The following is a 144,179-nucleotide window of genomic DNA, read 5'->3' on the forward strand; positions in this document are numbered from 1 at the left end:
CAAAACACCACAAACTGAGTGGCTTAACAGAAGTTTATCATTTCACAGCTCTGGAAGCCAAAAGCCTGAAATCAAGCTGCCAGCAGGTCCATGCTCCTTCTTAAGGCTTTAGGAAAGGATCTTTTCTAGCTTCCTGTAGTTCCGTGGCTTGTGATAGCATAACTCGTATCTTTACATGGAGATTTCCCTATGTGCATGTGTCTATTTTCAAATTTCCCTTTTTTATAAGGCCACAAATCATACTGATTTAGGTGTCCAACTCCAGTATGGCCTCATCTTAACTAACTACATTTGCAAAGAGCACATTTCCAAATAAGGTCTGAGGAACTGAGTGTTAACACTTCAATGTATGAATGGGGGGCACAATTCAACCTAAAACAATTCTCTTCCTTTACTGTCTACTCAACAATGGGGTAGTGTTCTTGAGGCATGGGCCTTCCTTCTCCTCCCTTCTATATTTGTGCTCCTTCCCTATGTTTTCATCAAATCTGATGGCTTTAAATATAAGCTAACAACTTCCAGATTTGTATTTCACTTCTGACTTCTTCCTTGAGGTATACTCAACTGTCCATTTGACTCTTACATATCTAACAGAGACCTCAACATTATGGAATCCAAAACAGAATTAATAATTTTCACCACTTCTCCACTCCAACAAACAGGACCCCACTAGATCTCCCCATACCAAAAACTGTAGTGCCATCAACCAAGATGCTCATATAAAAAACTGAGGATCCTCCCTTTCTCTTGAGCTCCATAACCATGCTATGACAAGTCCTAACAGTTCTGCATTCAAAATACGTAGAATGCATCCGTTTCATTCCACCTCTGTTGTCATACCCAAGTCCAAGCCATTACTAACCTTTTGCCAAAAGTAAATCCACAGGCCTATATCTGGCCACTCATCTTTACTCTTAACCCCCTCCAACCCACCCTCAATATCAGTGTGATTTTGATAAAGTATACATTTGATCATGTCACTCAGTAGTTTTAAATCCCGAAATGCCAATATTGTAGAACCAATTACATACTCCTTACCATAGCCCGTAAGGCTCTTTGAACATTGTCTGGCCCTTGCCTACCTTCATCCTTACTCTGGACCCTTCCCTCCTCTTGCTTGTTATGCTGCAGCCACACTGGTCCCCTTTTGGTTTGTAGAATACTTCATGCTATTTCCCACCTCCAGGCCTTTCCACACTCTTGCTGTTCCCCTTTCCAGGAAGGCTCTTCCATATACTCTGCACATATATGGATCTTTCTCATGCTTGAGTATCAAACATTAGAATCTCTTCCCTGATCAAATTTCCTAAGGTAACCCCTGCCTAGTTACTGTCTGCTCTATCACCCTATTCATTTTACTTCTAGTACTTCCAACAATCTGAAACTATCCTGTTTATTTATATATGTACTTGTGTATTATTTGTCTTCTTCTCCAGTCTCCACTAGAATGTAAGATTCTTAAGGGCAGGAATCAAGCCTTCTTCTCCAGTCTCCACTAGAATGTAAGATTGATAAGGGCAGGAATCAAGCCTTTACCACTGTGTCTTCAGTACTTAATACTTCACCTGAAACATAATTAACATCTATATACATATTTAACAAATGGGTGCATGAATTAAAAAAAAAAAAAAAAAAAAACGGCCCTAGAAACCCTCTTACTCAAATCCCTGTATGCTGAGTGTTCTCTTAGCACACTATTTCCAGGAGTCTACATGAGAGAGAATTCTTTTTCCTAGAGACAGAGAGATGCCTCCACTTTCTTATAGCAACGTTTTGTTTGCATTGCATTTTCTTTGTACTGCCTTCATCATAAAGTCCAAATTCCTTCCAACCTGTCTATACAACTTCATCTTCCACTACTTCCTTCCCTTACAATAAGGTCATGGCCCACTCAACTTCATATCATTACATAAAAACACCACTCAAGCTTATGTTACCTCTCTTTGGAATGCCTTTCTTGCCCCTCCTGCTAAACAGGCTTGAAGATTGACTCCAAGAAGCTTTTCCTGGTAGCCAAAGAGGCTATTACTCTGTCATGTCAGAGGACTTCATGCATACCTCTACCACATTGACTCCAATATATGACAACCCAACACCTCAACATAGTGAAGCTAACAAATTACAAAGATAAAATCCTGAAAGCAACTTGGGACAACTGGTCCTTAACCTACAGACACATAAGCCTGGCAGCAGACCTGTCCACAGAGATGTGGCAGGCCAGAAAGGACTGGCATGATATATTTTACATGGGAAAAATATGCAGCCAAGAATGCTTTATCCAAGAAGGTTGTCTTTCTCTAAGATAAACAAAAATTAAAGGAATTTGTGAACACTAACCCTGCAAGAAATATTAAAGTGGGCCCTTTGAACAGAGAGAGAGAGACCAAAAGTAACAAAGACCAGAAAGGGGCAGAAAAAATCTACAGGAAGAGTGACTTTACAGATAATACAATGGCACTAATTTCATATCTTTCTGTAATTACTCTGAATGTAAATGGACTAAATGCTCCAGTCAAAAGACACAGGGGATCAGAATGGATAAAAAAACAAGACCCATCAATATGCTGTTTATAAGACTCATTTTAGACCCAAAGACAACTCCAGATTGAAAGTGAAGGGGTGGAGAACCAATTATCATGTTAATGAACATTAAAAGAAAGCTGGAGTAGCCATCCTTGTATCAAACTAGATTTTCTTTTTATTCTATTTTTTTAGAGATTTTATTTATTTGAGAGAGAGAGAGAAAAAAAAAACACTATAGGGGGGAGGGGCAGAGAGACAAGCAGACTTCCTGCTGAGCAGGTAGCCTGATGTGGGGCTCAATTCCAGGACCCTGAGTCATGTCCAGAGTCAAAAGCAGCTTAACAGACTGAGCTACCCAGGTGTCCCAGATAAACTAGATTTTAAACCAAAGACTGTAATAAGAGTTGAAGGACACTAGATCTAATACATGACAATTCTGTGATTGATTTTCCCCATTTTACTCTTAATACTTTGAGTAAAAGGGTTATGTCCTATACTTCTCCCACTAGTACCTAGCATGGTGCCTCATAGATATACAGGAAAAAAAAAATTGTTGACTACTATATATGCATACATAGTTAAAATTTTTTCATTATTGTTTCGCTAGTGGAGTGAAAGGAACTGGAACATTTTAACAGTTGTTATTCTGTCAGCTATTTGACCATCATTAATGAACCAGTGGGAGAGGTGATTTTAATTTGTGAAAATGAAAAATATTTCAACTAATTATGGCTTGGTTAATAAATCATATTTGATAATATCGTATCTAAAATAGGCACACCAATATACAGACTCAGCCTTTTCAAGTCCACTTTTCCATTTTTAAAGAAATGGATAAAAAAAAAATTTCAGGGCACTAAAGAAATGAGAGGGAACTGGCATTACTAGGAAATTCTCTAAGTCGGATTTTTTAAAGAAACTTAGCGTAAGCATAGATAGCACTTCTTAGATCTATTTAATGTATAGTTAATGTTTACTTTTGTGGTAACCTTACTTTTAGCCAACGGGATTTAAAGCAAGGTATAACACCTATGGTTGCCAGCCAAAGGGCTTGTGGATCAGCACCTGGGACAGAGGAATGGTCTATTAAGAAAAGACTGGTATGAACATTCCTCTAGGGATATTTGAAGACAGTGATCCTGGATGTGGGTCAACTCAGGGGACAAAGTCTTATGAAAACAACCACTCTTCTTTACTTGTCCTCAAGTAGTATGATCTGCTTCATACTTCAGATTTATTGACCTCTATTGATCCACTATTTTTCCAACAATCTGATCTTCTCAAGTCACCAACATTGTCACTCGAAAGTAAACGTAAACACCTAATTAGAAAACGTGAGGGATATCTGTTCTTTTTACCTATCCAGCATCTATGACCCCTTTTTCTTTGTAAACCACCTTTCAAAAAAATAACTGTTTTTAAAAGATGGTATTAAGGAATTCTTGATGTTAACAGGAAGCATTTGATGGTATTGAAGTTATGTTTAAAGAGTCCCTATCTTTTAGCGATACATTCTGATGGTTACCAATGAATAATGTGATGTCTGGGATTTGCTTCAAATTACCCAGGATTGGGGGTGGGTGGGTAGAGACATAGGGAGAACAAAATTGGCCATGAGTTGCTAATTGTTAAAACTGGAAGATGAGAATATGAGAGTAAATTCTACGGTTTTATGCTTGATGGGGGACCTGGGTGGCTTAGTCGATTAAGCCTCAGACTCTTGATCTCAGCTCAGATCTTCTTTATTTCATGGTGCTGAATTTAAGCCTCATACTGGCTCCACACTAAGCATGGAACCTACTTAAAAAAAAAAAAAAATACTGGTGTGCATTATTGAGAGGCCACCAAACCAAACCAAACCAAACCAAACCAAAAAGACAACAAACTACTCCTAAAGATCTTATGATCCTATATCTGCAAGATAATGAACAAGGCCCAGTATTCTCTGCTTCAAGAGGAAAGTGAGGAGGTTAGGCTTTAACTTTCCCAGTTAATCATCTGCAGATCAAATTTTGTCTTTTGGAAGTCCATGTTATGGAATAGAAAGTCCAAATGTCTACAGATGGGTCACTTTTTTGAGGGGCAAGATGTTTCAGGAAAGCGGTTTCTAAGAAATGAAACTGTTCATGCACCACCCCTGACAAGAAGCAGCTGGGTGGCCTAGAATTGCAGGACCTGAGGCTGAGTGTGGGAGGTGGCTGTGATGGTGGGCTGAAGGTCAATGCACTAAAGTTCTAAGTCAGAACAAAAACAAAACAAAAAACACTGTTTAAATATAAAATGGGCTAAATAAGTAGAGGGAACTAAGATACAATGCCAAGTGCATTAGAATGGAGAGGAGCTAAAATATGAAGAGTGTGGAGAGGTACAAAAGTAAGACATACCTAAATATTTGGGGGGGGGGCATTAAGGAGCCAAAAGAGAGCATGGGTGATAAAATGAGAAAAGGGAAGTAAAAGTGCTTCAAAATTTGTGAAAGTGTGCACACATGGCAAGAACTAGCAGATGAGGTCAAGTGCCTACTCTGTGAATCACTGCTCTAAGCACCTGGCACATACGGCTTAAAATCTAAAAAATAAATAAATAAAGTACTGCTTCGTTGAGCTAACATTCTGGTGGGGAGAAACACATAAATGTATTTGCTAAGTGTGTGGCTCCCACCTGGCTGTTTCACTTGGGCAGAAAATGTGGCCTCCAGCTTGCTGCAGTCCCCACCATTCCCCACTGTCTTCTATTGTGCCTACTTCGCTCATTAAAGTTACCTGCCTGAGCTCTGCAGGCTTGTGAGTTTGTGACCCGTGCTCTCCGCTGTCCCTGAGCAGCTTGTGATGCTTGCCTCTCCTAAAACCACCATTTGGCCCAATGAGTACCTAAAGGACCATTTTCTTATCTGAATCTGAATCCTGAGTTGCCACTAACCTGAAGTTACCTTGGGTGGTTACATCACCACGCTGAGATCTCCGTGTTCTCAGCTGTAAGGTGGAGGCATATATCTGCCTTATAGGGCTTTATGGGGACTAGACCTTGCCTAACCAGCCCTTACTCCTCCTTGGGATCTCCTCCTTAGCAATACTTCTTAAAGAAACTTACCCAGACCTCCCGACTATGTCAAGTCCCTCTAATATACACAGATTCTGCCACCATGTTCCTCTTCTGGGTAGTACCTGTTGCTGTTACAATTCTACCTTGGTTTATTTGATTATTTGATTCACGCGGGCGTTCCCAACAGACTTGGAAGCGCAACAGTGGCATGGATCCTGCTTTTGCTCACCTCTTCATCATGCCTACCGAGCACAAAATAGATGCTCAAAAAGCATGAAAGGGAAAGAAAGAAAAGGAAACTGGGCAAAGATAACCCCTGGCGTACACTAGGTGTCCCGCAGAGTCTCTCTGACCCTCCGTCACCTGATGCCGGTCACATACACGCTACTCCTCGCTTCTGGGCTGCTGGAATTTGTAGCCCGAGTTTTGACTAAGACTTCTGCCAAGAAAAAAAGTCACGAAGCTTTCTCTTGTAATAGGCCACCTGCTCCTAGGACGGGGACTTTTGTGTTTTGCCCATGGATGTACGCTAAGTGCCTAAAACCCTGCCTGGCACCTCCTCAGTAAAGGGATGGATGGGGGGGGGCCGGCATGGCTCCGAGTTTCCCCGAAGTTGGGCGGCGATGACAGCTCCCCCTAGCAACCACAGCGGTGGGGAGGGAGAAGCGGGGACTCTGGGCCAAGACCCCCCTCGGTTCACGTTCAGCTACATCAACTCCCCCGGAGCTGGGGCGGTAGGACCCCCAGACAACGGGGCGTCCCCACGCCGGCCCAGGAGTACGGGAAGGAGCCGACACCAGGGCGCCCGCGGAGGAGGGCGGGGACCAGATGGGGCGCCCTGGCCCTGCCTCTGCGGATCTGCATGGGGCTGCCCCAGGTGCTCCCACACTGGGGGGACAGACGGGGCGCCCCCGCGCCGCCCCTGGAGGACGGAACGGGGCCACCCAGATCCTCTCGCAGCGGGGGACAGACAGGGCGTCCCCGCGCCGCCTCTGGGGGACGGAACGGGGCCACCAGATCCTCTCGCAGCGGGAGACAGACGGGGCGCCCCCGCGCCGCCTCTGGGGGACGGAACGGGGCCACCAGATCCTCTCGCAGCGGGGGACAGACGGGGCGCCCCCGCGCCGCCCCTGGGGGACGGAACGGGGCCACCAGATCCTCTCGCAGCGGGGGACAGACGGGGCGCCCCCGCGCCGCCCCTGGGGGACGGAACGGGGCCACCAGATCCTCTCGCAGCGGGAGACAAGACGGGGCGCCCCCGCGCCGCCTCTGGGGGACGGAACGGGGCCACCAGATCCTCTCGCAGCGGGGGACAGACGGGGCGCCCCCGCGCCGCCCCTGGGGGACGGAACGGGGCCACCAGATCCTCTCGCAGCGGGGGACAGACGGGGCGCCCCCGCGCCGCCCCTGGGGGACGGAACGGGGCCACCAGATCCTCTCGCAGCGGGGTACAGACGGGGCGTCCTCGCGCCGCCCTGGGGGGCCCGGGTGGCACCGCCCCAAACGATCCCCACGGGGAACCAACAGGGAACCCCCAGGCCGCCTCAGGGGCTCTCCCCTGGAGGACGGTTGGGGCGGCCCCGCGCTGCCCCGAGGGGACGGGACTGGGTCGCTAAGGGGCTCCCGCAGGGGCACAGCAGGGACCGAGCGCCTGGCAGGGGCAGCAGTCCGCGACGGCCGCCGCCCTCCGACGACGCCGCAAGCCTGCGTGCGCCCTCTGCGACAGACCCCTCCGCCAAGCAAAGGAGTCCCCGCTCCCTCTCCCTTTTCCGCTGCAGAAAGGCCTTTGCGGCGCCTCCCCAGGAGCGTCCTTCACCTCAGAGACGTCGCCCCGCCTCCCAGACTGCGCGGCCGAGGGAAGCCTCCCACTCTCCTTTTGCACACTGTGCCGTCTTCTCCCGCACAAGGTCCGCCCGGCCACCGGCTGTGGGTCCCTCCGCCCCGCGAAGCCTCTCCACGCCCCTCCTCGTTCTTCACGTCCCTCCGCGGCGGGGGCGCCGCGCCGCGCGCTCTCGCGAGAGTCCACCGCGCAGCCCTCTCCCTCAGCCCCTCGCCCGCGAGGAAGCCTCCCCGGGCCCCGCGGCGCGCGGTCGCGGGCGGCGCATGCGTGGCCGCGGCTCCCAGCGCCCCCCGCGCAGTCCGCGGGCGGAGCGGACCAGGCCGCGCACGGGGCCGACGACCGTCCCCTCCGAGGGCTCGCGGGGTCCCGCGGAGCCGTTCCCCTCAGGGGCCGAACCGCCTGGCGGTCTTTTCCGTGGCGTGCGGAGGGCTCCTGAGGACTGTCGGGACCGCCTCGGGCCCTAAAGAGCCCCGCGCTGCCCTCGGACACGGCCGGCCCCACCAGGCCACCCGCAGCGGCCTGGGCGCGCGGCGCGGGCCGAGCCTCGCCCCTGGGACCCCGAACCCCCGGGCCGGGCGGGGCCTGCCCATGCGGCCCCACCCACCCGGGGCCTCGCCTCCGCGGGGCCCAGCCCCCTCCCGGCCGGCCGGCCGCCCCCGCCCACCCCTCCTTCTGCCCCCCACCCCCACCCCCGATTTTCCCCCCGGTTCCCCGGCCTTGCCCTTTCGGACACTGCCCTGAAAGACATGCATCCTGGAAAACCACATCGTGTTTGCAGAAGAGGCCGGGTTGGGGACCTTAGGGTACACGTTCCCCTCTTCCAGCGTCTAGGATGGATTTGATGAGCGCCCCCGGAGGGCCCCGTTGCGGCCGCCGGCCGTGTTTTCACTTCCTTGCCGTCCCCCTTCCAAAGGTCGTTACGCAGAGAAGCCTCGGAGGTTTATGAGTCTCCGTGGAACTAGACGTGAGGTTGACCACCGGGTCGGAGCATGGCCGCATCGCTGCACCCTCCGACCGATGAGGCTCCCTTGGAGGTGGAGGGATGCTTCATAATGAAGGTGGAGAAGGACCCCGAGTGGGCCGCGGAACCCGCTCTGGCAGGCTCGGAGGGCGCCGAGGCCGAGACCCTTCGCAGATGCTTCCGGCAGTTCTGTTACGACGATGTGACCGGACCCCATGAAGCTTTCAGCAAACTCTGGGAACTTTGCTGCCGGTGGCTGAAGCCCGAAATGCGTTCCAAGGAGCAGATCCTTGAGCTGCTGGTGATTGAACAATTTCTCACCATTTTACCCAAGAAGATTCAGGCGTGGGCGCAGAAGCAGTGTCCGGAGAGCGGAGAGGAGGCGGTGGCCCTGGTCGTACATTTGGAGCAAGAGACTGGAAGGCTAAGACAGCAGGTGAGAGAGGATTTTCCAAATAGTTGTATTTAGAAGGCGATGGGTAAGTGCAGGGGGGTGGGGTGTGGGGGGGCACGGATGCCTTGCAGATGGGGCTTATGGACGGAGAAACGGTACTAATGAGAGACCTTTAAAGTGACTCGAAAGAGGATCGGAATTTCATATTAAATCGGGAGGAAAAAAAAAACAAACAAACAAAACAAACCTTGCTTGAAATAGGGTTTTGCAAATGAAGTTAAACACTGTGCCTCTAAGTGTTTGTTCACGTCTTTTGTGTAATATTTCCCAAAAATTCTATGAGAGAACAATACATTAGGCTTTGCAGGGTTGGACTTTGGCAGCCTGATTTTCAAGAGGGCTGTTTTTTGCAAACAAAGCAAGCACAGACTTCATCAGTTATCCCAGGGTCCTCTCTACTCTTCCAGTGCGTGTCTTCTGAGGGGCCCTCAATACCATCATCCTGGTCACTCTTCTCTAGTTGAACCAGCAGATCTTCGCTCGTCAGTGGTATTTCTCGGTCTTCTAGTTGTTTTCAACAGCCCTTTCATTAACCTCATGAAATCCTGCAAGATTTGCAGTTTCACCTTGCTCAGGATTTGCATTCGTATAAAGACCTATCAGCAGGCTGCTGTGTTGGTCAGGGATATCCACTACATGTGGAAATTAATTGTATATTTTCAGTTCACTAGTGAATTTATTTCGCTGCTCTGTGCAAGGACGTAGTATCTATTCTAATAATAAGGAGGCTGTGTATTTTACTCTTGATAGATTTTTTTCCCCCTCTGTAAACTAATAAAGAGCACTCTCCTGTTGCCTTATCCCTAGACTTCTGGACAGTACTGTTCACCTAATGCCCTTGGACACTCCATTGGGAATGGAGTGAAATTTTCATTCCTTCTCACATCTTCTATCCTTCTTTGATTTCTTTCTGGGGGAAGTTTGGCCCTCTCTGGCCCTCTTTCCATTATGGCATTGGCTTTATTTCCCAGGTCAGCAGTCCTGTGCACTCGGAGAAGCAGGTCCCCCTTGGAGCAGCATGGGAGGTAACAGACTTTCAGCCAGAGCAGGTGGAGACCCAACCCAGAGTGGTGTCTCTGGAGGAAGCTAGAAGCCTCCACTCAGGACACGAAGAGCAGCTGAACCGAAAGAGAGAGCATCGGCCCTTACCCAAGAATGGTAAGAAGAACTCGGAGCATTCCCAGGGCAGAGATCATGGCAGATGCATATTATAACCCTAACACCATGACTTGCTTAGAGTAGGATCCCCTTAATATGTATTTGAAAATAAATTGAATATCTGGGGAGCAAGGGTTCATTCACTTCAAGAGTTGGTAATATGTACAGCATAAGTAAGAGGCATCTTAAAGATGGACTCTGGGAAAACTTTCCCAGACTGGCCTCAGGTCTTGCTATGAAATTTAAGAATCTCCATTCCATAACCAGCATGTGTTTTTCAGTCCTGCTGTGTATATGTGTCTGTCTTTTTGGCTGACTATAAACAACTTTAAAAACTGTTTGGAAAGGGAAACAAGGTTTTTTTTTTTTTTTTTTTTTTTTTTAAGATTTTATTTATTTACTTGAGAGAGGGAGAGGGAGAAGCAGACTCCCTGCTGAGTGAGGAGCCCAATGCGGGGCTCCATCCCAGGACCTTGAGATCATGACCTGAGCCAAAGGTAGGCGCTTAACCGACTGAGCCACCCAGGTGCCCCAAAATATTTACTTTAAAAAATTGACTCCCTGGGGCGCCTGGGTGGCTCAGTGGGTTAAAGCCTCTGCCTTCGGCTCAGGTCATGATCCCATGGTCCTGGGATCGAGTCCCGCATCGGGCTCTCTGCTCCGCAGGGAGCCTGCTTCCTCCTCTCTCTCTCTATGCCTGCCTCTATGCCTGCTTGTGATCTCTGTCTGTCAAATAAATAAATAAAATCTTTAAAAAAAATTATTAAAAAAAAATTGACTCCCAAGTGAGACATCACAGAAGTAGCATATGAGAGCAGTAAACAAGATGATTTCATGGAGGAGGGAGCACAGGCTTCCTTGCTGCCTGGACATTAATAAGTCATGTAGGAGGAAATTGAACACCTGGAGCTCCGTGATCTCTAGGACCCCCGCCTTGTGTCAGGCTGAGAGAGGGGGATGGGAAGATCACTGAACCCACAGTGGGAGGCTTGGGCTCATATCTTTTTGTCTCTGTATCTCTGTCTATCTGTCCTTGGGCAAGTAATATGGAAAGGAGCATTAACACACACAGGTTCAGCGATTAGGCAGACAACCAGGACACAAAACTTAGCTCCGCCATCCATTCTCTATGTGGCCTTGGTCAGGTTACTTCTCAAACTTCCTGTCCTGTCATTTGTAAAAGGAAAATAATAAGGGTGTTAATGTAGGTTAAAAGAAGCAGCGTGAAGAGACCAGTACATATAGTGGTCAATAAATGTTAGTTCCCTTTCTCCCATAATGGCACGATTATTTTTAAACTTCAAATCTCAGACAGATTTTACACACCCCTCACCAAGTGGCAGGATTTACTGCTGTGTACTCAACCTCCTTATCTTTCCTGAAATTCATATTGTGATAGAAATCATTACAAAGATTAAATCCAGATGTTTTCTGGATTTCAGAGTTCCCCTGGATTACATGCTGTCAGTTACTTTAGCTGATAAGCTTAGTCCAATAAGTGTATGGTGTTTCTGGATTTCGCCATCCCAGGGTGACAAGGCTTTCACAATGTGGAAAAGTGTGTTCTGTTGAGGTGCTTAGCAGGACAGGGCCGCTGTAGCCGGCCACTCCCCCTGTCTCCATAACAGCTCACTAAGAAGCAGACACTGAATAGTATCTGCGCTTTTTACCTTTTTTTTTTTTTTTTTCAAACGTGAAAATCCTTTTTTGGATTTCTTTTAGTTAGCAAACATAGTTACTAATGTATGCCTTTTATAAAAACAAAGTGGCATAACAGGAACTTTCGAAAAGCAGGGGATATCTGTAATACATTTCTAGGGAAGTGATCCAGTTTGCTTCTTTAGAGAGTAGTGGAGCAAGTTCTTAAGTTCTTGATCACAGTAATATTCATTCTGGAAGTTTTCCCTAGATTGCGAGTTCCAGAGTAGAAGTTAGACAGTTAGACGCAGACTGTGCTATATGTATGTGTATATATCTTCCTCTTACCTTTTGAGGGAGTGTACTATGTATTTGCTTGTGTGTCCAGGACTATGTATCTATGTGTGTTAACTTCTTTAGCATATTAAAGAATTGATCAACTCATACCAGGGATTACAAACTGATAACTCACATGTCAAGTCAGACTTGTTGTGTTTTACCTACAGAGGGTTTTTGTTTGGGGTTTTATCATTTGTTTGTTTGGAGTTCTCAAGGTTTAAAATTTTTGAGATTCTTATACAAAAGTCCAGATTTCTGTCTCCTCCTGAAAATATGAGTAGCTCTAACTATAGCAGGCCCAGTGTTTCCCAATGAAGCATTAAGTGGAAGTGGGCATTGGCTGTGTACCCTTTCCGTGGTGTATGTGCTCTCAGTTCCCCCATTCCTTACCTGGCCCCCTTCATAATGCACTTTGTCTGCTAACTCCCTAAAAGCATTCACACATATGAGCTCTGCTTCAGGGTACCATGGTTCAGGCATTGTTCTGAACTCATTGATGAAATGATCAATTTATACTTGTTGGGGGATTTTTATGCATCTTCATTTCTTAAAAGGAGAGGCTGCGTGGATTAAAGGTCCAGAGCCCAGAACCCTGATTGTTTCTTTCTCTTCTTACAGCTCGGCCTTCTCCCTGGGTTCTTGCTCCTGCTAATGAATGGAACATGGATCAGGAAGTAACAACCACACGACTACCTGTTGTGTCTCAGGTACATTACCTTCTCTCTGCCTTCCTAGGGTATTCAGTCCCAATGATTTCCTGTGCCTTCACTGTCTTCAAACTCTTATACTCCTCCAAGAGCCTATTCCCCCTTGACTCCTTTTACAGAGAAGACTGGACCCAGACTTCTGATTAATGAGATTCCTTGCTGGATTTGATTCTTTATAATATCTTCTGCTTCATTTGGCACATCCTACACACTTGGTTTCCTGATTTTAATTCTTCTTTGGGGCCCTTCTTTGTTTCCTCCATGATCATTCATCCTCTGAAGACCCGTATGGTTATCTTGGTAGTCATTGCTGTTAGTGTTGTTACAGGGACCAGTGAAAGATGTCCACATGGCGAGAGGTTTTTCCTACAAAAAGAGCGTACATCAGATTCCCGCTCACAGAGACCTGTACCGGGATATTAGGAAAGAGAGTGTTGGGAACATGGTCTCCCTGGGTAAGGATTCTTTCCCTTTTCACATAAAAAATTGGGGGATTTTTGATATCTTTATTTCTACTGATGATACAATAGCTATGACTGTCCACACCTACAGGACCTCTGCGGATTGTCCGGTCATTTCTGTGGCCGGCTCACCAGACCTAGTGACCACTTCTCCGTGCTGTCTTCCTCATTCCTTCCTTTCTTCCAGTTTAAAATATATTCGTATTCTCCTGACGTAGGGGTGAAAACATTGGCGAGGTGTTCTATACAACTTTCACGTTCATACTACTTAAATATAAGCTTACACATACCCATGAGACTACGAGCTCTGTAAAGTCACAAGGTCTTTGATGATATGCCCTTGTTTACCTGCACTAACCCAACACTCTGCATACAGCTAGACGCATGGGTGGAGGGCCAGCAAATGATTGTTGAATGGATAAATCTTACAGATGGAAGGAAAAAGATAATTTCAATACAATACAAGTGTGTTGTGAATAATTTAAATAGCACAAAATCACAGGCACACATAACCACTGTTGTATCACTTTACAGGCAAACTTCTGAAGGATTTGTCACTGCATTAGTAGTGGACATAAGTATAGTTCATTCATACATAAGCTAAAAGTTGAGGACTGATTATTAATAAAATTACAGGCCTAGGGGCACCTGGGTGGCTTGGTAGGTTAAAGCCTCTGCCTTCGGCTCAGGTCATGATCCCAGGGGTCCTGGGACCACACATTGGGCTCTCTGCTCAGCAGGGAGCCTGTTTCCCCCTCTTTCTCTCTGCCTGCCTCTCTACTTATGATCTCTGTCAAATAAATAAATAAAATCTTAAAAAAAAAAAAAAGAAAAGGAAATTACAGGCCTAACATGTGTACTAACCCACACTAGAGAGGCTATAAACATGTGTTAATAGGGTAGCCACTAGCCACACAGGGCAATTTAATTTTATACAATTAATTAAAATTAAATAAAGTTAAAAATTCAGTTCCTCAGTGGCTGTAGCCACTGTCAGGATATTTGACAGCTGTATTGAACAGCACAATTACAGAGCATTGCTGTCATCCCAGAAAGTTCTATTGGACAACACTACCTATAGATACCAAAGTATAGAGATTATAAAACAGGCTGTGCCAACTCAGCAAATAAAGATACACCAAGGATTATTTATAATTAGAAAGCAATTAAGGCAACTAAAAACAACGACCAACGTAGGGTGGCACTGATGACACAGTGGTAGCAAGGCGGCCATCCCAGAGTGGCAGGCATTCCAGCCGTCTGCCTGGGTTGCACACACGGGCGCTTCCTAGCGTGACCCCAGTTTACACGGCACCCAGACCTAGCAGCGTGCTGCGTGAGAGTCCTGAGTCAGGTGTGAGATCCCTCTAGTGGGATGGGGATCATCCTCGGAGAATTCAGATATAGACCAGCACCTTCACACGTACAGTCTTGAATAAGATGGTCTGAACTGCGTAGGTCCATTTCTACATGGATTTTTTTTTTCAGTAAATATGTATAGAACTGTGAATATATTTTCTCTCCCTTATGACTTTTTTTTTTAAAGATTTTATTTATTTGACAGACAGAGATCACAAGTAGGCAGAGAGGCAGGCAGAGAGAGAGGGAGAAGCAGGCTCCCTGCTGAGCAAAGAGCCCGATGCGGGACTCGATCCCAGGACCCTGAGATCATGACCTGAGCCGAAGGCAGCGGCTTAACCCACTGAGCCACCCAGGCGCCCCCTTATGACTTTTTTAATAACATTTTCTTTTCTCTAATTTGCTTTATTATGGGAATACAGTATGTAATTATATATAATATATAAAATACTTGTTAGTGGACTGTGTTGTCAGTAAGGCTTCCAGTCAGTAGTAGGCTCTTAGTAGTTAAGTTTTGGGGGAGTCAGAAGTTATACACGGATTTTTGACTGCATAGGCTAGGTTGCCTAGCCCCGCCCTTGTTCGAGGGTCAACTGTGAAGATATGTAGAAAGACCCAGACCAGAGATACCTGCCCCAATCCTTTATCATAGGTTGTAAACTCGCGGCTTATGGGCTCAGTCTAGCCTATACACATATTTTGGCCTTGCTCAGCATTTTAATTTGCTCTTAGTCTGTAAATCTGGATATCCTGTGTCTCTTGAAAAATCAAATGTCAGACACCATGGGCCTACCTTCTCACCATCTGCCTGGCCTTTCTAGATATTCAAGCTTTCATCAATTCTACACTTACCTCTCTCATGTAAAAATAAACAGCCAATCTCCATCCCCAGAGTTCTTTCAGAAAGGATTTGATGTGATGCTGCTTCTTCTCGACAATTCCGTGAAGTTTCTGTTTGTGTTATCTAGAAGAAAATCAAATTTTATTACATACCTGTTGGGTGTTAGGTACTTTACAGACGCTCATTTATTTAATATTCCCAGCATCTCTGGGAATAGGGGCCAGCATTCCCTAGGCAACCGAAGCTCAGAGATTAAGAAACATCCCTCTGGGTCAAAAGTAAAGCAGGGTGTATGGGGGTCAGGGTTCACATTTAAGACATGTCGATCTCCACAGCGCCATGAGGCAACAGCTGTCTGTGTGCTTCCTTCTTCTTCCATCTCTTTCCTATTAACCTTGCCGCACGTATACCCAAATTCTCGATGTATCTGTCCTAGCCCCAGTGTGTGTGTGTGTGTGTGTGTGTACCTGCATATGTTGGGGTGGGGGTAGGAGTGGGAGTGTGTGGGGACCAGTATGAGCACACTTGGTTCCGTGAGTAACAAATACTGGTTACAGCAGATGCTGAACCCTGCACAATGTTAGACACTGAGAGGGAGTCACAGGTAATAGAATATATGTTTCTTACCCTTAAAGGTTTTCCCTTAAGAACTAGCAAGAGAAAGAAATGGTATATACATGAGAAGTAACCTGATAGTGTAAGTTAGCAGATGATTGTGCCAAAGAAGAGAGGTATAAGGGTAACTCTAAATATACCATCGGTAGTAAGAATGACCATGCTGTGCTCTGTCATGGTTGAGGAAGGCTCTAGACGAGAGGGGACAAAACGTTTCGAGGATAGGTGCGGACAAGTGTCCAGGAGGGCCTGCTAGAGCCACAGATGAGGGCATGCAGCTCTGACCTCTGGTTTAACATGAAATGTGTTTCTCTCGCAGGAGGTACTGTGTCTGTGTCTAACAAGATTGCCCAGCTGGAGCAAAGAAAGGAGCCATGGACCCTGGGTCTGCACTCTTCTAACAAAAGGAGTATTATTCTACGAAGCAACCACATCAAGGAGAAGCCAGTTCACACGGCTCAGATCCCTGCGCGCAGAGCGGGGAGAGTGTGGGGCGAACAGCAGCACTGGGGTTTGGAAGATGAGAAGATAGCGGGCGTGCACTGGAGCTATGAGGAAACAAAGACTTTCCTTGCCATTCTCAAGGAGTCTCGCTTTTATGAGACGCTGCAGGCTTGTCCCCGAAACAGCCAAGTGTACGGGGCTGTGGCTGAGTGGCTTCGTGAGTGTGGCTTCCTCCGAACACCAGAACAGTGTCGCACCAAGTTCAAAAGCCTCCAGAAGAGCTATCGGAAGGTGAGAAATGGCCATGTGCTGGAACCCTGTGCCTTCTTTGAGGACATGGACGCTCTGTTGAACCCTGCAGCCCATGCTTCATCTGCTGATAAGCCAAAGGAGATTCTCTCTCTCCCCAGACTAAAGAGAGTTGATATCGGTGCTAAAGAACGGGTCAGTTTGGTGGAGGAGGAAGATGCCGCAGAAGAATCTGATGGTGATGAAATGGGCGTTGAATTTATCCGGAAGTCTGAGATTCGTGGTGCCCCTGTCTTGTTTCAGAACCTGAGTGGTAAGAATTGTGCTCTTTCCTTCGGGTATGAAAATGGATTATATGGGCTTATAGTAAATAGAGTAAGTAGACCAGAGGCAGCCTAATTTGGGGAGTGCTGCCGTGAGCACCTTGCCACTAATCACTGAACGTACTCTCAGGTGTCCGCTGCTGCCCCTGGTGCAGTCTGAGCAGTGGCTGTGACAGTTCTTTCTTGGGCTAGAGCACAGCATGGATTGGAGTATTTGGAGCCTGTGGAAGGAAGATAAATAAAGTCAAAGGACTCTGGAGAGCCCTCATCTGAGGATTGGTAGAAACCAGCCAGTTGTGTTGAATTATAATAAGGCAAAGATACATTGTTATACTACTTAGGATGACCAGTAAAAGACTGTATAGCTGAAGAAAGTAAAAAATTGTAATTGTAGAAGACAAGAAAGGAGAGAAAAAGGAACACAAAGTAGATGAGTCTAATGGAAAACACAGTAAGATGGTAGACATATATCCAAATATGTCATTAGTTATAGACTTAAAAGACCATCAATCATTAAAAAAAATGAAGTATTGCTTACAAGAGATATGTGTGAAGTATAAGACACAAAGACCTTGAAATTAAAAGATGGGGAAAGATATACCACATACAATATAAACAAAATCTTATGTCGAAATTGGGGACATGCAGAACTAACCCAGCAGTGAACAACTAGGTGACAGTAGACACATCCTGTAAGTACTCTGAAGTTCCGTTTTCTCATCAGTAAAACCTGACAGGATTCCAGGATCATTAGTTTTAAATGAAGTAATAGATAAAAATTGAGAAAGGCATTGTGCAGATGTTAAACACAAACATCTCAATTCTTTGTGATATGCATGAAAAAAAAGGATAGGCAGAGGCAAAATGAGAAGGAGAGACTTTATTCTGGCGAAATTCAGTGAGACATAGCCAGGCGTCACTATTATTAGGAAAGTTTCTCCACTCTACCTTGGGAAAAGATGGTAAGTTCTAGGGGCTTCTGGGTGGCACAGTCAATTAAGTGTCCTCCTTCTGCTCGGGTCATGATCCCAGGGTCCTGGGATCGAGCCCCACAGGGTCCTGCTCAGCAGGGAGTCTGCTTCTTCTACTCCCTCTGGCCCCCACTCATGCTCTATTTCTCTCTCTAATAATAATAATTAATAATAAATTTGTTGTTATGAATTTTATATTAATATGATCTATAATTTATAATTATATAAATATAATTATGTTTATTATATGTGATATATAATATATATATTACTTATATAATTTTATATGTAGTTGTATATGAATATAATTATAATATAATTTATAATAAGTCATATCTAATAATAAATAATAATATTTTTTAAAAGATGGTAAGTTCTTAGAGTGGAAAAATAAATCAGGCTAGGAGAGCTGGGGGTCCACTCATGACTGTATCTATTCAAAAGAGATAGCTCAGGAAAACACAGGGAAGATACATTGTGCATGGACAGGTGCTCCCCAATCTGGAAATCCATAGACAGGAGGGTGGTCCCAAGCTAGGCCTGGAGGAGAGCACGGGGTAAGACTGAGGAGAGAAGTGACTTCTTCCTGCTTACAAAACAGACAAAAAGCCTGGTTTAACAAACTTCTCAGACATGTCCTGAAAAGTTTGATTCTGCCATAGACTCAGAACATCTGCTTGTCTTGCAAGTCATTTCATCTCTTACAGTAGAGGACTCAGTGACATCAAAAATGACTCTAGATGTAGTTCTGCTCTTCAAGGAAGACTCGTTAAAAAAGTGTCCTAGTCTGTTAGTTTTAACCATTTAGAAAAGACCTGTGTATCCTTGGCTAATCGCCGTTGCAGTGGCAGATCGGAGGGACTACATTCTTCCTCTACCAAATAAACTTTGAGATCAGTTTAACAATTTCAGTTTAAAAATCCTATTGGGATGTTGACTTTATAGATTCATTTGAGAACTGAATCTGTACAACTTGAGTCTTCCTATCTGGAAACATAGTGTCTCTCCATTTTTTCTAGTTAATTTATGTCTTTCAGTAAATTACAGGTTTTTTTATAGAGACCCTCGATTTTTTGCACATGTTCTCCCCCAGCAGGTCATGGTTCCTGTTGCCACCATGAAGGGGATCTGTTTCCTTTTACCCCTTCTGTTTCGAGGCTGCTTATGTCTTATGTCCTTGCACTTTTTCTTTCCATGGCAGGTGTGCACTGGGGGTACGAGGAAACCAAAACTTTTCTTGATATCCTCCGTGAGACTCGGTTTTATGAAGCTCTCCAAGCCTGTCATCGGAAGAGCAAGCTGTATGGCGCCGTGGCAGAACAACTGCGGGAGTGTGGCTTCCTCCGGACGCCAGAGCAGTGCCGGACCAAGTTCAAAAGCCTGCAGAAGAGCTACCGCAAGGTGAAAAACGGTCACGTGCTGGAGTCCTGTGCGTTCTACAAGGAGATGGATGCCCTGATTAACGCTCGGACCCCTGCCCCTTCCGCCAGCACTCCAGAAGAAATCCCATCACCCTCAGGGCAAGAAGGAGAGGATACTGAAATTGAACCCCAGGAACCTACAGGCTGGGAACCTGAGGAGACCTCACAAGAGGCGATGGTAGAAGATTCTGGCAGTGAGAGAATGAGTGAAGAGGACACTGTGCAAGAGTCGGAGTTCCAGGGGCCTCCAGGTCTACTGCAAAGCCCAAATGGTAAGGACCATCGAGGGGGAAGGGTGATTTACCGAAGAATCAGTAACTCTCCGCATATCACCCATGGGTATTTATTTCTTAAACAGGTGTTTGAGGAGCCTGTGCTGTGTGAGGAATGGGGGATCTAGCAGTGAATAAAACAAAGTGTCTTTCTCGTGGTGCTTCTATTCAAGGAAGTTGCTGACGTTCTAGTGATTCAGTCCTTGGGATCTCAGCCTCCATTTTGTCTGTATGGGTCAATGTTTCATATCATCTGAAAAAGAGGCAAAATGAGAGAGAGACTTGACTGCACGTTTCAACAGACTGCTGGTGCCCTCACGGGCATCTGTCCCCACAGCAGCCCGGACTTAAAATTTCACAACTAAAATCACGGTCTCCCTTCCTGTACCTTGGCTCTTCCCTGTGTCCTCCCATACCCAGACTTAAAACTTTAGAGACGTTTTGATGCTTTCTCTCTGATTATTTACATCCAAGCAGAGAACACATTTTTCTCAGCTGTTGTAGAGCTTCCGTCTGTCCCCTTGTTAGTCACCACAGCCACTACCTGTGGTGAGAGAGGTTTAGCCTTTCTCTTTCTCTTGTCTAGACTTTTGTAAAAGTCTCCAAACCAGGTTTCCCCATCAGTCTTGTATTAAGGTTCCACAGCCATCCTCGGTCTGAGCTCATCTTATCTTTCTGTCCTTACCTGTTACGGTTTCCTTCTGCACTGTCTGCTCACTCAAAACAAATGCTAGAGAAGGGGCCTACATGTGCTTTCTGCTAGTGTTCATATGAGAAATCGTGGTTTGAAGGCTGAAATCGTTAAGTCCTATATAACCCAGGTTTTGACTCCTGGAAACAAAGTCTTTTGGTACCATTCCTTGTGAGTCTCATTCTGTAAATCAAGCTGCAGACCTGTCACTAAATTGTCAGACTCTATCTGAGCCAACCACAAGGCTGTGACTTCCTTCAAATCCCAGGACAATGTTGGACCCAAAGAGAACGCTTCAGAAGAATTGCTAAATGAAAGATGGCATTGTTGGGACTTTCACTGAACTTAATGGACTGATGGATGTCTGCTCTCCCCTCCCCAGCCCACACCACAGCCGCCCTACTTGGGTTGGGAGGGCGGAGGGATATCAGCAGTTTCAACTCAGTGTATGCAAGGACAGGAATGGTAAAACCGGCAAGTAGGAGCAAGACAGCATAGCAGAATGCTTAAGAACAGGGTTTGGGGGCTGCCTGGGTGGCTCAGTAGGTTGGAGCCTCTGCCTTCGGCTCAGGTCATTGATCCCAGGGTTCTGGGATTGAGCCCCACATCGGGCTCTCTGCTCCACGGGGAGCCTGCTTCCTCCTCTCTGTCTGCCTGCCTCTCTGCCTACTTGTGATCTCTGTCTGTCAAATAAATAAATAAATAATCTTTAAAAAAAAAAAAAAAAAAAGAACAGGGTTTGGGCATCAAACAGACCTGGATGAAGTAATACAATGTTGAGAACTTGATTCAAAATAATCTGGGTAAAGGAGCAGAAAGTGGGCGGGACTAGAGATGAGACTAGATTGGCCACGAAGAGATCATCACTTAAGTGGGGTGAGTGATTCGCGGAAATTCCTTTCACCTACTATAGTCTCAGCTTTTCTGTATGCTTGAATTTTACATAATAAAAAGTTTATACAAAACCACAGTTAATAAGTGGCCAGGATGGAATCAGAACCAGAGCTGTGGGGTTCCAAAGCCTGTCAGTCTAGAAGACCTCCCGGAAAGGCTGGCCTCCGGTGTGCACCTTGCAGTGAGCGTGGGACATAGTGAGACGTAGACGCAGTAGAGAGAGTGAGGGCAGGGCGGTCCCCGCGTGGGGAATGGGGAGAGTCAGGCTGAATCAGGTGTGTGTGTGAGACAGCTGGAGAAAACAGCGCCAGGAACGTGGGAGGAGAAGGAAGAAATAGCCTTGGGTAGGATATGATCAGATATCGATGAACTCAGAAGTCATTGAGGAATTGGAACCTGATCGCTAGAATCTGCTATGAACACCGGGACAGCATATTGTCGCACAGATGTGAAATTTTGAAAGCAGGGGGAGTGGGAGAAGAACTTCAGGGAGAGCACTAAGCTGGCCCCTGTTACTCTGGGTCTGGATGGGGAATAACAGCTTGGCTTTCAGTTCCATTCAGAAAACATTCCTGAAGGCCTGCTATGTACGAGGTGTTATTGGCTGTTCGTGGCACTGAATGGAAAGAAGGGACAATGAATCAGAATGGTAACAGGACCCGAGACACCAGAGAAGTACACAGGCATCCCAACACACAAAGCCTTGTTGGCTATGTTGTTTATGTTAATACAGGACTGGTCTAGAATTTTTATCATCTTTTTTTTTTTTTTTCCAGATTTTGAAATTGGAGGAAGTATCAAGGTTACAACACAGGTCATCTATAAGGACTTGGAGCAGCATGGGGCATTAATAGAAAAGTCCAAAAGGGTCGTTTCCCAGAACGCTGATCCAGGTAAATACCGTAGAAGGGAATGCATCTCAGGAAGACAATGGGAAACCCTCCAAGGCATCAGACAGGGAAAGCTGACATCTCAATCACGAGATTTAGGGAAAGCTGTAGGGCATCTGAGGCCTTTCATGGGGAAGAGACCCTACCGGCTGCTCAAATACGGAGAAAGCTTTGGAAGGAATGCTCGTCTTATGTGCCGGATGTCCCACCAGAAGGAAAATCCTTATAAATGCAGTGTCTGTGGGAAGTGCTTTGGTAGAAGCAGGAGCCTAATCAGACATCAAAGAATCCACACCGGAGAAAAACCTTTTAAATGTCTTGACTGTGGGAAAAGCTTTAATGACTCCTCCAACTTCGGTGCCCACCAGAGAATCCATACTGGGGAGAAACCCTACAGGTGTGGGGAATGTGGAAAATGCTTTAGTCAGAGCTCGAGTCTCATCATACATCAGAGAACCCACACTGGAGAGAAGCCCTACCAGTGTGGGGAGTGTGGGAAGAGCTTTACCAACAGCTCCCATTTCAGCGCCCACCGCAGGGTCCACACGGGCGAGAACCCCTACAAATGTGTGGATTGCGAGAAAAGTTTCAATAACTGTACAAGATTTCGAGAGCATCGGAGGACACACACTGGAGAGAAGCCCTATGGCTGTACCCAGTGTGGCAAACGTTTCAGTAAGAGTTCTGTCCTCACCAAACATCGGGAAGTTCATTCCAGAGAAAAGCTTCTGCCGCACCCACCATCCACATATTCCCCAGAGAACCTGCCTAAGGGAAAGACTGATGAATTCAGGAAAACTTTTTGACGTTGACCTCTTCTCCTACGTGCCCCATTAGCCATTTTACCCCAGCCTCATCCTTGGAAGCAGTCTTTTCCTAGCTATGAAGTGTAGTTCCCAAGACAAGCTTGAGAATACAAATACACTAGGAGCCCGCCTCGTATTCTCACCTCCGCCTCTAACGTGACCAGTCTGTTCCTCTCAACTTCTCCCTTAGCAAGGAGGAGAAGACATCCTGTGGGTTCAGAATGACAGTCCCTTTGGTATGTCAAGGCCTCTGCCATAGGACTGCCAAGTCCAGCAACATTCAAGGTCCCTCCACGTAGCTGAAAGTTGTTTTCAAGCAGACCCAGCATGCTGAAAGTTTCCTGTTGTCCACCACATGGGAACCCGGATGCAGCTCAGTCCCAGATTTCTTGTGGGGGTAGAACTTTCAGGCTCTGATCAGGATGACACCACATGCATCTTGGCTTGAAGATACAAGGGATAATGAGATTTTACAGCTTCCTTGAGAAGTCTGTTGCACGATACACTTTGGTGTCAAGTCGATTCCCACAGCTAGGGTGGAGTCCCTATATTGTCACTGAAGCCAAATGTGGTTTGCCTGGCCCTCCATAGAGATGAGAAGCAACTGATTACCCATTGTGCTGACCTTCTCTGGACCGAAACCTTCTTGGCTACTGCTTCTCCAGCCTCTAAATAATTCAATTCTTAACATTTCTCGTAAGTCCTACACTTATCTCTTAGATGTTTTGGGGGCTCTCATCTGACTCTCCTGAACTACCAGGCCCTCTCCAGATTAAATAGGATGCATGCCTGTGGTGTGTCTCATTAAGATAAAGTAGAATCAACTCAGACACGTTCTACCCTACCACTCTTCTGGTTCTTCCCTAGAACATGACTGGCATGTTGGCATATTTTATGCCTCCCTACCCCACATTTAGCATAATGTTCCATAATAATAGTTTTCTCAAACATTAAGGAAGTACAGAAGAAGTGCGGTAGAAACCAGACACCTTCACTGTTTCTAAGACCAGTCAGACTCCTTAGGCCTGCTCTAGATCAGATAGCCCCCTCATTCAGACCACCACCTCTGGGGCTGTTTGTTAAATACGTCATCCTTCTCCGAGCCCATCCATAGGATCATCAACCTGATTGTAGAGCCCAGAGTAATTTATATAACTCTATAGCTTACTTAGCTGACTGAGTGAAAATGGATTTACAGAAACTTCCAATCTAGAACACTTGTCGTTTTCTTCATTTACCTATTTGTCTAAAAAATCTCTTCAATAATCTCCTAGCACTAACCCAACAGGTATTGAAGGAAGAGTCAAAACGAGGAGGAAAAAAGCAGGGAGGTAATTAATAGATTTCTGGAAATTACAGATAAAACCACGGAATCTGGTCTTCCAAGGCTGATTGCTCCAGGACGAGGCCAGTGACATTTATACCATGACTACAGCAACCTGGGGCAGCTTTGCTTTGGGGAGGGGAGGTCCTGAGTTTGGTGGAAGGACAGCCAGAGTCAGGGCTGCGTGAAGATTCTTCTGATCTGACCTCTCTCCGCTTTTGTCAGATACTCTCTTATTTGAAACCCTCTGGAGATCATATTTTTCCTTTGCGTACCTTTGAATCTTTCCAAGCCTGTTCCTCAGAGTTCCAAGGAGGGTAGGCAGTGTCGAAAGAAATCCAGTTCATGGTGACAGAATAGGGTGTGGCCTGCTGGAAGGCAGGTGACTCAGGTACACATTGATACACGTTTGTGATTTATATTTGTTGAAGATGTTATGACTGTTCACACCTCAGTAGGTTGTGTTCCTGCGTGTGGTCTGAATTATAGACTTCTAATGGCTAAGTGCAGTGTTATGTCGTTAGTGCGCCTAGCACAGTGAGATGCGTGCGGTGCCCATGGGCGTGTGCTTGTATCGTGTAGATGTTCTGAAAATCCAGCCCTAGAGAAGATGCCCATGAATAGAAATCACCATGTAGTAATACATACACAGGATTGACAATTATATGGGAAGCATGATTCAGGAAAGTAGATGATTTATTCCTAAGTATTAAGTACTGTTCCATGTAAGGCCGTGTTCCAGGCACAGTAAGGGGATGCGAACATAGAGACGTGGTGCCCGTGCTCAAGGACCTGGCAGTACGACAGAGGAGGCATTGCAGCAAAGGTAATTAATGCGTTACCTTCGTGTCACTTGCAAAATGTCGGTGACTCCACTGTGAGAAAATCACTATCACCTGCAAAAGCATTTTTCTGAATTGCCTTGAATTGTATACCTCTGCGTCCCCAGCGTCCCTAACGGCAGGAACAGTGCAGGACCCATTCCATCTCAAGTGGGGCAGACCGAGTCTGTGTGAGCTTCATTTGTCTGGGGCTACACAGAGCTAGAACCCGAGTTCCCCTGCCGATGTTCCCAGACGTGGGTTAAGTTGCCTTCACGAACTCTGTCTCTGGGCCGAAGAAATAGAAGGTCCTGCCCACCAGCTTCGACCGAGACAACTTGCATCTTGTCTTTCTCAACTGGAGCATGAAAGTCAAAATGAATAACATACCTTTTATATCACATAGCATTGCCTTCATGAAGATGCATAGGAAAAGGTTTTTTTTCTGGGTCTCGGTACCAGGGAAAGCTCTGACCCTAAACAGGAAAAAAAAAAAAAAAGGATTTACAAACACTGTGATTTTTATAACTTACTGCTTTTTTCTCTTTGTTCTGGCTGCTGGAAAGCTCAAGAAAACATACAAGCCACCTCAACCAACTACCTAAAACCTCTGTTTGTTTAATCCCATCTGATTTCTTTGAAAATTACCCCAAATGCTATTTTTTAAAAGCAGTATGAACAACTGGGTATTTTGTTCTCTGACATCTTACCCAAGGCATTTGGAAACTGGCTTGTATTCCCTGCCTACACTTGCTTTGTTACCCCCACGAATACCTCCAGTTCCTACCAGTGATTTTATTACACATACAACCTTACTTGTCCATAAATCTTCTTTAAAGAAGGAAGCTTCACATACGTTTAAACCGCTCTGGGCAGCCTGCCCTAGGGGAGTGAGCATTAGACCAGAAGCCGAAAAGGACACATCTCCGCCTCGTTGCTATCACTTACTGAGCGTCCTTTGACAAACCTCAGCCTCTCTGGGCTGGTGCTCCTTATCTGGAGAGATGCTGAACTTGATTGCCAAGACTGCTCTGGCTCTAATGTTTAGTGAGGCTGCAGGCTTTAAGACCAGGTAGCCAGCCTGGTCCGCGGTGGCAGGCGGCATCCAGGCCACACTGAACCCACTTCATACTTTAGGAAGAGGGAGGCCGTGAGCAGCCCAGGAGCTTGCACAGTGAGGAGAAAGGACACATCACTCAGCCCCTGGAGCTCCTTGGTAGCCGATGGCAAGCAGCTGGAGGGAAGAAAACCCATATGTGAGATCTGATGCCCAGTGACGGACGAGACTCCACTAGGAAGGAGATGGGGAAGCCCCAAATGCAAGGCGTGTGTGAGCAGCTTGTGCACCTATTCGCTTTGGCCTCTGCGTGCATTCCAGGTATAAATGTATGTCTCTTCATTGTTTCGTACTCACGTTCACGTAGATGTCCACTTGAAAATTTGTCTGTGAAATAAATGTCAAAAATAAATGACTCCCGGGGTTTTTGTCATAATTTGAAGGAGGTTTTCCATTAAAGGAAAAGAGAACTTATCCAAGAGGTCACAAAAGCAGATCCCAGTAGCTTTGTAAAGAGAGTCTCCGTGTGATCCCAGCTCCCTGCCCTCCCCACATCTCCTAGGACCCTTTGTGAGTCCCCAGCTGTCCGCGTGCAGCAGCCCTCGGAGGGACGCCTCCGCCACTGCCCCCAGCAGCAGCTCTGATTCTCGTGTGGAGTTCACCCGGATGCACGGAGCTCGTGGGTTCTGGGGGAGGCCCCCACCCACAGCCTTTCCTGGTGCTTTTAAACCAGTCTCAAGATTTCCCCAAAGAAAGCATGGCTTTGGGTTTACTGTTTTCGTTCAAAGAGTCCCAGTGGCTTCCATTTCCTTGTTCCCCTAACAATGTCAACTCCGTAGGCCAGAGAGTCAAGCGGAGTGTGGGCCACTTGGTGAGGGTGTATTTCCAGCTAAACTGGCAGGCACCATAAGAAGAACCACCAGATGGATTTGGAGAGCCATTCACCTGAAGCTGGGGAAGATCGCATGTGTCTCTCTCGCGTGGGCTTTCCAAGCCTCTGCTCCACGCACCCAGCCACAACAGAACGCAGCATCCTCAAGAATCACAACTGCTCAGAGTCCATGTTGAAGAGTCACTGGAAATGTTCTAGGCTTTCCGTGGGTAAATCGCCACAGCTTTTTGGGAGGAAGTGAAGATCATGGCCTGGACACTCAGGTGCGGTGTTCTGTCAGCATTGTCCCAGATGACCTGGCCTCCGTTCACACACAGACATTTAGGTCTGTGAACTGACTCACATCTGGGAATTGGATGAGAGACTTTAAATCTCTAAGGGAAAAACAAATGTTTAAGGGCACAGATTTTCAATTCCTATAAACCAGTTACATCAATTAGACTTTAAGGGAGGAGAATGAATGTTTTTGTGTTTAAGAACTAAAAAGAATGCAGCTGGGGAAGGTGAAACATCGTCTCTTGGTCCTCCATCTGTTCCTCTGGAAGGTGAGAAGGGTCCAAGCACCTGTCTGTGTTACTTTCCTGGGGCTGCTGCACAAATTACCACAAACTGGGTGACTTAAAACAACCAAAATTTAATCTCCCATGGTTCTGAGGCCACAAGTCAGAAATCAAGGCATCAGCATGACCAAGCTCCTTCCAAGGCTGTAGGGGAAACCCTTCCTTGCCCCTAGCTCTTGGGGACTCCTGATCCTGGCATGTGGCACCATGACTCCAGTCTGTGCCATCCATCTTCCACATGTCTTCTCAGTGTCTCTGGGTCCTTCTCTGTCTCTTCTAAGGACTCCCATTGGATTTTGGGCCCGCCCTAACCCAGCAGGATCGTACCTTGATTGCTTCTTACCTTAATTACATTGCCAAGACCTCATCTCCGCATACAGTCACATTCTGAGGTTCCCGGTGCACGTGGATGTTGGGGGGACACTATTCAACCCTCCGTGCTGTCTCAGAGGGTCGTTGTGGGGGTAAATGAGGTAATGCACATAAAGCAGTCTGCAAAGTGCCAAGTTCATAACAAATCATCTATGTTAGCTGTACACATGTGTGCACCCGTGTGTCTGTATGTGTGTATACATGCATGCATTTGTGCGTACAGGTGTGTGTATGTGTGTGCATGCATGTGTGTGTATATAACCATTTTGTTATTTACTAGATTTACCAAAAGCCTTATTTCATGACTTATTTAGTCATATGAAACAGTAACTTTTAATATTTTTCACTCTTTATAAGTGTTCTACTTTGTTTTTCTGGTTTTTGTTTTCATGTTATTTCCTCCCTTTGTCTTTTTCTTCTTTCTTTTCTTTTTTAGGTTTATTGCTGTTACTATTCTTCGTTATTTCTTTTCCTCCAAAAACTGCTCTGGCTGTTTGGGCATGTAGCATGTCTGCTTTCTCAGCAGGCAGCCTCAAAGCCTGCTGGCGATTTTCCCCAGTGAGCATTTTCTTCTTTATTTCCTGTTATTATTCATGATACTCCTAGCTCATCCAAAGACCACTGTCTCTCCAGACCTGTTATGCTACATTATTGATTTCTTCAGGAGAAACTTGCCGCTCTAGCCTGCCCCGATCTCCACCTCACCCCCAGCAGAGTGCCCTGAGTGGACTGGTCCCTGTCCTAGGTAGTACTGGGCACTAACCCAGACCCTGGACTCTGTGTTGGGCATTTCAGCGGGACCCTACAGCCTGTTATCAGAGACTGACTCTGAGTTCCTGGCAGAGCTCCAAGAGGGATCTGGCTGTAAGAGACGGGCTCTGGGGTGGCCTGCATCCTAAGTACCTACCTTGGGAGTGGACTCTAAGCCAGACCCCCTGATAACTAGACTCTAGATGGCTAAGGCCCAACCCAGACTTCTGCTTTCTTTCCAGCAGTGCTCATTTCTGAAATGAAAAAGCAAGTCCACACCAAAGGAAATACTGGACTATTTATTGCAAAGCTAGACTGTCAGCTCAGGGAGCAAGGAAACAGTGCACAGCAGGCCCTTCTGTAACAGAGGTGTTGGGGACCAGGCAAAAGGAGAAAGAAAGGGGGAGGGAGAAAGGAACTCATACGTAAACAGCCACATCTTCCAACTGCTCTTCTGCTCCTGGGAGCTTCCCGATCAAGAAAAACCCCTCAAACCCCTCTGTTTTGCGGTGCTGGGCAGGGCTGGTAATGCGCTCCCCAGTCTGGGGTCTCTGATGAGCACAAATGTATTCAGAGAACGTAGAGCATCCTCAGAACTTGGCAGCAGTGCGTCATCTGGGAGGCCAGGCACACGTAGGGGGAAGGAGGTGGGCAGCTCCTCTGGGCTTCTGTCCCAGCAGGAAATGCAGGAGGTAGCCCGTCTGTAACACGGGGGCCACCTGGGCCGCAGGAACATCACCAGCTTGGAGTCACCGTCCCTTTAGTATTAGGCGGGTCTTCCCATCTCCAATGAAGAGCCTACAGAAAAATGGCCCAGTGAGGTCTCCAGTCCTCTGAGGGGAGAGACCCAGCCCTTCGCCAAAGGTCTCCAGGCCCAGAATTCTCCAGAGAGATGCTATCCTTTCCAGCCTCAATAGTCAATTCCCCTTGGGGAAAGGGAGAATCTCCTTCCTGTGTTCCAGCTCTTTCCCTGAAGATTCTCACCTCTGCCGCTCCGAAAGCAATAGACAGACAATTATCAGGCTTAGCCAGGACTGAGGATGGGCAGCGATGGCAGACACCCTACACCAGCCCAGCAACTGTGCTCTCCCAGACTGTGGGAGGAAGGTCCAGCTTGTATCAGATCCAGACCCTAGTCCCCACATGACCTGGAGCAGAAATGACAGGACCCTTACAGACTTTGGAGGGTCACAACAGGAGAGTTCAGGGAGAAGCAGTCAAGTAGATATGATCCTTCTGCTAATAACAAACTCATTACCCAACACAGGATGCTATGGAGCACTGTTTGCACTGTAGGTCATGTGAACGGCACCTACTAGCAGGCAGGCTCTTGGAGGCACCATGTACATGGTTTTCTCTGTGGATGGGGCTCCCTGGAGTTGTACAACAGCCCCGTGAGGAACCACTCCTCCCCCTCTCTTGGTGCACAGGCTTGTGCAGGGAAGGCTGATCTTGTCCTGACTCCAGACACAGCCAATAAGCCTGCCTGACCCTCCCCAGTGATGGATTCAGAGGTGGACATGTCCCAAGCTGGGCCAGTCCAAACCAGTGAACACCAGACCCTGGACTTTTGCTAGAGGCTTTGTTCTAGTGGAACTAGAACGAAGTTCTAGTCATTAAGTGCTGGGATATAAGCCTAGAGTTCCTGGTGAGCATCTCAGCTTCTCCTGGAGAGCCTCTCAGAGCATGAGCCCTGGGAAAGAACAAGGCCTAAAGACCTGGCCTGAGCACCCACCTAAAGCCAGAGCCACCTGTGAACTTTTCAGTTCTGTGAGCCAGTCAATTCCCACTTGTGACATAAACTGTGTGGAGAGGGATTTCTGCCTCTTACAACCAAAAGTCCCAGAGCCAAAATCTTTGCTTCTGAAGAAGCCTCCCTCTTCCCTTCTTTAACCCCAAGTGAGATTCTAGCCCTGGACACTCTGGGAATCACCACCAGGAGCCCATCAGAGGGGCTAGTGACCCAGGATCACACTCCTACCTGATGAGCATTCCTACGAGCAGACTGGCCAGGAGCGGGCCCAACCAGTAGATCCAGTGGAAGTCCCAGTGATTGGCCACCACGGCAGGTCCAAAGGCACGAGCAGGATTCATGCAGGCTCCAGACACGGCCCCCCTGCAAACACCCAGCCACTCGGTCACCAGGATCCCAGCCAGGCCCCAACTTACATCAAGTTCATTACCACAAATAGGCCTACGTCACAGAGCACCCAGGAACCCTCTTGAAGCCAGCATATTGTGGGGCTCTGGAGGGATCCCAAAGAAGGCACAGGTGAAGAGACTGTTAGCACCAGGAAGTGAAAAGCTTGTCTGTCACTCCTCACACACTCTTCTAGAACTATAGCCAGCAGAGAGTGTTCAGAGATGACAGGCAAAGACGATGGATCTAGGTCCTTACAATGTTGAAAAAGCAGCCGTCAGCCATGTGAACTTTGGGGTCAAGCTGACCAGGATTCAAAACCCAGCCCAGCTATTTCTAGCTGTGTGGCCTTTACTGAACCCCTCTGTGTTTCCGTTGAGGTAAAAGGACCCACCTCATAGGCTGTCACCAGGAGTGAATGAAGTCATGCCTTTATGACCTGTGACTCATGTGTAATTCGTGTACAAGTGTTTCATCTGGCTAACCCAGTTGAGACCCTTGTTATGCTACAAGCTTGGGGCGCAGAGCCTCCTACAAGAAGTGGGGCTGTTCTCCAGGAACTCCTCTCCGGTTCTGGTGTCTGTGTCCTTGCCCCGTTCAATCCGCGCCCAGCCGGGGAGTCAGAAGGGCGAGTCAGTTGGCTCAGAATGAACCAGTGGCCACTAGGAGGCAGCAAAGCACCGCTGGAGCTTTACACAACCCTTGCGCCCTCCTCCCCCACCCCAACCCACCCCGTTCCCCAGATTCCGCCACCCCCAAACCCACCCCGTTCCCCAGATTCCGCCTCCGAACCAAAGGATGGCAGGAGGGTGTGCGGCAGAGCCAGGAAAGGCTAGACTGTTCTGCGTCCAAGAGGAAGGAAGCAGGTGGACATTAGGAAGGGGCTCCCTTGTCCCCTTTACCGGGAGATTTGGGCTCTTGTCCCACATCTGCCCCTTAATTTGCCACTGTCTACGTGTCCTCTCTGAGCTCCTCATATATAAATTGGGAGAAGTAATCCCTGACCCAAGCTTGTTTCCTCAGCCCCTTCGTGGGTCCCCCTGAGGGGCTATGCCTGAATGAGTCAAAGGGTGTGGAAGCTCTGTGTGAGTCCGAGGCAAAAGCCTGGCTGCCCATTGGCTGAACAAGCCAGCCCACAGAAACGTTGTACTGATGCTACAGAAAAATGGAAAAGCTCACATAAGAAGGCAGGCTTCCGACTTCCCTGGAATGATGTTGGAAGGGTCACCGGAGACCCACATTCCCTCACAGCAACTTCTAGAGGTGAACAACGGTGTCTCCTTCAATACGCCAGGCCTCACCACTCCCTGTTGTCTGCAAATGCCTGCCCACTTCCTCTTGTTTGCATCACCTCCGTGGCCCCTGTTAGTAACCGAGTCTGTGACCCTCAGGTAAGCGCTGCACACCTGACCTCCTCCAGGGCCAGAGGCTGGCCCATAACTCACCCTGCCAGGATGTCCACAGTGACGGCAAAGCCGATGGAGAACGGAGCCAGAGGGCCCTGTGTCTTCTGGTTGATGGCGCCCATGCATACGGCCAGGGCCAGCAGTGTCGTCAGGATGAACTCTGCCACCACTGCCCCCACCACCTGCCCCGACTCCTGGACTGTCACAAAGGCTGCCCCAGATGCATTCCAGAACCTCTCTTCAGGACTCACCGCCTGCGGAGAGCAGGAGCTGACTCAGTGTGGTCAGGGAGCAGGCTGGGAGCTGAGGGGACGGGGCTCGAAGCGCATGCCCCCCACCCTTAGAGCAGTGACGGGGTCTGTCCAATCCACTGCAGTTTTTACTGTGTGGCCCAGTGAGGGCCACTGGACTTCTCTGAGCTTCCTTTCGCTCATCTGTAAAATGGGATCACCCAGCAGTAGCTGCAGGCATTATGGGCCCGAAGCTTAAGTAACTAGATGAACTTCTTTGAGAAGAAGAATACAAAAATGCCTTACTCAGCAAACTTTGTAAACCTCTCCGGCCAGATGAACCCACTGCCGGTGCCCCCGTCAGGCCCCTTGGAAGAGATGAGGGAACCCTGATGCCAAAGCCCCATGAGCTTCACAGGAAATGAGCCTCAGGGGTCATCCTGGCCCTTGGAGCGGGAAGATGGCAAAGCAAGCTTTTGGACCCTGGACCTAGATCTGGACTCCACTGCTCACCAGTGTGGCTGAACTTGGGCCTAACCGGTGCCTGCGTTTCCTCCCCCATAAAATGGGGGCACTGATCATCAGAGCTCCCAGCAGCAGCAGCAGGTGCCCTCTAAGAACTGACTGCAGCTTCCTGGGACATCACCGGGAGATTTAACGAGACAAGATGTGCAAACCGCTTCACAGGAAGGGTGTGCTCAGTGACCAGAGCTTCTGCCCTGCACTGCTCACTATTGTGTGGGGCAAGTTTGCAAGCGGCCCAGACGGAGGGAGGCCTGGGAGATGGGTCTCCCTGGAGGATCAGAGCGGGAAGGTCCAGGCCCCATTCTGCACACAGGGGTGGGGGTGGGGGGTGTCTCAGAGGGAGACACGGCGAGACCAGGGCAGGGAGATAGCAAACTGGAACTAGAGACCAAAGTTTGCAATGGGCCAGTGCTTAGAGCTACAGACCAAACCCCAGCCAGGCTGACAGGAAGCCCTTCTCCCCACACCCCACACCCCCTAAAACACATGCCTACAAGGGCTACATTTTGAAGGGCCCCTAGTTGGATGGAGACTTAGCAGGAACAGGGAAGGAAGAAAGAAAAGGGAAGGAGGCAGGGAAGCAGGAAGGACAGAGGAAATGAGTCCGTCCGGGGAGTTGTGTTTGCAGCTGTGAATCTTCTGTGGGGGGGAGGAGAAGCCGGCTGTCCCGGTGCAAGAGAAGGTTCCAGACATAAACTGAATGCCATCTCCCATCACAGGTAGAGGAACTCTGTTTAAAGGTATGCAGCCTGGAGAACAGTCAGAGAAGTTAGTCCAGGAGTTTCTGAAGGAGAGTAACCCTCAATTTGTAGAATGAATGAACAGGAGAATGAATGAATGAATGAATGAATGAATGAATGAATGAATGAATGAAAGAAAGAAAATACACTAGAAACATTATCCAAGGCCAGTCCAAAGCCAGAAATGGTCTCAGGAAGAGAAACTTCATGCCCCCAATTCTTTCTGGTCTGTCCAGGGAAGGGCTATGTCCAGAGATGAATAGAACAGGGTGTGTTTGGAGAGAACCAAAGGGCCCCTTCCCGGGAGAAAAGGACCCACCCAAACCCGCTGGAGGAAAATCCCATGGGAAAAGAGCTGGGCACCTCCCACTCCCCACACCCTCACCACACTCCACCAACCCAGCCCCCCGGAGAAGCACCCACCTTGGCCAAGGTGGCCCCAATCAGCCCCCCACATAGTTGGGAGATCCAGTAGGGAAGGAGCATCACCAGGTTGAGGCCTCCGATCAGCGTGGCTGCCAGGGACACCGCAGGATTGAAGTGTCCACCACTATCACCCACAAAAGCAGAAGGGAGCCTGAGACCAAGGTCTGGGCCGGCTCCCCCAAGAGAATGCCCAGCTGGCACCCCAGGCTGGCCCTGCAGTGCAGCAGTGAGTCCAGGACCTTGCCTGAGTGGAAAACAGGCACCAGATCCCACCCATTTTCCCTGAGGTGCCAGGTGGTGGGGCAAGGGATGTGGGTGAGGGCCGGGGAGGGGAGGGCAGCCCCCTTCCTGACCTACAGCCAGGCCCCAGGGTGCCCAGAGGAAGAGCATGGTGGGTGACCAGCCCTCTACTCCTTCCAGACTCACTCAGAGCTCCAGCCCTTGGGAGATGCAACCACCAGTCAGAATGAGACCCCCAACTCCAGATTCGTGGACACAGAGAGGTATCCTGGCCTCCCCTTAAAAAAAACTCCCAAGTGGCTAAACTCTGATTGTCCCCAGGCCGGAGTAAAACCCTTTCCCTATGTCGACCACACAGTGGCCAAGCACTTGGCGTGGGCTAAGCTCTCTCTGTCATGTAATTCCCACACCGCCCCGCTGGGCCTTGCCTCCCACCTCTGCCGCGTACTGACCACAGAGCCTTGGACAAGTCGCATGGCCTTTCCTAGTTACACCAGTAAAATGGGAATAGTAATAGAAACTACCCTCAAGGGGTTGTTGTGAGAATTCACTGAGTTCTGTGACTGGCCCTTGGCTGCATTGACTTCGTGTGGGCTTGAGAAAAAATAATGTAAAAAAACCCCTCTCTTCTTCCCTTACTTGGGGTTTGGAGGGGGACTTACCCAAAGCCACAGAGTTCACGGGCTGCAGAGATAGGATCCGAACTCGGGCAGCCTGACTCCCCACTGCATACTCCTATCTACAGTGCTCTTAGAACCCCGGGTTCCTGCCCAGGGTCCCTGCCGATAGCCTTGCTCCCCACCCCCGGGGCCGCCCAGATTAGCCCAGACTGATGGCTTAGAGCTGGTCTTACCTGATATTCCCCAGGGTGGCGATGAGGAGGCCCAGGGCCAGCCCATGCGCTAGGGCCGGCTGCAGCAGCCCTGTGTCTGTCCCGTTCTCGATGACCGACAGGCAGCCGATGAAGATGAAGAGGGCAGAGCCCAGCAGTTCTGCCAGACAGGGCTGCAGGAACCGCTCGTACCAGGACCCACGACACCTGCCCCCCATGCTTAGCTCCTTCGCCTTGCCACTGCCAAATGCACGGTCACACATAGACACAGCTGCCTGTGGTAGGAAAAAGTGGGTGGGCACAGGTGGGCAGAGCGCCCCAAAAGAAGCCCCCAGCACCCCGGCCTTGAATCGAGTCTCAGCACCCTCTTGCACGGCCAGGTGGCAGGGGCAGCAGCCGGCAGTGGCTCACCTCTGCAGACATCAGGGCCAAAGTGACCTGGAACCTGCTCGTGCCTGAGCTGCCTGGGAAGCCTGCACCTGCTCTTCTGGACACTCTTATCTCTGGGACCGGGCTGCTGATCTTGCTTCAGACTCTGTCTCTTTTAAAGGGCTGCAGAGGCTCCCCGAGGGTGCCAAGAAAGCAATAAAGGACTGTGGGAGGTGGCCCTGGGGCCCAGAAGAGGATTAGAGGATTTTTTTTTTTTTTTAATCTTAACTGGGCAGGGCCAGGGATGGTCAAGGATTGCTGAGGTTTCTGCCAATGAGGGGAAAAGGCACATCACCTGGAGAGCACTCCAGGCCATCCCTGGCAGGTGACGGAGGGCCCAGTGCCCCCCAGCCCCCTGTGGTCACCATCAGGGTCCTCCAGCATGTGGGCAGGAGGACGACCCCAGTGGGTTGGGGCTGTGCATGGGGTACACTGGCGAGATCGTCTTCAGTGATTTTTTTCCACGGATTCCCTCAGACACCTCCTCATATCTCAACCCCTACACTCACTCACCCTCAAAGCCTGATCCAGGACTGAGCGTGTGGACGGATGACGTCCCCTGATGGTCAGAGGCAGCTGAGGCGACACCGTGTGCCACAGCATAGCCTGCAGGCTTTGGAAACAGGTGCCTGGACTGCAGTCCCAATTCTGCTGCCAGGTGGTTGTGAAACATTTCTGCTGTGGACGGCGTAGCAGTATGAGCAGCATGGGATTGTGTGTGGTTTGAATGAGTTAACATAAAAAAGAGCTTATGACAGTGACAGACCCATGAGCAACACAATAACAGCATCTACTAATTAAGAATATAGATTTATGGGGGAGCCTGGGTGGCTCAGTAGATTAAAGCTTCTGCCTTCGGCTCAGGTCATGATCCCACTGTCCTGGGATTGAGCCCTGCATTGGGCTCTCTGCTCAGCAGGGAGCCCGCTTCTCTCTCTCTGCCTGCCTCTCTGCCTACTTGTGATCTCCGTCTGCAAATAAATAAATAAAATCTTAAAAAATATATAGATTTATGTTTATATATTTCTATCTATTGAGCAATTTCTACATGCTTTCTACCTATGTAGTATCTCATTTAAACCTCACAGCAACCCTGTGAGGTGGTACTATTTTTATAGCTTGTTATACACGGGGAAGTGGAAATTTAGGAAAGTTATGTTTCCCAGGGTCACATCGGTTTTGTGATTGCAAAACGGGTGGGTTAAGTCACAAAGGACAAATACTGCCTGATTCCACTCATATGAGGTCCCTGGAGCAGTAAGATTCATAGAGATTAGAAAGTACGTGGTGGTTGCCAGGGGTTAGGAATTGGGGAGTTGTTTAATGGGTACAGAGTTGCAGTTTGGGAAGATGAAAAATTTCTAGAGATGGATGATTGCACAATATGAATATAGTAAATGCCACGGAACTATATGCTTAAAAGTGATTGAAATGGTAAATTTTATGTTGTGTGTATTTTACCACAATTCGGGGTGGAAAAAGCCTTGAGGGTTGAGCCACTGCAGTCTACTGCCTTTCTAAGATGAATAGATGGATAGATGGATGACGGATGAAGAGAAAGAGAAGGAAGCAAGAAGCAAGGGAGGGTGAGACAGAGGAGGAATGGGGCAGGGGCAGTGGCAGGAAAGGAGAGAGATGGGTTTCTTTATGCATCACTCAATAAATATTTAAATATTAAATAAATATTAAATATTAGAACTAGTTCTAAGAGCTAACTGGAAAGGTGGCTATGACTAAAACAGGCAAAGATTCTTTCAGTGCTCCTAAGTATTAACTCAGTGCCCTTCTGTACAGATAGGGATGTGCGGAGAAACAGGTCAGCGATAAAAGAACATAATGGAAATGTCTACTATCTATTGACTGCACACTGTGCTAAGCCCCCCGCATCTATTCACAACAACCTTGTGATTTCTCATCCCTATCTTCAGATGATAAAATCAAGGCAAGGAGAAGTCGAAAAATTGCCCAAGGTTGTGTAGATAAAAAGTATCTCTTTCAGGACAGAGAAGACTCATCAAGGGCATGACAGTTTGCTGAAAGCTCTTTTCAGCTGGAGGCTCCAGAATGTAGCCCCTCTTTTGAATATCTGCACATCTCGGGTAGTTCCCTCCTCTGCACCCACAGCCCACCGTACGTGATGTCTCTTCGACCCTTCCTCCTGTGTCCCTGCAAACGGCAACACGAGACAACAGTCCAACCTTCAGCTTCCCCCATCTTCTTCATGCTTTGTCCCAGTCCTGCCAAGAGCTGCTGCGAGAACATTTCTCTCCTGGTTTCACCCAGGCCTCCATCAGTTCTTGCTTAGTCTCTTGAAAAAAAAAAAAAAAAAAAAATCAAATGGTCATGACACAGCTGCCAGGGTCTAGGCCCCACACCGGCCCCCCCACCATGCAGTCCATCGCTTAACATTTACAGTCACCGCAGGAGGTGGGAACTCCCAGCTGGGCCTGCTCTAACCCCTCATCTGGACCCCTAGGTTCACCCATTTTAATCTGTTCCTCTTGTACTGGGAGCCAGAAGGCCACAGTTGGGCACGTGGGTCCAGGTGGGGGGCTCAGCCCTCTCTGCCTTTGCTTGCTGGCTTCTCCTTCAGCCTTTTCAAGAAGAAAAAAAACTTTTCTTCTTGAAAAGTGGGTTAATGGTGCTCCCCAACCCCACAAGGTAGATGTGTATATTAAATGAGACCGTGCCCCGAGCACAGCGCCCAATTCAGAGCAGGTGCCCCATCAATAATCCCTATTATTACGTTTTGTCGGAGTACCTTTTCGTCAGAGCAGGCTCGTCCATGCAACAAAGAGCCCAGTGTTTTGATGGCTTCACATAATGCATATTGATTCCCTGTTGACAGAATAGTTCATAGCAGGCCCTTTATGACATGGTGACTTAGAGATCTAAGCCACTGCCACCATGGGGAACCACCATCTAGGTCACCAGCCAGCAGATGGGGGAAAGGGAAGAGGTAGAGAGGCTTCTGCTGGACGCTTTTATGAGCTAGGCCTAAAGTGGCAAATAGTACTTTCATGGATATTGGATTGACTAGAACTCAGGCCTATGACTTCACCTGACCACAAAAGAGTCTGCGAAATGTAGTCTAACCATGTGCGCAGGAGGAAAAAGAAAGGTGTTCGGTGAGCCCTGGAGATTTTTGCCCCGTGACAGTGACTGTTGTGGGGCTCCCCAGACTGTCCGCCTCATCATGTCCTTCCCTGCACTGAAAGCTTTCGGCCCTTCCTGTGGCTTCCAGGACAAAACCAAACCCCCAGAGCCAGCCTCAGAGGCTGTGAGTCCTGATGTGGGAAACAAAGGCAGAAGAGAAATTATTAAATTTGCTGACTACCTACAGCCCACTGACAAGTCCTCAAAACAGGCAGAGTGACATTCCTCTAGGGGCTCAGCAGCCTCGATGTTGATTGCTGAGGGCAAAAGGCAATCTTAGTCCAACCCCCATGGACCTGTGAGTCTATTTTAACATACAAAAATTCCTTTGGAAACTTCCTTTATCTCTACCGCCCAAGATACATGCTGGCAATCATCTCCCAAGCATATGACCCTCTGATACAAATCTGAAGGGTCTCATGATGGAGTTTTTGTTAAACAGTAATAAATGACATTTTCCCAACCAGAGCTAGCCCCCTCAGGATCCTGGAAACCTTGTTTCCAGAATACCTGGGAGACTTGCACTATCCCTAACCCCCTACCAACTTGAAAGTATATAATGGGTCATTCCTCAGGACCCCAGTGCTGCTCTTTCTGCCCACAGGTCCTGTCCTCGTGCCTGCTGAGCAGAGAGTCCGGTCCGGGACTCAATCCCAGGACTCTGGGATCATGACCTGAGCCAAAGGCAGAGGCTTTAACCCACTGAGCCACCCAGGCGTGCCCCTGTCCTTGTGCTTTAATAAAACCACCTTTTTGCACCAAAGACATCTCAAGAATTCTTTCTTGGCCACTGGCTTCGAACCCTAACATATTTCCTACATCAAGTCTTACCCCTGGCTCGTCTCCTGCCACATGAGCCCTAAATAATGTGTCAGAACGAGCCAGGTGCCTGTACCCCTCCCTGTGTATGCTGTTCCCCCTATTTGGAGTCCTGTTTTGCCCTGTGGGCCAGCTTCTACTCCACATTCAAATCTCAGATCAGGCAACCAACTTTTCAGTCTTCCAATCCCAGGTCTGGTTGACTTGACCAAGGCCTCTCAATTTGATTCCTGCTTAGTTCAAGAAGTCTCTGCAACTGAGGCACCTGTCTGCCATCCACCACCAGGTCCAGATGGAGTATAAAAGCAGGTCTATTTTATCCTGTTGCACTGTCCTTCTTTCCTTTCTCATTTTGATAGCTGCTCTGTGGTGCAAGAATGTGATGCTGGCACCATGGCAGCTGTCTTGAGACCATGAGGTACAACTTACCAGAAGGGCAGATCTTTGATGGTATCACCAAGCCCCCAGACTAATCCCAAGATCAACTACTTCTGGCTTTCTTGTTAAATAAACCTGTACTTCCCAGACTGTGTACCAGGGCACCCCAGAGAGCTGCACTGAACTCACAGAGGGACTACAGGGTATTATAAAATTTCAAAGGAAATATAAGGATGCTCAATATCTGTCAGACAGCACATGAATGACTAGCTCAAGGTTGTTCAAAGTTGTAATATTAAATGGCCCTACATTCCTTCCAATAACATCATGTCTTTGCAAAGCTGGTTTTATGGTTTTTTGCCGTAGTAAAAAGTAAGTACCACATAAAAATCAATGTGGAAGAGGAAAGATAGGTGGTATGTCCAATCTGATTTCAAGGGCACTGGGCAGTGCCTAAAGGGACACACATCCCACCTGCAGTATGTAAGAATGGAAGTTATTTATGAACTCAATTCAACCGAGTTATTTACAGTCATTTGAGAATGAAATAAAAATATAAGTAAAATGTTTTTCCTTTCAATATATGCGTATTATTTTTTTCAAAAGGCTACTAAGTTGTTTGGACATGAATACTTATACTGCGTTTTGGGGACCTGTTCATTTAATAAATAGGACTACTAGGTCTTCCCTTCGGCCCAGGAATGGCATAAACCAAGAAAGTCTGGGAGCCTCTGAAATAAAATGTCCTGTTCTGAGAACTGGGAGTTGAGTTTCCTATCACTGGTAGCAGAGAACGTTTTCAACTGATACACTCCCTCCCAAAATCCTGACCAAACAAGGCTTTCAACTTAATGATTTCTTCTTGAAACCAGCCACTATTTTTTTTTTAAAGATTTTATTTATTTATTTGACAGACAGAGATTACATGTAGGCAGAGACGCAGGCAGAGAGGGGGAAGCAGGCTCCCCGTTGAGCAGAGAGCTCAATGCGGGGCTCGATCCCAGGACCCTGAGATAATGACCAGAGCCGAAGGCAGAGGCTTAACCCACTGAGCCACGCAGGTGCCCCCAAGCTGCTATTTTTAATGCAGATGCTTGACAATTCAGGCTCATCCTGTCACGGGCAGTCAATGCAACTTAGAGCAGAACCTCTCAGCCTCTTTGAAGCAGTGGCTTTTTTTCTATCAAAATCAACGAGCTGCTGTTTTCAGCGTACAGTTATTTGGAGCTTAGGGCAACATACTTGTTGGAAAGGAGCCTAGTCTGTGCCCTTTCTCTCTGCTGAGCGGTGGGTTTTGTTTGAACCTGAGCCTGTTCTTTTCTTATAGTAGCCACCAGCACCCTGTTTTCTCCCTGACAGTGTCAAGTTCAAATATTATTGTCTTTTTAAAAGATTTTATTTATTTATTTGAGAGAGAGGGAGCAAACAGGGGGACAGAGAGGGAGAAGCAGCCTCCCCAGGAAGCAGGGAGCCTGACTCGGGGCTGGCTCCCATGACCCTGAGATCATGACCTGAGTGAAAACCAAGAGTTGAGTCTTAAATGACTGAGCCACCCAGGTGCCCCCAGACATTGATGTCTTTTGAGTTACTGGTAACCAGACATCGGACATGTTGGTTATTTAGAGCCTTTTACAGCAGGAGGGCATCAAACTAAGCACCCTATGAAGTCTCGTTGGTAAGCATTCATTTGTCACCATCTGTTTATGCCCAACAATAATTAAAATGGTCGAGTAAGGGCCACCATTTACTAAGGACCTCCTGTGAACTGGGACCTTGAGCTTAACCCACACGCACGATCTTGTCTTTTTTTGCTTCTACTGTTATCCTTTTGTCTATTCTCCAAATTAAATATCTCTATTAGAAAGGAAAGTCAAATGACCAGCAAACATGAAAAGATATTCAATCTCTCTAATATCCAGAAAAAAACCAATTCAACTGAAAGCAAAAGAATAGGAATTTTAAAAAACTGATTAACACCCAAAGCTGACAGCCGGGACAATAGGCCAGCTCTTGCATTGCTGGTGGAGATATGAATGGCTACCATAGTTTGTAACACAATCTTGTAATATTTATCAAATATTTAAGTTCACAGACCCAGCAAGCCTCATATTTGAAAGTCGATCCTATAAAAGAAAAGCTCTAGTACGTAGGGGTATATGTACAGGAATATTGATTTCATCTTTGTTTATTGTAGAAAATTCTGGGGATTCCCTAAAGGATCACAGTCGTGAAAACAGCTGAACTAAGTAGGAAATACCTGCTCCAGAACGCATGTCACCTTTCAGGGTCCAGAACATTCCATAATTCTATACACCCTCAAGCCTTTGGATGGTCTGTTTCCTTTACCCACAACTGCTCCCTAAATCTGGCAAAATCTTACTCATCCTTCAAGTCTGAACAAAGAGATGATAATTGTTTGTAAAGGGAGTAAGGAAGTCTTATGAAAAATGTAAATCATGTGGGCCAGCTAACAATTAGATGAGTGTCACAAAGTGGAAGAAACCAGACCCAAAAGAGCACACGTCATACAATGTGAAGTTCAAAAATAAGCAAAGGACAAGACACATGGAGATTTCCAGAGTGCTGCCACCTTCTGTCTCTTGATCTGGATGCTACCAATAGGATGAGCTCCCCTTAGGAAATTCACTGAGCTGTTATAGTATGTGTGCTTTTCTGTGCGTATATGCCACCTCAACAAAAAGTTAAAAACAAAACCCGTTAGTGTTTAGGAAGTTACCTTCTGGACAAAACCAGGAGGAAATCTGCAGGTCAATCTGTGGTCCCTAGAAGATAGCACGGAATTCAATCTCTTGGTCATGAGCTGTCACATTTTATGCCTATAAAATATAAAAATATGCCCATTTAGAAATTGCTTTTCAAAAAAAAAAAAAAAAAAAAAAGATCAGAAGGCTTCATGATGCCCTTTATTATTCCAGTCATTGAAATTGTTCTCAATGACAACAAAGGTTAGGGGTCAGCGAGCCCTATCCCAGACGTTATAGGGAGCACTTCGCAAACATGACCCCGCTAACTCCTCACTCTTCACGGCAATCTTGTGAGGCCGGGACTGTCCTCATTTGGTGGATGAGGAAACCAAAGTTCAAAGACCTGAACTTTGGTCTTTGAACTTCAACTCACTGAAGGTTGTAAGTAACTGCGCTCAGAATCAGTTTGCTAACTGGAGAGCCTACACTTTTCATCTCTACAAGAGGTAAATTATCTCAGGGTGCCCGGGTGGTTCTGTTGTTTAAGCATCCGCCTTCAGCTCAGGGTCCTCATTTTAGGGTCCTGGGATCAAGCCCCACCTCAGACTCCCTGCTCAGTGGGGAGCTTGCTTCTCCCTCTCCCTCTCTGGTTTGTGCTCTCTCTTGACCATTCTATATCAAATAAAGAAATGAGATCTTTTTTAAAAAGAAGTAAGCTATCTCAAAACAAAAACCAGAAGTATGTTTTGGATTTTTAAAAACTATTTCTTGGGACGCCTGGGTGGCTCAGTTGGTTAAGCAGCTGCCTTCGGCTCAGGTCATGATCCCAGCGTCCTGGGATCGAGTCCCACATCGGGCTCCTTGCTCAGCAGGGAGCCTGCTTCTCCCTCTGCCTCTGCCTGCCATTCTGTCTGCCTGTGTTCGCTCTCTCCCCCTCTCTGTCTCTGATAAATAAATAAAATCTTTAAAAAAAAAATAAAAAATAAAAACTATTTCTTACACAGCTTTACTAAAGTATAGTAATTTATAGACAATAAATTATACACATTTAAATGTATTACATAAATTAAATTATACATTTTTTTAAAAGATTTTATTTATTTATTTGACAGAGAAAGATCACAAGTAGGCAGAGAGGCAGGCACAGAGAGAGAGGAAGAAGCAGGCTCCCTGGTGAGCAGAGAGCCCCATGTGGGGCTCGATCCCAGGACCCTGGGATCATGACGTGAGCCGAAGGCAGAGGCTTTAACCCACTGAGCCACCCAGGCGCCCCTAAATTACACACATTTAAAGTAAACAGTTGTTTTGATGTATGTATCCACCATGAGACCATCATCATAAAAACATATGTATCATCCCCAACAGTTCCCTTGTGACCCTGTTCTTGTCTGTAGGCAATCACGAATCCATTTTCTGCCTCTATAAATGGGTCCAAGAGAAAAAAAAAAATGAGTCCGAGTTTTCCAGAATTTTCCATAAGTGAAATCAACCAGTATGTGCTCTATTTTATCTGGCTTTCTTCCCTGGCTGTATCTATGTTAGATTTTTCACATATCCAGCATGTACAAAGTCCTCTGTATGATTATACTGCAACCTCTTACCCACTTACCTGAGGATGGACTTGGTCCCAGCTTTGAGATGCTGCCAATAAAGCTGCTAACGAACATTTCTGTCACAAGTCTTTTGGTGACGTGTGCTTTCATTTCTCTTGAGGGACTACTAAGTGCAGAATGGTGGGTGTGAATTTAACTTTTAAGAAACGGCCACACTGTTTTCCAGAATGGATGTATTTTCCCACCTACAGTGTCTGAGCCTTCTGGTGCCTCCTTATTCTCACCAACAGTGGGAATGACCAGTCTCGGAATTTAGACATTCTATTTTGAACCAATTATGACTCATTTTGTTGAACATTTTCTTTTCTCATGAGCCTAATACCACCAGCATGTCTTCTTTGCTGAAATGCCTGTTCGAATCTTGAGAGCCCATATTTTAAAATTTTGGTTCTTCATTTTCTTATTATTGAGTTTCGGGAATACTCTGGATATAAGTTCTTTTTCAATTTTATGTGTGGCAATATTTTCTCCTAGTCTGAGGCTTGTCTTTAGCATTGAAAATTTACCATTTTAACCATCTGCAAGTGTACATTTCAGTGGTATTCAGTGCATTTGCATTACTGTGTGGCCATCATGACTGGCCATCTTTGGGATTTTTTCATCTTCTCAGACCAGCTCTTTACCCATTAAACAGTAACTCTCCATCCTCTCTGCTCCCTGACAACCGGCATTCTCCCTTCTGTCTCTATGAATGGGACTACCCCAGGTACCTCACAGAAGTGGAATCCTACAGTGTCTGCCTTTTTATGTCTGACTTAGCTCACTTAGCATGATGTCCTTGAGGTGCATCCATGTTGCAGCTGGTGTCAGAAGCTCCTTCCTTTTAAAGACTGTTTCATATCCCATTGTATGGATAGGTCACATTTTGTTTATCCTAATTCATCCACGGATGAACTGTTTCCACCTTAGGGTTATTGTGAACAACGCTACTGTCGATAGGGATGTAATAGTGCTTTCTTGATTGTTAACCAAAAAAAAAAAAAAAAAAAGAAACTTTTTCCTTAAAAGTATAGAAGTTCCCTTTTTCCTCTGTGTCAGTTGTTGCCTTCCTTCTCATCTCTGTCTTTCTCTGTCTCACCTGCTCTGTCCCTGTAATGGATATCCAGCACTAGTGCCTGCTTAAGAGCTAATTCCTCTTTCTTTGGGTGACAGCCTCTTGATTTCCCTGGGGGAAAACACAGATCTTCTACTGGCTCTTGGTTTACACAATCTGGGTAGAGCTGGCAGCCTCCCCCAATCATTCGGCTTCCCAGCCTGTCCTCCCCACCCCTTCAAGGGCTGGACATTGACCTGGGTCCAGCCAAGCAGACACTCCAACCCCCAGGCCATCTTGACTGGCTCAGGGATGAGTTTATGGTCCATGTGACCATGAACATGAAATTCTGGGGATTTTTTGTGGATATTTTTGGGAATACGACATGCTCTTTCTTCAGAGTTGCTGGGCTGGGCTGGGGTGGTGGTAAGACACCAGAAGCCACCAACAGCCCTCTTTGCCACTGGGAGGGATGAGCCCAAAGAGAATGGGAAGCACACAGAGGAAAAGGGAGTGAACCCGGAGAACAAGGGGGGGTGATATCTTTATTATGCCCCCTGCAACCCCCCTCACCCCCGAAACCAGCTATAGCTGGACTTTCCCTGGCCTTTTCAGGTCTTTTTCCTTCCTCAGCCCTGTTTGAGCTGGGAGAAAGGAAAGAAAAACAGAATCTGCTGAACACACTCTCTTTTACTCCATAGCTTTCATTTCAGAAGCCTGACATCTGAGCAAGCAAAGCTTTCCTTTGTGTTTCAAGACCACAGACAATTGCTGGTGGGGGGCGGGGTGCAGGGCAACTCCTTAGTCACAGGGTGGCCACCTTTCCACCCAGAGTAAAGGTGATTAAGAGGTAATCTCTCATGAACTCTACAGTCAAATCAGGGAGATGTGTCAGACACATAAATAACTGTTACATAAGGCAAAACGTGAGAGCAAAAGTCACCTTCAGAAGAATGACCTGGTGTTTATGACTGCCACCATGATGACCGGCCCCTGGACCGTCAGACACCCTGTGCTCTCTGTCACAATGCCAGAAATTCTGACAAGTAATAGCAAACATTTCCATTCCCAATCATCCTCTCTAGGAATGCAAATACCTCAGTGTGAGTTAAGTATCCTCAAGGGAAAGGGAAAGGTGGTGGGACCAAGTGGGACCCCAGCCAGCAGCCCAATGAAGAGGGCTCAAAGGACATGGTGACCTCTGGTTGGAGCTACAGGGTTGCGTCCACGGCCAGGAATTTCTGAGCTGGGGAGAGAATGGAAGTCAAGTGGTGCTGGACTGTAATGGGCACAGGACCCCGGGAGTACTGGGGTAGGGGTGCACAGGAAGAAAGCCAAGGTCAAGGACTCAGCTAAGTGTACTCTGCAGTCAGGCACTGCCTTGCTCAATAAAAAACCAGAAATCAGAGGTATCCGAGTGAGATGGGGAGGGAGTTTAAGTTAAGACCACAGGTGTGAGAGCCCTTGGATAGCAATGGTTAATCCCAGGCACAGCAGATTCCTGCCTTCTTCCTCGAGTCCCACCAATAACAGTGTGAGGCAGATGCTCTAATTATTAGCCCATTTTACAGAAGAGAGAGCTGAGGCCCACCGAGGGGAAGGGCTGTGCTCAGGGCTGCACACCTGTGCCGCTGGAATTCAGCCAAGACTGCATCTGAGTTGGTGCCTTTTTTATTCTTTAAACTTGGTGAAATGTCATCTGAGTATCTTTTTTTTTTTAACTCTTTAGGTTTTGTGATTCATTATGCAAATTATTTTGTCTGTAATCATGGTCACACGTACATACAGAGAAAGTACAAATGCAAAGCACTGATAGAGTTAACATTTCTCAGTTCCCAATAACTGTGTCCTTCTGCTCAGGGGAAACAAAAACAATCCTATCAACTCAAATAATAAGAATTTTATTTTTGATACGCAGATTGTTATCTGTTAAAACTTCCAGTTAAAGATAAAGCATACCTTGTTTTTCACAGAATTTTTCACTTAAGGCCTGGAATGAATAAATTGTTAGACTCAAAATACTCAGTTCCTTGTTACCTTGTGAGGTTGTTTTTTTTGTTTTGTTTTTTTTTTAATGAGTCCTTTTAGGTTCAACTTACACATGGAAATTTATACTGGGGTTCAAAATCATGGATTAAAGATGTTTAGATAGTATTAGGAAAACTGGCTAGCCTTATTCAAAAAATAAATAAATAAAGTTTGAATCTCTGCTTCATTTTGTATCTGAAAACAGATTCTAAATAAACCCACAGTTAAAATGTAAAAGAAAGATCATAAAAAAGCAATAAATAAAGCACAGGCAAATGCTTTCACAATCATAAAAGGGGAGAGGCATGGCATACATACTAGACACATTTTAATATATAGTAAAAGGGTCTATCAACCTAACCAGATCAAATATGGGGCTTCTAAAACAGAAAGGAAAAACGATTACCAGGAATAAGAAAAATGAAAAACTGGGGGAAAATATTGCACATAATTATCAAGTGTTCCTCTCCCTACTATGTAAAGAGTTCTTACAAATCAGTGTGAAAAAAATCACAGAGAAAAATGGGCAAAAACCACAAACAAAGAATGTGTAAGTAACAAATTCACAACAACATATGAAAAGACGGTCATAGTAAGTATATCAGTGAGATATCATTTTTTTCCACTTATTGGACTGACAAATTAGAAGTTTGATAACACCCAGTGTTGATAAGTACATGGTAAAACAGCCTCTCTAGTACATAATTGATGAGAATGTAAATATAAATGAGAATATTTTGACAATAGAAATCACCAAGTAAAATATCATATGTTCCAAGCTATCAATTCTATTTCTAGGAATTTACCCTTTGGGGGTAAATAGATAATTATGAAAGGATTTACACATATTGTTGACTGCCACAGTATCTATCACAGCAAATCAATATGGAAGCCATATAAATGTACATTAACAGAAGACTACTTAAGTAAGTAGTTATTTTAAATGATGATATACACTTGAGGCTGGCTGGCATCCTATAGCCTATAGGCTAGTCCTGGCTGGTTGCCCGTTATTTTATTGACTAAAAGCTAAGAAGTTTTTATATTTTAAGTGGTTACTAAGGACCTCTGTAATACTCTCTTGACCCACAAAGTAAAAAATATTAACTATCTGGCCCTTAAAAAAAAGTTTTCAGCTTCTGTATATAGATCTCTATGTAGTACTGTAGAAATTTTGGATGGTATAAAAGATGTTTTAAAATTCTACCCATGGCCATAAAAGAGGGCCTCATGATATAGAAAGACATCCTGTTCCATATTGTAATGATATTAATTCTCTTTGAGTTATTAATTTAATGCCATCCTAAGTAAGACAACAGGAGTTTGGGAGAACTCGGTAAGGCGATATGAAATATGTAACACTAGCTGCTGTGACATATAAACCTTTCATTTCAGTGGCTAAACACGTTAAATTATGTGTTGTTGCTGTTGTTATCACCCCTGAGTGTTCAGCAGGGGGCCATGTCTGCAATGAGTCACAGACCAGTGGCTTCCATCCTGTGTCCCCAGGAGAATACATTTTTAGCTTTCAAGGTGGTCAGAAAAGGAGAACAGGAAAGGTAGAAAGGAGACCCACTTCTCAGCCATGTCAAGGTCAGCAAGACCCGTACTATTTCCCTCACATCCCGTTGGCGAGAACTCGTCACATGCCCACATCTTAGAGAAAGGGGTGCTGGGAAGTGTAGTCTGAGGCTAGCCGGTAGCTTTTCCACCCCCATCTTCCCAACACTAAAGAGGAAATGAATATTTGGGGGATAGGTAACTTGAACTTGCCAGTGAATTTCCTAAGGAAAATTCACGTGAGACTGTCCAGGAGAGAAAAAGGAAAAGTAGACGGAACTGGCTCTACCAGGTACCAAATAACAATAATCAAAATAGATTAAATAATTTAGAAGTAGAAAAGAAACAGACAAGCCACTGGAGCTGAAGGAAGAGCCTAGGAATAGCGACAAATATTTTTGGGAATTTATGATAAAAGTGAAGTTTCAAATTGGTGGGAGTACAAGGAGAGTGGAGACTAAACCAGGAGAGTGAGGTAAACTTTTGGGAAGTAAAAGAAATCTAGATCATTATTTCTTTCCTACAAAAAAATAACTTTCAGAAAGAGCAAAAATTTTGATATAAAAAATATAAGAGAATATGGATTAATTAATTTTTACTGTTGAGATGGGGATGACCTTTCTGAGCAGGATACAAAACAGGTATCACGTACAGAAAACGACTGACAGTTTGACAGGGTTGCATAAGCAGTCCAAAGGAAAAAAAAGCCTTTCCAACAAATTATGGTGAAGTAACCGGACATCCACAGGCAAAATAAATAAATAAAAATTTTAAAAAGACCTCAGCCAAAGTCTCACATCTCATAAACAATGAATTCAAAATGGATCACAGACTCATATGTAAATTCTAAAACTATAAAACTATAAAACTTCTAGGAAAAAATATAGGAGGATATCTTTAGGACCTAGGGCGAGGCAAGACAAAGACTTGTTAGATTTGATACCAACAGTCTGATCCATAAAAGTATAAATTAATAAATTGGACTTCATCTAAAACTTTTTTTTTTTCTCTTCAAAAAATTCTGTCAAGGGGCACCTGGGTGACTCAGTGGGTTGAGTCTCAGTCTTCGGCTCAGATCATGATCTTAGGGTCCTGGGATTAAGCCCCGAATTGGGCTCTCCATTCAGCAGGGAGCCTGCTTCCCCTCTCTCTGCCTGCCTCTCTGCCTACTTGTGATTTCTCTCTCTGTTGAGTAGATAAATAAAATCTTTAAAAAAAAGTTAAGAGATGACATGACCAGCTTTAGACTGAGAGAAAATATTTTCTTTTTTCTTTCTTTTTTTTTTTTTTGTGTGTGTGTGTTTTGCGAGAGAAAATATTTTCAAACCACAAATCTGACAAAGGACCAGCGTCGACACCACATACAAAACTCTCAAAACTCAATAGTAAAAAAAAAAAAAAAAAATCAAAACTAAAACCCTACCCCACAAACCCTCAAACCAAAATCCAGTTAGACAATAGGCAAGGACATGGGAAAAATAATTCACCCAAGAGGATACCCAAATGGCAAATAAGCCCAAGAAAAGATGCTGAACAGTGTTAGACATGAAGGAAATGCAAATCCAAGCCACGACAAGATCACCGCACATAGCTACCAGAATGGTTAAACTCTAAGAAAAACATGTGACAACCCCGAATGCTGACGGGAGCGTGGAGACACTGGATCACTCATACAATCACTGGTCAGAATGGGCAGCACGTTGTCCCACTGGAAAACAGCTTGACAGTTTTGAAAATCTACCCATGACAAAAGTAAAATAAAGTCCTATTGTTTTATAAAGCAAAGTATGGAATAAATATCCATGAATCCATACTGATGTAAAAAAATAAATAAACAAATAAATGAGGGAGAAGAATTATTCCAGGTGAATTCTGTAGAAACCCTAATCCTCAAGGAGGTGAATCATGACTGAGCATGGTGACTTCCTTCCAAAGAGGACAGTATGGAAAGGTGGTAAGAAAGAGTAATTTACAGTGGAAAATCTTTCTCTCAATAAGTAAATAAATAAATAAGTTTTAATCAAGCTGACAATACTGTCATACCCCCTTCCATTTTGTTGGCAGTGAAGAATCCTCCTCATACCTATGAAAGGACTTGCTCAAGATCCTTGTCATTGTTCACTTTTTCAATGCCCACACCAGTTTTTCTAAATGTTCCTACACCCCAGGTTTGACTTCCCAGGACAGACACTAGGCAGGACTTGGGGTGAGAGGGACACTCTTCTGTGAGCTAGGAGAACAATGGAGAAAGGGAACCAGTCACACGAGGTGAGGATCTGGAAATGGAGTCCCTTTCTTCATTGTCCCCCCTCTATGGAGATTTTTCAAGATGGGTTTTCTTCTTAATTACCCCTCTATTAGGTTTAATACCATGGATACACTACTTCTATTTATGTTCTCTGGCTCCTCGGAAATGAATGCCTTGCATTGCATCTGTGGGGCCCTCCAGAGAGTGTTCCACGACTCAGGAGGAAATGTGTGCCATTTTGGAGCACGTTGCTCCTGCCAAGGAGTTGCTCCTTCCATGCTGCTCCTCCTCAACCATCCAGACTCTTTTCTGGCCAGAAAGTCTCTTCTCGCCCTGTGGTTGTGAAATGGTCCGTTTTATATTTGAGGCAACTACCTTGGAATGAAGCTCTGCACCTTGTACAGGCTCTTACACTTTCTTAGGAAGCCCTTAACCCCTCCACCTGGCTGGCTCTGAAAAGCATTCGAATCTGGACCACTCGATCAAATTTTTTTTTTTTTAAAGATTTTATTTATTTATTTGTCAGAGAGAAAGCGAGCAAGATCGAGCACAGGCAGACAGAGTGGAAGGCAGAGTCAGAGGGAGAAGCAGGCTCCCTGCGGAGCAAGGAGCCCGATGTGGGACTCGATCCCAGGACGCTGGGATCATGACCTGAGCCGAAGGCAGCTGCTTAACCAACTGAGCCACCCAGGCGTCCCACCACTCGATCAATTTGACCTCCAGGTATTCGCTGGGGGTTCTGACCTCAAACTCACTGGCGGGGAATCTTGTCTAAAATGTCCAGCGTTCAGGGACAATTTTTAGGCACATCAGTTCTGCAGGCCTCTCTCACTGTCCCCAGATTGTTGAACTTCTACTCGAATTGATCTAGCGCCCCAGAGATATAGAATTAGACTGCACCATTTTGGCTCCACTGAACTTCGTATTAAGGCACAGGCTCATGTCAAAGGGTCCTGGGGCAGCAGCTGCACACCCAGTCCCCTAGCACTCACAGCTATTTCACTGAGGATGCTCTGGAGAAGCTTCTCGAGTCTCCATGCAGGAGGAATTGTGCCTCTCTTGAGCATGGAGGGTGGCTGTGATTTTATGGAGACTGAAGCATGTTTTCATCCCTGTGAGGACTCAGGCGAGTCAGATTTACAACCCACTTTGTGTGAACAATAAAATATGCACAACTCAGGGTCTTATGTAATTTGTTGAGCTCATGTTTCACTCCCTGAAGTATTTATTTTTGCCTTTTCTGTTGATGTTCTGTCAACCCTCTCAATCCCCTTCATGGAACAAGGAGGGACACAAAAAAGAAAAAAAAATACTTGGCCCATGGCAGGCATTTTGTTCATAACCATCTATACCTTCCCCCCTTTCAAAAGAAAGTAAAACAACTCTAAAATTAAAATATAGTTTGATTCTGCTTTGAACTTTGTAGATTTTCTGACATTACATAAACATATTCTCTGTGCAGTACAGCAAATGACCTAAAAGCTTTCCATTCTCCTTCTCTCTTGCCCATCTTGGATTACCAAAGCCAGAAATCCAGACATTGCTTGCCAGCCCCTCTTGCAAGTAGACCAAGTTCCAGGGTGGCCAGATTTAGCAAATAAAAATAAGGAACACCCAGGTAAATCTGAATTTCAAATAAGCAATATATAACCTTTTCTGTTAAGTATGTCCCATATAACGTTACTTATATTTTAAAAATTCTGTGGTGTAAGGGCACCTGGGTGGCTCAGTGGGTTAAAGCCTCTGCCTTCGGCTCACGTCATGATCCCAGGGTCCCGGGATTGAACCCCACGTCAGGCTCTCTGCTTCCCTCTTACCCTCTGCCTGCCTCTCAGCCTACTTGTGATCTCTGTCTTTCAAATAAATAAATAAACTCTTAAAAAAAAAAAAAAAAAAAAGGAATTCTGTGGTGTTTACCTGAAATTCAAATTTAACTAGGCACCCTATATCTTATTTGACAATCCTACCCAGTTCCTAATATAAGATAGAAGGGGAAAGTATATTGAAGAACATTTGAGAATAATTTTATTCTGGATAAGCAGATAGAGACTACTGAAGAAAAGACCCATCTTTTTTACTACCAAGAATGCAGCTGTGATGCCTGGCAGTCTAGCAGCTACTTTATGATTATAAGGTAACATACAAAAGATTAGAAGTCAGCACAGAGAGCAAATCAGGGTCTTTAATGATATTCTTCAATATCATTCAAAACCCACTTGCGTTTTGGTGGGTTTGGGTTTTGTTTTCTGTTTGTTTACTGTTCATGGTTAGTAGCCATTTCTGCTACTAAATATTCAGAAGCTGAAAAAAACCTGTAACTTTGGAGAAAAAGAGCCACTCTTCATCATTGACATCTAGAACAGCCCCAAAGTTAGAAATGAGCCAAAATTGATCAGGAGTAGATGAGTAAATGAGACAGGACAACCACACCCTTAAGCAATGTTAGGGCCTGCACTGTTAGGGGCAAGGGTAGGGGGGTTACATGCAGTGCAGCAGTGAAAAGCACAAGTTCTAGCAGCACCTGGGTGGGTTAGTCAGTTAAATGTCTGCCTTCGGCTCAGGTCATGGTCTCAGGGTCCTGGAATCGAGCCCTGCATCAGGCTCTCTGCTCAGCGGGGAGCCTGCTTCCCCTCTTTCTCTGCCTCTCTACCTACTTGTGATCTCTCTCTGTCTGTGTCAAATAAATAAATAAAATCTTTAAAAAAAATTAACAGAACAAAACAAACAGGAAAAAAATAAAAGCACAAGTCCTAGAGCCAAACTGCCTGGCTTCACATCTACTTCCATGAGTAATTAGGCTGTATGACTTTAGACAAATTGCCCAATCTCCGTGTGCCCTTATTTCTTCATCTAAAATGAGGATGAAAACAGAATGTGGCATAGACGTGTCATCAGGACAAGAGGAGTTAATACAGTAAAGCAATTAGAAACACAAATATATGATCTATCAGTGACCCCGGCTGGCAGGCTGACATGCTCCCTCCCACACGGCTGATCATCTACCCAAGGCGCTGTTCCCTCACCTCTTTGTGTCCTACTGCCTCAGGAAAGCCTCCTTGACCAGCTGCAATGGCCAGGCTACTTCAGTTACATGAGTCCGTGGCTGTCCCGCTTGTTTGCCACGCGGGATGGCAAGTCATGTTTCACTGTGTCTTCTCCAAAATGTAAGAAAGACCTCAAGTCTAAAAGTTGAGGTCTAAAACTATACAAATGGCTAACAAGTATTTGAAAAGATGCCCAAGGTCACCAACCATTAGGGAACCACAAAATTACCTTGAGATTCTTCTTCACACCCATTAGAATACCAGTTTGTGAAACAAACTGACCCAGAAAATAACAGGTATTGTGAGGTTGTGGAGAAACTGCAACCTTTACCTTAACTGATGAGAATGGAAAATGGAAAACAGTACAGAGGTTCCTCAAAAAATTAAAAGCAGAATTGCCATATAAACTCAAAATTCCACTCTGGGGATATATACTAAAGAGAATTGAAAGCAGGAACTCAAACAGGTGTTTGTACGCCAATGTTCACAGCAGCATTATTCACGGTACTCAGAATCAGAAACACCCAAATGTCCTTTGACAGATGAATGGGTAACTAAAACGTCGGAGGAGGGAGGTGGAGGGAGGAAGAAGCCTATGGTGACCCATGAACACCAGATCCTGGGCTTCCAGGAAGAGGAAGCACTGGGCACAAAGAGGAGGAAAAAGGACAGACGGGTCAATGGAAGGGTGTCTAGGAGGTCAAGGGAGGGGCCGCGAGATCACCCCTCAAGGAGAGAGCTGGTCACCCATGTCACAAGTTGCCAAGAAGTTGAGACAGTCAAGCACTGAGAAGCGGTCACTGAGTATGGTGGTTTTGATGTCACTGATGTCCTTTCTGAGTTAAGCTGTGTGTGTAGAAATGACAAGAGGTTTTAGAAGAGGCGGTGAGTGGCAAGAACTGCTGCGGAAAGTGAGGTTCAAGTTCCAGCCCGAAAAGCCGACACGTTTCTGAAAGCTGTCTCAGTCGGAGATCTGAAGAAGGGTGGCAGGGACAGGACATGAAGGCCGACTCCCCAAGAATGGGGGACCCTCTGCCCCTGGCAGCCCTCTGCGCTCCTGTGAGAAACCGCGAGATGCTGGAGCCACCTCTCCCCCATGTCGTGCTTCTCAACTTCAGCATTTCCAAAATATCTCCTCTGCGATATCTGCAACATCCCTGGACTGCATCTGCTAGTATTTCCCCAGTAACTGTCTTTTTTTTTTTTTTTTTAAAAGATTTTATTTATTTATTTGAGAGAGAGACAGTGAGAGAGAACATGAGCGAGGAGGTCAGAGGGAGAAGCAGACTCCCCGTGGAGCTGGGAGCCCGATGCGGGACTTGATCCCGGAACTCCAGGATCATGACCTGAGCTGAAGTCAGTCGTCCAACCAACTGAGCCATCCAGGCGCCCCCCAGTAACTGTCTTTAAATGGAATCCCCATAAGATGAAATTGGCAGGTACTTTAAGGGGAATCTCATAACACAACTGTCAACAGGAATGGTGCATCATTTGCCTTGAACAAAAGGTAATCCACAAAAAGAAATACTAGGGAAAAAAGAAATATAATGGAAGCAAAGCAAGGTTTTCAATTCTAGCCAGATTCTGCTGCTGCCTCAGTAAGCGAAGTTCGAACACTCCAACCTTAACCTCTGATGAAAACCAAAACCAAAACATCAGGAACAATCTAACATGGTATATATCTATATACATAAAAATGAAATAAGTATTAAAAAGCAATACTCACCCTTCCTACTAGTTATGTGCTAAAATATTTTCTATTCTATATTTTTCTAAAATAGTGGATTTGATCCACTAAATGGATTCACCGTCCACTACTGGCTTGATCCCACGGTTTCAAAACCACTGGATTAGTGAATGTTACAGAAGTGTTAAAGGCCTACCAGTACCAGCCTGAGAGCTTCTCCTTGAACTTCTTAATACTCGAAAGACCTCTGAAAAGGAAGTAACTTTTTCACAGGGCAATTCATTGTTATTTCACACAGTATCAGTCAACCCCACCAACGGGCATGATGTCCCACTCTTTAGAATACTGACCGAGGATTCCGCTTGATGGGAGAAGGGGCTGTCCTCTCTTTGGGAGGGGAGAGGGCCAGGGCTGTCCTCACTGCCATCCCACACAGGCAGGGACCAGCCCTACCCAATAACCAGAAGGGTCATCGCGGTGGACGGGCCTTACGTTTCAGAATTGCAGGATAAGCGTCCTGGACCCCATGCATCTGTCCAACTCCATTAGTATCCTGTGACTCCTGTAACAGATCAGCACAAACCTTTTGGCTTAAAACACTAACATTCTCTTATGGTTCAAGAGGCCAGAAACTTGGAATCCATTTCAGTGGTCTCAAGTTGTTAGTAATGCTGGTTCCCTCTGGAGGCCCCAAGAGTCTGTTCTCTAGCTCTTCCCAGCATCCGGTGGCCACCTGCATGGCTGGTTTGGCCCCTTTGCCATTTCCAACATGCACTGTTCCTCCCTAAGTCCGTCAGCACACCTCCTTTTCCTCCTCCCCCCGCCTCTCCTTGTAAGGACCCTGCGATTGCACTGGGCCTACCGGATACCCTGGGATAATCTCCCCATCTCAAGGTCCTTAGCTTAATCACACCTGCAGACCTCCTTCGCCGTATGAGGTAACACATTCAAAGGTTTGAGGGACAGGAGCAGACATTTTAGGGGTCATCATTCAGCCGGCTGCAATAAACTAAGAAGGACCTGGTCCCGACCAGGGCAGGTCCCGGCCAGGGCAGAGACAGGAGCGGAGAAGAGCTCTGGCCTTGGGTGGAGGCCTGGGTCAAGGTAAACGCTCACGTGGACACCAGGGCTTGAGCTCAGACTGACTCATAGGGAGCAAGCCAAGGCTGGAGGAAGATTTGGGATCTTTGGTATCAGCTGATGTGGAGGTAAACCAGAGCCCACCCAGGGCAGTGGGGAGCGGCGGAGGACCAACGCGCGGGCGATTGGCAACAAATGAGATTTATTTCAACCATAAGTCAACGGGCACAGAAAGGGGTGTGGCAGCCCGAGGAGCTGAGGCTTCTCAGGGTGTGGGATGAGGCTGACGGGCCAGGTCTGGCCACCACCCGGGAAATGCAGCCCAGCGACTCTGGGAAGGTCAGTGACTTCAGCTGCCAGCTCAGCATGGGCCTCCAACAGATCAGTAAGTGATTTCCTTCAAACCTGAGGGAAGGAAGCACACAGATGCTGTTAAGAGATGCACACCAGAGAGCAGCACAGGCAGACAGAAGTGGGAGAATGAGGCCCTGCTGGATACCTCCTCGCCGCAGCTCTGCGCTCCCGAGTGTAAGAGGAGATCATCCACAAGGAAGCAAGCAGTTGGACGAGGCTGTGTTTACAGGGATTTTGAAGGGATTCAGAAAGCACTGCCACGGTTTACGGGCTCTGCGGTTAAGGCTGGAAGTCTACCCACTTCACAATGGACCCTGAGCAAATGCGGAGACAGGACAATCTGCACCTCGCACATACAGCTGCCACAAAGCAGCCCCCGACACAAAAATGGGTGTTGTTGGGTGTTGTTAATTTATAAAAACAATAATCAGCTTAATAGAATTATAAACAGACTACATTTCGAGAAGTGTGGCAAAGTTGAGTCGATTCGGGCATAGTGTCATGACAGAAGCTTTATAAGCCAAGAAAATTATTCTCATGAGATTTTCTCACTGCGAGGGAAAAAGGCTGTTATGATACCAAGTGGAAAAGATCAGGACTCCAAATACATAAGCACAGAAATTCAATTCTGCTAAAAACAAAACATTGCTAGAAAAAGAGTGGAAGGAAAAAGTTACCAGAGGTCATCTCTGAGTGACATGCAGCTGATTTCTTTTTTCTTCACTGGACTTTTTAGATGTTTCCAAAGTCTCTATTAAGAATGACAGTTTGGGGCGCCTGGGTGGCTCAGTCATTAAGCATCTGCCTTCAGCTCAGGTCATGATCCCAGATTCCTGGGATCGAGCCCTGCATGGGGCTCCCTCCTTGGCAGGAAGCCTGCTTCTCCCTCTCCCACCCCCCCGCTTGTGTTCCCCCTCTCGCTGTGTCTCTCTGTGTCAAATAAAATCTTAAAAAAAGAAAAAAAAAATGATGTTTTAAAAACTGGAGGAGGGGGCAGACAACAGTATAAAACCCCACTAAAAAATTCTTTCAAATAAAAAGACAAATTTAAAAGGATTTTGTGGGCTGAACTGCTGGGTAAATCTATAAACTACTGGAACACTAAGCCCCAGGGGGATAATTAACAGCCTCGTGTCAGCATGGAATGTTTGCAAGGAGCCGCCCCTGCTGTGTCATGTTCTGTATTTTGTCTGGACTCCCTGCCTAAGGCTGTATGTCTTTGGGCTAGTCTGCAGGGCAGTGCCCATGGGACACCTGAAGGGGGGCCACTCCAGTTGAGGCTACACTGGGATCTAAAATGGTCTCCACGGGGCCGGGGAAATGCTCAAGAGAGGACCCTGGAAGAAGCAAGACCCACGTAGGGCAGTTGGAAAGGAGCAACTAGGTCAAGACTGAAGAAACGAGTAACACTGAACAAGGATCCATGCTCACGCCACAGCCTCCCTCTGCCAGGCGAGGGGACGTCACCTTCATCACAGAAGGTAAGGGGAGAAACTCGACCCGCAGTTCCATGGGTTTGCTGGAGACATGCAGGACAATTTGCGTGCCTGACCTCTAGTAAACCTGGTTATAAGGTGATTCAAAAGACAAACACTGGTTACTTTTATTAAGATGATTGCTCTAAACTCTGACGGTGTTTTCCCTTCCAACAGAGGAAATGTCAGAGGATACCTCTAAAGGGCTATGGGTTTGTCTATGGAATTGTCTGAACAATTCACCTGCTTTCTGTGCTATAAAAATAGAGGATATGACAGCTCATTTTCCACCTACTGCTCATGGACACACGTGTCTGATACGCCAGTTCTTTCCAGGTATGTCTCACGGCGCTTTGGAGTCAAAAGGTCCCCATTTCTAGGGCAAATCAACAGAAGTAAAATCATGTACCGAGTTCATGTCCTCCTTTGGTTGCCCAACAAAGGCAGTAATGCTGCATGAGCTGTTCGAGAAGCTCCATTTCATCCAGGAATTCAAGTGACTCTATTCTGTGGGGAGAACAAAAGTAGGGCAACATCAAGTTCTACAATTATAAATGAAGATGACGAGCCGAAGTTCATGGATATGGAAAGGTGTTCATCTTATACTAAGAGGAAAGAAGCATGGTGTAATACAGTACCTATGATGCGATCTTTATTTAAAAAAAATACCATAAACTGGGGCATCTGGGTGGCTCAGTGGGTTAAGCCGCTGCCTTCGGCTCAGGTCATGATCTCAGGGTCCTGGGATCGAGTCCCGCATCGGGCTTTCTGCTTAGCAGGGAGCCTGCTTCCCTCTATCTCTCTCTCTGCCTGCCTCTCTGTCTACTTGTGATCTCTCTCTGTCAAATAAATAAATAAAATCTTAAAAAAAAATACCATAAATAAAGTCAAAAGATAAATGACAAACTAGAAAAAAAAAACTGCAACACAAATGACAAAGGGTAGATTTCCTTTCTCTGTAAAGAGTTGTTAAACTTCATGAGAAAAACTTTTTAAAAACTCAGGTTTAAAAGACAGGTAAAAGACATATTCACCAGAAAAGAAAAACAAGACGCTCTCAATCTCATTAAAATATGAGATACTTTTTCAACTATCAGATTGATGAAGATCAAAAGAAGGCTGATACGCACTTTAGCAAGGACATGGGGGAAAGATACTCGCTGTTCTGTGTTTACCAGTCAGATTACAAAACGGTACAACCTCTCTGTCCAGCAACTTGATCTCCTCTATCGATGCTGAAAATGCACACCCTCTTACCAAGCAATTCTGCCTTTTTAATTTTTTTATAGATTTTTAAAAATTTATTTATCAGATAGAGATTACAAGTAGGCAGAGAGGCAGGCAAAGAGGGGGGGGAAGCAGGCTCCCTGCTGAGCAGAGAGCCCAATGCGGGGTTCGATCCCAGGACCCCAGGATCGTGATCCGAGCCAAAGGCAGAGGCTTTAACCCACTGAGCCACCCAGGCGCCCCCCAGCAATTCTGCCTTTTAAAAAAATATTTTGCTTATTTATTTGACAGAGAGGGACACAGAAAGAGAAGGAACACAAGCAAAGGGAGTAGGAGAGGGAGAAGCAAGCTTCCTACTGAGCAGGGAGCCTGATTAGGGTCTCAATCTCAGGACCCTGGGATCATGACCTGACCTTCAGGAAGACACTTAACAACTGAACCACCCAGGTGCCCCACTCAGCAATTCTGCCTTTAAGATTTTGCCCTGTGAGGGGTGCCTGGGTGGCTCTGTTGGTTAAGTGTCTGCCTGCAGCTCAGGTCATGATCTTGGGGTCCTGAGATCAAGCCCCGCATGGGCTCTGGCTCCCTGTTCAGCAGGGAGTCTGCTTCTTCCTCTTCTTTTGCCCCTCCCCTGCTCATGGTCTCTCTCGTGCTCTTTCTCACGCTCAAATAAATAAATAAAATCTAAAAAACTTTTTTTTTACCCTATGAGTACAAAGATGTATATTCCAGAATATTCACTGCAGCATCATAGCATAAAACCTTAAGCAAGAAGAGCTGGGTTAAATAAATTAAAGCACATTCACACAATAGGATAGGATATGTAGCTATCCAAAAGAATGGGAAAGTCTATATGTATCGACACAGAACAGCCTCTACCGCTCATCATGGAGTTCAAAATGGAAGCTGTGTAGTCAATAATGTGCAGGGCACACTATTATCTACAAAAGGGACAGTGGGGGATACACATGTGTGTATACACATAAGTCTCCTCTGTAAGAATACACATGCGTGTATACACATAACTCTCCTCTGTAAGAATACAGTTGAAACTGGTAATGGTGCTTGTCTCTTGAGAGGATGTAGTAGTCCGGGAGGGAGGGAAACAGGATTGGAGGGCTGGTTTTTCTTTTTACTCTACCTTACTTTATTCTGTACATTTTCTTTTATAATGTGCCGGTATGAATTTTTTTCAAAAAAGCATTTAAAAATGTAAGCTTTAAAACATACGCACACACAAATATGCAAAACATGTAAAATAGATTAATACATTTGTTTCTGTTAAAATATGGGCACACTGTGGGCAATTCCAGGCATTTCCAAAAAGTATTAAGAAAATTTAAAATGATCCATATGCTCACCATTCACAACAGTGACTGCTAACACGCAGGTACTGCCATTAGTCCCGGCTGGAGGTGGGGAGAAGTGCTTACGTATGTGCATTTGCTACATGTGTTTCTGTGTGTTGTGTTTTTGTTCCTGTCCTGGTGGGCAGGCCTAAGGATCACATTTGAACTGAGAGTGACTAAGCATACCGTACTTGGCTTGCTTCCTACCTCCTCTTACCAGAATTCACACAAGGCAGATTTGCCTAACACCAAGTTCTACAAAACACCAACACCATAATGAAGGCTCCAGGATGCTTAGCACCAAGTTCAGTTCTTAGGATACTAGATTGTGAAGCCGTTCCCTCAACCGTGAACTCCAAGGCAGGCATATCTTTTGGTCTGTTTTGATCTCTGTTGTGATCTCTGTTGTATGCCTTGTGCTTAGGAAAGTACATGGTGCATAGCTGGCGCTCTGTATTTGTTAAAGAAACAGGCTTGCCTTAGATTTTTTTATACATAGTATCCAGCAGAAGCCCTTGGCAAATGTAGACACAAACTACCAGGTATTCAGACCTGGGAGGGCTCTGTGGCCTTGGGCAGACGGACCAAAGCCCATCCCACCTCTGGCAGGGATACACAGTGCTAGCTATACAAGGCCATGGAAACACGAGACAAATGATGGCCTAGAAAAAATGGGTTCCTGTGATGGCTACTGACAGTTAGAGACTCCTCCCGGGGCATCCAGACGAGCTGCCAGAGCATTTTCATTTTAGATGCCTGACCAGGGCTATTCAAAGTAGTCACCTTGAAAGTCAACTTGGGAGCAAGGAAAATTCTAAAAGATTTCAGAAAACAGAGACCTGATCACATGGAGACATCTCTTACACAAACCTTCAAGGTCTTGATATAAGTATTTGGAAAAAGTAGTGGTTCTTCTAAAAATTAATAACAACTTCTGTGGAGAAGCAAGGTTTAAAATTCTAATTATCCTGTAAGAGACCTACACCTGTAGGTTCCCACAGGCAAGAGGAAACACAAACCAGGGAGCATAAAGTAACAATAAAATAAGAACTTAATTAAAGCTCGCACTAACAGTGCCCAGAGATAAATACAGTGCTGTTTGCAACAGGGAAATTAACGCACAACAAAAATAAACAATAAGGCACAACTAAACACCCAGCTCTAGATGCAAATTTTTAACTACTATAAAATTATCACTAATTACTTCACCCACATATCAATATAAATACTAAGCATCATTGAACAGGACCTGGAAACCTTCTATATGTGGGTATATACTGGTATGTGAAGAGAAATAAAATCAATTGTTAAGTTTCTAAAAGAGGAGGGTGATTTATAGACCAATGCATGTAATATGAATCTACTGATTCAAAAACCAGGAACCTATATATCAATAAATATTCACCTCTTTTTACACACAGAAAAACACACCCCAACTTATTAACAACAGCAATTTCTGCATGTCAAACGCAGCTTAAAATGTGTTTTCAAACAATTTATTTTATAATTAAATTAAAATTTTGAACAGTTTATTTTATAATGAGGGGAGAAGTCTGCTTAAGAATCTGTGAGCAAGGGGCACCTGGATGGCTCAGTGGGGTAAGCCTCTGTCTTTGGCTCAGGTCATGATCTCGGGGTTCTGGGATTGAGCCCCGCATGGGGCTCTCTGCTTAGTGGGGAGCTTGCTTCCCCTTCCCCCTGCCTGCCTAACTGCCTACTTATGATCTCCCTCTCTCTCTGTCAAATAAATAAATAAATCTTAAAAAAAAAAAAATCTGCGAGCAGACCCTTTGGAAGCCCTTGGACAACATCATTCTGCTCCTCCTCCAAAACACAGGGATTGTGCAAAATTTCCACTTCCAGAGGGTGCTCTGGGAATGTTACAGGTGCGATTGCTTATTCTGACTAAAATAATCTGTGTTGTCATGGACCCTATCTCAGCAAGTGGCTAATAAGTTACTCTCAAGGTGCTATCAATGTTTAGTCTGTAATAGCAGATTAACTTCTTTCAAAGTAAGTCTAGTTAGAGTTTGAGGATTTGTTGTTGCTGTTTTTTTACATTAAAGAGAGTTATGCCTTAAATTCATAACTGTCCGCCGTGAGGCTAACTACTGCTGATCCCGCACCTGCTCACTTCAGCTTGAGGCAATCTGCTGTACAGTTCCATCATGTCGACTGCTGACGCCGTTTCCCACCCATTCGACAGGAGCCGTTCTTTCTAGAATGTGTGGTGGAGAGAAACGGAGAAGGTACAAGGCACTGGCGTACACATCCAAGACACTCTTCAAGCACATGAAAATTTCTCTTAGATGACTCCTCTTTTGAAAGCCTATCTTGGCCCCTACCTTCCTTCTCTTTACTTTGCAATTTTCTACACCAAACATGCACTGTTACAATGGGAGAGAGGTCCCCTAGGTATATTTAAAGAGAAGTACAGAAACTTCTCCAGGAGCAATAGTTTTGAAAGCATTCGAGTGGTAATGTGACGAAGACCTGTAAAATCTAACCTATTTTATGGAGGCAGGAAAAAAAAAGATATTTAGAAAAATCTACTAGATTCCGGCGGGGTGCCTGGGTGGCGAGTCAATTAAGTGTCTGACCCTTGGTTTCAGCTCAGACCATGATCTCAAGGGTTCTGGGACGGAGCCCCGACTCAGGTTCCATGCTCAGTGTGGAGTCCGCTTGAGCTTCTCTCTCCCCCCACCCACCCTTCCTGCTCGTGCTGTCTCTGTCTCTCTCTCAAATAAATCTTTAACAAAAAGGTTTATTAGATTCTGAGAAACTTAAGGGAAATGTCAAGTACAAAGGTTGGACCATGTTTGGATACTGTTTCAAACACACCAGCTATATAATTTTTTTTTTTTTTTTTTAACAATTTAGGAGATCTGAACACACACTGGGCAGGGTGCTATGAAGGAGATCTGGTTGATCTGTGATCCCATGGGTAAGAAAGTCCTTACTGGCACGAAATTCATACTGAAATGTTTATGGGTAGAATGATTTTTTACCTGGGATTTGCCTTAAAATATTCCCATGACAACACCAACACAAACTGGGGATAAATAAAACAATTTGGACAAAATGTGAATTACTGAAGCGGGCTGATGGGAAAAAGGGTGTTCCTTTTATCATTCCCTGTACTTTCATACTGTTAGAAAATCTGTATGATGAAAGTTTTAAATGCTGGGGTATAGAAAATGTCCACATGTATTTTCCACACTGAGGACTTGGCCTTCCCTAGCATGATGAACTAGTGGCCCCCGTGTAGCCCCAGCTTCTCAGATGTGCGAAGGGAAGATGCCCTTCCCTGGGTGGCTCAGGGCAACAGAGTCCCCACTCTCTGACCTGTGACTCTAACGACTTGCAGGTCTGCACTCCTGCCAGGTCACATTGTCGCCTCCGTAGGTTCTCGATCATGATCTGTCCAAACCGGTCATCCATGTTCACCTGGGAAGGGAAAGAGGAGGGTGGACACAGCCAGAAGGGTTTCTCTGCTTCCTGAATATGCAAACTAAGACATCAGCACCCTATTTCTAACCAGTCAAGGCCGACATCTGTTGATACCCAGGGCAGGTCACAGAACTGGGTGCAGGCACAGCATGCAGAGGTGACAAGGGCGTACACTGTGACAGCCTCTTGAAGGGCAACTGGATGGGCGGCGCTCGGCCTGGGAGGTGGCCACGCCACTGCCAGCACACTGTTCTGTGGGTTTACTCATGCGTGCCCGCAAGGGTGCGAGAATGTTTATGGCAGCATTACGTGTAACAGGAAGGACCTGGGAAGGATTTAAATGCCCTTCACCTGGGGTCAAAGAAATTCCAGCATGGTCATTTCATGGAATATTGCATGGCCATGAAAACAGAAAAAAAAGAGGTAGTACATGTAGATATAGACACAGACGCAGATATGGAATGATTTCATAGGTAACAAACTCTTGAAAGGTAAGGTACAGAGGAATGCGTAGAATATGCTCCTATCCACCTTTAAGGAAAAAAAAAAAACCTTTGTCTACATTTATATATGCACAAAATAATTCTGGAATCTGGCCATTTCGCTTCCCATGTTACAGGGCAAAAGTCCAGGGTAGGAGAGAGGCTTGCCTTTCCCTGTCCATCCTTTTGTAGTATTTGATTTTTTAAAAAAATTTTGCATGTAGTGTTACTTCTTAAGAACCATTTTAAACCAGTTTAAAAGACTATTAAAGTGTATATACACACAAATGCCACAAAACAGAATACAGTGTATATTATCATAAGGTATATGCTATTACCCTGTCACAAATAAAGTATCTAAACTTCATTGCTTTAATATATAGAATGATTCTCAGAGTTCCATGACAACGTTGCCAGACAAGAACCAGTATTACTCTCTTTTGCTGGATGTGTGAGGGTCATGGGGCACTAATGGTCACTGCCCACTATTTTTTCAGGATCGAAGTGTGTCTGTGAGCACACACTTCATCCTTTCACTCTCTGGGTTGGAATAGTGGCCTGACACTTTCTAGCTGTGAGGCTGGGTGGCTGTGGGCAAACTGTCTAATTCTCTGTGCTTCGGCCAACTTACCCACAAAACCTGGGGGGCTACTGTGATAATCAAGTAAGTTAACACATGCAAAACTTGTGGGATGTGTCTGCTATCTAGTCAGCAAATTTTACAAAGTTGCTATCTTCTTGTATCAGTACTGACAGGCTCATCATTTATGCGGTTTTTGTCATTTTAAACTACTGATCAGAAAGTCATGGAAGGCATGGGAATATTTAATACACGTGAGTATGCCAATGAGTTTGTATTTGTTAGAAAATTAAGTTAAATGTTTATTATTCACAAAAAGAGGATGGGAGGTGGGAACCGCGTCAGTTTAGGGATGGCTTGGACAATGGAGTTGACAATGGCACCTCTCCAGGCCTGCCCAAAGTGACAGGATCTGTGGTCAAATTTTACATTCATACCCTGTTGAATAAGAGAAAACACGAGTGAGGGGCACCTGGGTGGCTCAGTGGGTTAAAGCCTCTGCCTTCGGCTCAGGTCATAATCCCAGGGTCTTGGGTTTGAGCCCCGCATCGGGCTCTCTGCTCAGTGGGGAGCCTGCTTCCTCCTCTCTCTCTGCCTGCCTCTCTGCCTACTTGTGATCTCTGTCAAATAAATAAATAAAATCTTAAAAAAAAAAAAAAAAAGAGAGAAAACATGAATGAAACAAGGTAGACAAACCCAGATGAACACTCACAATGTGTGTCAAGCAGAATTCATTTTCCCCAGGCATAGTATCCTGCAAGCAAAGACAGATTCCCAGGATCTACAGAAAAGACAAATGAGGCTGGCTACTGTTATACCCATTCATGAGGACTGCAGACTGAGTCTGAGCAGTGCCCCCAATTAAAAAGAGGTAAGGAAGAAAACTCAACCAAGAAACACCTCTGTAAGAACCTGGCCTATACAAGAACATGGCACAGGGTGGCAAAACAGTGAACCAGGTCTAGCCTTAGATCTGTCCGTAGGTATGTTGTAGTGGGCAAGGCCTTGACTGCTCTTGTCTGTATAAAATTTAAAAATAAAATGAGACTAAAAAAAAAAAAAAAGTAAAACCAGTAAAAGCAAAATAAAAGCAATAAAAATAGCTACCATGCGTGGGGGCGCCTGGGTGGTTCAGTGGGTTAAAGCCACTGCCTTCGCCTCAGGTCATGATCTCAGGGTCCTGGGATCGAGCCCCGCATCGGGCTCTCTGCTGAGCAGGAAGCATGCTTCCTCTTCTCTCTCTCTGCCTGCCTCTGTGCCTACTTGTGATCTGTCTGTCAAATAAATAAATAAAATCTTAAAAAAAAAAATAGCTACCGTGTATTCAGGGCTTGTCATTCGCCATTGCTACACATCATCTCATGAGTTCCCTTAATAATCCAGAGAAGTTTTTCCCTTTAAAAACAAGGCCCTGGGGGATGCCTGGGTGGCCAAGTCTGTTAAGCTGCTGCCTTCAGCTCAGGTCATCATCACAGGGTCCTAAGATTGAGTCCCACATCAGGCTCCTTGCTCAGCAGGGAGCCTGCTTCTCTCTGCCTCTGCCTGCAACCGTTATAAGGCCAATGCCTGCTTGTACTCTTGATCTCTCTCTCTCTCTGACAAATAAGTAAATAAAGAAATAAAATCTTTAAAACTACAACAAGGACCTGAGGCTCCAAGAGATCCAGAACAGTTCAGGCCTGCCTTGCAGCCCAACAGTGCCATAAACGCTCCTGTACAAATTAACTCTCTCACTCCTCACTACAACCCTACAAAGTCAGGATTGTTATTATTCCCATTTTTCAGATAAGGAGACAGGCACAGAGAGATTATTCAACTTGTCCAGGTCACACAGCTAAGCAGTCTACCTCCAGAGCATGGACTCCCAACCACCATGCAATTCTGCTGAAGGTCACTGAGCCAGGCATAAGAGCGAGAGCCGGGATTCAGACCCAAGCTGAGTAATTTTAAACCTCGAAAGCATAACCCTTTCCGCTAAGGCAGAAGAGTGGTGCAAACTCAGTGATCTCAGAGATCAGGAAATTTTATTCTCAAATAAAACCAAGACTGGTCTCGGACCAAGGTCCTGAAAAAGAGTTCTCAACTCTAACTCACACACCCACACAGTAACAAGCAACTGGCACCGAGCGGGGGACCGTCCCATCAGATGGGACATGGACACTCGGGTTCACTGTAGTCCTCACCACTCCTGCCTGCCTTATACTGGCCAACTTGATCCATGTGCATCACTCCTGCCTCTGAAGGAATCGGAGTCGGCTACCCCTCCACCCATAGGACAGCCCAAATTCCCTTCACCAAGGTCTGAATCTACAGTAAATACAATGATAAAAGGAGAACTCAGAAAACTTCTATTAAGGCCAAGACAGAAGTTTCAGACTCTGGCCATAAGTTCGCTGGAAATCAAGAAATCAGGGGGCACATGGGTGGCTCAGTGGGTTAAAGCCTCTGCTTTCGGCTCAGGTCATGATCCCAGGACCCAGGGATGGAGCCCCGCATCAGGCTCTCTGCTCAGCAGGGAGCCTGCTTTCCTTCCTCTCTCTCTGCCTGCCTCTCAGCCTACTTTTGATCTGTCTGTGAAATTAAAAAAAAAAAAAAAAAAAGAAATCAGGAATGCTGGGGATTGCCAGAATCAATGAAAAAGGAGGTATGTGAGTGGGCAGAGGCAGAAGGAAAAGAGGAAGCGGGAAAACATACTGAGGTTGCTCAGAGAGTGTTGAGCCACCACGGAAATAGAGGCAGAAAGCAAATGTCTCATGCTCCCACTTACCTGTTCATAGTTTATGAACATGGCGGGGTCAAAACTGCTGGCTGCCCACTTGAGAAGGTTGGCCGACTGCTCCGGAGTCATATAAACCAGCACACATTCGGCAATCAGGAGTGTTGGCAATCTTAAGAGAAGAAAAAAGGCACATCCACATGTATTCATCAAACGGACTCTCTAGGGATGACTGGGTGGCTGCGCTGGGTAAGCACCCGGCTCAGGTCATGAACTCCGGGTAGTGAGATCAAGCCCACATCGGGCTCCCCACTCAGTGGGGAGTCTGCTGGAAATTCTCCCCTCCCCCTGCACACATGCTCTCCCCGCCAAGAAAGAAAGAAAGAAAGATAGATAGATAGATAGATGTCAAGTACACACTAAAAAAAAATGGGACTCTCTAATGGCACCCATGTGGCAGTACTGGTGGGGCAGTAAAACTCTGTTTTTCACACCCCAGGAAAACAAGACACACTGAACAAGCACATCAACAGTCAATGTACTAATAGATGTAGAACACCATCGTGACCCAAAGTTTCAGACTGTAAAAAGGTGAGCAATGAGCAAGGGTTTGTCTCGCTTCTGAAACAGTGTTAAAGGCACGTGGTGTTGTGTAGACATAGCTACAAATTCTCCCCTTCCCCTACCCCCGATAGTCCAAAATGGTGGAGGAGTAGGAGACCTTGGTTTTGGCTGGTCCCAGGAACTCAGTTAGAGAGCTATCACATCATTCTGAACACCCACAAACTCAACCGGAGATCGAAGCATAGCTGCAACTCTACAAATAGGAAAGGGACCCCTTTCTGCAAGGTAGGAGGTGCCGAGAAGTGAATCCGAGGCAACATACCGGAAGATAAACCGTGGGGGTTGGGGGAGCCTCCATAAACCGGCACCACAAAGTGACAGAGCAGCAGAGCACAAAATCGGAACTTTCAGACGTCTGTCCTGGCTCACCAGGATGTCCCTGCCTGAAAGGAGCTCCGGTGGTGAAGCAGGGCAGAATCCTGGGTAGGAGAGTGTAGTCTCAGGATCCCAGCGTCCCAGAAAGACTGGGGGTGCCCGAGTGTGGCAGAGCTCCTGGGCATCGGAGCAGGGAAGACGGCTGCAATCAGAGAGCCCAGGAGGGGGTTCTCAGCTTGGGGTTGCTAGAAACTGTGAACCAAGGCATGGTCAGGTGACTGCTCCCGGACTAGGGGCCCAGGAAGCAGCAGAACCACCACAAGAACCCCCTTCCTCCCCTGGGAGGCGTGGCACAGGTGCACACTGCAGGAGTCGGCACAGTTTGCAGACTTGAAAGGGATCATGTGCCTGAGATAGAAATGCTCGGTCACAGGCTGGATGAGGATGGAGTGTGGTTGGAGACCAGGGAGATAGGAGTGATTGACTGCTTTCCTCTGAGGGCTCACCGATACCAGACTGGATAAAAAAGCAAGACCACTGAGGGCCACCCGGGTGGCTCAGTGGGTTAAAGCCTCTGCCTTCGGCTCAGGTCATGATCCCAGGGTCCTGGGACTGAGCCCCGCATCCGCATCCGGCTCTCTGCTCAGCAGGGAGCCTGCCTCCTCCTCTCTCTCTGCCTGCCTCTCTGCCTACTTGTGATCTCTGTCAAATAAATAAATAAAATCTTAAAAAAAAGCAAGACCATCGATATAATCTCTGTCTGCAAGAGACTCATCTTAGACTCAAAGACACCTCCAGATTCAAAGTGAGGGGGTGGAAAACCATTTACCATGCTCACGGACCTCCAAAGAAAGCTAGGATAGCAATCCCTGTATCAGACCTATAGAGATGAAACCAAAGACCAATAATGGATGATGAAGGACACTATATCATAAAGGGTCTATCCAACAAGAAGATCTAACCATCGTAAATATTCATGCCCCTCACATGGGATCAGCCAATTATATAAGCCAGTTAATAACAAAATTAAAGAAACACACTGGTGATAATACAATAATCGTCAGGGACCTTAACACGCCCTCACTGCCAAGGACTGACTGTCTAAGCAGAAGATCAACAAGGAAACAAGGGCTCTGGATGACACACTGCACCGGATGGACTTCACAGATACAGTCAGAGCATTCCACCCTAAGGCAACAGAATACACAGTCTTCTCGAGTGCACGTGGAACATTCTCCAGAACAGAACACCTACTGGGACACAGATCAGGTCCCAACTGGTACCAAAAGACTGGGATCATTCCCTGCCTATTTTCAGACCACCATGATTGGAAACTGGAACTCAATCACCAGAGGAAAGTTGGAAAGAACTCAAATACATGGAGGCTAAAGCAGAATCTTAAACTTCAGGGAAACCAATGAAAATGAAAGCATAACTGTGCAAAATTCTGGGGATGCAACAAAGAGAGGGAAGTATCCAGTAATACAAGCCTTTCTCAAGAAACAAGATAGATCTCAGATACACAACCAAACCTGACACCTAAAGAAACTGGAGAAAGAACAGCCAATAAAGCCTACACTCAAGAGTAGAGCAGAAATCAATATAATAAAACCAAAAGGACAGTAGAACAGATCAATGACTAGGAGCTCGCTCCTTGAAAGAATTAGGAAGATCGATAATCCCCTGGACAGACTGATCAAAACAAAAAGAGCAAGGACCCAAATAAACAAAATCATGAATGAAAGAGGAGACGTCACAACCGCACCAAAGAAATACAAACACCCGTAAGGACGTATTACGAGCATCTATATGCCAACAAATTAGGCAATCCGGAAGAAACAGATGCATCCCTGAGATAGATACACGACCAAAACTGAACCAGGAAGAAATAGAAAACCTAAACAGACCCAAAACCAGCAAAGAAACTGAAGCAGTAATCAAAAATCTCCCAACAAACCAAAGTCCAGGGCCAGATGTCTTCCCAGGGGAATTCTACCAACAAGCTACACGAGAATTAATACCCAATCTTCCGAAGCTGTTTCAAAAACCAGAAGTGGAAGGAAACCTTCCAAACTCTTTCTATGAGGCCAGCATTACCTTGATCCCCAAACCAGACAGAGACCTCACCAAAAAGGAGAATTACAGAGCAATGTCCCTGATGAACATGGATGCAAAAATTCTCCCGAAAATACTAGCTAATAGGATCCAACAGTACATGAAGACGATTCTTCACCACGACCAGTGGAATTTAATTCCTGGGATGCAAGGGTGGTTCGATGTCTGCAAATCAATCAATAGGGATAGACTACATAGATGAAGGAAAGGACAAGAACCATATGATCCTCTCAACAGAGGCAGAAAAAGCATAGGACAAACTACGGCATCCTTTCTTGATCAAAATTTCAAAGTGTAGGGAGAGGTACATTCCCATATGGGAATGTACCTCAATATCATAAAAGCCATCTATGAAACGCCCACAGTGAATACCATTCTCAATGGGGAAAAAGAGAGCCTTTCCCTTTTCCCCTAAGGTCAGGAACACAACAGGGATGTTCAGTATCACCACTGCTGTTCAACATAGCACTACAAGTCCTAGCCTCAGCAATCAGACAACAGACAACAGAAAGAATAAAAGGCAGGGGTGCCGGCAAGGCTTAGTTGGCTACGTGTCTGCCTTCAACTCAGGGTCCTGGGATCGAGTCCTGATGATGCTCTCTGCTCAGCAGGGAACCTGCTTCTCCCTCTCCCTCCGTCTGATGCTCTGCCTACTTGTGATTTCTCTATCAAATAAACAAATAAAATCTTTAAAAAAGTAAGAAAGAAAGAAAGAAAGAAAGGGCAAAGAGGACATGATACTCTATGTGGAAAACCCAAAAGACTCCACCCCAGAATTGCTAGAACTCATACAGGAATTCAGCAAAGTAGCAGGATATAAAATCAATGCCCAGAAATCAGTTGCATTTCTATACACTAACAAGGAGACAGAGAAAAGAGAAACTAAGGAGTTGATCCCATTTGCAATTGCACCCAAAACCATAAGATACCTAGGAATAAACCTAACCAAAGAGGTAAAGGATCTGTACTCCAAAAACGGCAGAACACTTATAGGAAAGAAACTGAGGAAGACACGAAGAAATGCAGAAATGTTCCACGCTCATGGACTGGAAGAACACATATTGTTAAAATGTCTATGCTACCTAGAGCAGTCTACATAGTCAATGCAATCCCTATCAAAATACCATCAACTTTTTTTTCACAGAGATAGAACAAATAATCCCCAAACTTGTCTGGAACCAGAAAAGACTCCACACAGCCAAAGGAGTGTTGAAAAAGATCACCAAAGCTGGTGGCATCACAATCCCAATCTTAAGCTCTATTACAAAGCTGTAATCATTCAGAGAGTACTGGCACAAAAACAGACAAATGGATCAATGAAACAGAATAGAGAATCTGGAAATACACCCTCAACTCTATGGTCAACTAACCTTTGACCAAGCAGGGAAGAATATCCAATGGAAAAAAGAGTCTCTTCAACAAATGGTACTGGGAATATTGGACAGCTACATGCAGAAGAATGATACTATACTATTTCCTTACACCATACACAAAAATAGTCTCAAAGTGGACGAAAGACCTACACATGAGACAGGAATCTATCAAAATTGTAGAGAACACAGGCAGCAAGTTCCGTGACCTCAGCTGCAGCAACGCCTTGTCAGACACGTCTCCAAAGCCAAGGGAACTAAAGGCAGAAATGAACTACTGGGACTTCATCAAGATAAAAAGATTTTGCACAGCAAAGGGAATAGTCGACAAAACCAAAAGACAACTGGCAGAATGGAAGAAGGTACTTGCAAAAGACGTGTCAGATAAAGGGACAGTATCCAAAATCTAGAGAGAGCTTCCCAAACTCAACACCCAAAGAATCATCTGATCAAGAAATAGGCAGAAGACATGGACAGACGTTTCTGCAAAGAAGACATTCCAATGGCCAATAGACACATGAAAAAATGGTCCATATCACTGGGCATCAGGGAAATACAAAGCAAAACCACAAAGAGATACCATGTCACACTGGTCAGAAAGGCTAAAATTAACCACTCAGGAAACGACAGATGTTGGCAAGGATGTGGAGAAAGGGGAACCCTCCTACCCTGTCAGTGGGAATGCAAGCTGGTGCAGGCACTCTGGAAAACAGTATGGAGGTTCCTCAGAAAGTTGAAGGTAGAGCTGCCCTACAACCCAGGAATTGCATTACTGGGGATTTACCCCAGAGATACAAATGTAGCGATCCAACTGGGCACCTGCATCCCAATATTTATAGCAGCAATGTCCACAATAGCCACAATAGCTCTTTCTATGGAAAGAGCTCAGATGTGCACCGACAGATGAATGGATAAAGAAGATGTCATGTAAACAACACAGAAAGACAGAAAGACAGACAAACACACACACACTACTCAGCCATCAAAAAAATGAAATCTTGCTATTTGCAATAATGTGGCTGAACCAGAGGGTATTTTAAAAAAATAGTTAGTTTATTTATTTGAGAGGGAGAAAAAACAGAAGCAGGGGGAACAGAGAGGCAGAGGGAGAAGCAGACTCCCCACTGAGCAGGGATTCCCAAGGCAGGGCTGAAGGCAGATGCTGAACAGACTATGCCATCCAGGTGCCCTGGAATTAGTGGTATTATGCTAAGCGAACTAGATCAATCAGAGAAAGACAATTACCATATGATCTCACTCATATGTGGAATTTAAGAAACAAAGGATCATACAGGAAGAGAGGAAGAAAGGATCATGAGGATCATACAGGAAGAGAGGAAAACATAAAGTAAGAAGAAACCAGAGAGAGACAAACCCTAAAAGACTCTTAATCATAGGAAACAAACTGAGGGTGCTGGAGGGGATGGAGGTGGGGCGAGGGGGTAACTGGGGAATGGACCCCAAGGAGGGCATGGGATGTAATGAGCACCGGGTGTTACAGAAGACTGATGAATCACTGACCTCCATCTCTGAAACTAGTAACACATAACACACTGTCTGTTAAATAACTTAATTTAAATGAAAATAAGACCCCCCACCACCACACCTGCACATGGTGACAAGGTGACACAGCAGACTCTTTCACTCCAGATGCAGAGACTCTTCCTTCCCCAGGTATCGGGGTTAGTTGTAGAACTCGCTTTAGCCAAGGGAACAGTAGCAAACTTAACGCAAGCAGAAGCTTGAAAATCACTTGCACAGGGGCCCTGGCTCTCTTGCCTGGAAACCTAAACCATCATGGGAATGAACCCAAGCTAGCTTGCAACTGGAGGGGAGGCCCTGTGCAATACAATGAGGCATCCTATTTGCCTGCTGTCCACATATAGTGAACCTAAGGGGATATCAGCTATACCTGGCCCCAGCAGACGTACCAACCGGCTAAGCCCAGCCCAAACTCTCCACTCACACAGAACCTTGAGCAACTTGTGTATCTAGGTTGTGAGCTGTTCTAAAGTGGAAGTTTTCTAAAGCACTGAGTTGGAGAGACTCTGTTACACATTAAAAACTGACTGACAAATGCAGAAATAATGATACTTGTTTAATCAAATCAAATTCTTATATGTCTTTACCATCAAGAATTGACAAGAACACGAACAATCTTAAGGAAATTACATTGGTTAGTATGCACTCTGATTCAACACACGAAGTAATGAACAAATTATGAAATAAGAAAAGCAATAAACTCCTAGAAAAATCTCTAAAACCCTTAATTCTTAAAAGGGAACACAACCCCGAATGATGTGAGCTCTGCTGGTTTATTCCTGGCTCTTTTACTGCTCCTTCTCTTCCTTCTTTACTGTATCCACTTTCTTTCTCTGCCCCTAAATATGGCTATTCCTCATGGCTGGTTGCTATTTTTCTCACAAAGCAAGTGGGTTACTTTAAAAAAAAAATTTTTTTTTAAAGATTTTATTTATTTACTCGACAGAGAGATATCACAAGTAGGCAGAGAGGCAGGCAGCAGCGGGTGGGGATGGGGGGAGGTGGCAGGCTCCCCGCTGAGCAGAGACCGCTACCCTCCCCCATGTGGGGCTTGATCCCAAGACCCTGGGATCATGACCTGAGCTGAAGGCAGAGGCTTTAACCCACTGAGCCACTCAGGCTCTCCTAAAAAAAATTTTTTAAAGATTTATTTATTTATTTTAGAGAGAAAGCATGTGCACAGGGGATGGGGGAGGGACAGAGGGAGAAGGAGAGAGAGCATCTCAAATAGGCTCCCGCTGAGTACAGAGCCCACCATGGGGCTTGATCCTATGACCCTGAGATCATGACTTGAGCCACAATCAAGAGTCAGATGCTTGGGCGTCTGCCTTCAGCTCAGGTTATGATCCCAGGTCTCTGTGATCAAGCCCCACACTGGGCTCCCTGCTCAGTGGGAAGCCTGCTTCTCCCTCTCCCACTCCCTCTGCTTGTGTTCCCTCTGTCACTGTCTCTCTCTCTCTCTGTCAAATCAATAAATAAAATCTTAAAAAAAAAAAAAAAGAGTCAGATGCTCAACCAACTGAGCCACCCAGGCATGCCACAGGTGGGTTATATTTGTCTATTTTTACTGGTGGGGGTTCTCAAAACGAATACATTGTCTGAACACGAATACATTGTCTGAACTCGAATACCCAAGAAAGCAGTTGAAAAACACATGGTATATGTTACTGTCAGAATAGAAGTTGTACACCTGGGCTCAGGGTGTACACTCTTTATCACCAGAAAGGCTCCCCACCAAACAAGTGCGGGCTCTGACCTAATCACAGTACCAAGTATAGATCATTACCGTTCATGGGTTTCCTTCTTTCCTTTTACTTTGACCATGAAATGGTATATAATTCAAGTTATTTGAGAATATATATCCAAATGCTCTCTGTACCCAACTGGATCACAGTATAAAGAAACTGAGGGGGGCACCTGGGTGGCTCAGTGGGTTAAAGCCTCTGCCTTTGGCTCAGGTCATGATCCCAGAGTCCGCATCTGGCTCTCTGCTCAGCAGGGAGCCTGTTCCCACCCCTCTGCCTACTTGTGATCTCTCTCTCTCTCTATCTGTCCAATAAATAAAAAAATATATTAAGAGAAAAAAAAAAAAAAAAGAAACTGAGGGCACTAAATCCAGAGGAAAGTCAATGAAGTCTGAGTTGCAAACAATGTTGAAAATCAGAAAGAAAAATATTAAAAATAATTTTTTAAAAATAGCAATAACCTAAGTTTTAAAACCCCAGATTATATCAACAGAAATGATGAGAAAAAGAGAATGAGTGGGGGAAAAGTTCTAAGACTCCAATTAACAGGTTGATAGTTAGAGAACTACAGCTCCAATAACCTTTTTAATGCAAAAGTGTCCTTAAGACACTACCACAGGGGGAAGCCACGTAAAGAAGGCTATATGGGAATTTTCTGTATGATTTTTGCAACTTTTTTGTAGATTTGAATTATTTGAAAATGGAAAGTTTAACATTTTTCAGTGTAGTTCTAGGACACAGCCATTGGTAATATTAAAAATTGGATTAATACTTTTCAAAATAGAACTGAAAGCAAAGCAAAGACAGTCGTAAAGGAAAATACGGAGCACAAACAAAGCTCCGGATAATTATATACGTAATAATACTTGTCACAGCAACTGCTCTTCATCCATTTTGTAGATGTCCAAAGGTGAGGCAAACTTCCCTTTCAAGAGCTAGCCTGATTTGTAACTGATTATTTCCTGATCTTTTAGCAGATTTGCTCCAACGGTGGCTTACTACAGTGGCAGTAGGTGGCAACTGGTTACCATGGTGACTGCAGTAATCTACAGGAGATTGTAGTCTATTTGTCAATTCTGTTCAACCACTTTCACAGCAGACTTAACTTAATCTTCAGGACCATCTTGTGGACTGGTTTTTACCCCAGTTGACAAATGAAATTAAGGCTCAGAGAGGCTTTTGGTGGTGGTGGTGGGGGGGTTTGTTTAAGAAAAAAACTGCCCCTACTAAATACTTGTAAGCAGGAGAGGTCACTTGGAGCCCAGGATGAGATTCCGACACTCGGGCTTGCCTCATTCTGAGAGGGCTCCAGGTTGAGCACCGTCAGCTTGAAGCAACCTACTGATCACTCGTTAATATGCCCCCAAAAAAACCAGAGGTGTCCTTGAACACTGAGACTTCTCTTTTGCTGAAAGAAGAACACTTTGCTCGCTACCATCTGGGAACCATCTAAAGTGTTCCACAAAGGAAAAAAGAGGCATATTATGTACAGTGTGCACTGACCCTGCTCTCTGAACACTCAGCGAGACAGACAAAGAGACGATAAGCACTAGGTATGTGAGTGCCATTCCCAAAACTGCAAATGTGGATATGCACATCTTGACCATGACAACGTGGTTTACGATTCTAGGCTAAACATGTAAACAAGAACTTCAAAGCCCTGAGGTGACAGCCATCACCACTTTAACAAAAGATGTACCCGAAAGGACAAGCTTTAAGTCCCCACCCTTCCTCCCCTGCGTCAGCCCAAACTCCCCTGTATTTGACCTGTCCTCAGCCGCCTTCCTCTCCTCTCGAAGAAGGGCAGCTTTCCCTTCCCTCCAAGGCTCTTGTCCTGTGTCCACTCGATAGCCTCTTCTCTACCAGGGATTTCCCTAACAGCTACTCTCTTTGATCACTGGCCGCTGATTCTTTGCCTTCAATTTATTTTTTAATTAACTATCTGTTTCTCCTACCTTCCCCACTGGCCACTGAATCTTTGCCTTCAATTTATTTTTTATTTTTTATTTTTTATTTTTATTTTTTTTAAAGATTTTATTTATTTATTTGACAGACAGAGATCACAAGTAGGCAGAGAGGCAGGCAGAGAGAGGAGGAAGCAGGCTCCCTGCTGAGCAGAGAGCCTGATGCGGGGCTCGATCCCAGGACACCGAGATCATGACCTGAGCTGAAGGCAGCGGCTTAACCACTGAGCCACCCAGGCGCCCCCAATTTATTTTTTAAATAACTGTTTCTCCTACCTTCCCCTCAAACCTCTCTCTTGAGTTACTTACCTTCAATATTGTTGAAAGTGTCATCTTCACTAACAGTAACTTTCTAGACATGACTTTACCCTCCACTACTATTAAATTCCAATCTCCTTTTGACCAGTACCAGTGTGCTAAAACCACATATCTCACCCTCGTCCACTGTTCCTGAAATACACCTGCTCCCAAGAATTTGATGTGAACCCTTCCGGCCCATTTTTGAAATACTTTTGTGATACATAGATGTAATCATGGAAGTACTGTATTTTGAAGGTTTGATTTTACACATTTGGTATCATCACACTGTACATATTATTCTACAACTTGACTTTTTAATTTTAATGCAACATTGTGTTTTTGAGCTCTCTCCATGCTGATCTATGTCATGCCTTTTACATACTGCTCACTCACTCCTCTCCTAATGGATAGTTAGAATGGTTCCGATTTTCTGCTACTGAAAACTGTGCCCATGATGAACATCCTCCCTGCACAGGCAGACCTTTCTGAGGTACACACAATCAAAAGTGGAATGAACTACTACATTACATGGCATATATGCTTGCAATTTTAGTAGATACTTCCAGACTGTTCTTCATAATGACTGTCCCAAATTCACTTGCATCAGTTGTGCAGGACCATTCTTGTTCTCATATAACCTTGCCAGCACCTGATAATGTCAGACTTTTATATTTTTGCTGACGTGGCTGGAGTAAAATAGAGTTCCATCTGATTATACTGAGGTTCAATAACTTTTCATGTAATATTCAATTCCTTCTTTGAGGTACCTTGTCATCTGTCTTTTGCCTGTTTTCCTATGGGATTCACTTTTTTTTAATAGTAGCTTTTCTTTCTATATTCTGCATTCTAATACTTTGCATATTGCAATTACATGTTTCTATGCATATAATTATCTTCTCTCAAATTTTATGATGTTAGGCATCAGTATGTTACAAAAGCAATGCACATTATTCTGATGTGAAAACGGGCTTGATTGAGAACTTTGCTTCGAAAAATACTTCCGAAAACCACTCTCAGTAGCAATGAGATAATATCTCAGAATAAAAAATGGACAGAGGTATCATGCTGCAATTTCAACTGGCCTTATCTCGTATGAACAAGAAGTCACAAATGCATTAAGAGGTTAAAAAAAAATCTCACTGTGGATTCATGTTACATTTCTTTAGTTTCTCTTCCAGTTCAGGTAAATCTCGGAGATCTGCTCCAATAACAGCATATCTCTTTGAATCCAACAGGTGTCCATCTGCAAATCCAAGAAGAGATGATCATTTCAACAAAAATTCATCAAGAAATTATAATTTCAATGGATATGATTTTTTCAAAATTAAAGTAAATTTATTGATTTTCTCCATTACAAAAATACATGCTCCGTTGTAGGGGAAAAAATCAGGAATGAAGAGGGTAGAAATGAACTAAAACCACATCTTCCAGAGATAACTATTAGTATTTTTGTGTAGAACATCCTGGTCCTTTTTCTATGTGCCCAAACTCATATATATAACATAAACGCATTCTCACACAAACATACATACACACCTCACACAGAAAAAAACCAAACAGGGCCAATTCTTTTTTTGAAAACTGCTTTCCTTATTTAACGGTAATATCAATGACATCATTCTCTGTAATGATTTCCTAGCATTCCAGAGTGGATAAAACAACTTACTCAACCAATGTCTCACTATCGGACATACGGTATTTCCAAGTTTTCTCCATCTGAGGCACTGCAGTGAACATCTTTTTATAGACATTATGAAGCAACTGTCAAGTAGGTCTCTATGAGTAGAATTAGGAGGTCAAAGGATAAGCCTATGTAAACAATGGTACCAATTGGCTGGCTGCTTCTAAACGTTGTGCCAATCTGTGAGATATTGTGATTAAAGGAATAGTGTTTCCATAGCGAAGTAAAATAAAATTATAACATTTGCTTAAAAATACTCCAGCAGAGTTTGGATGAAATGGTCTATATAGTGGTTCTCAAGCTTTGGCAGCCATCAGTATCACCCAGAGGGCCTGTTAAAACAGACTGATGGGCTCTACCCCCATGAGTTTCTGATTTAGCAGTTTGTTCAAAAGTAGAAATTTTTTGGGGGGCGCCTGAGTGGCTCAGTGGGTTAAAGCCTCTGCCTTTGGCTCAGGTCATGATCGCAGAGTCCTGGGATCGAGCCCCGTATGGGGCTCTCTGCTCTGTGGGGAGCCTGCTAACTCTTCTCTCTCTCTCTGCCTGCCTCTCTGCCTACTTGTGATCTCTGTCAAATAAATAAATAAAATCTTTTAAAAAAAAAAAAGTAGAAATTTTTTCAAATTCTTTCAAAAGTTAGAAACCTGTATCTTGGGGCGCCTGCGTGGCTCAGTGGGTTAAAGCCTCTGCCTTCGGCTCGTGTTGTGATCCCGAGGTCTTGGGATCGAGCTCCGCATTGGGGTACCTGCTCAGCGGGGAGCCTGCTTCCTCCTCTCTCTCTGCCTACTTGTGATCTCTGTCTGTCAAATAAATAAACAAAATCTTAAAAAAAAAAAAAAAAAAAGAAAAGAAAAGAAAAAGAAACCTGTATCTCTGACAAGTGCTTAGGCAGTGCTGATGCCTCTAGTTTAGGACTACACTTTTAGAACCACTGATACAGGAAGTTGGTCATAGTTAAAGTTAGGTGTTGCATACATAGAGATTCACAGGCTTATTTTTATGTACGCCTAAAAACATCGTCAATTAAAAGTTTTAAAAATGGATTGTAATTAAAAGAAAACTGCTTGGTAGTATAGGCGAAGCACTGCTTGCTCAGCTCCCTCAAGGGTATAAACCATGGAAGGAACTGGAATATCCAACAGCCATCCTATATTGTTGCCAATAAATAGCTCAGGTTCTCTTGGCTCTGAGCGGTCACAGTAGAAAAAGGGAAAGGGGCTAAACCATAGTGTGTCTGAACACCCTCATGATGCTGATAGCCCCATTTAGCTGACAAAAATACACTGAGCTACACACCACGAGCTAAAAGACATACCTCCTAGGAGCCTGCTAGGTATCAGGGAAGCAGGGAAACCCAAAGTCAGAGCTCTAGGTGCCACAATCCCCAAGCAGCAAAAGGAATATAAAGACTATGAAGGCACATCTGCCCTATTATGAGATCCAATAATGATTCCCAAACACTTGTGTACCTTCTTGCAAATAATGTACATGTTGCTAAAAAGTGTGCATGGAGTGAGTTATTCCCTCTCTCATTCGAAAAAGGAAAGAGTTGAGATGTACTACAAAAATACCAACACATTAGTTCGTTTGGCCATTCAGGTGTGTATTTATTCAATCAACAATCTCTGCATGCCAGGCACTGTTCCAGGTGCTGGGGACACAGTGATGAACTGGAGACAGACAGGTCACTATCTCTCATGAGGCTTACCTGCCCCAGAGAAGGGAGAGAGACAATGAATCATTAAAGAAAGGAAGAATTAAGAGGATATCAGAGTATTAAGTGCTATGAAGCAAATAAAAGGTGATGAAAAATAAAAAAAGAGTAGGAGGGACAGGGTTCAGTCTTTCACCTGGTGGTCATGGAGGCCTTCTCAGAGGAGGCAGTAGCTAAGCTAAGACAGAGGTGATCTAAAGGAGATTGGCAAGCAAAATTATGGAAAAAGAGTTCCAGGCTCATGGTAGAAGGAAGCGGAAGATCCGAAGGTGACAGTAAGCGTGGCATGTTCAGGCTGCAGCACGACAAGTGGCCAGCTCACAATTACTGTAGTCAAAAGGAAAATCAGGAGGCAGACATAGACCTGTTTAACCATGTGGATCCCAACCAGCAAGAGGATTTAAGGGCAGAGTAAGAGAACCTGATTTACTCCTTCTGAGTTTTCACTGTGTGCCTATTTATGTACTTGGAATTTTCCACTCCATGCGTAATTCAGCTTAACAAAAGTGTCAATTCCAAGATGCATATTTTTTCTACTTTAACATTCCTGAAATCAGGTTGCATCGAACAGTCAAGCACATTCCAGTTTACCAACACTTTGCCTTTCCTAATCATAAAGAAATAGTGGTGAATCTTATAATCAGAGCCTCATAGGTTAGATGATGCAGGGTAGTATTTCGATGACATTTGTGCCAGCTTTATGATCACCTATGATTTTTCTCAGGTCTTCACTCATATTTATATTTCCCTTATTTTTATTCGAATTTTCCTTTCTCCATATGGTGGCAAGATCAAAAACTACAAAGCAAAGGGCGAGAAAATGTGTCTGAGACACAAACACACAGTTGAAAAGCAAGCAGAAGACTAAAAAAAAAATCTGCCCAAAAAAGGCTGACAAGGGACTTTGATCAAAGAATATATCTTTGGGGCGCCTGGGTGACTCAGTGGGTTAAAGCCTCTGCCTTTGGCTTAGGTCATGATCCCAGGGTCCTGGAACTGAGCCCTGCACCCAGCTCTCTGCTTCAGCAGGGAACCTGCTTCCCCCTGCCCCAACCCTCTCTCTGCCTGCCTCTCTGCCTAACTGTGATCTCTGTCAAATAAGTAAATAAAATCTTAAAAAAAAAAAAAAAAAAAAAAGAATATATCCTATGTTCTAAAGGATTCCCAGAAATTGAAAAGAAAATGAAACCGCAACATTTCCAATGGACATTTACAAAGAAATCAAGCAGGCCAGTACAAGGAAGGAAGAATACTCCATTAGCACAAAGTTCTTTAACATTTTTTAAATTAATAGGTTTGATGGTTTTAAAATGGAATTTTAAAAATGGTAACAACCAGTGTTAGGGTGTATGGAAAGAGAACCCTCATCTACTCTCAGTGAAAATACAAACCAGTAAAGAAGGTCTCGAAGAACGGTTTGGCAGTAGCTATTAGAATTCACAAGGGACAATTCCTTGAGCCAGCAGTTCCCGCACATACGCACGTGTACATGTGCTTTCTACAGCACTGCTTAAGAGAATACCATAAAACACGCAGGGATCTAAAGGACCATCGGTACTGAATACATTAAGGAAAATGGAATTTCCACGCTGAGGAGAACTAGAAAGCCATCAGAAATGAGGAGACAGACCTACAGATGACAACATGAAGATAGTCACAGGTCTCTAGGCTGCAGAAGGAGCGAGCTAGCTACAAAACAGGACGTATAAATGATTCACTTTATTAAAAGGACACCTGAATTTACTGATTTTTGAGAAATACAGATTCACTCATTCAACAGATATATACTGAACTACAACCTATGTATTCATTCAATGTATATATATGGTCTCTCGACAAAAATGTATGGAACCCTGGACATGCCAGGCACTGGATTATCTTTCTGTGTGTGTTTTCTCATGTGTGATATTTATCTGTCTCTGTGCTCTTCATCCACAGGAGGAAACACCTTGAACGCTGTCTGTGGGGGGACAGATTATGGAGCGTGTTTACTTTCTACTTCATACATTCCTGCACTGATGGATCAAAGCTAATGCAAAGTGGTAGCTCTTTTATTACCAGTAATCATCCTGATCCAAGTAGTCACCCAATATGCAAAGAATTGTGACAGCTACAGTGGAGAAAACAGCTAGGTCAAAAAACGGCAAAGCCTGCAGAAGATCTACTTACAATTCACAGGAGGGAAACAAGGGACAGGGGAGATGTTCTTTCTGGGGGAGTTTCTTCACTAGGTGCATAAGTACGGCACTGTGGTTGCATAGAGGCCTGTCTGGTTGTCTGATGTTTCCTGTGTCATCTGTGTCCACCAACCACAAAGACCATCCTCTCTGGGCATGTCTCCTGACAACAATTAAGAAGTCCCTTGAACTACTCCATCAGACACAAGCTGAAAACGATGGAACATTCTGGAAGTGGTTTCCCTGGGTTCAAAAGGCTTAGAGGTGAGCAGAGTGTTGCTGGCAACACTCGTAATTAAAATGTGAGGACGAAAACCTGAGCAGAAGGGCCAAGAAGGAGACCTCATCAGCAGAGCAGGTCAGGTACAGACATCGGGGAGCGGTGGGGATGGGTCGGAGGGTCCGATGCTGCCGGAATGGATGCTCCCAAGGAAAACTGGAAGTGGAGAAAATCTTTGGAAAAAATCTATTTTTGCCTCTTCTGCAAATCACTGAGAAACATTCTGTAAAGACTGAAGAATAGAGACCTATGCACATCTGTTTTAAATTCCTTCACTGTAAATTTGATGCAGTGTAGATGTATCAGAGAAGTATACACCTGTGACATCATGGGCGCACACATGCAGGCTCAGACTCAGACACACACACACACACACACACTTTTCAAAGGAAAAGGGGAAAGAAAGCAAAGGGAGTTCTACACTGTAACACGTAGGTGAAGGGTACTTGCCGATTTGAAGCGGGTCCTCTGAATGTAATTCTATGATGGGTTGTAATAAGAAAGGCTTGACTCTGTGGGAAGATAGGAAAGACAGAAATGAGGCAAGGAGCTCAGATTCAGCAAAACTGCAAACACCCTCTCCAGAAATAGCAACACATGCTCCTGTTCAAAGCAAGGGCCACTCACTGGCCAGGGCCTTCTGCTCTGTGACATCTGGCCCTGGGCACATGCAGTCACACTTCGGCAGATCGGGGCTCAGGGGAGGTCACTAAGCAGGACACTCTGAATTGGATGTCCACTCTCAATCTCATCAGGAAATAGTGAACACTCAGAAATCACTCGAGAGAGATCAGTGAGAATTTGCCCGATGTTCCAGTGTTTTCCAAGTCATCTCTAGTTTCCTGCCTCTTCTCCAACAAAATGTATAACCCAGTGCTTACTGCTCACAGTTATCTGGAAAACCGACTCTTACACAGACCTGAAGTCAGTAACATTTATGTGGTGAGTCCTCTCCTCCAGGATATGCCAAAAATCAGACCTGAAAGACCTGAATCCTCTATCCCAACAACCACACACAAAGGTCAACGCCTTTTCCAGCCTAGAAGCCACCTCTGGGCTTAAGCGAGAGCCCACTTACTCTTATTTCATGCGAGGTTCTACCAAGCTGGATCCTCCTCTGTAGATACACAGTCTTAGATGCCAGGCGGCAACTAAAAAGCATATTTACTGTAACAGAATCTTGTATTTGGAAAGAGTGAAAGAGTGTTTAATAGGATAAACTAAAACAGTCTCATACTTGAAAAATATTTCCAAATGATGAGAACTAGACATCTCTGAAGGACGAACTGAAACTTTTAGGTTCATTAAAATTTTTTTTTTTAAATATAAGACTTAGCATTTTATTTAAATCACTTAGAAAGAAGGAAGGGAGCACAAGTTAAAACCACCAGGAAGCCCTGACCTTGGCTTGAGGCCAGGGTTTAAATCTCAACTCCACCCCTTCCTCCATAGGTGCCCTGAGGGAAATTCACTTCACTGCTTTGAGCCTCGGTTTCCCCACTGGGATTCAGGAGTCTGCTCTGAGCATTGAACGGTCCCATTCAGTGACCCCCGATCCCATTTTGCATGATGCCACAAGAGCTCTGAGCACGGACAACTGGATGACTCAGTTGGTTAAGCGACTGACTTCGACTCAGGTCATGATTCCAGGGTCCTGGGAATGAGTCCTGCATTGGGCTCTCTGCTCAGCAGGGAGCCTGCTTCTCCCTCTTCTACTCTCCCTGCTCTTCTGCTCTGTCAAATAAATAAAATATTAAAAAAAAAAAAAAAGAAAGAAAGAAAGAAAAAAGAAAAAAAAAAAAAAACCCACAAGAGAGTCACAGACTCGTCCTCAACAGCTCTGCAAACTTCTTAAACCTGACCTCAGGGTGGCACCCGGAATATCTCACATGCAGTAAATGCCCAAGTTTAGCCTCCTCATCACTCACTCAAACAATATTTACTACGCGTCCCTTCTGGGCCGGGCACCTCTCTATCCCCTGGAGATAAGGAAGGAGACAAAACACACAGAACAATTCAGATGATCAAAGTCCTGTAGGTCATTTCTTTTCAAGGTTCAGACAAACGATGCTCACGGACGGAACTGTCAGGACGGAGGGCGTACTGCATTTGGAAGACTGCTCCACAGGCTGGATTGAGGATGCCAGGGCCAGCAAGAAAGTGGGGAGGGGGTCCAAGAGAAGAGCCCCCTAAAGTGAGGTCCCCAGCATGCAGACCGGCCCCCTACTAACCGCTGCCTCTGAATCTACCCAGCTCTGTTGTCTGGCCCAAGCCACACTTACTTGATGCTGTGTAGCTTTCTCGTGACTATGACCGGAAAGTCAACCTCAAAATATTTTCTTGGGAGAAGATCTTCATCCTGAGGAAAAATACGCAGTAAGTTTCCTAATTCTATATCCCCTCATACATTTACTGACCCTCTTCATGCACCGAGTACTAAGCCCCAAACAGCAACAGAGTATTTCAGGGCCCAAATCAGGAACGATATGGTGAAAAATGCATGTTTCAGGTGACTTCAGTCTCCGTGTGGAGAACGGACGGAGGATGAAAGTTAGGAGGTGCTCACAGCCGTCCAGGAAGAAGGTCCAGGGAGGAAGTCATGGGGAGCCGGAACTGGGGGAGCCGCCACTGGCATGGAGACAGGGAGGCACTGAGAGGCCCTGGGGAAGTAGGACCTAATGGACTTTGCCAAAAAGCAGACGGAGACAGATCAGGGAGGTTCAGGAAACCGATGTGGGGGTGGGGCCAGCAAGTGGGGGATCAAACAGGACACAACAGCAAATATCACAAAGCACCCGCCACGGTGAGGGCAAGCACTGTTTGTGCTACATTTACTTTTTCCTGTGAGAGGAGAGTGTGGTCGGGGAAAGGGCAGGCACTCTGGAGCCGGGGAATGGGGTTCAGATCCCAGCTCAGCCACTTGTCTGCTACAAGGTGCTGGGAAGTCACTCAACTCCCTGGGCCAAGCTTTCCCCATCCACACAGTAGAGAAGGGACAGCACCTCACAGGGCCGTGACGAGTCCTGTAGAAATAAATACTCCAGCGGCACTCACAGCAGGACCTGCCAGAGTAAGCGGCATGGGTGGGCTTTTATGATGTACTGACATGTGTACACAGATGTGCACCCTGTCCTGGGCTGTACGTTTATTTCTACTGTGGGCTGCAGTAAAGAAAGTGTGAAAGCCAGACACACAAACGGAAACACACAAACACATACACTGAGTCAAAGAAACACATCTACACAGACCCACACACAGGGACATGTAGAGACACACAGACCCCACACAGAGACACACAGAGACAAAAGAGGCTAGGATATACATGCAAAGATACACAGACACACACATGCAGGTACACACACCCACACAGAGACACAGACACACACATGCAGGTACACACACCCACACAGAGACAGACACACACTCACGGCCCCGATCCCCCATCTGTGTCCCAGCCTGGTCACGCCCTGGCCATCTTAGCATGTTCTCTCCATGTCTGCCATGGCCAGTCACTCAGCCCTGATGACTATTCTATTCTTTTTTTAAAAGATTTTATTTATTTATTTGATAGAGATCACAACTAGGCAGAGAGGCAGGCAGAGAGAGGGGAGGAAGCAGGCTCCCCGCTGAGCAGAGAGCCCAATGTGGGCTCAATCCCAGAACCCTGGGATCATGGCCTGAGCCGAAGGCAGAGGCCTCAATCCACTGAGCCACCCAGGCGTCCCTCTGATGACTATTCTTGAACGCATCCTCTCCTCAACCCCCAGCTGCAGCGACACCCCTTTCTGGCCTCTTCCTACCACACCCTGTGTGTCACCTGCAGCAGCTCCTCACGACCCTACGGCCTAGCATGAAACAAGGTGCTCCGCACCTGCTGACTTGTTCGGCACCCCCCCACCCCATGTATTCTCTGAACACCCGTGTCCACCCGTACTTCTATTCCAGAAATACAGAGCCAGTTTGCTCAAGGGGAAAAGATGAAAGCAAAGCCAGGTGCTGCATCCAGAGTCTGGCCGCGGTGTCGCTACTGCAGCCTGGGAGGACACCCCCGTTTCTGACGTGAGCCGCTGCACAGCAAGAGCACCGTGAATGCAGACAGTCACCCGCGACGGGAAGCAGAGACTGACCCCGGGGTCAGCATGATGGGGACAGAAATCACAAGCAAGCATTTCCTAAAAGGAGGGGACCCCGAAGGGTGAGCGTCAGAACTGTGGGTCCAGCTACTGCCCACCCTTGTGGAAAATCTCAGGGGGTCTGGTTTGCGGGAGAGGCAGGGAGAGAGGGAGACAGGAGGACAGAGAACAAGACCACTTCCTGGTGCTTCAGAAGACACAGGCCGGGCCATCCCCACCGTTCACACTCACAGCTGCCACGCATGCCTGGTTTGGTGCGGAACGTGGCGATGGACGAGCCGGCTGAGGCTACTGCGAGGAAATGTTTAGGGAAGATGAGGACGTAACTTCTGCTAGGATACCCCACAACACCCTTCCAGAATGTTACTCCCACCATAGGAAAGGTTAAGGAGAGTCTAAAATTCCAAGACAAGGGCGCCTGGGTGGCTCAGTGGGTTAAGCCTCTCCGCCTTCTGCTCAAGTCGTGGTCTCAGGGTCCTGGGATCAAGCCCCATGTCAGGCTCTCTGCTCAGCGGGGAGTCTGCTTCCCACTCTCTCTCGGCCTGCCTCTCTACCTACTTGTGATCTCTTTCTATGTCAAATAAACAAATAAAATCTTTAAAAAAAATAAAATAAAATAAAATTCCAAGACAAATGAGAATGATTGAAAGCAAATGAAGGACAGCATACACTCCTATGTCCTGTGCTGGACTTCTTACTTTATTATAAGGAGCGTTCCCTCGGGGCGTCTGGGTGGCTCAGTCGAGCGAGTGGCCAACTCTTGATTTTGGTTCAGGTCATGATCTCAGGGTCATCATGGGAGTGAGTCATGTATCAGGTACACAGGTATCAGATACTTGACCCTCAGAAGAATTCTGAGTAAGGGGCCACTGTGGAGGGAAAGCTATCCAGAGGCACACCTGGAGCCTCTAAGGAACAGACATCTTCTTTCTGGGCTTTGGCAAAGGAACAAAATGGCTGCGGCAGTGACACTTCGAGTTTTGGTTCTGGGATTCCTTAAGTGCATCTGACTCCTATTTTTCAGGAGCTGGCATGTCACAGGAGGCGTGGAGGACACCCAGGATGGGGCCTCAGTCCCAGACAGATCACACAGAACAAGCTCCCACTGTGGTGCAAGCAGAAAGCCTGTGACCCACTGCTAAGCCTCTGCTGGTGCAGCCCAGGGACCACCCAGGGTGGAAGGTGCATGAGACCATGAGACTGGCAGACAAAATTTGCTCCACACTGTCTAGAAGCACAGATCTCTCAATTCAGGGATTAGCAAACTTGCTGCAAATGACCAGAAAGTATTTTAGCCTTTGCAGGCCAGATGGCCTCTCCTCGAACTACTCAACTCCACTGTCGTGCTGGTAAAGCAGTCATAGAGAAGACTTAAGTAAATGGGAGTGGCTGTGTTACAATGAAACTTTATTAACAAAGACAGGTGGGTAGGCAAAATCTGGCCTTTTCCACCTAGGCTCTGAAACGCAAACAAGCATTTTTTTTTTTTTTAAAAGAAACTTAAATTAAACAAACAAACAAACCCCTTTAGAGCAATATGATTATCAAACAAAACACCTCCACAGTATCTTTCCTACCCTGTGCTATTTGCTTTCCTCACTTCGGACAGATAGCCATTTTCTTGGAAGGGGTACCTAAGTCTCAAGTACCTTGAAAGGAAAGAAAAATGTCAGATTTATTCATTATTAACCCATTACTGACAGGGGAAGAAACCAAACCCCGGGACCAATTCGAAAGGGTGTGGGGCCTAGAAGAGGCATTCCTCCAGTGGCTTCTGCTCACACGCACACATTCCCTCCCTGCATTCTGCTCCAGCTCCTTCCACCACACCATGGTCACTGAGGGAGAGACGCACCACCGACTGACGGACCACAAAGACCCCCCTGAGCAAGCACAAGGCTCTGGACAGAGAACAGGGAAGCGACCTGGACTTGCGGTACCTGCAGTCTATTCGCTCCTGGTACTGCCACTAACCGGACCCGTCTCGTTTCCTGTGAGTGTAGTTATACCTATGCTTGCTCGTTAACAGAGCAGGTGAGGGATCAAATCAGGGAATAGCTACGAAAGGCCTCTGTGTCATATCACTATCACCAGCCTTGCACATCTCTAAACTGTAGACACTGTCACGATGACAATAAAATCTTCATGATCATCAACACGGCAGACACAGAGGCTCTGGGGCTCACAATCCCACTGGCAGGGTCTTTCACACGTGCGGAGGACACATCTACAAGGGTTTTTATCTGACGCCCAGTTTGTAACAGGAAAGAATGAGAAGCCAGGCACCCATCCTTCACCAGGGCCCCGGTGACATCAAGTACGTGTCTAAAGGCGGCAGCAGGCCCAAGCAGCTAGGGACAGGGGCACGAGACAGGCAGTCACTGCATTCCCTCTGAATATATTTTTAACATTTTCAACCAGCCAGGCACCTTTACAAATGAAACAATTCGGGAAAGAAGAGGGCAAATGTTCATTTACCTTTAGTCTCCAGAAGGTGGTATCCATCCCAGCCCCAAGATTTATAATTTGACAATGACATTCTGTCTTCCGCAGAAATGCCTTTATCAGCTGACTGACACCATGGACTCGAGCAAAATATCCTGAGAGAGAGAGACACAGAGACAAGCCTTCACTCAGTGAGGTCGGAAAGCATCCCTGCAGAGGAGAGCACAGGAGGACTCTGCTGCTCTTCTTTGAGGTCAGTGATTTTTCTGTGGACTCATGGGAGAAATCAGGACTTTTACATTCTCTTTTTTTAAAATTTAAAGTGGCAAGAACCAAAGTAAGTACAATCTATTTAATGGTGTAATTAACTATCTTAAAAATAAAATGTCCCTTAAATTTACATATGAGAGACAACCATATTATAGCAAGACATTGGATCTAAATATTCCTCTGGGAAATGTGCTTTTTTACAGCTAGGTGCAAGCCACTCAAGAGTCTGCAAAATGTCAAAATTCCAAGATCGTGATGAAAATATTTTGAGGACAGGAAACGGGAAGGACAAATGACAGAGGAAAAAAGAAAGTCTTATTTCTTACCATGTTTCTGCAATCTCCATCCTGTGTGGGTAGAGCCTCTGTTTAGAAAATGGCCTCACAGGGGTACCTGGGTGGCTCAGTCAGTTAACAGTCTGTCCTCAGCTCACGTCATGATCCCAGGGTACTGGGACAGAGCCCCCCTTGGGCTCCTTGCTCGGTGGGGAGTCTGCTTCTCCTGCTCCCTGTGCCTGCCATTGCCCCTGCTTTGCAACTCTTTCTCTCTCTCTCTCTCAAATAAATAAAATCTTTAAAATAAATAACAAAAATAAATAAAACGGCCTTGACAGACCACTTGGGAGAGGGGAAAGCACAAGTAAATGTTGCCTAATAAACGGACTTGTTCAGCTACAGAGTGGTGAGCTGGAGCAAAGGTGGTGAGAAATAAAAGAGGGGAAAAGGAAGATAAAACCTGAGTTCTAAAACCCTGCTGCTTGGGACGCCTGGGGGGCTCAGTTGGTTAAGCCACTGCCTTTGGCTCAGGTCATGATCCCAGTGTCTTGGGATTGAGTCCCACATCTGGCTCCTTGCTCAGTGGGAGCCTGCTTCTCCATCTGCCTCTGCCTGCCACTCTGTCTGCCTGTGCTTGCTCTGACAAATAAATAAATAAAATCTTTAAAAAATAAAATAAAATAAAACCCTGCTGCTTAAGTTTTAACTATTTTAAGAACAAAATTTGAGTAGCATTTAGAAATGTTTCACAATGTTAAAAAATAATATTGGGGCACCTGGGTGGCTCAGTGGGTTAAAGCCTCTGCCTTCGGCTCAGGTCATGATCTCAGGGTCCTGGGATCAAGCCCCACATCGGGCTCTCTGCTCAGCAGGGAGCCTGCTTCCTCCCTCTCTCTCTGCCTGCCTCTCTGCCTACTTGTGATCTCTGTCTGTCAAATAAATAAATAAAATCTTTAAAAAAGGAATAGAAATGTTCCACAATGTGATACAGGAATTCTAGGTCTATTGATTCTCCCAATAAATAATTTGAGCTTGTATTTTAGGTGTCTCTTGTATTTTATGTTTCTAGGAAATAATTTTTTTTGAGAGTTTTAAAAATAATTTATTATTATGATTATTTTTATAAACATATAATGTATTTTTATCCCCAGGGGTACAGGTCTGTGAATCGCCAGGTTTACACACTTCACAGCACTCACCATAGCATACACCCTCCCCAAAGTCCATAACCCCACCCCCCTCTTCCGACCCCCCACCCGCCAGCAACCCTCAGTTTGTTTTGTGAGTTTAAGAGTCACTTATGGTTTGTCTCCCTCCCGATCCATTTGGTTTCATTTATTCTTCCACCCTCCTAACCCCCCATGTTGCATCTCCACTCTAGGAAATCATTTTTAATGTATGTTACAGAATATCATCCACAACAGACTGGATATTGAAACAAAAACTTTAAAGATGCTCACCACACCCTATCTGGGCCACAACATGGAGATGCCAGCCCAGGCAGAGAGAGAAGGAAGGCAGGCCGCTGACATGCTGCCTGGGGCACCCAGGTCCCGGGGCTCCAAGGGGGCATCCCTGCCTCCGGTTAGGAAAGCTGCCTCAGGAGCCCGGGACGGAGGCTTCAGGCCTCTTAGGCAGGCCTGGCCCCATCTTTCTAAAGCCTGGTTCACCTTCAGCTCAAAGTAAGGAGCATGTCCTTACTGTCAGGGACCACCACTTTAAACTTTCTTTGCATTTCCTACAGAATCTACCCACATGCTCCATCTTTAGGGCCAGGATTCCCTGCATGCCCAAGCACTTGGGGTCATTTGGCTAATTTCTCAATCTGATTGGGAATGAGTCACCCTCCCCTCTCAAATCCTTTCACTGCCTTGACAGAAAGGGCTTGCAGAGCCTAACAGTGTTACTATCACTTTAAGAAGGCCAAGAAAGGAATTCCTTACTTGAACAGACAGTTCACAGTAAAAGATAATGTAAATGGCCTGAAACATATAAAAATGATTTTCAGCTTCACTCCTAAAATAAGAGGAATATAAAATAAAACTACTTAAGATACCATTTTTCATGAATCAGATTTTCACAAATCAATGAAAAGGTTCCTAATACATGGAGTTGGTGAGGATGTTGGGAAATGAGCACTTTCATATGCCCCTGGAGAGAGTGAACACTGGAACCCTCAATTTTGAAGAATGAATCCCTAAAACCTCAGGCCTCTGGGCTGATGAGGGGACGTTGGGAAGGAGGGGGTCACTTGCCTCTGTTAATTTCGGGGGCCTTCCTCTCCTTAGACAGTCTTACAAAGTGCTGAATGTATGGATCATGCCAGTAGCCAAGGCTTACTGCAAACCTAGAAGGGAGGAAAGGAGGCAGGTGAGTCGAGGTCAGTAGGTTCTAGCCCAATTCTCCACAACCAGGTCAAGGACAATCAGCTACCTCCAAAGACCAACACAGGAATGTTTCACACTCCATTACGAATCTCAGCAGACTCAGTCGTCTGTCTCGGTGCTCCTCATCGCCCCACCCCTCCCCAGCAGCTATTTCTTCTCTCTCTTTGCTCAGGTGCCCAACTCCTTTCCCAGGACCCTGCACAGCACAGCACCTCACCTCATACCTCACCTAGAAGACCTGCCACCATTTATTCCCTCAGCAAACTCACTGGCAAGAGCCAGTCAGACAACTCTGCTCGACCACAAGTTCTGTGTCCATAGGAAAGGAAATCCAAGATTGTTTCCTAAAACTCACAAATGACTACGTAAGCCTTTCCCCCAGCTCTGTATTAGGTACCAGTCCTTCCACATCTCTCAGGAAGGTCATAGTGGGAAAACCAGGAACCAATAAACACAACAGCTACAACCTAGAAACTGGTGCAGCAGCCTGAACTCTGGTCTACACAACCTGGAAAATGCTATGGTAGCCTAAATTCTCCCCGGTCTATATTACAAGGAACCAAGGGGTTAGTGTTCTAAACCAGAAGCAAAAGCCCAGCTTACCAGTGGAGGTCTTCTGCCAAGTGTAAGGAACCAGTCTTAGGAAAACAAGAAGTAGTGGAAGGAGCCTGGATCCCTAAGGCCACGTGAAGCCATTTTGGCCCTTGCCCTCAATGGCTATCTGGAAGTTAAATGTCTTTATTACTGAAACTAAATGGAAGGGCTCCTGGGTGGCTCAGCCAGTTGAGCGGCCAACTCTTGGTTTTGGCTCAAGTCATGTCCGGGGTCCTGGCATCAAGCCCAGCATCAGATTCCATTCTCAGTGGAGAATCTGCTTCAGGATTCTCTCTCTGTCTGCCCAATACTCTATCAAATAAACAAATCTTTTCTTAAATGTAATAAATAGATCAAATGCAGATGGTCTTCTGTTACATACAGCCTCAAACATCCTAAGTGCTATCCTGAGCACATTATCTCCTTTCTATTCACTTGGTGAGTAAGATGAAAGGGGTAGGGTGTGTGTGTGTGTGTGTGTGTGTGTGTGTGTGTGTGTTTTCACCCAACCAGGTTCTAAGTTCCAGAAGCAGATAGACATATGTTCTCATTATATACACTGACAAGGGTTACTCCTGCCCTGACTATGGTCTGTGCTGATCCTGTACATGTCCCCACCAGTCTCCCACAGATGGTCATGTGCCCACTACAGCAAAGACCCATAGGAAGCACGTACCTTCGGCTACACAAGGCAGCAACTCAACACAGAAACACATCAAGTACACACGAAGAGACACAATTACCTACAAGCCCAGACTGTCAAGGCAAACTGACCCACAGAGTTTTACAAGGGTGAACATATTCCATTGTCTGAAACAGTGCTTTTCAAACAAAAAGATTGTGACCCACCCATATCATAAAATCAATGTAATAGTCTGCGAATCCTGGGCTTATAAAATGCAGACGACAAGAGTTAAACAGAAAGTATCAGTATGCATTAAGAGTTAAAGATTGTTTTGTGAAGCTGTCATTGAAATATGTATTCGGGGTATAAGTGCCATGAAAAATCTCTTCTCCAACCAAACAAAACAAAAGAGACTCTTCAACACACAAAGCAACCTAGAGATTTCTAGAGGGAAAGTGGGGGGAGCGAAACTGGTGATGGTGAATAAGAGTACATATTTCTGCTTATATAAATAACTCACAAAGATGAAAAGTATGTTAGGAATATCGTCAGTAATACTGGAATAACACTGTACTGTGACAGACGGTGACTATTTGTAATCGTAGTGAGCGCTGAGTAACGTATAGATGTGTCAAATCACTATGCTGCACACCTGAAACTGACATATTGTTATACAGATCAACTATACTTCAATAATTAAAAGAGAGAAAATTGGGTTCTCACCGTTCATGGTATGAAGAGCACTATCCTCAAAGGCATCACCTAGTACCCTCTAGTGGTAAGAGCCATATCTGCAGTTGAGAAAGACCCATAGACCAGTGAGAATAGTCCTCAAACATGGATGTCAGGTTGGAAGGGGCCTTCCCAATGACCTGGTCAACGCTGACATCCAGGGCAAGAACCCTTCAAACAACACCAAGCCACCGCCTGAGCACGCCCTACAAAGAAAGCACTTGCTCCACCGCTGAGCAGCTCTACCTGCTGAAAAGCTGACCAAGCTGCTTTCCTCTAGGAGCTCCTCCCTGGACTTCCTACTGCCCTCTCCTGGATGACACGGAGCAGCTTCTGTATCTGACCTCAGCCAGCCCTATTGATCCAGACAAGCAATACTTGTTGAGTGTCTGCAAAGTACCAGGCATTGGGAATACAGCAGGAACGCTGGAAAGAGATAGAGACAAAGAGAAGTAAGAGCTTATGCCAGATGAAGGACAACAGCATGGGGGATGAAGGACCTGCATCAGACAAGGTCAGAGGGCAGGCCTCTCTGAAAAGGGTCCCACAGAATTGGAGAAAGCTGTGCAGAAGGCACTCTGGACGGGACGAGTAGCAGACAGAAATGCTCTGGGAAGGAAGTGCCTTGGATGTTCCAGTAGCAGCAGTTAGACAGGGAGGCTGAAGAACAGCAGAGAAACAGGAGAAGCCGCAGAGACATCTCATGTCTCTGTGTGTGTGTGTGTGTGTGTGTGTGTTTTAATTTGTTTACAATTTTTTCTACACTACCCATATGCTACATTTCATTCTAAGACACCATCAGTTGTAAGACTGAAAAAAGAAACACACCAGTTTGTTAATTTTTTTTTAATTGCTTAGAATCTTAGTTTTCTGCTTATGAAAAAGCTGTTTAGACTTATTTGAAAAGAATGAAAGGCTTCAGATGATTGCTAAGAGTTGGTTAAATCCTCCCTTTCAGTTGGTTTAAGTCTTTTTCCCTTTCGACATGATTGATAAGAGTTGGTTAAGCCTTCACTTTCCACACAACATTGACCTTCATGCTGCCAAGGGCAATAGCAAGGCTGCCTTTCTCAAGAGATGGCTATCATCGCCTCTGAGATTTTTTCCCATGCTCTGGAGCCACGAGATGTAGGCTGTGTTACTGAGTCTTTCTTGATCTCATCAGAAGGTATGGATGGATGGTTCTTGAATAGCAATCAGGATTTGTGCTCCTTCTTCAAATGGCCCACAAATGGTATGTGGACTGAACCAGCCAGGGGCTGCAGGTGCAGTTGTCCAGCCACACCACAAGGGAAGACTGACCACATCCACATGGAAAGGTAATGGCAACTCTAACACGATGTGCCAGTGACTGCAGGACACAAAAAGAATGAATTAGGGGCGCCTGGGTGGCATAGACTGTTGGCCCACCAACTCTTGGTTGTGGCTCAGGTTGTGACCTCAGAGTCTTAACACTCCACACTGGGCACGGAGCCTGCTAAATGACTTCTTCCCTTCCCTCCCTACAGGTTCTCTCTCTCTCTCTTAGAAAGTTTTAATAAATAAATAAATAAATCCAAAAGAACCCAAAATCTCAGATTTATAAAGACCTTTCTCAGTCTTCACTGAATCAACTACTGCTTTTAAAATGTTCATGTCGTTCACAAACCACGTGCTCCATTTAACATTCCTTTAAGTCAACTCACTCTCTGCGTAGTATTTTCTTCTAACACACCCTGTAATAAATACCTTCTAAAACATAAAACATCTATCTGGGTGCCACCTAAAGTCATCTCACATTCCTCCCGTGGGAAGCACTGATCCGCTCCAGCCACCTGTCCATTCAAGCAGTGCTGCCTGACGTTCCCCTATTGGCAGGACTGTCCTGCCCTCCGCCGGTGTTTCTTCATCTGAGGGAAGAAGAAGGGGCCCTCATTGCTGTCTCAGACAGTGAGGGTCGAGGCGGGGGCTCCTTCATTTCACTTCTACTCAGCACTCATGAGTGCTGGCTGCAACGCAGGCATTATTCCACATGCTGGACAAATAGGAACACGTACCACCCTCAGAAGCCCCCTATGTGGAAGGCACCGCTTTAGAGACAGAGGTCAAGGTCGTTTCCTCAAGCTGTGCAACCTTGGATGAAACTTAATTCTATTGCCTTTCAAACCAATTTACCCACTTGGACTGTGATCCCTCCCCCAACACTTCAGTTGCTGAAATGATGTCTGTGTGTATGCATGTGTGTACATGTGTATTTATAAGCAATGTATGTACATAAACATGTACTTACAGTATTTATACCTGCAACTACAAATATAAATCCAATAGTCTTAGCATCAGTTTTCAAGTTTGGAATTTTACTGCAAGCTGCATACTGGCCTTTAAGATATTGCTTTACCTCTCATTTTTATTTTTATCTTTGTTCTTTTGCATGGACTAGTCTCAGTTTTTGGTTTCTATTTTCCATTGGTTTTATTCTTGGTTATAAATGGGAGGCAGGAAGCAAAGTCTTAAGGGCAGTAGACTTTGCACCTGCACAGACTTTAAGTCTGTTTCCCTTCTTATGAGCTCTGTTGCTTTCCTCAGCAGATCCGCAAGGCCTTAAGTGTTTAATCATATAAGGAAAACAAAACAAAACAAAACAAACCCCATGAAAAACAGGGGCGCCTGTGTGGCTCAGGCATTTAAGTGTGACTCTTGATTCGGCTCAGGTCATGATCTCAGGGTTGTGAGACAGAGCCTCGCATTCAGGGACCACACTCAGAGCAGAGTCTGCTTCCTCCTCTCCTTCTGCCCTCCCCTCCCCTCGCACTCACTCTCTTAAATAAATAAATAAATAAAATATTTTAAAAACCAAAAAACAACGGTGGGCCTCAATTAACTAAGACCCATAAGCTATCATCTCCTCTCAAAGAAAGCTACTGGTACTGTCTTCCAGCTTCACCTAATAGCCAACTACTTCACAAGGATTAATAGGATCTAAGATCGACTTTCTCTGTGCGAGGAGACCCTGAATAGTCTGGGCAAGACTTCAACTGAAAAGGAATCAACATTTACGACAGAGTGAATAAGAAGGAGAAGCCAATCAGAGACTTCCCGTGGTACAGTGTCGCATATCTGACTTAAACAAACAATTTAAAAAAAAGTTAGCATAGATAGAATAATGGGATGCCACGGATATGAATAATGCCAACATACTTCAGAAAAAATTAAACATATAAGAACATGTATTCTGAATATATTCTCCCAGTCTGTCTTGCTTGTTAATTTTCTTAGTGTATCTATTTTTCTGTTGTAATTAGTGTTTCTGGTGTTCTGTATATGAAAGATTTACCTACCTCAAGGTTGTCAAGATATTCTCCCATGTTTTCATACAAATGTCTTCTGGTTCTAGCTTTTTTTTCTTTTTAAATATTTATTTGAGAGGGGGAGAGAGCGCACACAGGGGGAGCGGTACAGGGAAAGAATCTCAAGCAGACACCCTGCTGAACATGGAGCCCAACACAGGCCATGACACTGGCCTTGATCTCATGACCCTGATATCACGACCTGAGTCCAAAATCAAGAGTTGGACTCTTAAGAGTCTGGGTCACCCAGCTGCCCTGGTTTTAATTTTTATAATTAGGTTTATAATCTATCCCAAATTAAGGTGTGTGCTCAGAATCAGGGAGGGGTCAAGGTCCATATTGTTTCTGCCTGAATATCGTGCAGAATTATTCATTAAAAAGACTTCCCTTTCCCCCACTTAACTGACTTAACACTCTGAGCAAAAATCAATTGACAATACTTGTTGTGCTTGCTCTATTTTGGACTCTATTCTGTTTCACTGATCCAACTTTATGTCAAAGACTTTGATTACTGTGACTTTACTATCAGTCTTAAAATTCAGCAAGAATAAGCAGTGTAACTTCTTCAACTATGTTCTTTTTTGGAGAATTTTTTGGCTATTCCATACCCTTTGCCTTTCCATACACATTTCAGAATCAACTTCTTCATTTCTTCTAAGAAAAAAAAAGGGCCAAGATTTTGACTGGGATTGCACTGTTTGCAAGAATCAAGCTGTGAAAAACAGAAATCTCGACAACATCAAATCCTCTGATGCATGAACAAAGCTTATCTCCCAATTATTTTGGTCTTCGTGAATTCCTCTCAACAATGTTTTATACTTTTCTGTATAAAGGTGTTTCTTGTCTTCCATGAGATTCATTCCTAGCTAGTTTCCTTATTTTTTGTTTTTTGTTTTGTATGCAGGCTCCACACCCAGCATGGAGCCCAAAAAAGGGCTTGAACTTATGACCTTGAGTTCCACACCTGAGATGAAATCAAAACTCAGGTATGCTTCCACAACTGAGCCATCCAGTCACGCCAACCAGTTTGTCTTAGATGCTACTGTAAAATATTTAAAATTTTCATTTTCCTATCCATATAGATTTACAATGCATCTACCTGACAAAGAATTCCTATCCAGAATATATAACAAACTCCAGTAAGTCAAAACCAAAAACATTAACAACAAAAATGGCCAAAAGACATGAACAGTTCACAAGAGATGTGGGAATACCCAATAAACACATTAAAAGGCACCTAAGATCATTCATGACCACACTATTTCATCCTCACAGACAACACAGAATGTTAACAAAGATGCTGAGCAACTGGAGTGTTACTACATTGCTGGTGGGAAGTGTAAACTGATCAACCACTTTGGAAACTAGGCTAGTACTTCAATATGTCCCCACCCTGTGACTAAGCAATCCCACTAACAATTCCTTTTTCTTTTTTAAAAGATTTTTATTTATTTATTTATTTATTTGACAGAGAGAGAGAGATCACAATTAGGCAGAGAGGCAGGCAGGGGGTGGGGAGCAGACTCCCTGCTGAGGACAGAGCCCCATGCGGGGCTCAATTCCAGGACCCTGAGATCATGACCTGAGCTGAAGGCAGAGGCTTAACCTAACACTGAGCCACCCAGGCGCCCCACCCCACTAACAATTTCAAGAGAAATTTAAAACTTCCGTAAGAATGCTTATTGTAGCCTATTCACAATGACCAAAAACTTGGATACAACGAAATGTCTAATCATCAGATGAACAGATGAACAAATCGTGGTATACGCACACTACATACAAAGGAGGAAACTATACTGACGAAGACTCCTTCCTTGACCAAATTCTAGCCAGACTGCTCTGAGCCCTCTTCTCAAACCTGGCTTATCATATACAAACTCAAACATTAAACATAGTTTCTAACAGCTCCAGGTCCCACCCTGCAACACCAATCCCCCTTAGTGCCTGCCTGAGGAAGCTCAAGGCATCTACTCTTTGTTCAATCAACACTGAAAAGTCAGGCCCTTGTCTCCCAGTGAGAAAATACAAGTGGTTTCATATGGACCAATACCTATTCTACTTTTTGTGATGTGTTACTTCTCTGACATTATTTGTCCCTGGCCTTACTTCTTCATTCTCTCCTTGAAATGCCTTCTTACAAATCGAGGTGGAGTTTCATTCATGTGGGACTCTTTTCCTGATTGCTACAGTTATTACTGATTAAAATCTGTCCTCTCCACTTTAACCAGGATCAGGCTTTCTTTATCTTTGGTAAGTGCACACAACATGGATAAATCTCAAAGAACCCGCTGAGTGAAAGAAGACAAAGGAATTACACATGGCAAGATTCCATTCACACGTTGTTCAGGACCGGGCAAATTTAACCTACCACAGATCCTGAAATCAGAAAATGACCAGCAGCAGTAAGGAGACTAAATACAAAGAGATACGAGGGTAACTTCTGGAGCTTCAGATCCACTTTATGTCTTGTCTTTGGGGCTGGGACACAGATACACAGTTGACCCTTCAACAACATGGTGGTTAGGGGTACCCATTCCCGTGCAGTCAAAAATCTGCATGTAAATTCCATCTCTCCCAAAATTTCACTACTACTTGCCTACTGTTGAGCAGAAGCACTACTGGTAATAGAAACAGTTGATTAAAGGTATTTTGTACGGTATACGTATTACACATTATATTCCCTCACTAAAGTATGCTAAAGAAAATACTCAGAAAATCATGAAGAAAATACATTTGCATTACTGTACTATATATACCAGAAAATCTGAGCTGAGATCAATACTCACACGCATATACGTGGACTCATGCAATTCAAATCCATGTTGTTCAAGAGCCAACTGTGTACATTTCTTAAAGCTCATCAAACTGAACACTGAAGACTGAGCATTTCCTTTTATGCATTATCTCCTCTCCCCTGCTCTCACCTCCAGTCTCTTTCTTCCTTCCCCTCCCCTTCTGTCTCTTAGAATACCTGGGGAAATTTTTCTTTTCTTTTCTTTTTTTTCTCTTAAGAAGGCTATGTGCCCACATGGAAAGTAACATGGGATTTGAACTCCCCCTGAGATTCTGACCTAAGCTGAGATCAAGACTCACATGCTCAACCTGACTATGTCACCCAGGCACTCCTACATAGGGAAATTCTAAAGGAGAAAAAAAAAAAAAAGATGAGAGATGTGGCTGACCCTCGAAGTTCCCCTTTCAATATCCACCTACCTGTACTTCCTGAGTAAGAGCAACTCAACTTGTATGAGGTACCCATCTGTCCTGTGAGAAAGTCTCCCCTCCCACATGTTCCTGCAGCTAGGAGTGAGGCCACATGCCTAGTTCTGGCCAATGACATGTATGTTGAAGTTTACATGATAGGGTTCCCTGAAAAGCTATTGCTCTTACAGAATTAGACAAGTGCCTTTTGTCAATGTCCCTTTCTTTTCTTCCTTCTTACAGTACAGTGGCTCAAATGAACTGAGAAAACAGTTCCCTGGCACAAACCTATTCTTAGTCTGAGAAGCAAGCTATGGGACCTCTCAATGAATTCACAACTAAGTTATACCGCAAGTCAAAAGGTTTAGCTATCAAAATGAAAAAAGCAAGTCCAACTGGAAGTGAAGAAAAATATACACATGGCTGTGCTAAAATATATGTAAGAATTTGGTATCTAAGTGATGTTTCAAAGCCATGGAGGTTATAGACCATCACTAGATGGTGTACAGACAAAAACAGCTACTTTATATCATGCAAAATAATAAGGATAAAAGGGTCCAAGAAATAGAAGCCAAAACCATAAAAGTGCCAAAAAAATGTAGTAATGGTTGAAAAAGGTCTTTTAAAGCATCATCTAAAAGCCACAAACCATGAAGTTAAACTTTCAGATTTGGCAATATAAACATTCAGAATGAAAGGTAACATGATAGTGATCCGAAGGGGCATGTACACCCGAATGTTTATAGCAGCAATGTCCACAATAGCCAAACTATGGAAAGAACACAGATGTCCATCAACAGATGAATGGATAAGGAAGATGTGGTGTATATATATATATATATATATACACACACACAATGGAATACTATGCAGCCATCAAAAGAAATGAAATCTTGCCATTTGCGATGACATGGATGGAACTAGAGGGTACTATGCTTAGCAAAATAAGTCAATCGGAGAAAGACATCATATGATCTCCCTGATATGAGGAAGTCAAGAAGTAACATGTGGGGTTTGGGGAGTAGGAAAAGAATAAATGAAACAAGATGGGATCGGGAGGGAGACAAACCATAAGTGACTCTTAATCTCACAAAACAAACTGAGGGTTGCTGGGGGGGAGCAGGGTGGGGTTATGGACACTGGGGAGGGTATGTGCTACGGTGAGTGCTGTGAAGTGTGTAAACCTGACAATTCACAGACCTGTACCCCTGGGGCTAATAGTACATTATATGTTAATTAAAAAGAAATGTATCATGAAATGTTTGGTGCAAGCGAAACTCAAAGACAAGAAACAGTTTGGAACAAAATATTGTAGCAAGTACAGAGGCAAAGGACCACCATCCTACATATACAAAGTTCTTACAAATCAATAAAAGGAGCACCTGGGTGGCTCAGCCTTTGGCTCAGGTCATGATCCCAGGGTCCTGGGATTCAGCCTTACTTTGGGCTCCCTGCTCTGGGGAAGCCTGCTTCTCTCTCTCCCTCTGCCTGTCACTCTGCCTACTTGTCCTCTCTCTCTCTCTCTCTCTCTCTCTCAGCACTCCCCTTGCTTGTGTCCATGTGCTCTCTCTCTCTGTCAAATAAATAAATAAAATCTTCAGGAAAAAACAAACAAACAAACAAACAAAAAGTCAATAATAAAGATATAAATAACAAAAAAGACAACCCAGTGAGAAAACGCTAAGGACAGAGCGTTCATATAAAACCTGTCAGTGACAGTGACCAACTGAAAATACTCAGTCTTCCTACTGATTATAAAATATAAACTTAAGGGGCACCTAGGTGGCTCAACAGGGTGAGCATCTGACTTTGGCTCAGGTCATGGTCTCAGGGTTGTGGGATCTGGCCCTACACAGGCTCTGTACTCAGCAGGGACAGATTCTCTTTCTTCCTCTCCTTCTGCCCCTTCCCCATTCTCTCTCTCTCTCAAAATAATGAAATCTTTTTCTACCTGTCAGCTGACAATTTAAGAGACTAAGGTGATTCTGGGAGAACATCTCCTTTACCATGGGTGAGAACAGAAACTGATGTAACCTTTTGAGGACGATTTTGTAGAAGCTTCCTCCCTGAAATCCATCTCACTGGGAAATTCAAACACACATGCAAAAATGTTCATCACCACCCGAACAGCCACCCAAATGATGAACAGAAATATCATCACATAAGTACAAACACACTGTGGAATACCACTCAGCCAATTAAAAAAAAAAAAAAAAAAAGGGAAGCAAGAACTTATATGCCCAATTTATTTAAATTAGGTTACTGGGTGGGGGAAATGTATTCACTTTTGTCATTGAGAAAGTTAATCCTGAAGGGGCACCTTGCTGGCTAGTTGGAAGAGCAGGTGATTTCTCAAGTGGGGGTTTGGGGACAGAGATTCTTTAAAAATAAAATCTTTTAAAAAATTAACTGTAAGAGGAAAGTAATTAGTATTCTAGATGTGAAACCATTGTTTTTCATGATTTTTTTTCCCAAAATTTAATTAATTACCTTTTGGAAAAAATGGGGGGAAGGTGGCAAAAATCCAGAAAAGCCAAGATTTATTCCATTTTCTTGATGGGCAAGTTTGGCAGCTAATTTACGCTCACCAGAATATCCTCATTCTATAGTGACATGTCTTCTCTGGGGAGGGAAAGCAGCAGCCCCCACTTTCAGAATGTGTCAGGTCAAAATCTCAACCCTGCTCTCTGGGGTGAGCTGTGTAGATGTCAACACTGTGCTGGGAAGGAAGGCCTTGGCCTCTGGAAAATGCTGCCTCTGCCAAGACGTGATCCTGTGACCCACTTGCACATCAACAGTGACATTTTTCAATGTGGTTGACAGCAGATTAACTGCTGGAATTTTCACAACAGAATTTCAGTCTTACAGCCCCTGGTCAGCATTTGAAAACACACAGACCGCTAAAGACTAGTGAAACAGAACATGGCAATTTGGAGACCTCATCAGGAAACAGAATCTTCAGCATCTACATTCAGTTCCTCGTCACTCTGCTGGCTGAGAAGTACTTACTGGGGTCTACAGGGCATGAGGCACTGAGACACACCTGGTCCCTCCGGGCACCATTATTCCCACAGGGTAGATAATCATTAAACAAGATGTCTGCGTTGCAGTGGGACTGACTGCCACATGCACAGAGAAGAGATAGTGGGCTGAACCATGTCTGCGGGTATCAGGGGCCTCCGGAGGGAGCCATATCTGACATGAACCAGAAGAGCCAGAGGCTGGGCACCTTCTTGACTCATGGGCCTCACCCACATCCAATCTGTCAGCACATCCCATCAGCTCCTCCTCAACATGTAGCCAGACTCGGGTCGATTAGCAGCACTTCCACCCCTACCACCCTGATCCAATCCGACAGCATCTCTTCTTTTGGAATATTCCAGCAGCCTCCTAAGTGACCTTCCTGCTTCCACCCCCACTGTTCTCAACAGAGAAGCTGAAGTGATCCCAATAAAACCCAAGTCAGGTCACTTCATTCTTCGCTTCAAAGTCCCCCCATCAGTGGCTCCCCCCCCCAGGTCCCTAACATCTCCTTCTCCCTCGCTCTGGCCTTGTCATTCCCAGAACAAGTCAGCCCAGCTCTCTCCACGGAGGCCTTCCTACTCCCCCCCTCCCTCTGCCAGGGACACTGTGCCCACAGACATGCACAGGGCTCATTCCCTCACCTCCTGCAAGACTCTCCCCACCTTTTCCTCAGGGAGCCTTCCCTGGCCATCCCAGCTCAGATGACAGCCCCTTCCAACCATCCTACAGCATCCAGCACCCCTGAAACACCAGATTCATTGCTTCTCTGTTTCTTGGCTGCTTCTCTCCCCAGAAGAAAGACTCGCTAACTGCTCCACCCCAGTCTGTTTGGGTCCCATCCAGAACTGCAGGAGAACCATGCCTCTGGCCAACTGAGCAGGCATTCAACAATGTGGAGTCACTGCATTCATCTGAGGGGAGATGAGAGCTCATGAGGGTTGGGGAGAACCTAGGAGGAAGCAAGACTGAAGACGGAGGACGGAGCAGCCGTGCAGACAAAGAAGGAACGTTTGCGTCCCCCTCCAATGGCAACAAGAAGCCATGACCCTAGGCAGGGTAAGAATGCATGGGGCTTCCACAAATCTCTGGAATCCGGAGGAGATGTCCTTGGGGGAGGTAGGAGCACCAGGAAGCTCACCGATCACACTAGCACCATGGCTCAGACCACAAATGGCCATTAATCAGGCTGAGAGGGCAGAAGGAGAGGTGGAGAAAAGGAGGTAGATTCCAGAAATATTTCGCAGATAAAATCACAGGTCTGCGTGAACGATCACAGAAGAGGGAAAGGAAGTAAAAGCAGAGTGCTAAGGTAACTCTTCCCTTTTGCACGTGGGAGAAGAAGGACACAGTGGTTCCATTCACAGAGTTCGGAGGGGGTGGTGGTGAAAGGGATCTCGAGAATAATTTTGGAAAGACTGGATTTGGGATAACTCTGAGACATCCAAATGCAGATCACCAGTCCGCAGCAGGAGACCCAGGGTACCGTGGGAGGATCACGAAAAGCAAAGAGAGTCACACCACACAGTGCAGATTCCACCTTGGAGCCAATGGGGAATCAAAAGCTTTCCAGTAACACAGTAACAAAAGAAGATGTGGGATTCCAAAAAGATTACCCTCGCCAGAGCAGGAGCATGTGGTTGGGAGAGGGAGCTGGACGAGAAGCAGGTAGGACGAGGAGGACATGTTACAACAGAGCAGGCAGGAGAAGGGACCTGAGCAAGGGGTGTGGCCACATGGAAGGAAAAGGGAACAGACTTGCCCTTTGTCACCAGTGTGGCTCCCACACGGCTCCTGGGGGATGGTCGAAAACCCAGAGCATGTCACCTCCCCAACTTGGAACCCCTCAGTCCTCCCGCATTTCACTCTCTGACAGCCTCTCTGGAACACTCTCTTGCTACCCGCTCCCTGACAAAACGTCAAGTGCCGCTGACACAGCCCTGGGCTTCAGTGTCCAGGCTAGTTTCCCCTGTCTGGCAAACACCTGTTTGTCTTGTGAAGACTTCCCTCCTCCACTGGGCAAGAAGGAAGAGCAGTGCTGACATCGAGGAGGTGGGCTGGCACCATGAGCAAGGCTGCACGGCTGGTAGGAGTCGGCCCGGCACGTACAGAGAGGCCACGTGCTTCTACTGTTTGACACAAAGGACCTTGCAGAACAGCAACACGAGGTGACCTGGCTGTGGTGAAGAAGGGAGAAAAATAGGCCCACTTCCTCTCTTGTCCAAACACACAAAACCAGGTTGTTGTGCCCACCACAAAACACCAATCATCCCCTTTCCCGGCTCATACTAGTGAGCGCCTTCCATCTGAATGACACTGTTCATCATGCTACTCACACCTCCTTCTAGAAAAGACTGATAGAGCTAGCTAATCCCAGAACTATCTCGCCTCCTGTCAGCCTTCAGTCCAGAGCACAGCCCTGCTTCCTTGAACACTCCCAAAAACATCCGCCCAAAGCCCAAATCCAGTACGTTTCTTTCAAACACCCATTTCTCACTGATCAGCGCCACAGTTCCCAATATGTGGGCTCTCCCCCACAATGAGTAACGAACCCACTGTGCTTAAGGACAGGTGTGCTCCCAGTGACCTCTGGGGAGGATGCTGACCACTGTCACAAGAGGAAAGGACAGTTCCCTTTCTTGGATGGATGCTCACGGAGTTCCAATCTGAAGGTTCCCATCTTCTCTGTGAAGCACTACCCATCCCAATGCCCATGCTACACAGAGAATGAAAGACGAGGGCGGCGTCAATCACAGGGTTGAGGAGGGTGGGAAAAGTCTGCTGGAAGGATTCTGGAGAGTGGGAAAGGGAGCTGCCCGGAGAACCACAGAATGAGGGAGCTCCATGAGGGCACGTAAGGCTGGTTTGCAAGAACTCAGTCATTCCGAGCTTCCCTGCTGTGTGATTCCCACCATCAGGATTCGAGGTGAACATGGATGCTTTGGTTTACCCAGGGTTTGGGGTTTACTCGGACGAAAGACAAGGGTGGTAGAAGCATTGCCAGGACAACCGTTGAATCATGGGCTGGGAACGTCAAGCTCAGCTGAGAGATGAGCGCCTTGAGGGAGAATAAAGGACAGAAAAATTCAAGGAGGTCCTCGGGAAGAGCACGCAGATAGCAGAGCAGAAATGATAGAAGGAACACGCTGGAAAGAAGAGATCAGGGCTGAAAGGAGCAGCACTGCTCACGTGCGAGGTGGTGCAGCACCAGGGTGGAAATCCAGGGCACCACGCTGGGAGTGGTGGCAGAAGTGATCACGCCAAAGTAGGCATTTGAGAAAATGATTTTGAGAAAATGATTTTGAGAAAATGAGTGCCCTGTGTGGAAGCTGGGTCCTCCATGAGCACACGGAGGCCACCGAGGCCTGTATCAGGAGTGGAAGACTGTGGGCCCAGCACCCAAGTCTTCCATGAATTAGTTTAATAACTGCAGGTGGTCGGGAGAAAACAGTAATGATGAGGAGGCCAGAGTGCTCTCCCTGGGAACCACAGATCTCAAAGAAATGGCATGGGAGCCAAGAAGGAGGAGGACACCAATCTTGAACCCCCCAGACCTGAACAATGCAGGGTATGAGAATACAGAGAACACCCTATGGGTCATCAAGAATGGATGCCCCCCCCCCCCGAGGGATCGTAGCACAGAGTAGGATGAAATGGCTACGGAGAGGTTGAGGAAACAGAGGTGGCTGGTGATTATGGACTTCTAATTTCCCAGGACACGGGGAGGGGTTGGGAGTGGGGGTCACAGGAAAAAAAAAAAAAAAAAAAAAAAAAAGAGGGAATAGCCTTAGGGGAAGAGCAGGATGGGGAAGATAAGGAGAGGAGAGATGAGGAAAATGTAATGGAATTATTAGAATAGAATACCATATAAGCCCAATATGTCCAAGGAGAAGTGTTCTAACTGTAGAATGGTAGGAATGAGAGCACTAGTTCATCATGAAGGTGACATGGTGCCGACACTAACTACCCGTCTTGTGCACCTGCTGTGTGCCAGGCACTGCGGGGAGCCCCTCACATTTCATCTTCCCAGCGGCCATCTCAGACAGTTCACTGTTGGTCCCAGGAGGGCTCTGTACTGAAGGAGGAAACACACCAAACCTGCAGCACCTTAGGTCTCCTGGGAGGCTAACTGGCTTTCTTAACATTATTTTAGGGATTTTTCACCATAATCTATTGAGGCAGGAACCAGTGTGATCCACAGCGAGGACAGAGTCGGTAACTTCATCCCAATGATATTCAGATGGAGGGAAGTCAAGGGGCGCACAGATGGCCCAGTTGCTTGAGCATCTGACTGTTCATTTTGGCTCAGGTCATGATCTGAGGGTCACAAGATCAAGCCCCATGTTGGGCTCCACACTCAGTGTGGATTTTCCCTGAGAGTCTTTCCCCCTCCCTCTAACCATCCCCTGTCACATGCATGACGTCAATCTCTTAAAAAAAGAATTCAATCAGAAAAAAAATGGAGGGAAATCAAAAGTAGTCATAATAATTTGTGGAAGGCTTCACTTGTGCTAGATCCTGTGCAACTGCCATGGATCTATTTCTCATTTAGTCCTTACATCCCAAAGGCTAGTTACCATTCTTAGCCCCACTCCAAAGAGAGGACTGGGGCAGAAAGGGATTTGTCCATGATTCTTGCAAGGAATCCCTGTGTTATCAATAACATGACTCTGACAAGGTTTAAGCATTTAACGCACCACAGTGAAGATGCAGATCACAAAATCATGGAACTTGAAGGACAGAGGCCTGCAAAATGGTTTCAAACGTTAACTTGTGGATTTTCCCAATCTTCTTGCATGTGGTTCCAATGAAGGAAAGCCCAGTGCCAAAAAAGCTGTCATGAAATGCATCCACATGGCAAACATACCTGGTCTTTACAGCCCGGGACCTATCCCAGAAGATTCTGACTCAGTGAGTCTACAGGAGGATCTAAGAATCCTCCTCTTTTTTCTTTAAAAAGCCCCAGAGGCTCTGCTGATGTGCCCTTTGGCCTGGGTACGAGTACCTTAGAGTCTCTGCGATTCCAAACCCAAACTTCCCCTACAATGTGTAGCTGTCTGCAGACACAGGGGGGCATTGGAAACTGAGGTAGAGAGGAACAGAGAAATTATAAAAACTTTCCCACAGAGAGTCCCGAATAGGCAAGCTCTACTTAACACTACTTCTCTCTCCTTTTGCTGTATCTGAGTTACTCCACAGTTGATTTACGTTCTTTAAAGTAAGCAAGTTTGCACAAAGTGTTACCAACAATTAAATAAATCAATATCAACAACTTCTCAAGAAACATACTTGTAATATGCTACTGAAAACTATTTTCTTTCTCTCTGATCATTTCAGTGGCACATCAGATTCCCTTAGCAAATAACAGTCATTACAAATAACAGATTCCCTTAGCAAATCAACAAAATTGTTGATTTCAACAATTTTGATGTGTTGAATCAAATTACATCTGATTCAACAGTGCCACACATGTCGTCAACAGCACCTATGAACTGGAGAAGAAATGAAGTTGGGTAGAAGCCATTTCAGTTCAAAAATACACCACAGACAACCTAAAGTCTTCAGTACTTATGTATGTATTTATTTATTGAATCAAACACCAGTAACATCTACTACACGACAGACATGGCTCTAAGTCTTTTATTAATGTTAAATATCATTTCATCTTTACAATCAGCTATGAAGTGGGCTTATTATCATCCCCATTTCATAGATCAGGAAACTGAGATGAAGAGTGCTTTAGTCACACAGCTCCTAAGTGGCAGCGCGACGATCAGCTTGGCTCTGGACTCCACGTTTTAAATCACTATCCTTAGTCTCCAGGCACCTACAAAACCTGCAAGTCTGAACACCAAACCTTGGTTTTCCCAACCCTACAATCCCCACCTGGCCCCAATTCCAAGAACATTCCCTCAGTTCCTTTAACAGTGCACACTCCTTCCTGCCCTCACCGAAACCAGCACCCCAGCCCACCCCCGCGCCTCTGTGTTTTGCTCTTAGCCCTCTGTTCTCCAGTTAAACATCATTCCCTAAATGACAAACTCTAATGCAGGGCTGTCCTTCTCAGCACTCGAAACAAAAAGCTTAACGACGGATTTCACGGGTGATTATTTGCTTCCTGTGTCGTCCAAAGAGGGGGTGAGAACCTCAGACACCTCAGTCCTAATTACCATGTGTTCCCAATCACTGAACACCCACCACCCACCCAAAAGGAAGGGCCCGCCACAAAGTACGCTCTCACCAATTTCTGCTGGACGAACTACACTCCGGCCTCGCGCTTGCCTATATGGGACCCATCTGTGCTCACCACGCTGCCCCCGCTACACCCCTCAGAATGGAGACCCCGGGGGACTTTCACCCAAGAGCTCTGGAAAGGACTGGCTCTGGGCACCAATATTACCCGGTCCTGGGCCCGCACTCCCTCCGACCGCCCCCCACCCCCGCCCCGGGCCATGACTGGCCTGATGTCAGGTGCACGATGGGGATCCTGACAACCCCCAGTGGAATGTCATCTACTCAAGAGGGAGAACCCGAACTTCTTCCCCGTCAACACGACACATACGCCTTTCACGCCGGTTTTCCACCAAGACCTTAGCCCCAAGAAGGCCGACACCCCGTCTGCCTGGTTCGCGCCGCATCCCCAGTCCCGCTCTCCCCAGGCCCGGCCCACAGCACAGGTAGATAATTAATTAGCCGCTCCAGAAATGAAGCCCCCCGCGCCGGGCTCTTCACAGGTTGGAAACCAGGGGCGCACGAGGTGACGGCTACCTTTTGGCGAAGGAGCGTGTTCCTGAGACACAGGCCCGCCTCCCACCGAGGCCCCAACCCCGCGGGGACACCGGCCCCTGAGCCCGCGCCCCGCGGGGACACCGGCCCCTGAGCCCGCGCCCCGCAGGTACCTCTTGCACATAGAAGCATCTTCACAAGTGCCGCGCACTCCCTCGTCGTCTGTGCCTGTCGAGGCGGAAGAACATGAGGGGAAAGCGGGCGTCCTCAAGCTAGTGGCCATGGGCGTGGAGGTTCCGCGATGCCGTGCCCACCGGGGACATGGAAGCGGAGGTCCCCAGACGCCGAGGGAACCAGGCAAACGCCGAAAAGACGGGAGAAATGGGCTGGGTTCCACCGCTCTCAGCTGGCGCGGCTCAATGACGTCTCTCACGTCAGATTCCAGATTCCAGAAACCTTCTTGCTCATTGGCGCGTCGATCCAGAAGCTTATTGGCCCGGGTTTTTTTTTTTTTTTTTTTTTTTTTTTAAACCTCCTCGGCCTGGCTTCCGTGTCACTGGATAATCCTTGCCTTCCCACCCACACAACACGGAAGCCCCCTCAGGCGGAAGGGGAAATTGTCCAATCAGCGACTGGGAAGACGCGCCAATGAGCGGCAAGGTTGTTAGCGTAGCTGACGGGAGCGGCGCCGCTGCGTCCGCGGAGCCAGCGCTTCTCACCTGCGCGTCAGAAGCTGGCGGTTCCGCTCGGTGTGGGTGGACCCGGCTTCCGTCTCTCCGCGGGGCACAGCATCAGCACCCCGGAACCCGCGCGTGCAAGGACAGCGGACTGAGGACGCCCTCTTTCGCCTCCTGCTTTTCTCCTCGATACCGACGACGAGGGAGTGCGCGGCGCTTGTGAAGATGCTTCTTTGCTCATAGATACCTGCGGGGCGCGGGCTCGGGGCCCGGCGTCCTCTGGGAGCGGGGACCTGGCTGGGAGGCGGGCCCGTGTCTCAGGAACAGGCTCGTGCGCCCCTCCTTTCGCTGCCGTGAAGAGCCCGGAGCGGGGCTTTGTTTTATGGAGCGGCTGATGGTCTCCCCTGTGCCGTGCGCCGGGCCTGGGGATGGCGGGGCGGGGGATGCGCCCGGAGCCAGGCAGACGGGGTGTCGGCCTTGTTGGGGGCTAAGGTCTTGCTGGAAGACCGGCGTGAAGGGAGTTAAGTGTCGTGTTGCTGGGGGAGAAGTTCGGGTTCTCCCTCTTGAGTAGATGACATTCCCCTGGGGGTTGTCAGGATCCCCGCTGTGAACTTGAGATCAGGCCGATCGAGGCGGGGCGGCGGGTGGTTCGGAGGGAGTGCGGGCCCGGGCCCGGGTAAGACTGGTGCGCAGAGCCTGTCCTTTCCAGAGCTCTTGGGTGGAGGCCGCTGGAGTCTCCGTTCTCGGGGGTGTAGTGGGGCCCTTTGCGGTGGGGCCCTTTCCTTTTGGGTGGTTAGTGGGTGGTGATTGGGAACACATGATCGATAGGTCTGACCAGTGTTTGGACGAGACAGGAAGCAAGTCAGTACCCGTTAAATACATAATTACGGTTTTTCCTTTGAGTGCTGAGAAATACAGGGTGTGTTTGAGTTTGTAAGTTTGGAAATCATGTTTCAGCGGCGACCGGAAGTCTTAAGACAAATGGTGGATGTGGGTGTGTGTTCCATTAGAACAGGACGGGAGTGTGAGCTGTTAAAAGAATTAACTGTCCTTGAGGCTGGGGCCACGTGGGGACTGTAGGGTGGGGAAAACCAAGGTTTGGGGTGAACACTTGCACTTTCTGTAGGTACTTGAGGACTTAGCAAAGTGGTTTTAACCATGGAGTCCAGTGCCAAGCTGATCTTAGCTCTGCCACTGAAGAGCTGGGTTACCGAAGCACTTCTTTATCTCAGTTTCCTGATGGGGGAAATGGGGATGGGAATAATCCCACGTCATAGATGATGGTAAAGATGAAATGGGATTTAACAGTAATAAAAGACTTAGCGCCATGTATGACATGTTAGAGGCATTAGTAGTGGTTGATTCAAAAAATAGATAAATACAGACGTTTTGAAGACTTGGGGACAGTCTGTGGTGATATATGTGAATGTAAATGGCTTCGACCCAACTTCACTTCTTCTCCAGTTTGTAGGGGCTGTGGACCCCATGTGTAGCACTGTTGAATCAGAAATAGTTTTTCTCTTATTGACTGTTATTTTCTAAGGGAATCTGATGTGCCACTGCAATGATCAGAGAGAAAGAAAATACTCTTCAGTAGCATATTACAGTTATGTTTCTTGAAAAGTTGTTAATAATGGATTTAATATCTGTTGGTAACAGTTTGCACAAACTTGGTTACTTAAAAAAAGTGCATCAACTGGGGATCTGAAGCGCCAGAAGTTACCCTCGTATCTCTTTGTAGTTAGTCTCCTTACCCCCGCTGGTCATTTTCTGATTTCAGGATCTACGGTAGATTAGATTTGACTGGTCTTTTTTTTTTTTTTTTTTAAAGATTTTATTTATTTATTTGACAGACAGAGATCACAAGTAGGCAGAGAGGCAGGCAGAGAGAGAGGGAAGCAGGCTCCCTGCCGAGCAGAGAGCCCGATGCGGGACTCGATCCCAGGACCCTGAGATCATGACCTGAGCCTAAGGCAGTGGCTTAACCCACTGAGCCACCCAGGTGCCCCAGATTTGGCCGGTCTTGAACAACGTGTGAATGGAATCTTGCCATGTGTAATTCCTTTGTCTTCTTTCACTCAGCGGGTTCTTTGAGATTTATCCATGTTGTGTGCACTTACCAAAGATAAAGAAAGCCTGATCCTGGTTAAAGTGGAGAGGACAGATTTTAATCAGTAATAACTGTAGCAATCAGGAAAAGAGTCCCACATGAATGAAACTCCACCTCGATTTGTAAGAAGGCATTTCAAGGAGAGAATGAAGAAGTAAGGCCAGGGACAAATAATGTCAGAGAAGTAACACATCACAAAAAGTAGAATAGGTATTGGTCCATATGAAACCACTTGTATTTTCTCACTGGGAGACAAGGGCCTGACTTTTCAGTGTTGATTGAACAAAGAGTAGATGCCTTGAGCTTCCTCAGGCAGGCACTAAGGGGGATTGGTGTTGCAGGGTGGGACCTGGAGCTGTTAGAAACTATGTTAATGTTTGTTCAAGTTTGTATATGATGAACCAGGCTTGAGAAGAGGGCTCAGAGCAGTCTGGCTAGAATTTGGTCAAGGAAGGAGTCTTCGTCAGTATAGTTTCCTCCTTTGTATGTAGTGTGCGTATACCACGATTTGTTCATCTGTTCATCTGATGATTAGACATTTCGTTGTATCCAAGTTTTTGGTCATTGTGAATAGGCTACAATAAACATTCTTACGGAAGTCTTAAATTTTTCTTGAAATTGTTAGTGGGGTGGGGCGCCTGGGTGGCTCAATGGGTTAAGCCTCTGCCTTCAGCTCAGGTCATGATCTCAGGGTCCTGGGATGGAGCCCCGCATCTGGCTCTCTGCTCAGCAGGGAGTCTGCTCCCCACCCCCTGCCTGCCTCTCTGCCTAATTGTGCTCTCTCTCTCTCTCTCTGTCAAATAAATAAATAAATAAAAATCTTTTTATGTTTTTGTTTTTGTAGCTTGTGGATATAAATTGGTACTCTCTCCTTGAAGGGCAATTAAAAATAATGACACATTTAAAATACATGTAACTTTTGATCGAGCAATTCTATTTACCCTGCAGGTGTACCCCCCATGCTTGAAAAAGTGGATATATAAGAATGTTATAACAGTAAAAGACTAAAAACAACCTAAATGTCTACATGGTACATCCATACAATGAAATTCTATTCAGCCGTTAGAGAGTACAGTTGATCCTTGAACAACATAGGGGTTGGGTGTATGACCTCTCATGCTGTGAAAAATTCATATATAAATTTTGACTCTCCCTAACTTAACTATTAATAGCCTGCTGCCAGCTGGAAGCCTGGCTGATAATACGAACATAACACAGATTGTGTATTCTCTGTATATTATATACTGTATTCTTACAATAAGGTAAGCTAAAGAAAATGTTATTAAGAAAATCATAAGAAAGAGAAATACATTTATAGTGCTGAACTGTAAAAAAATCCACACGTAAGTGGACCCACACAGTTCAAACCTGTGCTATATTCAAAGGCCAACTGTAGATATATAGAGATAAATAATCCCAAGTCCAGTTGTTAGGGGAAAAGGAAGATGTAGGACAATGTTAACAGTGTGCTCTTATCTGTATAAGAAATAAGAAAGTATAAAAGGGAGATTACAAACCTCCATGCTAATATATAGGTACAGAGTATTTCTGGAGTCAGACCTAAGAAATCTGTAAAAATGGTTCCTCTGGAGAGGGATCTGGACATCTGGAATGTGAGAGAGGTTTAGTTACTCTTCTGCAAGATTCTTTCTTTAGTAACCGCATACGTGTCTGTTACTTTTTTTTAGTTAGAAAAGGTATTAAAGATGTTTAGAAGGATCTGCAATTCTAGCATTCAGAAATATCCACTGTTAACATTTTGATACCTTTTCTCCCAGTCTTTTCCTTTGTGTGAGTATTTATAGGTATGTGTGTGTGAATATATACATAGCCCTGTATATATGCCGTTAAGAAACAATCCCCCAAATAATGTCAAAATTGGTATCAAACTGTATCTATAATCTTCTATATTGGTTTCTAACATTTATTACTATGCTGTGATGTTTTTATGTCTGCATATTGTTTGAAAACAAAGAATATTTTTAATTTCTATAAAAATATATATGGATGTATAAAATGGGATGCATGCCAAATGTGAGCCTCAGGTGACATCATAGGGAGTTCTTGTGCTAGAATGGCCTCTCAGAGCTATCCCAAATTGGACTGAGATGGACAGGCCTTTTTACACCCTGGTATTGATGAGTCACTGGGTATGGGCCATCCCAGGAAGAAATAAGCCTCTCTGCACTGGAGGCAATCTCTGAAGCAGCTCATAGCATTCCCAGAAGTTAGGGTAACAGATCCTTCACTCAAGACGGATATGGGTAGCATATTATGGTCAGTATCCACTGCAGTCTACCCTTTTTTATGTTCAGATATATTTCTTCATATATGTTCTGGGAGTAGCAACATTATTGTTAGTGTGGGCCCCTTTCTCTTTGGGAAACTTTTAAAAAAAAGAAGGTTGATGAAACAAACTACAATTCCTGGTCTTGCAGCTAGTCTGAGGGTTATAACTGATACTCATTTTCTCCCTCTTGCTCTGTCTATTCTAGATTACTCTTACCCTCAGCCATCACCCTCCCTGGTCCCAGTGGCTTACTTGGTGACATGACCTAGACCCTCATCCTTGAAGGGGAGGAACTCCTGGTCACTATGCCCGTTTTAGACTGAAATTGCCACACTTGTGCATTTCTGGTCAAAACTGGGGAAGGGTACACCAAGAAGTGTCCAGTTGGGTCTCTCGAATGCCAAGCATATTCCTCCATGCCTCTGTTGTATAACCTTCTCATGCCAGAATGGTGACTCCTATTTTTGCCTGCTGGTTCCTGGATTCAAAGAACACAAAGAGCTCAGGTTGGCAGCCATAGCTCATAAGTTCAGGGGAAGTCTTGCTGTGTTCCCTTTGGAGATCTGTACCTTCCAACAGTGCAGAGCTCAGCTCCTCAGTCAGGAGGTATGGTTGGGGTTCAGCACCTTTGCATTCTTAAGCTCTTTAAGAATAGCTCTATTTTCTACTGTCCCCGCCCCCCAGCAATACTGTTGTGTTTTTGTTGTTGTTGTTGTTTTTTAATTTGTTTCTTGGCTAGGGTGCATTTCAGAGGCTTCCATTTGGCCTTCCTCATAGCTGTTACTTCATAGGCCAAGGACCCAATGAGGGGTTTGTATTATCTATGAAATATGTATATTCTGATTATGTATTTGAGGATAGAAGAAATAACTCACACGTGGGTCTGTAGACCAGTGGGCTTCCTGTAGCCTGGACTTCGGATAGGATTCCATTTATTACCTGACACCCCCCCCCCCCAATATGCACGTACTCTAAGAAAGGGACCGTGTTGATTCTTTGGGTCTCTAAGTATCATTGTCAATTCAGACTCTGTGCTCACAGTCCTTGAAATATTTACATATCCCCATTTTCCCAGTGCATAGTTGTCTGAATAAATGGTCTTAGGTACAGATGTTTTGGAATAATCTTTGGGGAAATACTGAAGAAATCATTACTGTGTACATTTCCCATAGTGTTGCAGGTTCCCTCCTCACGGGGACATGATCTCTTCTTGAGTTAATAAGCTCCAGGTAGAAAAACAGATTCATGTTTTGAAACTCAGCAAGGAATCATGATGTTAATTGGGGTGATTGACTCAGTCTCCTGGCTATATATTTTTTTAAATTCATCTGAAGACAGAAACGGTATCATCAGATGTAGTAGTACCCTCATTGGATATCCATCTATGTTTCCCCTAGGGACACCATGTTCTATTACTTATCTCTGTGATTCTTTGTAGATCACTTCCCTTGGATTGCTCCTCTGACTTTATATTACAATAATTGTCTAACTTGGCTTCTGATGATTGAACACCATAATCTGGACTCTATAATTTTTGGGGTCATATTTTACCTATTGCTCTCAGTAAACCCAGTTCTTTAATGGCTTCCTTTGCCATCAGATCTGGCCCATAGAGAGTCATCACTGAAGCTCCTAATGAGACAGGTGCCCCTCACAACAGTACATTTCTTATGTCCTTGACATATGGTACAGCCTCCTGACCTTCTGTAAGTGAATCATCTGGCATGTTTTTCATCTTTACATAGTGTATGGTCTCCAGCATAACCAACTGTTTGATCTTTTCAATTCTTTGTTCCACTGTCTCCCATGGCAACTCTGGTATTTTAACCTCATGTTGTATTGGGCCATCACCTTTTCCATGCTTCTAGAAACTATCCTAATAGTAAGTCACATGGTCTCCTGGGGTTCTTATGATGATGTTAAATCTTGAGTACTGGGAGATTGCACCCAAATCTAACTTTTCTGTTATCCACTTTATGTTCCTTTCCTTTTTATCATTGATAACTTCTCTGTTTCATCATTGATGACTTCTCTGTTATCCACCTTATGTTCCTCGCCTTTCATCAAGTGCCCTCAAAGTTCAATCCTACACATTCAGTCTCAGTTCATGCTGACTAGATATTAATTACAGTTCCTTTGGGGTATAGTTTCTTTCCTCTGTTATCCTATCTAGAACATTGAGACTGAACATCATTAAGGCCTACTGGACAGTAGACATCCAAGAGCAAATCTTTTGAGGGAGGTCATTTGTTGCCTTGATGGGAAGAGATCTCTGCATTATCTCAGAACAACGTGGGAGGAATAGATCTTAATATGAAACTTTGGGCGACGTCTGGGAATATCCTCATCTAATGTATTAAGTCCCATTCCCCCTCCCCCCAACCAGGGCCTTGACCTTGGCTTAGTATATTTGTCTTGATTACAAATTTAATCTTTGTAGCTTAGCCACTATGACTGAGTTTACTCTTTACCTTACTTTAGTCTCCCACTATAGGAAATGAAAGCCACTTTGTATGCTACTGAAAAGACTGTAGTTTTGTTTTTTTTTTTTTTTTTAAGATTTTATTTATTTGACAGACAGAGATCACAAGTAGGCAGAGAGGCAGGCAGAGAGAGAGGAAAGGAAGCAGGCTCCTTGCTGAGCAGAGACCCGGATGCGGGGCTTCATCCCAGGACCCTGGGATCATGACCTGAGCCGAAGGCAGAGGCTTTAACCCACTGAGCCACCCAGGTGCCCTGAAGATAGTGCCATTTTAAAGATTTAAAAAATAAATCAAGAAACTTTACATAAAATCTGGTTTTGTGACTGTTCCTGAAGACAAGAAAAAGAAAAAAAGCGGTGTTGGGGAGAAAACCTGGCAGCATTGGACAACATAGCAAGAAACAGTTGGCTCTGAGAATAAGCTGCCTGTCTAAACCAGTCTAAACTGGCTTTGAGCTACCCCATAAGTCATAATCTCCACCCCTCCCAACACGGAGGCCAAGTGTCAGTTTGTCATTCACCATAAGGCTTAAACTGTTGATTTTGAGTTTCCCCTGCTTCCCGGTACTTACCTAGGTTATCTGTCTGACTCCTGTAGGTATTTGAATTACTGGCCCTTGCTCTATAGTCTTTTTATAGTCCACCTAAAGACCAAATCCAGTGAAACAAAATCACAGTGTCTGAGTATTCAGCAGCTTTATTAGAAGACAAAAAAATGTGTATAAAATATCCATCAGCAGATAGTGGATAAATTGTAATGTAATCATACAATGCAATACCACAGCAGCACTAAAAAGGAATGAATGATTGATAAACACAAAAACATGGTTGAATCTCAATAATGCTGAGTGAAAAAATAAAACAAAAAGAGTACAGAAGGGTATTATTCCACTTATATAAAGTTCCAGAAAATGGAATTACCTGATAGTGATAGAAAGCAGACCAGTAGACGGAAAGCAGAGCAGTGGCTGCGTGGGGATGGGACGAATAAGTGAGGCAGGGGAAATGAATTACAAAGGGCTGGCTATGAGGCGACTTTTGTGGTTGATGAATATATTTATTATCCTGATTGTGGTGATGGTTCTGTGGGTTTATGTATGTGTCACAGCTTAGTAAGTCATACTTTGAATTTGTGTAGTTCACCTCAGTAAAACTCTAACCAAACCAAACCTAAGCAAACAAAAGCTCAAAACACAAACAAACAAAAAATCACACCAATTCTCTGCCCTATATACTAGCAGGAGCTCCATAAATGTCTCCATAAGTGTTATCGACAAGATATTTGTAGTCATTGATTGCTTACATTAATTCACAAAGAAAAATCTGCAATTCTGATCCTGATGGCTTGCTATTAAATTTTTATCCCTAGAAATGTCACAACATTCAGATAAAAGAGAAAGTCCCAAACTTCTGGAAATGAATAACAGTCTGCCTCTGGAAAGGGGAAATAAGATGTCAAGGGAAAGGAAAGGCAAATTACTTTTATTTTTCAATTGGTTTCGTGCCTATAGTATTTCTATTAAAAAGTTCTTTTTTTAGAAATAAATTGATTATAAAAAACATGCACTGAAAGATTATATAGGAAGTGATTTGAGTATGTTTTCATTATATAAAACATACTCAAATATGTGTGTGTGTGTGTGTGTGTGTGTGTGTGTAGATAGATAGATAGATAGATTTTTTTTTTAGAGAGAGAATGGACATGAGTGGGGGAAGTTGGGGAGGGGGCAGTGGTAGATGGAGAGATAGAGAATCTTGGGCATTCTCCGTACCGGGCTCAGAGCCCAGGCAGGGCTCGCTTTCACAGCCCTAAGTCGAAATCAAAAAGAGTTGAACATTAATCAGCTGAGCCACTCAGGAGCCCTTGTTTTCATAAAATATTTCAACCCAGAGATGACTTGTTTTATTATTTATTTGAGAGAGAGAATGTGCAAGCATGAGAGGGGAGAGGGTCAGAGGGAGAAGCAGACTCCCCGCCTAGCAGGGAGCCCAGTGTGGGACCTGATGCTGGGACTCCAGGATCATGACCTGAGCTGAAGGCAGTTGCTTAACCAACTGAGCCACCCAGGCGCCCTTAACCCAGAGATGACTTATAGCTAATAAAGTAAATTAAACATGTATGAACTTCTGGTGATGAGAGAATTAAGAAACTAGTCATTTATCAAGAATAAGGCTACACTTACACCCAATTTATTAATAACACTGAACACTAGAGTACACCAGACAATGCCTTTAGAGTTCCAAGGAAAGTAAATCAGGTATACAGACCAGGCTGAATGAAAATGTTTGCAAATGTTAAAAGACTGAAAGTAGGGCGCCTGAGTGGCACAGTCCGTGTCTTGGTTTCATCTCAAATTGAGATCTCAGGGTCATGAGATTGAGCCCCAAGGCAGGCTGTGTGCTCAGCGCAGAGTCTGCTTCAGACTCTCTCTCCCTTTACTCCCCTTACTCCGCTGCCCCCGCTCTTGCATTCTCTCTCTAAAATAAGTAAATAAATCTTGAAAAAATAAATAAATAAAAGTTTCCCTCCGATTCTTTTATAAGTAGTTATTGAGGATATTCTCCAGAAAAACAAGAAGATAAACCAAAAAAGTAGAAATGGATTCTAGAAAAAGTGGCTCCAACCATGCAGCAGAGAAAAGGAAAGGTGGGTAGCAGGGTTAAAGAAAATTAGGTTAAGGGGAGGCAAAAGCCCAGTTTCATTCGATGATTAGGGATAAGTACCAGGGAGCAGAAGAAAGAGAATCTCTAAAGGAGTAGAGAAAATGAAGACTTGATAGGAAAAATTAGGTAAAATACACAGTTGGGAGAGGGAGGCAATCTGAAACTCTAGGAAAAACAAAGCCGTATAAGCGGTTTGTGGCTCACATATGAAGCATAAATATTTGGGCAATTGATAGTAAGGGAAGAGAATCCATTTGATCTTCATGTTCTGCACATTTTCCTTTGACTTTCTAGTGGTTCTGACAGAAGTTTTGTGAAGAAGAAAATGTGATTTTGGCACTCTTCTTAGCTTGGAAGTTTGCTGCTAACTTTGAGTACTCAGAGGACAGACTAGGAAAGACTTATTGACTATTATGTTGAAGGGAGGTGAGTGGAATGTGAGAAGAAAGAATGGAAGTAGTAAAACTGGAGAATTGAAATACTTTCTAATTAAGGTTGAAATATTATCTAGAGTTTCACAGTATATTATTAAAAGTTTCAAAGATAACCAACAAAAAAAGCTAAAATGGCTGTAACTATTAAACGCTGAAGTGGATGTTAGCCTAATCCTTACCTTTTACAGCCAGGAGTCATTAGATACTGCGTAAAGCTGATACGAGCATATTTAGAAATGCTTAAACAGTCACAAACAAACAAAAACATGTGAAAGAGGTTGGCCCTGGGGATTGATCCTAGAAGTAGAAAGGGTTATATATTTGTTGCTTTTCATCATAAATTCTTTTGTGCTAATGTTCTGTTATAATTTAATTAGTTTCTTTTTTTGTATTGCCATGCGTGCATTTTTTTGACTGGAAAAAATAGATGCTCTTTTTTCCTGTTTATATAAAAACAATATTTTATTTTGTATCTATCCTATTGAGGATGACTCCCTAAAGTGGGTCAGGCTTCGTTCCAGATCTTTTAAAATAAGCAATGATGTGGAAATTCTAAAAACACCAAGAAAATTGGAGTAAGCAATTGGTTATTTTACTGATATTTTATTCTCTACCTTAAGGAATGTATAAGAATCTTTGGCTCCTATTCACACTAGTTTTACAGTGTACAATGTAAACTGTACACTGTACACAGTACATTCAGTGTAGTACACTGTACACGGTACATTCACAAATGTACAGTGCACATTTTAAGAATACAAAGAATTCTTAAAATGCAACAGTAAGTAAACAAACAGCACACACACACACACACACACACACACACAAATGGGACAAAGACCTTAACAGGTATCTCACCAAAGAAGATATGTAGTGGCAAACAGGCATTGGAAAAGATGTGACCAGCGAAATGCAAACTGAAACAACAATGAGATACCACTACGTATCTAGCGGTATGGCCAAAACCCTGAACACTGACAATACCAAATGCTGACAAGGATGTGGAGCAATAGGAACCCTCATATATTGCTGGTTAGAATGCAAAATGGTTCAGCCACTTTGGAAGACAATTTGGCAGTTTCTGACAAAACTAAATATATTCTTACCATATGATCCAGCAATCACACACTCCTTGGTATTTATCCAAATGAGTTGAAAACTTGTGTTCAGGAAAAAACCTGCATAGGAATGCCTATAGCAGCTTTATTAATAATTTCCAAAACCTGGAAGCAGCTGAGATATCCCTCAGTAGATGAATGGATAAATAAATTGTGGTACATCCGGACAATGGATTATTATTCAGCACTAAAAAACCATGAACCATCTAGTCCTGAAAAGACATGGAGGAAGCTTAGAGCATATTATTGAGTGAAAGAAGCCGATCTGAAAGGCGACATACTGTATGATTTCAATTATATGACATTCTAGAAAAGACAAACTGTGGAGACAATAGAAAGATCAGTGGTTGCCAGAGGTTGCCAGAGGTCAGGAAGAAGGAAGGATGAGTATACACAGCACAGATTTTTTTGGACAGTGAAAATACTAGTATGTTATTATAATGATGGATATATATCATTATACATTTGTCCAAACCAGCAGAATATAAATCACCAAAGGTGAACCCTGAGGTAAACTATGTACTTTGGGTGATTATGATGTGTCAATATAGGTTCATCTCTGGTAACAAATATATCATTCTGGTGAGTAATAGTGATAATGGAGAAGGAGGCCATGCATGTGTGGGCAGGGGGTAGAGGGGAAATCTCCATTCTTGCCTCCTTCCATACCTTCCTTTATTGTACCTAAAACTGCTCTAAAACCATAAAATCATTAAAATAAAAAGAGACTTCCATGAAAGGAACACCATCATTATCATTATGAGAACAAGTTGGCTGATTGTCTTTCACTTCAAGCAGAACTTAAAGGTCAATAGGATAATTCTGAAATTTTATTTGTGCAAAGATTATCCAAACTGGAAAAAGACAAGTTGTTTTTTTTTTTTAATTTTTATTTATTTACTTGACAGAGAGGGATGACAAGCAGGCAGAGAGGGAGGAGGAAGCAGGCTCCCCGCTGAGCAGAGAGCCCGATGCGGGGCTCAGTCCCAGGACCCTGAGATCATGACCTGAGCTGAAGGCAGAGGCCTAACCCGCTGAGCCACTCGGGCGCCCCGTGCCCTTGGATATTTTTTAAAATGGCTAAAAAGTTCTTAGCAAGATAAAAATAACATGGCAATAATACCAATGGCATTTCTATAGAATTGCTAATTTGTTTAATGCTCATAGTGACTCTATGAGATAGGTACCGTTGTTTTTTCCAACAACTGAGGAAACTGAGGTACAAAGAGATTTGTCCAAGGTCACACAGCTTTCTAGAGCAGTATTGTTTCAAAGTCCTTGTTCTTAATTACTACAGAGATTATAATGTTAAGAGAAATTGGGAAATCTGAATTTTAAGAAAGCATTATTTTAAATGTTTAAATTTTGAACTGGAGCAAATTTGGAACTGGCAAGAAAGTGGAACATGAGGAATCTTAGCTGAGGAAAAGTCAGAACCAGTAATTTTGGGAGACTTTTAAAATGCAAGAATGTGGGGGCACCTGGCTGGCTCAGTGGGTTAAGCCTCTGCCTTCAGCTCAGGTCATGATCTCAGGGTCCTGAGATCGAGCCCCACATCAGACTCTCTGCACGGCGGGGAGCCTGCTTCCCCCTCTCTCTCTGCCTGACTCTCTAGCTACTTGTGATCTCTGTCAAATAAATAAATAAAATCTTAAAAAAAAAAAGTGCAAGAATGTGTTTGAGGACAATTAGGAGTTGAACTGTGGGATGAAGAGGAGGAGCTAGCAAAGGAATAAGACCAGTAAATCAGGTAGCTTGTAGAAATCAGGAATTGTCCTTAAATAAAGGGAAGTAGGATTTTAAGAAGGGGCTAGGGGTTGGATATGCCAAGAAAATGAGGAAGGAGAAAATGGTCGGAAATTATAACTCTGTCGATCTTAAAGTGTAAGTTCATTTTGTTGTTATGAAGTCTGATTAAGCTAAGGGATAAAGTGCAAATGAAGGTAGTGACTCCTTCTTTTCAGAAATGTGTGTGAAAGAAAAGTTAATAATACAGTACCTGGAGAGAATAGTAGCACTGAAATTAAAAAAAAAAAAAAAAGACAGCGGTAACGGTGTGTTGAAAAGCAAAAAGGAAGAAGCTGGTGGATAAGGACATTGAAGATACAAGACCTTACAAAAGTAGTGGTGGAGGGAAGTGAGAAGGGGTGGCGTACACCGTCCAAGGAAGACCGGCTTTGGGAAAAAGAGGAGAACAGGTTGATTTGGTGAGAATTTTTGAGATCAGGAACACAATGTGACTACAGATACTTCAAGATGGAGAGAATATCAAACTGGAGAATTTGTAATCACATTGCTTTGATCCCTGGAAACTAAATGAAGTTATCTTTTTAGTATACATTGCACCTGGCACCTTTAATAACAAGGAAAGCTGTAAACAGTCTTTGCAAAGAATATAAAAGAAATCAGAGATTAGTGCGTGCGTGTGTTTAGGTCGGTTGCGACTTCCTCCGGTCAAACCGCCACACACACTTTGTGCCCTTTTTGGAAAAGAAACCAGAAATCGGGGTAATTTATTGACGATGGACTCTGAGGACTGTACAGGAATTGAGCCCTTCTAAGGCAATATTAAAACAGAGCTGGCTCTACCAACAGAGAATTCAGTCACAACTTGGGTTGATGAGCCGGGAGATTAAGGATTCACTTTTGTACTGAAAAGTGGTGAGCAGGTGAAAGGTAGGCGCCACCGTCACGGAAACGCGCGGCTAGGAAGAGGCGACGTTCAAGGGCACATTTTGATCACGGTCTCACGTTAGTCGCTTCTCACGTCCATTTCCGAGCCACCGAAAGTAGCCCTCTGCGGTGGCAAGAGAAGCCGCATTCCAAAGCCGAGGCTGTCTCTCCCCGGTCTAGCCACTACATTCCTTTCTCACCGACGGGCCGGCGCTGCCGCCTTACGCAGTCCGCTTTCCGGCGGCCCGGACGACGCCGGGCGGCCCGGAGCAGGCGCTGCAGCGTCTGCACCGGCAGGGAGGGCCTGAACAGTTCTCCAGCCCCGCTCCGCCTTCCCCGCGAAAGCGCCTCGCCGGCAGTCAACAAGAAGCGGAGCTAACGCCCTGCTAAGCTCCGAGACCGTCTTCCCACCCCGGAGAGGCGGGAGAAGGCTCTGGCTCCTTTACCCCTTCCCGTTTCCGCAGCGGGCGACCCGGCGTCGGACGCGGACAGCACGACCCCGGCGGAGCGGCGGAGCAGCGCTAGTCTCGAGACCTGGGCCGGGGCGCCGGTGAAGGCGCCGGTGAAAGGCCTCCCAGGTCTCGGGAAAGCTCCCCGAATGGCAGGCGGGAACTCCGCTAGCGGGGCGCGCAGCCGCCACCGTGGCCGTCCTTCCGCCAGCCTCAGGCGGCCCCGGAACCATCTACAACGTCCTCACCGAGAGGGGCCCGCTCGTGGCCACTGGCTGAGCCCGGTGCGGCTCCGCGCGGGGGCGGGGCCTCCACGCTGCGGCCACGGTTCCCCGCCCCGCTGGTGCGCATGCGTGCGATCCCCACAGGAAAGCGTTTGCGCGCGGCCGGCAGAGGGCGGTCCGGACCCGAGTCGGCCGCGGCGCCCCTGGCGTGTGGAAGATGCCAGCAGAGGGCGGGCTAGGATCGCAGCTGCGTTGAAGGCGCGGCCCCCGCTCCCGAACCGCCGGCGACCACCCGGTAACGACCCCCCCCCCACACACACACACACTTCGGGAATAGCACACCGGAGACTTTTTGAGGGAAACTAGGTCGACGGCCCGCGGCGCCCGGAGACTTTTTGAGGGAAACTAGGTCGACGGCCCGCGGCGCCCGGATGGGCAGCTGAGGTGAGTGTGGGCGGCGGCGGCAGCGGCGCGGGGGCTGGAGCGCGGACCCAAGATGGAGGCCGGGCGAGAGCGAGGGAGCGCGGGCGAGGAGCCGGCGGGCGGGCGAGGGAGGCCGGGCGCGCGGGCCTGCGTGGGGCGGGGCAGTCGCTCGTTGTCCGAGCGCGGGCGGGAGGGGGCGCCTGTGGGCGCGGCGGGCGCCCCGGAGCCCCTGTTCCTCCCCACCCCTCCCGCGGGCCCGAAGTTTCTGCCCCGGCCTGCCCGGGCCCTGCAGCGCCGGGCGCCGAAGCCGTTAGGACGCGCTCGGGACCGCCGCCAAGCTAGCCCTCCCCCTCCTCCCTCGGCCCGTCTCTCGGGACTCGCCCGCGCCGGTGGGGCCGGGCCGAGGCCGGTCAGTGCGAATGCCGCCCGCCGCCCTGCGCTTCTGCGGTGCTGCGGCGGCGGCGTCCCAGGACCGCGGACGGGCCTGGGGGTCGCTCGGCGGGGCGGCCGGCCGAGGCTGCTTGCGGCGTGGTGGGGTGCGGCCGGGGGGTGGCGACGGGGGGAGAAGGGGCGTCGAGGCCAGGCTTCCCGCTGTCTGCCTTCCCCGGCGCGACGGCGGCCGCCCTGTAAAACGTGTTGGGGCCGGAGCACCGCCCCGCTGGTTTGCCAGTTCTGGGGACAAGAGGCCGCCAGAAGTCCGTTTCCCTCCCTTCTCGGGGCGGGGGCGCGCGGAATTGCTGGGAAACCCGAGCCTGGAGTTGGACCCGGGCCTTGTTCGGGGGGTCGGAACTGGCTGCTTCGCGTGTGCTCTCGGGGCCGAAGAAAATTTTCCGGTCTCAGGATTGTCCCGTCACCTTTTCCACCCACGTTTGAGCTGTTCTCGGTGCTCTTCACAGAGAATCGTGCCCGGGGCGTGTAAATCGTGGGGTGGTTTCCGAAGCTCATAGACCCCAAACAGTGCTGTGTGTGTGTGACGACAGCGAATTATTCGCTGTGGAAGTTCTTGTTAAGGTGGTGAATATAGTTTATTCCTAATTGTGGTCGTGACTCGAAAGGAGTAGATTTTGCAAATACTTTGTAGATTTTTCAAATACTTTGTAAAAGTATTTGAATTGGCACAGAGAAAGTTTAGTGTTTGGGGATTTATGTGGAATTCTAGTATGAGTTTCCCTTTTAGTTTTCCGTGTTTTTTTTTTTTTTTTAAAAGATTTTATTTATTAATTTGACAGAGAGAAATCACAAGTAGACAGAGAGGCAGCCAGAGAGAGAGAGAGGGAAGCAGGCTCTCCGCCGAGCAGAGAGCCCGATGCGGGACTCGATCCCAGGACCCTGAGAACATGACCCGAGCCGAAAGCAGCGGCTTAACCCACTGAGCCACCCAGGCGCCCCAGTTTTCCGTGTGTTTTTAAGAAAACTGCAAATTTTGATGGTGATATACCTAGGAAAGTATACACAGCAATGAAACTAAAAACGAATTATTTATTGTATGTATATTGTACTGTATTTTCATATTTATATCGATAATATCAAGATTTTTTTTAAATTGTAGAAGGCGGTGGGCGCCTGGGTGGCTCAGTGGGTTAAGCCAATGCCTTCGGCTCAGGTCATGATCCCAGGGTCCTGACATCGAGCCCCGCATTGGCCTGTTTCTCCCTCTCACTCTGCTTGCCTCTCTACCTACTTGTAATTTCTCTCTCTGTCAAAGAAATAAATAAAATCTTAAAAAAAAAAAATTGCAGAAGGAGGGATATTGAAAGATCCGGAAAGGTGGTCTGTTTGCTTTTGATATTTGTGAACACTTACAACACAGATTGTTTGCTTTCTAAATAAAATTCTGAAAAACCTACAGGGTTCTAATTTTTTTTCCTTTATATTTTTTGGGATGTATTTAAAATTTATTTAAGTGGTTTACCAGTGGTCGTTTTTACAACCCAACCAGCTACTGTTGGGTGGAAATTTCTCAGTATCCACTTTAGTTTTTGATGTTCTGACAGCTAGGAGATGCTGAAATAGATGGGAAATGATGTGACTTGCATTCCTTCCGTTGAAGACAGTAATATAATTACTGTAGATTCGAATGGCTCTTTCAAAGCCTTAAGGAGTGCTGTGGTGTAGGGGAAAGAGCCCTGGACTGAAGTTACTTTATCATTAACTAAGCCCTGGACTGAAGTTACTTATCATTCCCTAAGTTTGTCATCTTAGGGTGTCACTCTTTGAGCTTTACTTTCCTCATCACTAAAATGAAGGTACTAAATTATATGATAGCTGTTTAACAAGATCTGTATGAAAAAGGCCTTTTTAATAGTTAAAACTTCAAATATTTTGGGGCGCCTGGATGGCTCAGTGGGTTAAAGCCTCTGCCTTCGGCTCTGGTAATGATCCCAGAGTCCTGGGATTGAGCCCCACATGGGGCTCTCTGCTCAGCAGGGAGCCTGCTTCCTCCTCTCTCTGCCTACTTGTGATCTGTTTGTCAAATAAATAAAATCTTAAAAAAAAAAAAAAAACTTCAAACATTTTATGTAGTTTTTACCTTTTCCCCTTGATTCTGAATCTGTGTATCTTCATAATCAGTGCTGTGAGGATGTCTAATGCACCATGAGGGAAGAATATGCATCTCTTTTTAGCCTGGGTTCAGGGGTACAAGAATATCTGGCTCTAGGGGTCCCAAACAGACTAGGTTCACGCACTTACTGCTGAGAAAATCCAAAGGCTAAGAGACAAAAGGTGATGAAACAAGTTTATTTCAGTGAGGCAACCACTGGGAGAACTGTTTCTCCCAAATGCTAAAACTTCTAGGTTTCCGTAAGGAAAATGTGAATCTAAGGTGCGTGGGTACATGCAGGGGGGACAGTGAAGGTCAAGTCAGTCATTGTCCTAGAGTTCCTCACGTGGGGTCTTGGTGGCCCAGGGCAGTCCTTATTGGTTGTGCGTGTAGTTTCGGTTCTTATCAGGGGATGCTTTGCTGGTAGGGTTGATGAGGGAGCAGGAGGCTGACTGAGGACAAAGCAAATGCTGGTACCTTGCACCCCCTCTCCACTGGCTTCCCTCGGTAATATGCGTAACATTCCTCAGGCACCCCTGACTGCCATAAACGAGAAACAAATAATTAACTTGCAGATATCCCAATCCTGCCAGACAGGAGTCTCCCAACTACCTTGATGTTAATGGCTTGGCAACACTGGTCTCCCGGCATCTCGCACACCTTCTTGAGCATATGAAACTTCCCTTTCCCTCACCTTCCCCCAACCGCGGGGTACTTAACCTGCCATCCCTCACAGCCCGGGGCAGCAGCTCTTTCTGCCCACGGGCCCTGTCTCCGTGTTTTAATAAACCACCATTTTGTACCAAAGATGTCCTAAGAATTCTTTCTTGGTCATCGGCTCCAGACCTCAGCCCACCGAACCTCACCTAGGTTCTAGAACTTCATCATATGGTGCCCAGCGTGGGGCTGTGAGTCTTTATATTTGGACTCTGAGCTTCGGTGCAAAATTGGTGAGAACTTTCTTTCTCCTTTTCCTTTAGTCTCATTTCAGGGGTTTTTCAAGGAGTGTGGTCTTATTGGAACACTTGCATGTCAATTGCTCAGGCTGTAATCCTCTAGCCAGTGGCTTCTCTACAGGGAGGAGAGCATCTGCCTTTTGGCTGTAAGTTAGTACCCTGGCTGGAATGGCAATAAGACCCAGAAACTTGATGGCCTCTCTTTATTTCTGTTCTTATATAAAATTGTCTCTCTTGGGCACGGGACAGCCACCTAAGTCACCAGGACAGCTGCCAATCTTAAGACTCCCGTGTGAGGTGCGTTCAGTGGGTTAAAGCCTCTGCCTTCGGCTCGGGTCTTGATCCCAGGGTCCTGGGATTGAGCCCTGCATCGGGCTCTCTGCTCAGCAGAGAGCCTGCTTCCTCCTCTCTCTCTCTCTGCCTGCCTCTCTGCCTGCTTGTGATCTCTGTCAAATAAATAAAATCTTAAAAAAAAAAAAAAAAAAAAAGACTCCCGTGTGAGATTTCCTCCTGATTGATCTAATGTGATCCCCTCCACATCCCTGGTCTAGCCACTTCTGGCGGCGGAGACCTCCACCAGGAGCCGGCGGAAACCAGTACCCAATTGAATTAAAACGCAACCGGGGGACCATTTCCTGGGGAAGTTGGCTGTAGGGACCACATGTGTTGGAATGTTGCATAGACCATGATGGATTTCAGCCTTTACTGTTTCTTGTCAATGTCTTCTGGTAACTACTTAAAGCTACAAAATTGGGTAATTTCCCCTTGCCAAACTTTTCTAGGATTTCCATGGGTTAAAATGACAAAACGGTATGCAGTGTTCAGGACAGAAGATGGCATGGCATGGCACAGTATTTTGGTCCATTCACCAGGCACCCATCAGCAGCCTAGGATGTGGGGAAGGGGAGGGACGCGGCACCCCTCCAGGGCCTTTAACAGCAGGATTGCCTTCCCCAGGAAGGCAGGATGTTGATCAATAGCGATTTTTGTTGAGGGACTCTGGTCGCTTTGACACACGGGAACCTCTGACGTATTTTGTGTGGGACGCCACCCAGGAGTCAGGGTGGGAGGGATTTGGTAACGGACTTTGTTTACTTTTCTGGGAGCATGGCGTCAGTAGGCTTCTGCAGTTCCCAAGGACTCTACCTTAGGGTGCCTTTTAACCCACTGGAAATAATTTGGATTGCAAAACTTGGAGGGGCACCTGGGTGGCTCAGTGGGTTAAAGCCTCTGCCTTCGGCTCAAGTCATGGTCCCAGGGCCCTGGGATTGAGCCCCACATCGGGCCCTCTGCTCAGCAGGGAGCCTGCTTCCTCCTCTCTCTCTGCCTGCTTCTCTGTGATCTCCGTCTGTCAAATAAATAAATAAAATCTTAAAAAAAAAAAAAAAAAAAAAACTTAGAAAAGGACTGAGCTCCTGTAACACTGCATGGCCTCAGTGGGATCTATCAGTTAGATCTTCTCTGTAGGAAACAGAGCAAATGGACCTAGGTAGGATATCTTCATTGCTCATACCTAGGCCTTCATTGCTCTGCACCAGGACCCCAAACTAAGGAGCTTTTGCAGAATATGTTTGCCCAAAGGAGTCAGCTAGTAAACTTGACATACTGGATGATAATTACCTTAATAAGCCTTCTAGTAAACCCAGGTTGCTGGGCCATCCCTAGCAAAGGGTACTCTGACCTTATTTCTCTCTGTTCCTCCTGATAGATGTAGGGTCTTCTCTTTTACTCATTTCCCGTGTTAATGGCCATAACTGGAGCCAGCTGGGGTTATTCTAACTCGAGACAGAGACCGTAAGGAATATTCCCAAGCAGCTGCCGAAACTCCCTGTATTTCAGGAAAGTTTGCCTGTCTTCTCTGTCCCGACTTGGACTGCTTAACCCCTCCCCGCTTGCTGGTGGGAAAGCATGGTGTCTGCTCCTCTAAAGAGGATTGGGGCTGATGAGCTCTAAAACCGGGAATCCTTTCTCTGCCTCCTGGCAGCACTTTGTTTCTTCTATCTCCCCCTTCTGTTTCTGCACCAACGTGCGTGGGGCCTGCATAACAGGCCTCTAGACCATCCTTGGTGCTTCCTGCACCTTCTCTCTTCACTGTCAAAAAGCAAGAACACCCCCGGACCTAACACCCCCCCCCTCCAGATCTCCCCACTTGTGTCTCAGGTAAACATTCAAAGTGGAGTGGGCCCAGGTGGAACGTAAATCAGTATTGGAACTAAGTTAAGTTTGTTGGTTTAATTAAGATAGACATGTCTTTTAAATTATCAGCAATAAATGTGAAACTTCGAAGTTTATTGAAGGTCAGATAAGCTCGTGTTATTTGTTATAATTTGTTAGCAAAGAAATTACTAAACTGGGGCACCTGGGTGGCACAGTGGGTTAAAGCTTCTACCTTCAGCTCAGGTCATGATCCCAGGGTCCTGGGATCTAGCCCCACATCGGGCTCTCTGCTCAGCAGGGAGCCTGCTTCCCTTTCTCTCCCTCTGCCTGTGTCTTTGCTGACTTATGAGCTCTGTCTTTCAAATAAATAAATAAAATCTTTAAAAAAAAAAAAAAGAAAGAAATTACTAAACTGATGATTGTCTGTCTCAAAGTTTTAATGGGTATTGCTGAAGTAGCTTTCAAAGTCTTTGGTAACCTGAAACTTTAAAGTTTTGGTTGGATGACAAATGGAATTAAATTGTGGACATCTCGGTCTTAACCAAACAGGATAAAATGCTAAGTCATTAATTACTGGATGTAGGTTTGTGCTTTTGAATTCTTACTGCAAGGAAACTAAGAGTATTTAAATCTGTTGGTAAACGTGTTTTGCGCTTAACTGATTCATAAATTTGCCATCTGAAGAATTCTGTTGTAACAGTTCACAGTTGGTTAATACTTAGTCTTCACTAGAGGTTAAGGTGTTTCTTTTTTTTTTTTTAATTTTTATTTTTTATAAACATATATTTTTATCCCCAGGGGTACAGGTCTGTGAATCGCCAGGTTTACACACTTCACAGCACTCACCAAAGCACATACCCTCCCCAATGTCCATAATACCACCCCTTTCTCCCAAACCCCCTCCCCCCAGCAACCCTCAGTTTGTTTTGTGAGATTAAGAGTCACTTATGGTTTGTCTCCCTCCCAATCCCATCTTGTTTCATTGATTCTTCTCTTATCCCCTTAAGCCCCCATGTTGCATCCCCACTTCCTCATATCAGGGAGATCATATGATAGTTGTCTTTCTCTGCTTGACTTATTTCGCTAAGCATGATACGCTCTAGTTCCATCCACGTCGTCACAAATGGTAAGATTTCATTTCTTTTGATGGCTGCATAGTATTCCATTGTGTATATATACCACATCTTCTTGATCCATTCATCTGTTGATGGACATCTAGGTTCTTTCCATAGTTTGGCTATTGTGGACATTGCTGCTATAAACATTCGGGTGCACGTGCCCCTTTGGATCACTACGTTTGTATCTTTAGGGTAAACACCCAGTAGTGCTATTGCTGGGTCATAGGGCAGTTCAATTTTCAACATTTTGAGGAACCTCCATGCTGTTTTCCAGAGTGGTTGCACCAGCTTGCGTTCCCACCAACAGTGTAGGAGGGTTCCCCTTTCTCCGAATCCTCGCCAGCATCTGTCATTTCCTGACTTCTTGATTTTAGCCATTCTGACTGGTGTGAGGTTAGAGGTTAAGGTGTTTCTAAAAGTACAAAATTCTCCTAACTGTAAGACTGATGGAAATAAAGGAAGCAACTCTGTATCTAGGAAAGTAGGAGATATGTAAGAAAGATTTAAGGAATGGAAGTACATTTTATTGAAGGTAAAAAGAAGGTAATTTGTCCTAAAGGAGCTGGTTGTTTGGAAGGAAATGGCTTGGGACAAAACCTGAATGCAAAGGAAAGTAGAAGGTTTATGAAGGGAAATCTTCAGAAAAGGAATTTTAGTTATGGTCAGGACAGACTAAGATTGAAATGAAATAAAGGTATATTGGTGTAAGACTGAAATTCTCTCTGTTCAAAAAAGATCAAGTTTTCTTAGATTAATTGATCTGCTGTTAAGAAAATGTAAATGGTTTTCTCTTTGCCTGCCCAGAAAACCCAGTTTCTGTGTTTTGTTTTATCAGGTGTTTAACATCCTAATTACATTTAGGCATGTGCTTTAAAACTTTATAAGATTTTAGCAAATGTTGACAAGATTTAAGTTGTAAATCTCTTTAACTCAGGCTTTTCCTTGGTATGCTAAGTTACTCATCAAATACTGCTAAACCAGGGATAAACTTTGGGTTACATTTGGGAAAATGCTGTAACTAGTCTAGAGATTCTATGCACTTCCCAAATTTTAATGTTTTGGGAGAGCATCATTTGATATTGTAATTATGGAAATGTTATGTATCACAGAAATAACCTGATTTCCTTGCCAGCTAAATGTCTCATCAGCTCTAACCATATCCATTCTGAGTTTTTGTCATGTATAATTGTTTTAATTCTCTTGTAAAATGAGTTTTATCTTCAAGAGATTCATATAAAGGACTTTTAGGACAAATACAGATATCCGATATACTTGAAAATCCTAAAACTGAAATGGGTAAGAATTTCCAAAACTAACTAAAGCTGCATTCACCAGATTTAGTAACGTGGGACTAAATGAACTAAAAAATTCTAGTGTTCTATCCCTTAATGTTTTGTCTTATTTTAGACACTGCTGGTTCTCTAATGTTTGCTCTTCCAGACTAGGGATACTTTTTCTTAAGTTATCGGTAACTTACAGAGAGGTAAAAGTATTGATTTGTAAACAAATCAAGGCATTCAACTTTTCTCTCTATCTGAACCCTCTGAAAATCGGAAGGTCTCAGTAAGTATTTCTTCCATGGCAGTCAGTCATTTGCATAACTTCAGTAAGAATCTGTTCTCCTTATAACAGGACACCATTGGAAGCATGGGTTATTTTACCAAGGCTTTGACTGGAGTATCATATTTGAGAAAGACATGCAAAGACTCAGATATGACCAGACAGCTTTAAGGACCTAAGGTTGACTTTATGAAACCTGGAGCCATAAAGCCCCTTGGGACTATTGGCCTGATGCCTTGCTTACAGAGTTCCCAGCAACCTCACCAGGTGAGTAAAGAATGTCACTTCCTGGCAGGATACTTTGGGAACCTCAGGAAAAAGAATTCACGCAAATTGACAGGTATTGCAGGCATGCCTGATGGCAAGTACATGGCTTGGCTTCTGGCCCGGAGAGGCTACTAAAAGTTCAACCTAGAGGTTCCTTATAAGAAGTTCCAGCAAAGCAGATTCTAAAAGATCTGTATGATCACACTCACTGTTCTTGCTGAGCTTTTGTAAATAATAGGCCAAGTTTGTTAAAACTGGACTTGTTTCTCAAATAAATTAGTCCTGATTTGACTATGTCTGGAAATGAGGGTTATTTTAGAGAGAAAAATTATGTTTTAATAACACACCTTTATGGATGTTAAATTCTAGATTTTATTGTCTTTAAATGTTTGTTTACCTAAGCTAAACAATTTGAGGTAAACCTCAGAGAAGTTGCACAGTAGCTTTTTTAGTCAATCTTACAATTTTGTGGGGCTGTTAGCAGAACCCCTTGGCACATGATTAAACAACTGGAAAAATGGGATTGGTTCCTCTACCGTTGTATAACTATCACCTTGTGTGTGGCTGGAATAATGAAACTGCCTAAAAGCCAGCATACCACACTCCATAGGATTAACTGTGGACTTGTGGAGATAATGGAGGACTCCACTTTCTTTATGGTTGGATTGGATGATGCTTGGGGACTCCCCTTACCTCTTGACAGGTTTTCTCCCACTTGCCAGTGATCTTCTGTAATCAGGATATTGTTAAGCCTGGACCACTCAAAGGGCTTTTTATTGGTTTCATCCCTTAGTCATATTTATCCTAGAAGCCTCCTCTGTTGAGGTGCAATTGTAAACAGATGCTTTAGCGAAGCATAGGACAGCCCTCCTGGTAAAAAGAGCATCGAAGCTCACTATGGGACAGTCCCTGACTGTAATGACCACATCAGGTCCAGATTTGTCTTAGAAGCCAAAGGCCACCAATGGATGATGGAAGCTGACTTATTAAATACTGGGCTATACTTACAGATATGCCAGAAATAATACTTAAAACTTGTCAAACTTTAAACCTAGTTACCTGTATGCCTGAACCTGACCACTGTACTTCTTTCTCTATAGAGCAAAAAAACTGTTCAGAGGTTATTGATCTTGCTTACTCTGGCTGGCCAGATTTAAGATGCCCCTGTTAAAAATACAAATGACAGTTGGTTTACTGATGGCAATAGTTTTCATAAAAAGTGTAAGAAAAGCTAGGTATGCCATAGTGCTCACTAGCACTTTGCAATTGCCAAAGCCTTAACAATAAACATTAACACTGAATCCAAATATGCCTTCCTGGTCCTTCATGCCCATGGAGCTATTTGGAAGGAAAGGGGATTGCTGTCGAGCCATAACTCCCCAATCCAATGTGGGCCTAAGTTCCAAAACCCTCCTTACCGCTATACTAAGGAAGGCATATATCAAATCTGGGATTTGTGACTCCCATATTTGTGACTCCCACCCACTATTGGACAGCTCAGTCAAAAGGCAGTTTAATGCCAGGAACAAAGAAATCATACGTTTGATACTTGGGCAAATAACACACGACATCTAGGATGACTGTCATTAGAAATGTGTTCCCAAATAATAGTATTCCAGGCTACTGACTGGTTTGCTACTGATTGGATAAGGCGACCTGGCATTAGATGGTCAGCTCCAAACGGAACCCACTGGATATGTGGAACTGACCTGTGGCCCTGCCTTCCTCCAGCATATATAGGTCGCCTGTACTTTAGGATTTGCCTGGATTCATGGGTGCATTAATTACTAAAACCATCACCACTCCAGCTAATTTCCCCAACTTAGCAAAGATGGGCATGGTCTGCTTTTAAATGGTATGATCACTTAATATCCATTTTTGCTCCATCTGTGGGACTAGAGGATGTCATTTGGCATGGAAAAGCCCTTAATAAATATACTACAGAGGCCCTCAGTGATTCACTAAATAGCATCTCCTTACTTAATATCAAAGTCTCACAGATGCACAAGGCAGTCCTACAGAATAGGATGGCCTTAGATGTCCTGACAGCAGTACAGGGTGGCACGTGTGCAATTATGAAAGCAGAATGTTGCGTGTACATCCCAGACTATCACAAAAATGTGAGAGGACTAATAAAAGATATGAATACCCAGATTAAGGCTCTACAAGATCCTTCTCTCTCTGGGGAGGATATGTGCTATGGTGAGTGCTGTGAAGTGTGTAAACCTGGCGATTCACAGACCTGTACCCCTGGGGATAAAAATACATTATATGTTTATTTTTTAAAAGTAAATAAATAAATAAAGATGGGTTTTCCAATGCTTAAATTAAAAAAAAAAAAAAATCCTTCTCTCTTTCTCAGTGAACGGTTAAGTTCCTGGTTTGAGGGAGGACTATGGCCAACAATTAAAAATCTCCTTTTTGGGCTTCTCATTCTTACCACCTTATTAATCTTAATATGTTGCTTTGTTCAGTGTTTCTCTATTTGGTGCTGAGAGTCCATTGCTGCAATGATTTCACCACGACAGATGATCCTGACCACGCACAGAGACACTTCTTCACTGTCAGCGCTGGCTTCAGCTGCCTCCGCCTTCCGTAACTCCCCTACACATTCCTCAACTGATCAATGTTGACCCGAGTAGGTAGGGACAGCTCCACGCCCCTATTCAGCAGGAAGAAGTTACAGAAGATGAGACCTTCCCCCTTCAACTACCTTAAAGATTTAAGGGTCAAAATTGTTCAGGGGGGAATGATGAGCAGGAGGCTGGCTGAGGACAAAGCAAACGCTGGTACCTTGCACCCCCTCTCCACCCTCTCCTCTCGGTAATATGTGTAACATTCCTCAGGCACCCCTGACCGCCATAAACGAGAAACAAATAATTAACTTGCAGATATCCCAATCCTGCCAGACAGGAGTCTCCCAACTACCTTGATGTTAATGGCTTGGCAACACTGGTCTCCCGGCATCTCGCAGGCCCTCTTGAGCATATGAAGACTCTGTTGAAACCTCCCTGTCCCTCACCTTCCCCCAACCGCGGGGTACTTAACCTGCCATCCCTCACAGCCCGGGGCAGCAGCTCTTTCTGCCCACGGGCCCTGTCTCCGTGTTTTAATAAACCACCATTTTGTACCAAAGATGTCCTAAGAATTCTTTCTTGGTCATCGGCTCCAGACCTCAGCCCACCGAACCTCACCTAGGTTCTAGAACTTCATCAGGGTGTTTTGCCTGATTTAAGAGAGGAGCCAGAAAGAGGAGCCTAATTAGTAAGAAAGTACAGACTGAGGCAAAATGGAGATCAAAATGGAGGCAGCTGAAGTCCTGTTTCATCTTCTCCTTTTTTCCTTTGCTGCTTGGTCCTGTAGTGAGGGAGTGTATTCATTTTCTTTTGATGTATAGCATGGTACAACTAATTTAGCAGCTTAAATAACACCCAGTTCCTGTCTCACGGTTTCTGTAGGTTAACAATTTGGGTACTTGGTAGCTGGACTTAGTAGCTAGAGATATAAAACATCTCACCAAGATGTCAGTTTTTATCTGAGGTTTAGAGTGTTTTTGCAAGCTCAGTACTTGTTGGCACAGTTAAGTTCCTTGAGGCTGTAAGTCCCTCTTTTGGCTAGCTTTTGTTTACCACTAGTCCACATAAGCAGTTCCCATATGATTATGGTTACTTTTCAGACAAGCAGGAGCCAGTCTCCTTGACTTCCTCCGTCTGACCTCTAAACTCTCCTGTAAGACCCCTTTTTTAAAGCTCATCTGGTCCCGTCAGACCCACACAGCATAATTTCCTTTTGGGCCATTCCATTGATTAGGGGCCATAAATACATATGCAAAATCTGTTTGCCTTATAACAACCACTGGAGTGATGGTATCCCATTATATTCACAGGTCTCCTCACAGTCAAAGAGAGTGGAATTTATAGGGTGTGGGTCATTGAGGGTTCTTAAAATTTTGTCTGCCATTTTGTCTGCCTTTTTAGAATCTGGATATACGTAGGAGCAGAGCACAGAAGGAGAGCAATAACCGATGTGACAAGTTTATTTCTATGTCTTTAAACCTTTCCTTCCCATATTTCCTGGTATCTCACTTTTAAGTGCCTCTATGAAAACATTTTATTGCATTTAGAGGAAATTAAAAACTACAATTATAGTAAACTTTAGGTAATAAGAAGGGCAATAGGACATTGTGTAATTATCATTATTCCTTGATACCTATTGTTTTAGCCATTTTATTTTATTTTATTATTTTTTAAAGACTTTATGTATTTATTTGACAGAGATCACAAGTAGGCAGAGAGGCAGGCAGAGAGAGGAGGGAAGCTGGCTCCCCGCTGAGCAGAGAACCCGATGTGGGGCTCGATCCCAGGACCCTGAGATCATGACCTAAGCTGAAGGCAGAGGCTTAACGCACTAAGCCACCCAGGCGCCCCTGTTTTAGCCATTTTAGAGATGAGATTGAGTCTCATAAGATAAGAGATTTTAAAGCTCAAGATAACACTCCTGTTAAGTGACAGGTAGATTCACACTCATTGCACCAGGCAGTTGTTGTGGTGTGATTAGTCCACAGTTTGTGAGGAAGAAATTCTTAACGAAAAAGAATAGTTACTTGAAAGGGTTAGAGTAGGGATATTATTGGTTGAACAGAGAAGATAGCAGAAGTTGGGTCATGGTATGTGGGATGGTTTGAGTCTAAGAAAAATATTTTCAAGAGGAGGCGATTAGTTTTAGTTAAGGATATCAAGCTTTAATAAATAGAACAAGGATGAGGCGCCCAGGAGGCTCAGTCGTTAAGCGTCTACCTTTGGCCCAGGGATCTGGGATCAGCCTCGCACCAGGCTCCCTGCTCCACAGGAAGCCTGCTTCCCCCTCTCCCATTCTCCCTGCTTGTGTTCCCTCTCTCACTGTGTCTTTCTCACTCTGTCAAATAAATAAATAATCCTTAAGAAATGTAACAAGGGGTTAAAATTGTGAGGGAGATACAACTTAATTTCTTAATAGAGAGGGGATGGATATACTAGGGGCTTGGTAAATCTTTGTTAACTGAATAAACATATAAGTCTTTGGAATTAAGAGGTCTCTAGTTAACTGTGACACTCCTTAGGGAAGGGTAGAAAGCAGAGACCTGAAAGAATACTCTTGTATGAGGCCTAGAATGAGTTGAATCTTGAGATGGGAATTATGTCTCTGGAGAAGGAGGGGTCAGTTTTCTGTCATTTCAGTAGTTAAGAAAGGATAAAATCCCAGCTTTCTGTCTTAGTGTTGAAAGAAACCTTGTTTTGTTCAGAAATGTGATTATTTTGAAGTGAGCTTTAAGTAGGTCATAGATCAGTTGGTTTTGTAGAATATTTTCTCCATATAATTCACCCCTTATTGCTTCCCTCAGGTTTTTTTCTTTTCCCTTTTCTGATTCTGTTTTTGCCAGTTCATGCTGGAAGGACATCTCAGGTCCTACTTTCATAAAATACATTCCTTAGTGTCATGGTCCTGAATGGTGCCCTAATAAGTTGCCCTGATGTCTCTATAGAGTTGTGCTGTAATGAAATAGCTATAAAAATGACTTTTAACTTGCTAGAAGCATACAGTTAACAAAAATAATTTATATTGTGACCCAGTGTAAGCATATACACAATGGAAATAGAAGTTTCATGGAATAACATTTAACCTTTATGCAGTGCCCTCTGATATTTTTTCATTTTGTTTTTTAAATTAAGAATGTTGGTTCCAACTCACCTAAGTGATACCGTGAGTCAGAGTTGGAAAAGCGCTGAACTTTGGTAATCAGAATAGTACAGAGGAAAACCACAAGAAGAAATAATTGGGGAGCCTGGGTGGCTCAGTGGGTTAAAGCCTCTGCCTTCGGCTCAGGTCATGATCTCAGGGTCCTGGGATCGAGCCCTACATCGGGCTCTCTGCTCAGCGGGGAGCCTGCTCCCCCCCCCCCCGCCTGCCTCCCTGCCTACTTGTGATCTGTCAAATAAATAAAATATTTAAAAAAAATAAGAAATAATTTCACTTCTATCAAATTGGTAAACATTAAGCATTCTGATAATATTAAGTGTTGGTGGGAATGTGGAGAAATTATACTCCCATTTTTGGCAGGAGTATAGATTGACAGCCATTTTGCAGAAAAATTTTATCTAGTAAGTTGAAGATAACATGTGAATAAAAATGTTCACAGTAACTTTGCTTGCAGTAGCCATAATTTACTTTTTGTTTATTTCTGAAGATTTAGTTTATTTATTTGTCAGAGAGAGCGCGAGAGAGCGCGTGGGCATATGGCACACAAGCAGGGTAGGGGGTGGGTGGCAGGCAGAGGGAAAAACAGTGGGACTCTAGCTCAGAACCATCATGACCTGAGCCAAAGGCAGATGGTTAACCGACTGAGTCACCAGGTGTCCTACTAGCCAAAATGGTGGTAGAATGAATAAAGAAATGGTGGTTTTCGAGACTCCAAATAACCTTGATTCCTAGGTTAATTTCATGTTGTCACAGAGTATTATCTTTTTTATATTTAATGTTCGGGATTTGGGATATTCATGAGGGATATTGCTTTGTAGTTTTCTTTGGTTGTAATGTCTTTGTCAGGTTTCAGTGTAATGATTATGATGGACTCAAAAATTAGGTTGGGAGGTGTTCCTTTATTGCCTGAAAGAATTTGTTAGCATTGATATTCTTAATTGAATGTTTGTTAGAATTCAGTGATACCGTCTAGAATTTTTCTAAAATTCTAGAATTTTTCTTGGAATTTTTCTTTGTGGGAAGGTGTTTGGTAGTAGTCCAATTCAGTTTTGTTATTAGACGTATGGCTATTCAGGTTTTGTTTCATCTTGTCAGTTTTGGTAAGTTGTATTTTTAAAGACGTTTGTTTTTTTCCTTTCATTTATTGATATAATTGTTTATAAGATTCCATTGTAATCCTTCTAATGTCTGTAGGCTCTGTAGTGGTAGAGCTCTTCATTAATTTCTTGTGTTGTTAGTACACTTTTTTTTCTTGACCAATATCATTCTTGGTTTACCAGTATTGTTACCTTTTCAAATAATAACATTGCTAGTTTTCTCCATTTATCTTCTCTATTTCATTTGTTCTTTTCCTTATGATTTTCTGTCTTCCACATTTTTGCTCTTTTTTTTAGCTTCTTAAAGTGGAATCTTAAGTTATATATTTTAGACATTTCTTGTTTTTGTTTTTTAACTTAAGCATTCAAAACTATCACTTTTCCTGTAAGCATTGCTATATTCCACAAATTTTGATAATGTTGTATTTTTCGTTACTCAATTTGAAATAATTTCTAGTTTGCTTTGTAATTTCTTTTTTTGACATGTGGGTTACATAAAAGTGCATGTAATTTTCAAATATTTCCAATGATTTTAGGTACCTTACTGATTTCCAACTTAATCTCCTTTGGAGGCCAGATAATATATTCTGTATGATTTTAATCCCTTTAAATTTATTGAATCTTTTTTTATGGTCTGTCTTGGTAAATGAACCTTTTACAGTTGAAAAGAATGTATTGTGCAGTCGTTGGGTATAGTATTCTGTAAATATCAATAGGTTAAGGTGTTTTTCTGGCCTTTTCAAATTATTTCTGTATTTGCTGGGTTATTTTTGTTTTTGTTTTGTTTTTTTTTTTGGGTGGGAAGGGCTTATCGTTTTATCAGTTGCTGAGAGGTTAAAATATCCAATTTCTGTTTCATGCAATTGTCTTTTCCGCCTTTAATTCTGTCAATTTTTGGCTTGTGTTTTGAAGCTGTGTTATTAGGCACATACAATATATAATACGTCTTCCTGATGAATTGATCTTTTTATCATTTGAAATATTTATCTTTCTCTTTGGTGATACTTTGTTTT

The 144,179-nt window shown here is 45.1% G+C and overlaps 3 protein-coding genes across 7 annotated transcripts; 1 reads left to right on the forward strand and 2 right to left on the reverse strand.

Annotated features, from left to right (window-relative positions):
- The first annotated feature begins 8,105 nt into the window (after positions 1-8,105).
- On the forward strand, positions 8,106-26,513 carry ZKSCAN2 (zinc finger with KRAB and SCAN domains 2). Its single transcript, XM_059154925.1, has 7 exons — positions 8,106-8,802; positions 9,792-9,978; positions 12,574-12,662; positions 12,991-13,117; positions 16,258-16,944; positions 19,127-19,618; positions 21,980-26,513. The coding sequence occupies exons 1-7, from the start codon at positions 8,395-8,397 to the stop codon at positions 22,897-22,899; spliced, it is 2,910 nt and encodes a 969-aa protein (XP_059010908.1). The 5' UTR covers positions 8,106-8,394; the 3' UTR covers positions 22,900-26,513.
- A 2,446-nt stretch (positions 26,514-28,959) lies between these two features.
- AQP8 (aquaporin 8) lies at positions 28,960-38,420 on the reverse strand. 2 transcript variants are annotated; one of them, XM_059155045.1, is made up of 7 exons: positions 38,405-38,420; positions 37,842-37,951; positions 35,236-35,489; positions 34,140-34,266; positions 32,261-32,475; positions 30,657-30,791; positions 28,960-29,473 (listed from the first exon to the last, which is right to left on the reverse strand). In XM_059155045.1, the coding sequence occupies exons 3-7, from the start codon at positions 35,475-35,477 to the stop codon at positions 29,425-29,427; spliced, it is 768 nt and encodes a 255-aa protein (XP_059011028.1). In that variant the 5' UTR covers positions 35,478-35,489; positions 37,842-37,951; positions 38,405-38,420; the 3' UTR covers positions 28,960-29,424. The 2 variants fall into 2 exon arrangements, with proteins under 2 accessions (XP_059011028.1, XP_059011027.1); XM_059155044.1 differs by lacking the exons at positions 37,842-37,951; positions 38,405-38,420 and adding an exon at positions 35,626-35,777.
- An 18,759-nt stretch (positions 38,421-57,179) lies between these two features.
- On the reverse strand, positions 57,180-112,746 carry LCMT1 (leucine carboxyl methyltransferase 1). Of its 4 annotated transcripts, XM_059153997.1 has the most exons (12): positions 112,363-112,729; positions 93,833-93,924; positions 91,066-91,187; positions 86,737-86,813; positions 84,905-84,966; positions 79,743-79,845; positions 68,679-68,799; positions 66,624-66,692; positions 64,745-64,846; positions 63,526-63,617; positions 59,233-59,330; positions 57,180-57,399 (listed from the first exon to the last, which is right to left on the reverse strand). In XM_059153997.1, the coding sequence occupies exons 1-12, from the start codon at positions 112,470-112,472 to the stop codon at positions 57,377-57,379; spliced, it is 1,071 nt and encodes a 356-aa protein (XP_059009980.1). In that variant the 5' UTR covers positions 112,473-112,729; the 3' UTR covers positions 57,180-57,376. The 4 variants fall into 4 exon arrangements, 2 of the variants coding, with proteins under 2 accessions (XP_059009980.1, XP_059009981.1); XR_009349083.1 differs by lacking the exon at positions 63,526-63,617 and having other exon boundaries at positions 112,363-112,746; XM_059153998.1 differs by lacking the exon at positions 66,624-66,692 and having other exon boundaries at positions 112,363-112,711.
- Between the last annotated feature and the right edge of the window lie 31,433 nt (positions 112,747-144,179).

This window comes from Mustela lutreola, chromosome 17 (assembly GCF_030435805.1).
Source record: "Mustela lutreola isolate mMusLut2 chromosome 17, mMusLut2.pri, whole genome shotgun sequence".
Classification (NCBI taxonomy): Eukaryota; Metazoa; Chordata; class Mammalia; order Carnivora; family Mustelidae; genus Mustela; species Mustela lutreola.

Bases quoted from the DNA above. Each gene is read 5' to 3' on its own strand.
- ZKSCAN2 (XM_059154925.1), top strand. From the start codon at position 8,395: ATGGCCGCATCGCTGCACCCTCCGACCGATGAGGCTCCCTTGGAGGTG. The intron at 9,979-12,573 runs GTAAGAAGAACT...CTCTTCTTACAG, and splicing joins TCGGCCCTTACCCAAGAATG to CTCGGCCTTCTCCCTGGGTT. The intron at 19,619-21,979 runs GTAAGGACCATC...TTTTTTTTCCAG, and splicing joins TCTACTGCAAAGCCCAAATG to ATTTTGAAATTGGAGGAAGT.
- AQP8 (XM_059155044.1), bottom strand. The intron at 34,267-35,235 runs GTAAGACCAGCT...TGTGGGTGATAG, and splicing joins GCCACCCTGGGGAATATCAG to TGGTGGACACTTCAATCCTG. The intron at 30,792-32,260 runs GTGAGTTATGGG...GGGTGTTTGCAG, and splicing joins ACTGTGGACATCCTGGCAGG to GGGGGCCGTGTCTGGAGCCT.
- LCMT1 (XM_059153997.1), bottom strand. From the start codon at position 112,472: ATGGCCACTAGCTTGAGGACGCCCGCTTTCCCCTCATGTTCTTCCGCC. The intron at 84,967-86,736 runs GTAAGTGTGGCT...ATCTTCCCACAG, and splicing joins AGAAAGCTACACAGCATCAA to AGTCAAGCCTTTCTTATTAC. The intron at 79,846-84,904 runs GCAAGTACCCTT...TTGGATTTGCAG, and splicing joins AGAGGACCCGCTTCAAATCG to ATGGACACCTGTTGGATTCA.